General features: G+C 37.9%; 1 protein-coding gene across 1 annotated transcript; it reads left to right on the plus strand.

The window, feature by feature from the left end:
• The first annotated feature begins 657 nt into the window (after positions 1 to 657).
• On the plus strand, positions 658 to 88,715 carry ODAD2 (outer dynein arm docking complex subunit 2). Its single transcript, XM_075022453.1, has 19 exons — positions 658 to 896; positions 2,068 to 2,225; positions 3,578 to 3,773; positions 4,337 to 4,443; positions 4,861 to 4,997; positions 6,027 to 6,143; positions 8,990 to 9,210; positions 10,912 to 11,037; positions 11,246 to 11,390; positions 32,522 to 32,668; positions 32,957 to 33,166; positions 33,325 to 33,561; positions 34,971 to 35,081; positions 35,605 to 35,759; positions 39,209 to 39,451; positions 47,610 to 47,724; positions 60,990 to 61,178; positions 61,716 to 61,937; positions 88,523 to 88,715. The coding sequence occupies exons 1-19, from the start codon at positions 673 to 675 to the stop codon at positions 88,634 to 88,636; spliced, it is 3,174 nt and encodes a 1,057-aa protein (XP_074878554.1). The 5' UTR covers positions 658 to 672; the 3' UTR covers positions 88,637 to 88,715.
• The last annotated feature ends 18,711 nt before the right edge of the window (positions 88,716 to 107,426 follow it).

The raw sequence follows: 107,426 nt of genomic DNA on the forward strand, positions 1-107,426 counted from the left end.
GGGCTCCAGGATCCCTCCCGCCTCCTACAGCAGCCCTGACCCCAGCCTCTGCCCCAGGCCCGCCGCGGAGCGCGGGCGGGACGGCGCCGTGCCGGGCGCGCCGCGTTCTCCTCAGGGACGAGGCCTCCCCTCAGGGACGAGGCCTCCCCGTGCTCGTCTCACTGCGGTGGCCCTCGGCCTCCCTAGGCTTGACGGGCGGGTCCGACACTCGCCTTTTTCGTCCGTTTAAAGAAGGGGTCGGGGGGGGGGGGGGGATCGTTGCTGGGGGTTGTATGTGTGTGTCTGCCTGTCTGCCTGCCTGCCTGCACATAGGGTTTTTAAGAGTGGGGTTAACTTCACAAGGAGAACCCGAGAGCCTTTTGTGGCAGCCACGACAGAGGCCTTCTGCGGTCAGTTCCTTGAGTTTCTAATAGCGCCAGGAATTAATTAAGATGACAAAAAACCTTTGTTTTCACCTGATTTCCCTATTTCCTTAAAACTTGCGAGTTGTCTTCTTCAATTCCCCCTTCCCCACTTCAGGGATTTAAATGAGTTAAAAGAATCTAATCATTCCTAGATAAGTTTATTTCAAATTATAGCAGCCACAGCATATTGCATTTATCATTTGAGAGCTCAGTTTGGTGATTCTGTGTTTCTTTGCTAAGGTGTACCCCTTTGATACTAGTTGAGACCATGGGAGCGGCGTTGGCAAGAGCAGCTCAGTGGACTGCTGCTGGTTCTGGAACCGACACACTTGAAATCACCCCTTTGAACGAATCTCTTTTAAATCAAATTATTAAGTTTGTGGAGGACTTCAGCACTAGGCATCCTCAGGAAGCAGCGTTTGTCTTCAGAGAGCCCCTTGAGTGGAAAACGCAATTGGGCTGTTCAGTATTTGAAGAGGGTTATGAGATCGAGTAAGTCTGAATTAGTCTGGTTTGAAATACTGAAGGTGAACTACGAAGCAAAACTGTGCTCATTTAGCATAAAGAAAGCCTTAGTGTATTTGGGAGGCTGAAATGGGTGGGGTTTTTACTGATATAGATTGAAAATTTTCATTTAAAATTTGTAGGGGTTTTTGAGAGTTTGAGACTATTCTGTATCTTGGTTGTGATACAGACCTGTTTAGTTAGTGATTTATACAATTTGCACTGTCTGTTCCTAAGACTTTTTACAACATGTGTCTAACAGTGATTAACCCTGTGATTTCCGTTAGTGTTAGGAGTGGCTCCTGTGTGGTGGGTTCACCTTGGCTGGCCGCCAGGTGCCCACCAAAGCCACTCTATCACTCCCCCTCCTCAGCTGGACAGGAGAGAAAAATACAATGACAAGCTCATGAGTCGAGATAAGAACAGGGAGATCACTCACCTATTACTGTCATGGGCAAAGCAGACTCAACTCACAGAAATTAATTTATTGCCAACCAAAAGTCAGAGTAGGATAATAAGAAATAAAAACAAATCTTAAAACACCTTCCCCTCACCCCTCCCTTCTTCCTGAGCTCAACTTCACACCTGATTTTCCTTACCTCTTCACCCCCAAGCAGCACAGGGGAACGGAGCGTGAGAGTTGCGGTCAGTTTATTTCACTGTTGTCTCTGATTCTCCTTCCTCCTCACAGTCATCCCCTGCTCCATGGTGGGGTTCCACCCACAGGAGACAGTCCTCCGTGACCTTCTCCAATGTGAGTCCTTTCCACAGGCTGCAGTTCTTCATGAACTGCTCTAGCATCGGTCCTTTCCATGGGGTGCAGTCCTTCAGGAACAGACTGCTGCAGCATGGGTCCCCCATGGGGTCACAAGTCCTGCCAGAAAACCTGCTCCAGTGTGGGCTCTTCTCCACGGGTTACACATCCTGCCAGGAGCCTGCTCCAGTGCAGGCTTCCCAGGGGTTCTCAGCCTTCTTTGGGCACATCCACCTGCTGATTTTCAGTGAATAAATGGGTTTACCTTGGAAGTTTTCTGAAATACAGTTTAAATAAATTGTATATGCTTTATCATGTGAAGCTTGAATAACATTCAAGATTCTTCTCTAAAATTACTCTTTATTAAAGTTCTTATTTTAAAAAGATATAATTTAATTTTTCTAGTGGAGCAACTGTTCAATCTGAAGCCAAAGGTAAAGATGGCCAGCCATTGCTTCTCCTCATGGCATCAACTCTCAGAGTTCGCAGTTTTGACCAGCTGTCCCGTTTGCTACAAATTGCTATGGAAAAAAAGCTAAAGGAAGCACAGGCATGCCTTGAAGGTTTCATTTCCTCTTTTTTTTTTCATCTTTCCTCTCTCTTAAAAAGTATGTCTTCTTCAATTCATGTTTATGAAATGTGAAGAAAGGCATGCCTTCATTTTAAGTATATAAGAAGATGTTGATTCATGAAAGTGGCTAGAGGTGCCGATCCAGAACTTAACAAAGTTTCTATTTCTTCTTTTATTTTCAGAGAAATCAGTAACAGACAAATCTGGAATAAAGTTAAAATAAAACTGTTGAATCCCATATACAAATTCATGTATACTGAGCTATCGCAACAGACAGTAGGTTTAAATTTCTGAAAAAGAATGTCTTATTGGAGGCTAATAGCAGTTTTTCTTATGTTTGTAGTTTAATCCTCCTTTAAAATGTTAAATCCTCAGAAAATAGCCAAAGAAAAACTTACATGCTTAAGACATTCTTAGCTGCACAAGGTTCAGAGTGAGCACTTCCAGGTCCTTCTCACAATGGCTTTTTAGAATACAGGTACAAGTACTTCTACTGTGTCATATTCAAGTCCTAGATTTTCAAACTGACAAGAAGACCCTTAATATGCTAAACTGGATATCCTCCTCTCATTGGAGGTAGAAGAGTTCACTAATATTCTTTGATAATATTAGTAGAAATTGCATCTGCAATACTAAAATATAAATGCTTATACTGGATCAAACTTCAGATCCGTGTAATCCAGGGTCCTGTCACTGACAGTGATCAACCATGAATAATAGGGAATAATAATATGGACAGGATATCATGCAGAGGCGTTCACAGATGCATGGGACTTCATTTGCAGGAGCAGAGCAAAATGTTTTTGTAAAACCCATTGACATCCAGTTATGTCATTGTTTACCAAAAAGAACAGCTGGCATAGCTGAAGAAGTAATGGAGCCATTGGGAATGCTGCTAGAAAATGTGAAAGATATTTTTTGACAGTAAATCATACTTCCAAAATGATCAATTTTCAGTGTGTTAAACCCATTGATTTTCTGTTTTGGTGATCAGCCAAGCATATTTTCTGGAAAGGGGTCTGTTGATAAAGGGAGGTATTTAATATTCACCTCTTGGTTGAATGAATCTTAATCTTTGTTGTGAAAAGCAATTTTGTTTGCTATGAAAAATTTCTTTTTATTCTTAATGTTTTCGTTATTTTTTAAAATGCATTTCAAATTACAAGAGGTATATGAAAGAATACAACGTAAAGTAATATTTGATGAATAACTATGCACATTATTAAATTCTTATTGTAAATTAATAGCATCAGAATTATTCAGCAATTGAGATAAAAAGTGTTTGTCTTGCCTAATCATTTTTAACATAGTATCACATTATATGATTCTGTTTCATGTTTACAGCTAACAGAGATCCTATAATGAAAATTCTTGGCCCTGAATGTGGGACCGTTGAAGGAGAAGATATGTCCATGTTGCATTTACTTGAAAAAGTGAAAAAAGATGATGACCCTGAAACAGAGATGAAAATGAAAATCTGTCTTCTTCTTCATCAGCTGGATTTGCAACTGCTTAGTAGTTCTTTGAAACACATTTCACAGTGAGTGCATTTCAAGTGGAAGCTAAGCATGTCAGCCAGTGGTTGTTTTTTTTTTTATTGTTAAATCAGATTGGTTTCAACCCACAACATGTGCTTTTGGTGTGACATGAAGAAATTTATTAAAATAACTTTCACTGTTCACTAAAAAAAACATTTTTTTTTTCTAAAGATTTTGTTGTAGGTGTGGGTATGCAAGTGTGTGCCTGCGAGTGTGGGTTTTTTTATTGCATATGTTTTGCATTTTGGTAGCAAATTGAAGTCATTTGTACAAACAACAAAGTTGCAGTTAAATATTTTCAAAGAAATGTTTGTTTCTTCATGAAAGCATATTAAGTATTACATTGAGTCTGTTTCGTAGTTGTAACTAAGCATAACTTCATATTAGCTATAGAGCTAAAATTTCACTAAACTACAATGACAATGGAAGATGACCCATTTCCAGATTTTTGTTGCTACTATTAAGACTCAATGTAGAAGAAAAAAATTATGTAATATTCTCCTTTCATTTCTCTGAGTACATCCTTTTGATGAATACATTTTAGAACATTTTCTGTTAATTGCAGAGACGTAAGACTTAATCCAGCTGCTATAAATAACGAAGTGAATCTTCTCAAGAATTTCTCTGGGAAAGGAGAAGATACAGTACTGGAATCATTGGAATATACATCAGGTCCACATCTGATCATATCTCATGTTTATATATACCCTTATCAATTAATTAATTAATTATCTTTATTAATTAATTTTCATAATAAACTTAAAGTGTTTATTTGTACTTTAAATTTAATGCTGTTCTTCAGCCTTTACTTACAGTAATAATCTCCAATTATATGAATATCTTCAGGGGAAGTAGAGGAAGTGAACTGAGTCCCTGATCCTGAAAAGTGCTAAGCACAGTTGCAGTTCTTGGTTGGATTGGGCCACAGGTCACAGAGCTTTGAATGATTAATTCCTAATAGTATGAATTCGTAAGAGTAAGATATTGTTTTGGGAATTTGATTTGTATACATGTTATATTAATCATCAAGCATAACTATTAAAAAATACTTTTAAACTGGATAAAAACACTAATGCTAATTCATTACAGATTACATGTTCTGTAATGGATGCCGAGCTCCTCCCTGGAGACAAGTGCATGGAGAAATTTGTTATTTAGTCATCAAACCACATGACACTGATCCTTTGTATATCACTTGCAGCACAGCAGGAGTGTTTTTAAATGGAGTAAGTAATAATAAAGGATATCATGGAGTAATGAATGTTTTTATGTGCTAAAATAAAAAATCAATGAGGTTTAGGGTAGTGGTATTGAGGCTGTAAGACCTGCAGAGCTAGTTTATTGGTACAGAAGGAGAAGACACAGTAATAAATGTGTGCTATTTTTCCTATATGTTTTGAGTGCTTTTTCTATAAGTTTTATACTAGGAGTGTGTTCTGCACTCTTTGCTAGCAGTGTTTGTTTAAACATGCCCTAACAGTCCTTCCCACTATTCCTATTCCAGGGTACTGTGGGACTAGATGCCTTTCCAGTGCCTCATTGCTCTTGATCTGAGGTGTAATATTGTATGTGGCTAATATAGCTTGCTTTTGTCTTTTTATCAATGATAAGGAGTTCTTTCTTTTTTCAGTGGAAGCTTCTTGGAAATTATGTATCTCTCTTCTTCTACTTTTCATTTTGGTTACCTCTTTCCCTACAGATAGGTTTTATTTAGGCATAATAGTCCTTATGTGTGTTGAGCAGTGACCAGAGCTCTTACATTCATTTTGAAGAGACACTGATGTTCATCAGGCGTAACTCCACAAATTGATTTCCTGAGAGTTAAAAAATCCAGGGAAATTTTGACTTAGCATGTTTTCAATGGATGAAGCTCATAAAGCTTAGGCTAGTCAGGTCGTATTATTTTCTGATCCTTTTAGACATCTGCCATACTGCACTGGAAGCTCATATTTACTTGGTTGTTTGCCATAAGTCATAAATTCTTTTCAGTAGAACTATACACAGTACAATTAACTGGTAGTAAGTACTTGCAGAATTCTGTGTAAGATCTTGATTATCTGTTGGGATCCATGGAGGTGATCCATGCATCTTTACAAAGCATTATTGAAGTTTGGTGGACTCTGCTGAGCATGAGACTTCTGTACCTAATTCATTACAGTATGACCTCTGTGCTCTTTAGCACTCTTTTATAATGCAGATTAAAATACCTGTGTAAGGCAATACTATTATAATTTTAAATTTATTCTTTTTTTAAGGGTCAGCAAAAGGGTAAAGATGACATTGACTATGAAAGAAAAAGTGATGTATATAAAGATATTGTCACATTTTTAAGCGAGAGATCACCTAGATTTGTAGAAAATATGGCTAAACAGGTATGTATTTACTGATTCTGGGTGTATATTCTACTTTGTACAAACATACATCGTATATTGGTAAGAATTACATTATAAATGTGGCTGAACATTTATGTTCTTCATCAAAGATAAATCTGTGATTAAAAGAAGAATTTTAAAGACTCTGAAATGCATTTATTATTTTTCTTTGGGTTTGTTTCAGTTTCTACTAAATATGTTCCTTTTGTAAATACCAAATAATACACTATTTCACGTATTGTTCTGTCATACCTTATGAGGTTTGATCCAACATGTGAGGTCAGTTTCTAATTTTGCATAAAAAGTTTTGCTCATCTTCGGGTGTTTGCTCCATCTTCTTTATGGAGCACTGGAAATACTAAAGCAGGAAAATATGATCTCCTTACGGAAAAGGTCAAGTTTTTATGACTATTTTTCTGTGATCAAAACCACTTACATTTTAATCTTCATTCTTTGTAACCCAAATATAAATAATAGCCCAACATTTTTACAAGAACTACCTGATCTAAGTATCAGAGCTGAGTTTAGCATCCAGCTTACACACTATGTGTTGCTTCAGCCACTGTAACATGCAAGTGTTTTGGATTTTATTTAGAACTCTATATTAGCTAGAATCACACAGTGCCACTACAATTTTAGTTGTTTCATCATTCCTGATAAAAACTTTTTTTCAAATTTCTGATGTGGTTATAACAGATTAATAACTTGGTGGTAAAAATCATTACAGGCTAAAACCTGTTGAAAGTTTTATTGTGGTTATTTATATGCAATTTTAATTATTGCAAGAAGGAAGTAATTAACAGGGAAATTTTCTTATTCTTTAGTTTTGATTTTCTAGGATGTAGGGCTGATATTTATTTTTCTTGAGATACAGATATTTGACAGTTCTGAAAGAACAGAGCATTTCAAGTTGTACACATAAATACAGTAGCTTATATTAACAGTAATGGAATTAAATTTGTAAGTTGTTCTGTTTGAAAGTGCAATAAGTTCCAAAATGTGTTTTATTTATCCCATAGGCAAGTATTTTTTTAATGTTATATCTACATATTGGTATTGGTTTATATTTCATAAATGTGACAATATATGAATGTTTTCAGACATAATTGCTGGTTTAATGTATTTTCAAAGTGATTTGGCTTCATTTGATGGTCATGAAAGGTAAAATATGGTAATATTGTAATAATTTTTTACAGTTCTAATCCTAAATGTTAATACAGATGAATGTTAATATCGATAATAGAGATAATATACCTTTACTGGTTTTCTGTTCTTATAGATACTGTAGCTATTCAAGAAATGTGTACACTTACTAAATAAGAGTAAATAAATAGAATTCATCCTGTTTTCCTTCAATTGTCATATAAATCACTTAGTATTCCCTGACTGTGTAAATAAGTTTATGCTGAAGAGTATAAATTATACCTTTTTAATGGTTTAGGAATATCATATCATATTGCCTTGCTGAAGAGCTGGTTTAGTACATTCTGCATTCTAAAACTAGAATTTAAACAAGTTTAATACTGTAGAGCTGCAGAGCATTTGTTTTTGAGGGAAAATCTCTACTTTAAAACTCTGAAAAGCAGAGAAAATCTGTATTTCCAAGGTTGCCTATATGAAATAAATTATGACTGGAAATAGTTTTGATTTTGTTTTCTGAGGAGAGGAGAGCTTCAAAAAGCTCATTACGTAGACATATATTGCAAAACCAATTAACTTTTAGAATATCTTCTTGGCCTTGTTTAAGCTAACATTTAGAATTGCTGTGTTGGCATATAGTGCTGTAGGAAACATAATTTTTAACACGTGCTTAGCTGGTCAAGCTACAGCATCAATTCCCCTGTGATTTGTCTAGTTTATTGTTAAAGTGTCTTGTCTAGAGTGCATTTTCAGAATGAGAGAATTAGCATGAGTTAGTTTATGATTAGACAGTTGAGTCAGCAAGCCTGGAACAGCCGATTCACATCAGGGACTAGTCAAAAACAGACCATACTGTGACAGTCTCCTTAAAACTGCCTTGAATCAGATACATAAAGGAATGTCTTCACCTATCTGGTAGTGACAGCTGCAATAATAACAATAATAATAAGTAATGATTGTATGCTGTCTTTCCTGTAAAAATTGAATATGTTCCAATAGAGAATAAGAGTTGACAAGAGTCTCTTCTGTTCTGGGTATTTTTGATCAGCCATGGTACTAGACACAGACAGCTGAAGGATTGGTAGGTGCCACTCAGCTCCATTCTTGTATGTGACTTGTTCAACAATGTTTTGTCCTGAGAGACAGAAGATGAAAAAAATGAAATGGAATGTGTTTATATTAATTCTAAACTATATCAAATTAAATTACTTGGAACTGAAGTCTAGCAGTTTATCATAGCCTATTTTCAGTTTTATGTTCATTATTTTTTTGTGGGAATTTTTTGTAAATCCTTTATGCAGGGAAATAGTTTTTACATAAATGATCCATTGAAAGCAGAATGACTGACTTTGCAATTCTAGATCTTAAAACTCATTTGGAATTAGGTTCTATAAAAGTGCTTGTGTCACAAATTATTTAACATATTAGAAATTGAACAACACCCAATTTTCAACTATGTTCAAGAAGTTCCAAGTTTAGCTAGTTCATTTATTTCAAAAACTTTAATTTGCACACAGTAACAGCTACTTTCCAGATTAACGTTTCATTCTTTTAAAGGCAATCTGATTTTATGCTTATAATCTAATTCTACCTTTAATACATACTTTTTAAGCACAGCATCCTGGAATTGTGCTTATAACTTATTGTTTTAATATGCATTATTCATATACCAATATGACTGACAAACTGTCTCCTTCTTTTATTAGGAATATAATTTTTTTAAAGAACCAACATATGAGAAGAATTATCAGCGTATGGAAGTAGTTGATGCTAAGGTCTCTGGCCAATCCCAGAACCTTTATGATCTTACCGAAAAGAATGTATGTGAGAAAGTGAAAAGTTCTGCAGCAAGAAGGAGATCCATTGACAAGAAAAAATTAGAACCATCTATGAAGTGGAAGAATACTGGGCTTTCTGCTTCCCACAGATAAGTAGTTATCTTTATAACTGATTTTTCTTGTAGATCTCTCTAAACTGTGCTAATGATTGGACTGCATGTTATAGGTTTGCATTATTATCTTAGGTTAGGAGCAATAAAACAAAATTTACTACATGTTAATTTCTAAGAGAGTACAGACTACCAAAGAGTTTTCTTCTGTCATGCAACAACTTTGATGATGGTATGTCATTTCCACAGCAAGGCAGGGAAATATCTTGCAACCATCTGCAGTACTGGTCCTCCAGGACTGTGATATTATCATATTTTTGGTGTAAAATGCCCTTTAAAGCAAGACAGAGTAGACAATCTAATCTAAAATACACTTTCTGAGGGAGGCAAAAGAGATCCAGGATGGAAAATTAAGATGACTCTTACTTATACTATCAATTTTTAATGATTTCATATTATATGAGCCACTTTTCTAGCTCTGCTTAGCAACAGTCTTCGCTAATGAGATTATCTCAAAGTTTGGACATCCAAAATTAGAGTATACATGTATTGGATATTGTTGGTTTTGTCTTTTGAAATCAGAACTCCATTCTAATTTCATGTTTCCTGATTTTGTGTAAGTGGAGGAAGAATAATATCTGAAGGAAAGGCTTTGATTACCACCCTACAAAAAAAGGCATTATCTTCTCAAGTCTGCCAGTTTGACATCTTGCAAGAAACTTTTTAAGAGATTTTGGATGTGACCTACAGTCATCAGTTAAAAAAATGTGGTTTTCCAGGGACAAGATCTTACCTTTTTCCACATAGAGTCTAGATGTAGTAAAATTGGCTGTAATCATGAGTAGTATTCTCTTTTATTGTTGTGACTGTGATAGTATGACCAGCCCAGGCTCGACATTTTGTTTTCACAACTTTGTAAATTAGGGACAAAAAAGCACCAGAGATTATGCCCAGCTAGGCCTTGGAGTCTTCTTCGGAATATGAGGAAAGCAAAGTGTATTATATTCAGCATGATCAAATCTCTGGAACAGCTCAAGTGTGTGTAAGAACTAGGTAGACTAGAACTCTTCTGCCTGGAAAAAAGTTGACTGGGGGACAATAAGACAGATAACAAAAAATCATTAATGGAGATGGTAAATAGGGAACAGATAGTTACTGTCTGTTCTAATACAAGAATAAAGGGCGTCAAATGAAAATGAGGCAGTGAGACCAGTTCAGAACAAAGGGAGAGTTTTCTTCATACAACACATGGCTAAGCTCTCAAATTCTATGCCACAGCATGGGAGAGGCCATTTGTTTTTGTGAGTTCACATTCACAGAAGAAAAATTAGTCCAAAACTATTAATGCAAGGACAATCAAGAGTTCCCTGAATCACAATTTGCTGAAGAATATTCTGGAAAAAATAATTTTCATGTTCTTCCATTATTCTTCTACTGTTACCTAGATAGCTGCTATTGGTCATGATTGGAAATGGTATCCTAGGATAAATGGACCTGTGGTCTGTCTGCATATACTCATTCTTTGTTCTTGTATCACATACAGGTCAGCATAATATAATTTTTCTAATATTTCACTATTTTATTAAAGCAAAATTAGTCAGTTAAGACAGAGCATACTTTCTTTTTAATGATGTTTATTGTGTAGGATCATAAGCTCATATGTACTGACATATGTGTCCAACCATAGCTTTTTGCTTCTATGTATATATATACATAATAATTTTTTTTCAATAAAAACAAATATTTTAGTGACAAGGCTGCAAAAAAAGATACTGAAGAAGGGAGAAGTAGTACTGTGTCTCTGAAAATCAAAAAGAAAGCCAGTGGCATTTCTTCTGAATCTGTTAAAATACGAGCTTCGAAATGGTATGGGTTACTTATTTTTCTTCCTTCAATTTTTTTTATTTTCATTTTCTGTATCTACAGTAACTATCACCATACTTAGTATTTGGTATCATCAATTATATTTTTCTAATTCTGTTATCAGGCAGTGTTGTCATACCTGTTTAAAATGTGCTTGTTCATACTAGATTATAACTGTTTAAAATGGGTGATGCTGTTTATTTGTTTTTAGTAAAACATCAGGCAGGTTTGAAGACATTAGTGAAAGTTCGTCAGAGACTGAGGAAGATGAAGAACAGCCTGTACGTCATCAGGAAGGAAACACCGATTTGCCATCAGAATACTGGGGAATTCAGAAACTTGCAAAATATTTAAAGGTAAATAAGAAGTGTTGATAAATTTTATTAAAAAAAAAAACAAACTACTCTTTACCTTCTACATCTGAGGACACCAGACCAGCTCCTCATCCTTTCCACCTTCCATATATTTTAGAATAGCCCTGCTATGTAGTATGTTCAAATCCTGGAACTGTGGACTTTCCTATCACACACCCGTTTCTCCTGCATTTTTTTTATCTGCTATTTTTGGCTTACATAGACCCTTAGATTAAACCATCTGTTCAGTGTTATTTAAAACTTAAGATGGTATAATTTCTTTATTAATTATTGGGTTTCTGGTTTGCTTTTTGGGTGAAACTTTCCAAGATATTTCTTTATGTGGATAATAACTTTCAAGAGTTTTTATTAAAACTGAATACTTGCCTAAAGTCTTTCATCAACTATGATTAATGCATGACTGAAGTAATTCTAACGTGGTCTTGTGTCTGGATAGATGCTGTTAGTGGACAAGAAAATGTATGATAAACAGGCATCCTCTAAAACGAAAAAAGGTTTTTTTACACAGACTTGTTGAAAATCTTTTGGAACCTATAAATATAGATGTTTAGAATTCTGTGTATGTCTGAAACACGTAAAAAAACCAACAACCCTGTACTATTCTGGAAAATTCTAAAACTAATTATGTTTTTCCCTCAGGAGAAATTCCTTTACAAGTTTGTACTGGAATTTATGTACTGTAAGTTACTAATAAAAGCGCTGGTTTATTTGGTTTTTTGAGTACAGCTACAGAGTATACACATCCGACTGATAAAATGATGGTGCTGGCGTTTGGTACAGCAGAAATATTTGTGAGGAATAAGAAAAGCTTTGGCTCCTTCCAGTCCTTTAACCATTGTAGAAGAGTAACTCGGTCTTTTAAACAGTGTTCAGTGCACTCCTACTGCTTGTTCTCAGTTCACGTAACATTCAGCATGTAACTTGCTCAGGCTATCCACTAATGCTGAACACGCAATATATACTTTTTGCATTGATACAGTTGTTTCTATTTGCATGTAATTACATTCAAGGTGGTGTTTTCAAATCTTTCAGTCTACTAATAGCTTCCTTCTGTCTGTCTTACGGACCATCTCTTTGTACTTTTCTGAGAGCTCAGAGAAATAAACATGCTATTAGTAAAGACCCAAGGTCCTCCTGGAGAGGATACTTGAAATTCATTACTGGTGATGAACTCCCAGAAGTCTTTTCATTGGCCCATGGACCACCCTCTTTACTGACAAGGCTCTTCTCTCCTGGTTACATAATTCTGAAACTCCCTTTCCTCTCTAGATCCTTCATATAATCATGTTTAGATTTTAGTATTGGACTTGATTCAATACTGAAACGTATCTACACTTGCATGAAAACATTCTGAATGAAAAGTGAGAATGGCAAATAGGAAAATATATTTTTCATGCTCCTCTTTTAGAAATGAGTCTATTTTGTTCCAGTTGTCAACAAGCAAAATTACTTCATGGCTTAGAACTAGAAAAAGAAAGGGGAGCATTTTTGATCAAATTGTGAGTACCTGTTAAGAAGTGTTTATAATACAAAATTCCATAATATGAAAAAGGTTTGTTATGAAAATTCAAATGTATACTTGTTTATGTATTCATGAACACCCAAGTCTTCCAATAGTTCTTTAAATATTAAAAGAGTACTTTAAGATGTACTTAAAATAGTTCTTTGTTGATTCTTAGCTACGTAAAGCAAGAAATCCCTAGTGTCAGATAAAGCTGAAAAGAGATGCCTCAGTGGCATTTCAACCACAGACAGTGGTTGAAATGTTTTATTGATGGAGTGCTACTTTAGCTTGCACATGGAATTCATTTTAATTCAAGTATAAATACTGCACTTCTGGCCAGACTTAGGAGATTTTTTGGCATTCTTGTTGTTCATGTAGGCAAGTGTTCATGACACATGCAACAGAAGAGAAAATAAATTTATGACTACGATATTTAAGTATCTACAAGCATATTTATATAGAAGCACAAATTTCAGAGAGCTTGTGTGTCTTCAAAGGTACTATACATGGTTTGCACGTCTTAAAAATATAATAAAATGCCTTAAGTAATAGATGTTTGAGATACCAAGTTAGAAAATACAATAATTTGTAGATGCAACCATGTTTTTTACGTCTGCTAAAGTAAATGTGAATCATAATTCAGCAAGACTCTGTAAAAGATCAATTTGCAAACACAAAACTTCCATAAAACCTAAAAGATACCTAGGTTTTATACTAATGTTACATTACCATTAAAACTTAAAAAGGCGGTTGCTTCCTATATAAAGCAAACTTGCTAGATCCTGTGAATTTTGCCTGTAGGCTATGTAATTTTATACCTCTTCATGGAAAGAAAATTCCAGTGCAGGGGAAATGCCCCTCTGACTTTTTGCCCTTCTCCATTCCCTGTCCTTTCTGGGAAAGAGCAGCCATGTTGGAATTGCTCCACTGGGAAGCAGCTGCTTCTGTGGTCTGGCTCCTTGTCCTACCTTCAAGCTTCCCAGGGCTGTGAAGCAGAAGATTGAACATGTGTGCTCTTGCCATGTCTCCCCATTGACTTAAGAATGGGCAGCGAAGATAGATCAGTGAGCTTGGTGATGGTGTTGTCTTAGGCTTTGGGGCTAGAGTAGATAACATTGGAATGAAGTGTTCTGTTGATGTTTGTAACGGTGAGATTCACTCAGGAGAGCCTGCTTCAGATTTCACACTATTTATTAAAGTAGTGCTTCTAAAGTATTGGATTTCTAGAGGAAGGACTACATTTTACATGTGAAAAAAATTAGGAATTGGGTGAAGGGGTCACATTTTACAATGATCTTTTTACTAGAAATGGGGAATATCAGGTAGAAGTGCAGAGCTGTGGCAGAGCTTTGGCTGTTCACTGAAAAAAGAAAGGAGAAAAAAAAAGGTGAGAGCTGGGCACAATGCTTTGTGCTGCCTGCTGTTGAGCACTGATTATTGCCAGTTTTAAGATAAAATTGAGATGTTGAGAGGTGAATTGGGGCTGGTGACTGTGCCAGGAATAACTCCAATCTCCAGAATAAGTCTTTAATCCCTTAAGCCCTTGTGCTGCTTGGTTTTGGTTCCCTGTAAGGGTGTGATTTATATGTACACCTATGCCAGGGTGAGTTTTGGATAGAGTTCTGCAGGACCATGTCAGTTACAGAATTCTTCCTTCAGCTTCTTATCTGGAAAGTCATTCTAATTTTGGCTATATTTCAGGGATACACTAGTGAAACCAGTCAAATCTCACACTTCATGTGAAATATCCACTAATTTCATATCTGTTTTGAATTACTCCAATTCAAACGACTTCATTCTCAGAACAGCATTGTGTTTCTTTTCTACTTTGGAATCATAGGTGGATAAACCTGCTGTATCTCCCCAGGTGTTTGCATCTTGTGTCCCGTCCAGGAGCTGGGGAAAGGCTGTGGCACTGCACAGGAGCTAGGGAGGATGTGCCCTGATTATGGCCTTGAACACCAGCTCCCAGGTGTCCATGTGCCCTGGTGCTGCATAGCAGTTGATGGCTGGGAAGGGAGGACGTCTGTCCTATGACTCAGTGAAATCTCATTTACTGGACAAGGAAAAGGTTGAAAGAACTGTAGGATACACTGGGTATTGAGGTCTGCTCCACAGCTGCATTTTGGCAGGAACTTTGGAAGACTGCTACATTTAAGCAACATTCCTGTAGCTGGCAGGAGGCCTCTCTGTATTGGGCTTATATTAGAAAAAGATGGCAAACAGACCAGGGAGGCAGGAATGTACAGGAATATTCCTTCTGGTCTTTGCCTCCTTCTTTTCTTTCTCTCCAACCCCTCTAAAAGTCCTCACTTATTTCTAGGCAATTGGGTCAAGGAAATGAAACTCTGAAGAGACCAAAGCTATGGGTCTAGTTCTTACAGTGCACGTATTGCAGTGAGTATTGGCTGGGCAAGACCTACTGCCCATCACTGCTGCTTCCCCTTTGCAGTGTGAGCAGAGCTGAGCCAGGAGGATGTAGTGTGATTGCTGCACCGCAGACAGTTTACTTCCTCTTCTCAGGAAGCTCAAATTTGTCAGTTAGGGAAATACAACTATGTATTGGCTTGCAGGAAGGAATAGTGGATCCCCAGCTAAGCTCTTTGTACATGGAAGGCACTAGCATTCTTGGGGAAGAAAGGTACAGGTTAGAAGTGCAGAAAGTCAGACAGTGAAATGATGCAGGGAGGCTCTGCCAGGAGCTAAGATGCAGGATCTGAAATGAGAGGTTCATGTAAATATTGTTGATAAACAGTATGGGATAGTTTTATTACCCGGAAAGAGACAGGAAGATGTCTGGAGGTTGGAATTTAGGGGCTTGGGGCAAGCCAGGGTGCAGGAAATCCATGTATGCATGAAGGGTAGGAATGTGGCCAAGGAAGATTCAACCTATTACAGAAACAGGGAGCCTATTTCAGAACATTTGAGGACTAAATCTTAAATGGCAGTTGCATGTGTGGGGGGAGTTCTTTTGTACTCTGTGTGCAAGGTTTACAATGTGACATTTCTCTACTTGGAGGGGAAGAAGGAGACAGTCAACAACTGCTTGCACACTTCCCTGCTATGCATTAATGTAAAGTCAGTCACAGTTCATCTCTAAGGTGAGACTTGTCATATCTGAGGTCTAAGGTTTTAGATATCTGAAAAATAGATGTCTTCCTCTTAAAGAGGAAGGTGGAAAACATCCAGCCTTTCAAAATAAATTATTACTTTCTTGTGCAAATGAAAATTGTGTAGCAGTCTCAGCCCTCCTGTGGTTTAACAGGTGGTGTATACAGCAACTCTTTTATATGAACCAATTATAAATTTATGGCACTTGCAAAGATATTGATGTGGCTTGTAGATTTTTCTCAAAATTTGTATGAAATAGAGGATAGACGCAGTATTTTTTAACTGCATAATGGAAAAGTATAGCTTTCTTAAGTTATAATGGTATTGGAAATGTTCCAAATTATTAAAATGACACTAGTACTCACTATAAAATTTAAATCGGCTTCATAAACTATGCATGGATTAAGAAATTGATTGTATTTTGGGACTAGCAGAAAAGTAATTGTTTTATTCTAAAATGCAGAACCTCAAAAGAGACATGAACATATTAGCCTAAGGAATAAAATGGGTCTTCAAAGACTAATTCATTAAAAGTGAAACTACACAAAAAGTAATTTTAAATTTTGTAAGACATGAAAAAATAGTATTAGTATTACAGTGTACCCCCTAAAGTACAAATTGTTTATTTACTTATTTTACACATTGTAATACTGCTCAAAAGATTAGTGGTAGTCATAGAAAAAGTCTAAAATCTCTGGTATGTACAGATATTCCTGACCAACAAACTGCACAGAGAACTGCAAATACAAATTATGAGGAACTAACTCTCTACTTCTTGAGTCTGCTTCCATTTTTCCAGGAAGAGTTACCAGTGGATAGAACTTTACAAATATGATTGGATACTTAGATGATTAACATAGAAGTTATGAATTTGGTCAGATACATAACGAAGTTAGAAATCATTTTTTGTGCAAAATTATCAAAGAAATTTTATCTGTAATCTTGAAATCTGGCCCTAGTTGTGGAATAGATGCAGATATTAGAATCTAATAGGAGTAAAAGTATCTTATCTGTTTAGGAAATATATTGCACATTATATTATTTTTTCCACAATTTGTGGATAAGAGTTAACTGGTTTTTCTTTAAAATATCACATTAGCAAGACTTGCATGAGATTATATTTTGGCTATTAAATACAAAATAAGCATAGATATGTGCATATAAAATATTTTTGTATATAAAATAATTTTGCCATGGTGTAATGCATCTTTTCAGGACTGATCAACTTTGCAGATAATTTACCTGACCTTATTAGCAGAATGTCTAACAATAAATCTTTTATCTTCCCTTATGAAAGTATATGGTGGAATAATATGAAGGTAGTTATTCAACTGAACTGAAAGACCAAGATGAAAAATAAATTTTGCTGTAGCTTGACTAAGTGGTAGACTGTTATTTTTCAGAAAATACCAAATGTATGAGACATAATCATGTGCCACCTGCTAGTGTTTCTAGGCACATGTTTGGCTAACCTGTCAGCCTTGGCAAACCTGTCAGCCTTCATATCACTCTCTTCTCCACTGTTCACGAATATCTTTTGTTCCTATCTTCCAGTATTAGCCAAGATTTTTTTTTAAATTTCAGTAAAGAATGTGATTACTGAAAAAAAATGGAATAAAAATATGGTAAAACTGCATTTTATAGTTAAGATATGTATTTTTTAACAACCTAGCCGGTGCTGATCATGAAAAAGAAATCTTTTTATGATAAATTTACTGGGTAGGAAATATTGGCAAATGGTGAACTCTCAAATTATTATTATAATTGGCAACTCTGAAGCACTTGCATAGCTCTCTCCTCAAAATACAGTACAAACAATCATTCCTCATCACAAGAGACATATAAAATTCATAACAGCCAGTTGATTTTTGACCATTAACACCAACTCTGATGAATTTCTGGGTAGTGGAAGTTTAATTAACGTTCTGAGGGTCACCTGTTTCTAAGAGTTTCATACCTGATGATAAAAGACAAGATAGAACTAAAGAAAATAAAAGCAAAAAAAGTAGAATTCAACAAAAAATGAGAAAGAAGAGATGGTATGTCAAAAATTAAGGGCTGAGGAAAAGAATGTAATATAACTGAAGTTTGATTCTCCTCTTTCTGCAGGATTTTATTCTATTGAAAAGCAGGTAATTAAACTAATGAGCTACTGTTTTGACACCTTAACTACTGTACCTCTAAAATAATTATAAATTGCCACAGCTGTCTCAGTCTGACTTAAGCCTTTATAATCATGAAATAGATAATAAAATTGTTGGCTTTCCTAAAGGATTAGAACATGATTGTGTCTGAAAGCTACCAAGAGTTTTAAGAAGTGAGAACAGTGTTCTTCATCGGTTTTAAGTGTTCCACATTGGATCTAGGCTCAATTTAATCACAGCTTACTATACACAGTTATTTCAGAAGCATGCCTGTGCTTCAGCCATGTCTTAATCTATAATTGTTTTTCCTATGATCTCACTAAGTTCAGTTTTTAAGTTTGCTTATTTCTCCAGAGAACGTTTGTCCTTAGTTTTTCATAAACTACTGGTATCATTTTATTTTTCTTGCAAAATCTTATTTGGCTGGTTTCAAATGGCACTGTCTTTTCTGTCTGCTCAGTGCTTATGAAGCTTCAACAGTGTGTCAACTCTCCAGTAGCCTGTTACAGGCACAGGTCCTTCCTAGTTCAACCTCATTAAATTTTCTCCACAGATTCACTTCCACTGGTTTCCCAAAGGAGTTGGATCCATAAAAATAAAATAGCTGTAATAACATTAAGGCTTTTATTCTCTTTGTGAGCCAAGTGCTAGGAAAATCAAAATTAGGCAGGTCTGACACTGTCACACAAGGTCAGTAGTACGTCTGTATTATGGGCAGCCTATGTCACATCTCCAAGTCTGTAGTCAGGATTTACAAATATCAGTGTTAAATTAAAAAACAGTAGTGCTGTTTGTTTAGTTGGGTTTTTTTTATTTAATCCTAGACCCTCTTATCTTTCTCATTCAATCCTTATTTCCTGCTGATTTCGGCATGTTCTTTTTAAGAATGTAAATGCTTTATTTTCTGCAGATGAAGTGGCCAAAGAGTGGCCAAAGGCAGGGAGGGGGCTGCATCCTTGTTCTAGCACCAAGACATAAAAGTCAAGACCTAGATTGGGATTCTTCTCACTCAGCTCTAAATGTAAACAGTAGGTGTTTGTAGCTGAGCTGGGCATTCAAGGCTACCTTTATGATCAGTGGAAAAAATATGCACTTTAAGGATATGATTCATCTGATATTTTAAGCATCTAATTCAGAGTGAGATGGATCATGTTTTCAACTTCATTGTTGACTTGCTCTCAATTAACAGCAATGTAGGATGGCTATAGATGACTCGATCTTAATTATCAGTAATGTAGGATGGCTGTAGATGAGTGAATTTAGACAGATGACTCCCATCCCCACAGTCTTGCGCATTTGAAATTGTCAGTGAGTGTAATGTGAAGTAGTCTTTTGAAGGCCTACTCTTAATCTAGATTCTTTATGTATTTGGAAATAGGGGCTTGCATACTTTCTGGCCATTTTTCCTTAGAGTACTTAGTAAGGTTTAGCCTTTTTGGTAACAACCTTAGAAACTAATTGTCAGTCCTCAGTTAATGGGAGAGTTAATTGATGGGCATCTGCTAGATACCTATGCTCTAACTTTGGCCTAGCCAGCTTGGTGACTGTGCTTGAGCTTTGTTTACATAGACAATATGCATGTGATCAGGATCCTATAGATTTATTTTGGCTCTAGTTCTACTGGCTTTGCACAGCTTTTTACTTTCTTATCACCATATGCTGCACTGTCTTTGGAGCTCTTCAGGGAGTGGGCTGCAAAGTATCCTCACATTTTTATGATGGTTCTTCTGACACTGAGTTGGTGAACAAAGAGAGAGGCTGTCTGGATTCTGGAGAAAAGCAGGAGTAAATAAACACCTGGAAGGAATTTGCAAGAATTAGCTGACCAAAAAACCAGCAACATCCGATTTTGTGACATCTGACTGAGATTGATGTTGTCTGAGCAATCAGAAAAGCAAAGGAAAAAAATCCAGTAATTTCTACACAGATGCAAAGGACCTTATCTGCCTTCTGGTCACTAAAACATACATATTTCTTCGAGGAATCATATGAATCTAAGTTACTCACTGTTCTGAGAAACAGCATTTTTGTTGTCTTTAGCCAAGAATCACTTTTAAGTTTATATCTTGGCCTTATGGGTTACTTTGGTCTATATTAGCCCAACTAGCTGTTCTCACCTATCTGTATTGGCACATAATGCATCTGAGAGCTTGTTTGTTTGCTCTTCTTGCAAAACAAATTTAGCCATATGTAGCAGTTTTCCCGAAAGAACATTTTCTGTTCAGTTGGTACCTTTTAGCTAGTTGGTATCTTTTAGGAGGGTATCTTTATGGGATGGGAGGGATTTGGGAGGGAAGCATAGCTCAAGGACACCATGAGCCCTCAATGTTCACTGCTCATGTCAAAGAGACACTTTGAAGGCTGTTGAAGGATGACTGTAGGGTAAGTTTGTCTCAAGAGCTTGTGATTCATGTAGCATCACATATGACTTCAGCCAGAGACTGAAGGCAGAACGGGAGGAAAGAAGGCAGATAAAGGCTGCCATCAGGTAGAAGCCTATATAAAAAAATGTTTGCAGGTATCTGGGCTCAAATATTTAAATTTAAGGAGATAGCCCACTTGCAACATGACAATATAGGACTGCAGCAGTTTTAGGTTGAATAAAGTTAGTCCTGAATGCCAAGGCCTGATTCTGTTAAACTTGATAAAAGCGCTCTTTGCTGGCCTTGCAGAGGTTTTCAAGTCTGCAGCCAGCTTTGTTCAGGACACAGAGTATGCAGATACCTGTATAAAATCAATCATCTCATGATGAAATGTCTGAATATAACTCTCTGGTCAGCCTGCAAGAGCTGAAGGCATTGTATTGTTTGTATAGGCACTATAGTCTCATGAGAGTATAGGGTATTCAGGCTTACCAACAACACAGGTATCCTACCAGCACTGATGTCCTCTCTGCTTGAAGAAGACACAAATGCCAAAGACATGGGTGCGGTGCACACACTTGCTGTATCCTATCTTAGCGTCCATGATGATCCTCCAGGCTCTGAGTTACTACAGAGAGGCTTGTCTTTTTATACACATAGTTACTATCCCTTTAGAGCAGGCAGCAAGATGGAATACAAATATCTTCTTTAACCTCACAATTGAACATGTTTTGTCAAGCTGTGAGTGGTATTGGCCATGTTTCTGATGCTCATCAGGCAGGCTGAGTATATGTATGATGACATTGCACACTGCTATTACAGTTACTGTGGCAATGGAGTTCCCACCCCAGAATGATTCGTTACTTGCTAGTAGACGTTAGCATGACCGTTTCTAGAGGGAGTTGTCTGACCTTTTGGCCACAGATGGAGGCATGCAGAAAGCTTTGCATTTCAATACCAGAAAGCATTGGATGGAACAACTCTCCCATTGTGTGTGACTTACCAAGTGTGTAAGTCTCTGTTTTCCAGAGCAACCTCTTCTGAAAGCAAGGAGAGGGCAGGACAGTGACTGAGATTCAGCATGTCATGATCCAAACAAACGAGTGAGCAATATTCCTTCAGTTAGGGCTGAAGAAATGTGTGGCCTGTCACTTTCAAGAACATGAACCTATCATCAAGGATGCTGAGGTAAATCACCTGTTCAGGGACTCCATCTGTGTTAGTGATAGTGGCAGCTGAAGGCAGTGTACTGCTGAAGAGATAAGAGGGTACCAAGGAGGGTGGCTTCTCTTACAGAGAATGGTGAAAGATCATGGTTTGTGCATTAAGTACAGCAATTTTCATATGCTAAAAGGGCCTGTCATGGTGGGCAGAGGAAGTCTAGGATCGTTGCTGAAGCTGAGTTCATTCATGCTGGAATGTCATTGGGAGACTGTGGTGTGAATTGGAGACAGTCTAAGACTTTGTAAATACAGTTACCTCGAGACACTTTACCAGATGAGCTGAGGTCTGAACTCCGGTACAGCTATCAAAGGTACTACAGGTGGCCTGTGGTAACTAAAACCTAAGCCAGAGCTAAAACTCATTCTTGAATGGTGACATTTTGCAGTAACAGTAGTTTCTGATGGATCAATTAGATTAAATCCCAAATAACGTCTGTTGCAGTGATCTGATCTAGAAATCACGGTGGGATCATGGGTTTGTTGTGCACATTACAATCTTTTTATTTTTCTCTCCAAATTTGTCTAGCGTTGAAAAGTGTGCTCCATTGTCTTTACAAAATTCTTCAGATGCAACTGGGGAACAAATACACTCCTAAACTGAAAATTTCACAAATGAGAGGAAGATAAACTTGCACTGTTAAGATATTATATATTACCTTGGCCAGGTTTTCTGTGTTTTTTGGGTCAGCATTTCACTTCTCTCCAAGTTTGAGGTTTGAGAAGTTACTGGGAAAATCATTCCACTACTCCTAGTCCAATGAAGTAAAAGTTCATGTGTTTGCACATGGACTCCATTGAGTCTTACCTCCTCTACAGTAGAATCCAATTACTATGAATCAGAAAAGGAAAGCTAACAGAATGGATACATGTCTTGGGAGCGTTTTCAAGAGGGAATGAACAGGTGCCTAACAAAACCTTCTGGTTCACTCAGAAAATAATAGACTTACTCTCTTGTTTGGAAACTAATTTCTTTTCAGTTTCATAAAATATGGTGACAATTTAAACTCCCTGTGTCTGGGTCATAACATATATGTCACTTCTGCCACTGTCAAGGGTCAGGGTCAACGTATTAATGTGAACAGTTTGGATTTTGTGATTTTGTGATGCCTGTGATTTTCCACTGACTTTACTTATATTAATCTGTATGGTTTACATACTGCCAGGCTGTAGCCAAAGAATGCCAGAAGATTCAGGAAGTGGGGCAGGGAATTATTCCATAACTCAGTTATACTTGTCCATAACTCATCTCTTAACAAGTTGCAGCTTGTATGTTTTATAAACTAAAATGAAAAATTGGAACTAGTATTTAAACTAAAACAAAACTCAGAGTGTTTAGAGGTTCACTAGCATAGGAAAATTGCCTTGCTGAAGTATATTATACTGCAATACTCAGTCTTTCATTAAGCTTTATCGAATTTTATTTAAATTTTGAAGTATTTTCCAGCAGAAAATTACAAAATGGTCTGTGATTTGAGAGAGTCAAGTTCAACAGAAAATCAAAAATCACAAAGGTATAAATGAAGAATTCTGTTTCATGCTTTACTACTTTTTTGACTTTCTTGTTTTATAAAAATGGCAATATTTTAATAATATTTTTGGCTGGGATTCCACTTAAACAATGTTTTTGTTCTAGGAGTTTTTTCATTCCGTTAATGAATTTTAATTAAATAATTTCTGGTATAACAGTAAAGGTTTCTATAATTTGACCTACTTTCCTTTGGATATCACATAAAGCTATTTGTTCGTTCAGTATTTTCTAAAAATATATTGACTTGGTAGGTTCAGTCTGAATTTCGTCAAGTATATTGTAATTGCCATTCAGATTGTATATACTCATAATCAAAAGTAGGGTATTATTATACATAAGAATGACAAAACCGCCCACAAACAACAATTTTCTTTCCTGTTATTCAGTCACAGGCTTACTATCACAGACATGCACATTAAGGTATCTATGCAGGACTTACTTAATACAGTAAATAAAATGAACTTTTACTATGGCAAAATGAATTTCAGCCATAGGTCTAAACAGGAAAAAAAAAATCCTTGACATTGCCATGGAAGGTAAAACAGTATTTCATTTTCTGGTTGCATTCAGTTATATTCAGTCTAAATCCAAATTGAAATTAAATAAATTAATAAAAACCCCTCCAAATAGGTACCATATTTATAGAGAAGTTTGTGAGCCAAAAGCTGTATAATTTTCATTTTATTTCATCTTGCTTTCTCTCAGGAAACTGAATTGCACTATAAATTGATTGTAATGTTTATATTTTTCCATGCATGTATGTGCATTCTACTACAAATTGGGCAACACATTTGGAATCATCTTCTTTATAGCCTTGTTAGTACTTTTATTACTTGTACTCCAATAATGCCTTTAGGTTTCAGTTGAAAGTGGGGAACAAAGATACTGGAAAAGGCATCTGGCCAGTAGCAGGCAGGAATTTTGTCAAAGGACTCAAAGACCACTGGTATCCTGAGTCCAGGTATGGTGCCTTTCTCATAAAACTGTCCTTTCTCTAGTGTCAGTTGTGACAGTTCTAAACTTTGATACAGGTCTTTGCTGTAGGAAGACCAAAGTGGCATAATAATGCCACATACTATGTCAGAGGGTTCAAGCAAAAGGAATGGGGTAATTCATGCTATAAAGTGGACTGTACCAGGTTAGATACTCCATGGGTCACCTGTACAGCTCCTGCACAATCATCTCAGCTATCTGAAAAGCTAAGGTTTCTGCCTGCTGGCAGATCATCTGCAAAAACTTTAATGGTGTTTACCCTTTCCAGAGATTACTCTAGAGGAAATTTTATATCTTTCTTTCCTAGCCTACTGAACTGAGATCATAGTTTCAAAATTTAAAGCTTTGTATTGACTAGGAAGAGTTTTAATTAGGATGGAACAGGTGATATTGAAATCTTAAGCCTGTATATTTTATTATCTATTGTATGTATCTGTGATCTTATTATCTGTTATGGATCAATCCTCCTTTTTTAGTGAAGAGAAGGGTAATGCATGATAAGGGTAATCTAATAAAAAACATTTAATATTTACAAAATTTCACTAAAAATAAGTAATAGAAAATAGGGCTAGAGCAGAATGCAGGAGGTCATTTACTCCATCTGCTTGTCTCCAAAACAACATCAATTCTTTCTGTGTCTTCTGGACAAATATTTCTGTAACTTTTCTTTCCTGTGGTGGAGATTTCATAACTGCTGTAAGCAACATATTCCAAAATTCAAATATTCTTACCGTTAAATTTTTTCTAATACCTAGCATAAAGCAGCCTTGATGCCATTTAACCCCGTTATTTCTTGTCTTACGAACAATGGACCTGGAGAACCGATGACTGTCTTTGTAGCTGTTCTTCAAACCACTTTCTTATTCTCTTCATCTCTAAACCACTCCAGTTCCTTCTGTTTTTCTGTGTAGATCATACTTTTGAGATATTTTGCTGTCCTCCACTGGTCTTCATCAAGTTGGTCAGGATCTTTTTTGAAGTATGATACCTAGAGTGAATGTAGTAATTAAACTGTGGTTTTATCAGTGCCAGACTGAAGAAGGATGATTTCTTGTATCTCACAGGTTACAATTCTGTTCATAAGTCTCTCTGTAAAGTTTGCTTTTTTGTCTGATGACACTGTGATATTGACAGGTAATATTGACGTTGTTTTCCATTGTTAACACCAGCTTTTTTTCTGCAGTTCTGCAAACTAATCATGGTCTTTGGTATCAGCCAATTCTCTCAGTACCATAGAGTGGATTCCATTAAGATCAGCTAGTATGAAAACATCTAAGTTCTCTAAGTACTTACTGACTAGTTATGTCCTTAGCATAAGCAGAGTGTTTACTGCATCATCATTGGCATTAGTACATATTACTAGAACACAGTAAAGACTAATGCATAAAAAAGACCCATTAATGCTTTTAGCTTTCTTGGTTTAATTTGTTGAAAACTTGCTATCGACTAACAGGTTTTTTTCCTCTTGATTATTACGGAAATATCAAACAAAGTGATGGTTTCAACTTGTGTGTCTCTTGGTAGTTGTATTTTGGTTTGTGGCCTTATATGCTTGTGTTATTCTTTTATTTTCACTCTTAGTTATTTGATCTTGTCCTCACTCTCTATCCTTCCTAAGCTTCAGCCAACTGAAGAGCTCTTGATATTGCCTGATTAATGTCTCTCTACACTTCCCATTCTTCATCCTCAATGAGATTTTTGCTTTTGTACTCATTATGTAATTTTTTTAAAGGCACTAATGACTCTTCTGAGCTTCCTCTTTCCTTCTTTCCCATTACATCATGCCTTCTGGTTTCCTGAATTTACAAAACAACAATGGATTAATTTCTGGCCTCCTATGATCTTTTATTTAATTGCTATTTGATACACTGCCATTTAAAAACATTGTTGTACCTGTGCAATATCCTGGGCAACGAGCCTTTGCACTGCCCTGACTTATGTTGGGAATCGATTTCAGCTGCTTTAGGAGGTAATGGCTGCAAAATAAGCACAAAGCCATCTTTCACAGTTCTTTTCACTGTAAAATTCATTTAACAAACTTACAGAGAAGAAATTGAAATGCTTAAGAATATTATAATATGTCCCTATAGCTAATTTTGATTTTTTCCTCCTACTGGAACTCTCTTGTGGCTTAAGAAGCCCTAGGATGGCCTTAAATACTAATTTTACCAAATACTAGCACCAGTAACTAAGTGGGTAGCTACTTTCTACCACTGCTGTTGTTGAGAAGCCACCATAACCTGAAATTATGGAATCATAAAATGGTTTGGGTTGGAGGGGACCTTTAAAGATCATCTAGTTCAACTGCCCTGTCATGGGCCAGGACATCTTTCACTAGATCTTTGAGCAGTGTGTGTTGGGCATGCTGTATTTGAATGTGTTTCTGCCAGAAGGTGTCAGAAGGTACTTGAATGCTTCAGAAGCAGTATCCAGCATTCCCTGAGATCATAAGGAAGAATTTCTGAAGGCCCAAGGATTTCTAAATGGAGAAAGATAGGATGCTAAGGAAGTCAGTGAAAAGGGGGCCTGGATGCAGCCAAAAGTTTATGCATCTTCCATCTTTCTGTGCATTCAGAATGAACTAACTGATGCATGTAGTCATATTTGGAGAAACATTGCCAAATAAGGATGTTTCTAATATAGTGGTGACTAAACCTGTGAGATTGGACTCACACATGCCAAATTTATATACAATCTTATCGTCATCTAAAACAGCTGCCTTTGTGTACATACCATACATTAAAAGTTTTAACTAGATTAATCTGTTCATTATTGTATTATAAAGGTGGCCTGTTAAACACCTCAAAAATAAAAAACGAAAGAAAGAGAGGCTTTGCTACACATTATAGTTCTGTAATTCTCAGTTGTGAGCTCAGAGTATCATAATAGAGACATTACACATACATTGCACAGAATATGTTTTACTGATAGTGTAGCAGTGATAGTGTTTTATTTTCATTTAATTTGTGGATATATGTGTTATACCACTATATAGGAAGAGAGGCACATATTAAACTAAATCTGTGTTTAATTTCAAGCCTTAAAATTGATTGTTGATCTGCCAGTAGAGTTTATTTTGCATCCAACATATCAGTTGTCAAATGGTATAACAACATGATGCAGATTTTATGTCAACTTAATGAAGAGGTAACTATTTCCATGCATGTTAAAATCTATGCTATAAGTACTGCAAGACTTACTGTAATGATAACTTCAAGAAACAAAAAATAATTGTTGAAACCATGAGTAATATTTCTTATTTTGTAGAACTGATGCTTCAGCACATACGAAAAATATTTTATTGTGGTTTTACTTTAAAAACGCTTAAAGTGGTGCATTTTTGAAACTGAAAAAATAAAATGCATATATATATTTTATATACAGTTCTATTTTGTATTTAATGTAAAAGAATTAAATGTTGTTTATTTTTTAAAAACCTGGTCCATACTAGATGTCACGTGCCAACCATTATACATGTAAGGTAAGTGAATTACGAATGACTATGTTATATATAAATGTAGTTTCACTGTAGGAGAAGCACTCCTCAAAAGAAGTGACATCGCTTGTCAGGTTAGTGATATACTTCTTATATGTAAAATAATAAAAAGAAGTTTTCTCTTTAAACACCTGTTGCAAAATTTTTATAATACAAAGCAAAGTAAATCTCAAAGTCTAAGCTATATGAAAAGACCACAAACTTCATAAAAAGACAGCTGTTAGTCCTTTTGAGCTACAGAATATTCTGTATAGTTTTGTAATCATATCTTTTTTTAAAAAAAAATCATTTAGAGTTTGATATGTGTGGATAAACTGATTTCTCTAGGAAAACATTTGAGAAATTGTTGTAGTATATTATTCCCTAGGACATATTTTCAAAATAGATCAAAACATGTTCTTAAAGCAAGACATGTTTCATTTTCTTCTGAAGTCAAGATGATAACGAAGATTAAAGAAAGATAACATAAAAAAAAAGTAGGAATCTTCCTTTAGGACACTATATGTTACAGATGTTAAAAAATTACCTTTATATTTAAGCAGTTTTCTGTAGGGAAATTCTGTGGATATCTATTGTTACAAGAAATTTAAGTAAAAATTATCTATGAAGTACCATTGACATACATACCTTTTATTGATTAGCAGAAGTCTTTATTGATTAGCTGAAGTCTTTTGTCTGATTTAAGTTAACGATCTGAAACTTTATGAAGTATTTTTCTCACATTCCTTTTGGATGTATTTTCTGACTTGCAGTTCTCTACTACATTTATGGTATCTGTTGAAAAGCATGTTAAATTTAAAGACTTTTTTACTGTATTTGTCTTACTCTTTCTGTTTACATTTAAGAACTATGCTGCAGAAGTTCTGCTTTTTTTAGACCTACTTGTTTCATATTAGCAAACATTACTTAGTTTTTCAATATTCTGTATTTCAGTATGATGTGCACAATTTAGCAAAATATCTTACTCTGGAAAGGGTTGGTTCAAAGTCCTTTACAGTTTCAAAACTGTCAGTTGAAAGAGATGGGCTTGGGCGGCACAGTTCAGATCTGGATGGGAGCCAAAGCTTCCCTGGAATTGAGGCATGTGGGAGGTGGATACTGTGGTTTGATTTACTAGGTGCTCCAAGTTGTAACTTCCATGTTAGCACCAGTTGGTACTGCTCATGCACTCCAGCTTCTGTTGCAGCTACATGGTAGCTCAACCCTTCTAATTTCTGTGCAGCTGGGTTCATCCCTGATTTGATTAATAGTAAATCTATATTCACTGGTTCAAAAGAATCCATTGTTATCATATGATTTAAATTCCTGCATACCATAGGGTGTATTCTTTGATCTTTTTCTTGCTTTTAGTCTAGCAGCTGTGACTGAAATAGAGCTTATCTTTTAGAAAAACATCCAGTCTTGACTGAAAAATTTCCACTGCTGGAAAACTTATCATCACTCTAAGTAATTTCTTCCAAAGGATAATTAACCACACAATGGCAAACTTGCACTTTACTCCTCATCTAAATTTTAGTACATTAACTTCAAATCATTAAATCTCTGTGCTAGACTGTAGAGTTCTCTGTGATCACGTTCCTATTCCTCACAGATTTATTTATTCAGTATGAATAAATCATACCTTAATTTACTTCTTAATAAACTAAATAGTGCTTCTCATGTCTGTCTTAATGCAACCACTTTCCAGTCTTACAATCATTTTTATTTCTCTTCTCTGAATCATCTCCATATTTTCACTTTCCTTCTAGAACTGTAAAAAAGGAAATTAGACACAGAATTTCGGTAGTAGTTGCATGCGTGCCTAAAAAGAGATAATACCTATGTTCCTATCCAGTACTTTTAATTATACATCCCCAAATTCATTCTTTTAATCAAATGTTACAGTGTAATCTCAAATTCATATTCAACATCTCAAGTCTTTTTATATGCTCTGGTTTCCAGGATAGAACTCCTATATTGAGCTATGTCCTATTTTCATTATTTGTAAGTGTATGACCTTAAATTTAGACATAAAAGAAACTGTATTGGGTAGATCAAAAGACAATGTATCCCAATTATCTGACTGCAACAGGACTGGAGACATGATTGGGATGGAAGTTTCCTGTGGTTGAAGTTCATCTTTTGCACTCCAGATGCCCTGACCTCTGATTTCCACAAATGTGGGAAACCTGACTACATAACTTATAGTAGTGTGAAACTCTCTTCCTGTTCTACCAAGCAGAAGAAACCTGGGACCACAAGTGAATGCCAGGACTAAGTAAGAACAGGGCAAACACACAGCTTTCTAATACTCTCCAAGCCGCCACTTGTTTTTAGCTCAGGGAGTTGAAAAGTGAATGAGATATATATGGTTTTACTGACCTTCAATGAAAACTTCTAACTTTCACAGAATCCTTTCACAGCTAGTTCCACTAGTCTGTTACCTTATTTGAAGAATCAACTCCCTTTATTTATTTTTAACGTGAATCCTATTATATCTCATTACTAAAAGATATTATATCTGTATTAAAAGAGACATTGGACAGTCAATCCCTATCTATTGTGCTCAGTGCCATCCCTAACATTGTAGATGTTTACCATATCCCTTCAGGCATCCCTCTTCTAGACTGAAAAAACCTTGAATTATCTTTGCTCCTCTTTTCTGAAAGCTTTCTAGTGCTATAGGAACCTTCCTGAAGAAGAGGCTGCAGATCTGCATGAAGTTTTTAAGGTGTATGTGAATCATGGATTTATACTGCGGTATAGTGACATTCTCTGTTCACTATTTTTTCCAAATAAGTCCTAATATTCCATTTGTTTTTTGATTGCCATCTACCCTAACCTCAAGATATAATTCCTGATTTTTAATGGTCAGCTGAAAAACCATAATTTCATCTATGGAGTTAGGATTGTTTTCTCTGATGTGCATCACTTCTCATTTTCTCATTTGCTGTTTTATTGCCCTCTTAGTCTTAGTAAGTTCTTAGCAGTTTGTCACAACTGGCCCTCAATCATAATATCATCAACAAACTTTGTCACATAACTAGTCCTTCCATATTTCAGGGTGTTTATGAGTATGTTGAATTGCATCATTTCAACACAGATCCGTGGAACTCCACTAAATCACATCCCTTTATTGAACTATTTGCTCCTATCCTCAGTTTCCTATCCTTTAGTCATTCTTTTCAATCCATGCAATGACCTTTCCTCTCATAATATAGTGGCTTAGTTTCTTTAAAAGCAATCAGGGAGGGACTTTGTCAAAATCCGTATGGAGTACAGTTAGACATATCAACTAGATCACCATTGCTGCAAGCTTGGTAAGTGTTGTAAGGTAGGACTTCTCTTAACAGATCCATGGTGACTCTAAGCATATGATATTGGTGCAAGAATATCATATTTAGACAGATGCCTGCTAATTCTGTTCCTTATTGTGAAATATGTTCATCTGATTCGTGTCAATATAAACAATGCTAGGGCCGCATAATAAAATGTGACCCTCACTGCCTATGTAATCTTTAACCATTTTGTCGATCCTTGTATAACCGCAGGCTGGGAGGAGACAGATGATATGTATAGTTCGTTCTTTTTTTGCCATCCCAAAACCGGTTTTGTTGTTAACTATCCTGGAGGAGAACTGAGGCATTTGGATGTGTGTTTGGCCTCAGGGATTGCAGTGCTTGGGATCTTGATGGGCCATTTGTTGTATGTATTTGTTGAGGGGGAGGTGTCTGTTGTGTACTTGTTCGGGTTCTGGTGATCACAGCTGGTGCTGTGCAAGGTGTCGGCTGTTACACAGGATGTCTGCTGTCTGGCGCGTACAGTGGGGAGCCTGGTCAGAGATAAGTTTCTAAGCACCCACACAACCAGGAGATGGAGAAGAACATGCCTAGTATGAATATGTAACGAACGTTAAACTATAAAAGAAGCTGTCTTGTTTTTCACGGCGCGCGTTGTGGTAGAGCAGAAGCTCCCCACGTGCCCAGCGCTGTTTGCTTGCCTTTATTCATTTAATAAATTGTTAACTTTGTTTGGAATCCTGTTTGAGACTAAATTCATTTATAACATTATTACAGTCTACCAATTTGTCCAGCACAGATATTTGGCTAAAAGGCCTTGGATAACCCTTGAACTCTTCTCAAGTTGATGTCACATTTGTTGTTTCCCAGGACATTGGTAACAGGGCAGTTTAAAGCAAGAGGATACATGCCACTTCTCCTGAATCAACTATTTTACCCTGTTTCCTTTATAACTCAGTTGAATACTATCTAATAATGGCAAATTGTTATTGTTCACCATGTGAGGGGTCTTTTTATAAAAACTTTCTACAGTGGCTTCAGTTTCAGGAAAATCCTCTGAAATGTCCACAATGGAAGATTCCCATTGGAATCTCATCAGTTTGTTCCAGAGTGAATACCAATGGAAGGAATGCAGATAGCTTTTCTGAAATGTCTGTATCTTAACTGTATGTTCTTTTGCTATCTGCAAACACTCATACAAAACTCACAATACTTGACTGCCTAATTTACTAGTCCATTCACATCAAGCCATACTAGTCATTTGTCACCTGTGCTGTTCACTCTCACTTCAATCTTTATGCCATTTGCAGACTATCAATAATTCAATTTCTTACTATGTCTGTTATTTAACACCATAACATCAAAATAATCTAACATGTTTTTTCTTTAGTAGTAGTTTTACTAGTACTAGTAGAAGAGATTTTATATATTAAATGCACTTTACACATTTGTTAATTATTTGCTTTATTTTAGGGAGGTAATCCAACAGCTACTGTAATTGCATTGTGTTCAATGAGAGATTTCAATCTGGCTCAAGAAACTTGTCAGCTGGCCATCAGAGACATTGGATGTCTTGAAGTGTTAATTAATTTACTTGATACAGAAGAAATTAAATGTCAGGTAAGTAGCTTTGTTGAATAGAGCAATGAATACACCTTTTCTATTAGACTTATTTTTTCAATTTGCAAAGTTATATAGTATAAAGAAAATTTGATTTCTTTCTCATTTCTGTATTTTCTCAATTTCAAGGGTTTTTTAGAAAATCAATTTATTTGACTTTCAGTTTCCTTCTTTTCTTCTGATTCAATATAAAAGATAAAATGCATTAGGTAACCCAGCATTTTAAATAATTTGTCTGTTTATGTATACTTAAATAATGTTTCACTTATGTTATCTTCTATTATTTAGATTGGTTCATTAAAAATCTTGAAGGAAATTAGTCAAAATACACTGATCAGACATGCAATTGCAGATCTTGGGGGCTTACAGATCATGGTGAAAATACTGGACTCTCCAGATAAAGATCTAAAATGTTTGGCAGCTGAAACAATTGCTAATGTTGCTAAATTTAAACAAGCACGAAGGACAGTAAGGCAGCATGGAGGTATCAAGAGATTGGTAAGCAGACATTAAAACTTGTACCCTTGTTATATGCATATTTTTGTACAAAAAATACATTATGTGTTTTATACATGATTCTTGTAGAGATTACCATCATTAAAAAGCAGTATAATATCAAACTTCCCTATAGATAATTGAAAAAATTGGTCTTTTAGGTGGGGCTCTTGGAATGTATTTCAGTGGAACCAACCAGTCTAACACCATACCAATCAAAAGATACTGAAATAGCACGCTGTGGGGCTTTGGCACTCTGGAGCTGCAGCAAAAGCACCAAAAATAAAGCAGCAATCCGTAAAGCTGGTGGCATTCCATTATTAGCTAGATGGCTCAATTCTTCACATGCAAACATCTTAACCCCAGTAGTGGGGACACTACAAGAATGTGCCTCAGAGGTAAGTAAACACATACAGCTAAGTTATTTCTAATCATTAAAACAGTTTGCTACTAAAAGGAAGCATTATGTTTGACTGTCACTTCAACCAATACAGTTACCCCATCAGGAAGTAGATGCTTTCTGTGGTCAAAGTGTTTTTGAGAAAGTCACAGCTTGTAATGAAGTAAAGACCATATATTTTTTATTTAAAATGCTGGGAGTAGTCTTTGAAAGAAGATATATAGAAATGAAATCCTTAACCAGTTTCAAATTTTTCTAATTTTTTTCATCCTGCTTGACAAATTTGGCAACTTAAGATGCTATATTCTGGTTAATCAGGACATTTAAATTCTACAAAGCTAACCTGCAGGTGTGGCCAAGAAGATCCAATGCAGTGCCGGGCAGTGTGGTTTACAATGTTCTTGTGAATTGGGTAAGACAGTGTCTGATTGATTGCAAACAGAAGAAAGGAATATATGTGATTTTTCTACAGAGTTCCTTGGCAGGTTTCACAATTTTGAGTGTATTTACTCAATTGTGAGTATATTTACTTTTTTACAGTTTTTAAATTTGAATACAAGTATTTTTTACCATTGCCATATGAGTGGTTATTTCTCCATTTGTGGAATCATATTTGAAATTAAGGTGCATTACACTTAAGGTCAAAAATATACATAAGTTCTCTTGCTTGGTGAATTTGAGACATGGAAGACATGATTTTTCAAAAGATTTTACATTATAAGACACTTTGTATTTTCAAACTTAGCTTCTTGAACTACACAAGTTTATGCATGCTCTACGAGACAGTAACCCAGCAGATTTTAGCTTCAGTAAGTCTATATTGAGAAGGTGAAGTTTTTGAGGGTTTTTTATCTGGCCAAATTTGGAAATAACGCTAAATGCATCTCTTACACAGATGTTTCCCCTCTCTCAAATAATGGTCCCCTGTTACAATGCCTGTGGGTTAAAATTTGGAAGAAAAACTCACTAAAAAATTTTAATTCTAAGAACATTTTTCTAACCTTGTTCTAGGAATAGATCTGTTGTTTTGGCTGCTGGCTCTCGATGAAGTAAATGGGTACTTCTTGATCCCATTCTGAAGCATCTTTTTTTTCCTTGGCTCTGAGCAGGGAGTCTGGACACCTTTCAGAATATTCTGAATTCTGTTTAAGCCAGGTGGCTACAAAAAAGGCATTGCAGCACCTGGTTTTACAGGTGATTTCAAGAGCACTGCAGAGAATTTATGTGTTTGATTAACTTTGAGAACATCAATAGTATTTTCAAGGCAATGCAGATGACTTGTGCTTAAAATAAAGTACAAGGCTTCTCAATATCAAAGCCTAGAATTGTAGCACTGTATTATTATTGTGACTAGTGTTATTAACTGTTAATATACAGGATTTAAAAGGTACAGTTTATCTTTTTTAGCCAAGTTACAGACTTGCAATAAGGACAGAAGGAATGATTGAGAACCTTGTGAAAAATCTGAGTAGTGAGCATGAGGAGCTTCAGATGCATTGTGCAAGTGCCATATTTAAGGTAATTGTATTATTATGATCAGTAGAACGGAGCCAGGATTAGCCCTTTGTTTTCACGTGGTTGTCAGTTTTAATATTTCTTAGTTTTACTATTTCTCTAATGTGTAAGAAATTACTTTATAAAAATGGTCTTTGGATGGTCTTTGGATAATTCTTAGGAGAATATTTTGGCTGCATATTTAATATTGTAATTAAGTTCCTACTTGCTCTTCTTGTGTGCAAGCCCTAAATAGCACAGGCAACCAATGGAGAGAGGCAGGACATACCGTGCAAAGAGCTGCTCTTGGTTTTTATGTTTGTTTCCCACAAGGTCGACAATGTGACAGTATAAGCACTGCTGCATACACAGTAACAGTTTACTGTCAAACTATCTTGGTGAGTTGATAGCATATTCAGATACTTTAATAAAATATTTATGTTTTCTTCTGTATTAGCTTTTACTAGTTACAAAATAATACACCTGGCTTTTGAAAACATCATTTTACATATTTAACATAATACATATATTTAATTTTTTTGTATAGTGTGCGGAAGATAAAGAAACACGTGACCTGGTTAGACAGCATGGAGGTCTACAACCACTGTCTGTTCTGCTTGGTAACTCTGAAAACAAACAACTTCTAGCAGCTGTGACAGGAGCAATCTGGAAATGTGCAATCAGTGGAGAAAATGTGTCAAAGTAACAATTTAATTTTGCAAACATTTATTACATTATCATGTTTTGATTTTATGGGCCTCTATTGTTTTCAAAATTGTTATGTCATGATTCTTCAAAACCACACTTTATAATCAGTTGGGCTTTCAACTTAAGTTTTATAGTACTTAAAAAATTGCCACCTGACCTTATCAGGGTACAGTGGAGACAGTGTTAAGTTCCTAGAATCTTAAGAGTCAATGGGGACAATTGGTGCCTCTAAAGAATAGTTAAGATATAGGACACTGAGTCAGGAGGTGTACTAGCACATACTAAACGTTTGACACGTGGGTGTATCTGATGTCCCCGCTCCTCTCTGTAGCTTACAAATCGGAATCACTGCTGCGTGGCAGAGAGAGTAGTTAGCACACTTAGCTTTAACATTTTATGTCAGGAGAAGCAGAGAGCAAATTATCTCATTCTAGGGTAAATATCCAATACATGTTAGGTCACCTACTTTGGAAGTATACTGGAATCTAGGATACTTAGCCTAGATGCTTCTCTCCTTGACTACAGAAGGGTCTCAGAAAAGTAGCTTAGTCTGGACACCCAGCTTCTATATGAGTGGAATTAACTGATGAGAGTCCTACCATAGGTACCTATAACCTCTCAGTATCAGGGCCCTGAGTGATTATCTGAGAATGTGACAACAGGAGTTATCACCCTCCAACTTTCATGGAACAGCTTAATGATTGAGAATACTCGATTACCTCATCTAAAATTAATTTATCAGATTGATGCACCTTACCTCAAAAAAAAGCCTGCTCCACTGGAGTATCTGCTAGGTTTCCTGCTGAAGTTGTGCTGCTCTGTACAGAGGAATGTAAGATTCATAGGCTCGAAAGAGTATCAGTAAGAGCTAACCTCTTCTTGCAGTCCTAATTTTAGTGTACCTTGCTGGACAAGCAGATGCAATAGATAACTGCTGGATAAAAATCAGAAAGAATTCCAGTAATAAGGGTTTGCAGTCTGGCTTTTTACTGTCCTAAATGAGTTCCCAAACTGTTAGTATACAGAGCCATGGTCTTTACGTACTCTACTGCTGCCCTACTGCTTTTTGCATTCTTGATTGCACAGTAAACTGGCTTTTCAGAAGGGTATGTCCTTCTTTTCTGTGGGCTTTGGGTATCTGCACAGAGGCATCCTGGTTCTGGATCAATCAGTGATGAGATGGACTGAATGGCTCTCTCTATACTAGTAAAATAAACAGGGCCAAACCTTTCAGAGTTCAGGCACTATGTTATGATTAGCCATACTGTTTAACTGCTAGCACAGTCCCTTACACAGTTTGGCCTGTGCCAGCAAGCACTCTCCCAGACAATGCCCAGACACTCCTTGGGAACAGCACAGGCAACAGATTGTTTCCATTAGGCAGAATGGGTGAGGCCACCCTGAATTGTGAGGATAAGAGATTTTAGGCCATATGGATGCTATGTTGTGCTTCTTGTCCTTAGGGCTAGAGAATGAGCCCTCGCCTGTTTTATTTATTAGTATAGCTGTAGCCAATAATTCTGTCCAAATGCAAACAGATTTTTGCTGGGCTACTCACGTATCTTTGGCAAGTGCTTGATGCTCCACGAAGGTTACTAGCCAGGCACAGCTCCAGGCTTGAGCTGAATTAATGTATTATGTAGTGCTGAGTCTGAAGCAGTAAGCCCTATCCAAACTCAAGATGGGGGGGCACTACAGAGCAGGGAGGGAGGATAATATGAAAACACATAAGTAGATCTGGAGGGATGAGCTTAAGTCTGGCATGAAGCTAGAACTAACAAACCCTGCTGGTTCCTGCAGGGCCACTTAATTATCTTTGAACTACTCCACAGTATTTCCTATACCTGAAGTACATTGCTGAGATGTTGTGCTGACTCAGCAATGAGCTGATACAGGTGCCTGGGCCTGACTAGCTCAGATTCCAGTTTGCGTGCAAGCAGCTGTACTGCTTCTAGACACAAGATGGCCCGAGCCAACAGCTCTGTCAGAGTGTAGCCTGCCCATTGCAGAGCCAGCTCGTATTGTTCCATGTGTGAAGCAGTTGATATGCAACACAGATAAAGTAGCCAGAGAAAATCAGGGTTGTTTTTTAAATTGTTTGCTTACTTTATAGCTCATTTTTCATGCTGTTGATGTTTTCTCTTGAAAAGAAATTATAGGGATACTTCCAAATTACAGTGAACAAAGAGAGGAAGATGCCTCTTTAAGCAAAGGCTTGAATGATGAAATAGGAGAGTTTCTCATTTCTCAGTCACTTTAATTGTTATACTGATAAACCAGATTGGAAAGATTAACTTTTACTGAAACAGTTCTAGTTCTGTCATCGAAATCTCAAAAAGTCTTATTCCTTCGTATGAAAGGAAAGCCACGTGTACAACTGATTCCTGGAAAATACAGAGTATTTGTAACTCAAGTAGACATTTCCAGAAGCTAGGGGCCTTGGGGGAAGCACAAATGAGAACTCTACCCTCAGAGAAATTCTCTCTTTAGGGGAGGAACTATGTGTAATTACACAAAGGTATAAATCATTCGATAATATACAGGTTAGATCTAGCTTGATATACCATGTGGAATTGTCAAGGTGTATTATTGAAAATGTATGAAAGGAAGATACAGTATTTGTTAAGTGTTAAGACTCCTCTTAAGTTCTGAACAAAACAAACTTAGAAGATGACCGCAGTACTGAGGAATAAAGTCCTATTCTGAAAGATGAACTTCAGAGGTTTAGCATGCATCTGTTTGTAGGATAGGACCTCCAGGATTTTTAAAAACATATTTTTGATTTTCAGTACCAGAAGTGCTATGAAGAATGAGGGAAGTATTAATATGGCAGTCAACTCAAATTTCTGTCAACTTACTTCTTAATTTCAAAATGGAATCTAACATAGTACAATAGAAGTATACTAGAACTATAGGTGTGACCTTAGGAAAATGCACGTATTAGGCCTGAACTAAGTATAGAAGTAATCAGGGCAAACTCTCTAAAGGCTAAGATTTAGTGAAAAGTAAGGGTGATCCTTTGGTCCAGAGAGTTGGAGGAGAGCCTGATACACTACTACTTTAGCTATTGTTAACATGGCAGGAAAAAGTACTGGAAGTTAGGATGCCACAGTACTTGCCAGTCTTCCAGTATGTTTTCAGCTATTTATATATGTTGCATCCACATGTCAAGTTTTAAAAAACCCTCAAACTACCCTGGAGATTCTTAGATAGCTAAATTAGAGAAATGTATTTAAAAAGGTAGAATAAGAAATTATGCTGTATGTCACACTTTCAAGAACTGATCAGAATGGTTTACCTATATTGTGATTTCTTCAACAAGGTAATTTACACACAGAAATTAAACATTGTAATTCAATTAGAATGATACTTTAATTATAAACTTAAACTTATAACAGTAACATACTAAAAATAACAACTTTGGTTTTATTGCTGTCTTTCAGATTTCGGGAATATAAAACCATAGAAGCTTTGGTAGGACTGCTTAGTGATCAGCCTGAAGAAGTCCTTGTAAATATTGTCGGAGCACTGGGAGAATGTTGCCAAGAGCAAATAAATCGAACTATTATCCGTAAATGTGGTGGCATTCCACCTCTGGTGAAGTTACTTACTGGCACTGATCAGGCACTGCTTGTGAATGTCACCAAAGCAGTGGGAGCTTGTGCAACAGAACCTGAAAATATGACGTAAGCTTTTCATATTCATAGTATTTTAAATATTGAAAAAAAATGTTTAGTAATTCTGGCACAAATATAGCCAATTCTAATCTGACTTAAAATGATATTTTACTTTTTGTTTTCCACAGGGCTGTGTGGGTTAGTTACATCCAACTGTAAAATGTACTATATATATATATAAAAAAAAAATCATTAAGGAAATATATAGAATGTAAAGCCTTTGCATTTTGGGGAAAATCAGATAAACTGTTAGAAAATAGATTTTTATTAAAATTCAAAGTTACAGAGCACCATTTTTAAGTGCTGTATGCTAGGTACCTGTTTTGCCTTCTCCTTTTACATCTGTTCTCAGATCCTAAATAATAGCCTGAATTAGAGAAAGTAATTCTAAAAGTAAATGTGCACATTTACAGTCATGAAAAATAATTTGAAAATTTTTAAAGTAGGGTATTATTTGTATTTTATCTGTTTTGTCCCTCTCCATCATTCATTTTATTAACTCAGCTTTTTTGGGACCCTTTTCTCCCTTTTTACTCCTTTGCAAAACCAAAGGAGACAACTGTCTTTTTACTGAGAGATTTGCTGCTCTCTTTGGTTTTGTGATGTAGATTTGTACGGCTTACAAAGATCCTTGAGTTTTATGATTAAGTGTTCCAGTTAAATGTTGAGGTCGGCATTTACTGTGCTTACTGTTCTCTTACAGGGATATTTACCTCAACATTCTCAGCATATTTCCCTCCTTATGTATAAGGAAGGTCAGAAAGAGAGTTTTATTAAGCTCCTCCTGTTCTGATTTGCATAATTCACTTGATATTCATATAGCAGTGCAGGGAATTATTTTCCTGAATAGGGCTTTTGTTTTCATGCTTTGGCTGTCACCCAGTGGCAAAAGGCTAGATGGTACACAACTGTAAACATGGGTTGTATGAACAGTTAGCCATGTAGCATAAAAGTATAAATAAATGAAATCGCTTTCATGACATATCACACTAAAAATCAGCCTTTAGAGTAATGTATTAACCTAACAGAATTAACACTGTAAATCAACTGAGAAATTTAAATGCCAACAAATATAAATTGATATTTATAAAACCTCAGACATACTCCAGTACTCAGGACTGTCACTTGTAGTATCCAGTATGGATAGCTTCATACTGGAACGTGGTCAGTACAAGCATGAAAAATAACACAAGTTGCTGCTAAAATTGTGATAGAACAAAGTCCATCTTTTTTTTAAGGAGGAGAGAGTACAGGTTGTTTGGGACAAAATGCGAAGAGTGGACAAAGGAATCAAATGTCAAATTTGGTTCATATGAAAATATTCTCTCTTGAAGGTTCTCAACTTTTAAAATATTTTCAAAAATATTTTAAAACATTAACAAGTAAGCAAGATCTTAGATCAAGAGTAGAATATACTTTTTACTACTACTACAAAAAAAGTTACACAGAAATGATTATTATTATTATCATCATCATCATCAAGACTGTGACGTGTACCTGATGTACTATGCTAGTTAGTGTCGTGGTTTAACCCCAGCCAGCAACTAAGCACCACGCAGCTGCTCACTCGCTCCCCCACCCCGCCCAGTGGGATGGGGGAGAAACTCAGGAAAAGAAATAAAACCTGTGGGTTGAGATAAGAACAGTTTAATAGAACAGAAAAGAAGAAACTAATAACGATAACACTAATCAAATGACAACATCAATAATGAAAGGATTGGAATGTACAAATGATGCGCAGTGCAATTGCTCACCACCCGCCGACCAACACCCAGCCAGTCCCCGTGTGGCGCTCCCCCCCACCCCCACTCCCCCCAGTTTATACACTAGATGTGATGTCCCATGGTATGGAATACCCCGTTAGCCAGTTTGGGTCAGGTGCCCTGGCCGTGTCCTGTGCCAACTTCTTGTGCCCCTCCAGCTTTCTCGCTGGCTGGGCATGAGAAGCTGAAAAATCCTTGACTTTAGACTAAACACTACTTAGCCACAACTGAAAACATCAGTGTTATCAACATTCTTCACATACTGAACTCAAAACATAGCACCTACCAGCTACTAGGAAGACAATTAACTCTATCCCAGCTGAAACCAGGACAGTTAGACTTGTAGTACTAGAAGAGATAATGCTGCTGTCTTTTCCCAAGGCATGATTCATCCTGGTGTGGATAAGTTTGATACCAATCCAGCAAAATATTTAAAAACGATGCTTAGTTGAAACATTGACACCAATGCAACTATTCACATGTTTAAGTGATTTGCTTGGTTGAGCGCCCAGGCTCTCACAGTGTTAAGAGCACTTAAGAGCACCCTCCCCACCCCAAAAAAGGGACATCCATTCCTCTCCCTTTTCCTCCTCTCAGACCAGTACAGCAAGAATTGAAATTGTAGCTCCTCATCCAAACTGCTGCCCTTCTTTTGGGGAAGATTAAGTCACCAAAGACATGAAGGATACATTGTCTGTAGTATCACTTTGTTCCATTTAAAGAATTTGGGACCAGAACAAAAAGTAGCCTTTTAGAAACTACTGTGGAGTTCATTCTCTTTCTGTATCTTAACAAGGATGTGGAGATATGCTAAGGTTGTCTTGTAGAAAGAAGCAAAGCAAAGCCACTTGTAGCCTTTGAGTATATATAGGTGATGAGAACTTCCTATTGCAGGTTGATACTTAGCTGGTTTTGGTCTTCCTGGTTCATCTGGCTGGATCCCTATTACATGCCCTATTTCATAATCACTTATTCCTTAGAATGGCTTCACAGGTTCTAGGAGATCAGTTGTTCTCTACCATTAGCTTTTCTCCTGACAAATTTGGCTGGCAGGCAAATTTGAGTCTTGTTTTCTTTGTCATCTGGTAAGAGTTACGTTTAAAGAGTTACAGTTTTTAGTTTGGCACTATAGAAACTCTGAAAACTATGATGATTTTTCTGGATTCTGCTATCATTGACTTTCATATGTACTAGAAACGCAGAACAAAGCAGGAAAATTTAAAGGGAGTATCAAGCCCTCATAAAGATTGAGAATTTTCAGATATATTCTTACATTTCATTAGCTGCATGTGTGTTTAACAAAGGGTGGCTTAGAGACTAAATATTCAGTTGAGCAGTCTTCTATTTTGAACGTGGTTGTACTTGCAGCAGTATGTATGTGGAAACCATACAGACCAAAAGAGGAGCTCATGTAGTTTCTGTGAATGATTCAAAGGTATGTAGTGATGAGGATGCTCATATAAGGAATAAAATATTATTATGGATTATAAAAAACTGTTCTATGAAGCAGTGCAGTTAACTTCTGAGGGAAATATTGTACATTTATCGCATGTTCCATGGAGGAAGCCTGCACTGACAAAGAGAGACTAGTAGATCGGCATAGGTAAATCTACAGCTTCTATATGTCTTTTATATATTTTATCTCCACCATGTTTCTTAGTTGACACTTTAACTTCTACAACTACTGAGTGGAAGATACAATAGTGTTACTTTTCTGCACCAAGCCTTTACTTTAAGGCAACTTCAAGCAATCAAGTGATTCTTATTGACTCTGTTGAGCTATGTAAAATAAAGAACAGCAGCCAGCTTCTCTCACAGCAAAAAATAAGTCGGCTTATCTTAAAAAAAAGCATAACTATTTGACTGAACTTCCTTACTATTATGTGGACAGCATGAAGTTGTTCTCCATACTCAGTCTGCTGCACAGCCAGTGACAGAGATGCTGCTGTACATCTTTTATGTATATTTGTGTTTCTGAGGAACTTTTTACAAGTTATTCTTTTTTCTCTTATTAAAAACAGAGGACTAGTGCTTATTCTTTAACTGCCACTAGATTTTCATTTGCCCTTTTCATTTGAAAACCCATAGACTTCATCTCTAGCATTCAAAACCGAGGGTTTAGAATCTTATAAACTAAAATGTACAATTATTTTAGCCAAACAGATGCAGTTTGAGTCATTGGTATATAATACTATTTATCAAAGCAGTCCACAGCAACTAGTGAAAGTTTTAAGAAACATGCTACATTGTGGTTTCAAGAAAGACGAGATTACATTCTGCCAGAATTAAACCCTGTAATCTTACCAGTGAGCACAATACAGAGTCAGTATAACTTTGTTTATTTACATTTGTATTTGTGGTCTAAATTGGCAGGCAATTAAACTAGAGTCCTCAAAAGTTCTGGCAAATAACACTGTAACAGAGAAAGATGATAGATATAACAAACAGATGTCTAGGCTATGTGTGTATGTGTGTTTAAGCAATTCATGTTGAAGTTTCTACTGGAAACGTTCAATATTAAGTTTGAATTTGAATTTGAAAAAGAAGTACTATTTCAGATTAACAGCTTTGCTAGTTTCAGATATGTATTAAAAAAAGCAAAGTAAATGTCTAGAATTGTGACCCACACCTTGCACAGACATATCATGATATTCAGTGATGTCCTGATATCAAGGTTCTTAAATGAAATAATGTGAAAGGTCTTTATTAAACAACTGTTGGCTTTACACAGACAACAGAAGTCATTAAAAAAAATTATCTTGTTAAATTATCTGCACTGGTCAAATAGCAAATAACAATTCACTGTAACCTAGACATTCCAGCAATCTCTGGGTGGGTTTAACTGCATTAAAATTATTTGCCCATAAGACATATTCTATATACACCATACATCAGCTGTTACGAGTGGAAACCAGGAAGATGATTTGCTCATACACCTTGCAGTTGTCTTTTTCTAGGAGTGATGTCAGCTGCATACCCCTTCACCTCTGCTTTAATCATATCTGGCCAGCACAGGAGTGCGTGATAGGAGTGCCTCTTCACTCCAGCTATTTCTAACTGCCAATACAACTACTCCTGGTTATTTTGAGGAGCAGAATAATCTACACCTTGTTCTAAATTGTATCAGTGATCAAATAAGAACAGTCTACAACAAGGCACAGAGCTTTGAATCAGAAGAGGTGGCCACTGGCCATGTTGGTACAGGTCTATTGTGAGATGCCTCTGCTGTGTTAAGGTATAGAGCCACAATAGTTGAGAATCTGGGATCTTGCTTCTGAACTCTGCATATATATATATATTGTTATGTACTTATAGAGAAGCAGCAGACAGCAATTACCTATAATAAAGTTTAGATTTCTACTTTGGGTGACTTTCATGCCTGTTAAGATTTTGACTGTTAATAGTGTTCTGTACATTAGATACATTACATACATGCAGATCAGCTATTCTATAAAGCAGTTAAATATTAGAACTTCAAAATAGTAAATATTAAGATTTTTTATATCAACTAAGTATCATATTATTTCAGCTTTTATGAGATTCCTTTCAGCTTTCAAAGAAAATGTTCTTAGTAAAAGACCTGTCCTTTAACAGTCCTGTGAATTGTTGCTTAATTCAGATTTAACTGTAGTTTAATTTTATCATCATAATGTCAACAAATTATTATAAAATATATCATTTAAGTGACCGTAACCACAGAGTGACTAATGTACTAGCTATGGATGAATACAGAATTGAATGCCAACCAAAGTAAATTTTAAGGTATGTTTGCTTGTATTTATTGTGGTAAGTAGCTTTATTACAGCATCCTGCTAATAATGTTATAATAAATTTGGGGAAGAAAATTAGATACAAAAGCAAATCAGAATATTGTTTAGCATTAAGCCATCAGAGCTGAAATTTTCAAGATTACAGGTTATTTTCTCATCTCTCTCTGTTTATTTGTAAAGAAACCTAAATGTGTATTTTTGTTGACTTTAAAAAAGAATTTTCACACAGAAAGGAAACTAATGTCTAAGCACTTTTATAGAGGAAACATTTTTCAGGGCCATTTATTTTAGTGTTCCCTTTGCTTTTATAGCAGATATGCTCGTTTAACACCCAGTTTCTTCATCTGCTACTTTGTGCAGAGAAACCATAGAAAGATAAAAAAATTGAACTATTTAGCAATGCTTTCTTAATTGGCAAATATATGTTCTCAGCAAGATGAAAATAAAAGGACTTGTGCTTGTATGGTGATTACACAACAATAATTCTTCCAGTATGAGAATTTAAGAGCATCGCTCTTGTATGTAGAGTTCTTTTCATTTGAGTTAATCTAGTGTAACTGAGAGAAAGCAGTAATCAGTGACGAACAATGTCATTTTGAGATTTGTTTGTTTAGTCCATACTGGGTTTTAGTTCGATTTTATAGATGTTGAATGGATGGAGGACTACGCTTTCAGATATTCTGAGCTGTTCTGTTGGTCTTTCTGGTCTTCAAGCAAAAGGCAAAACTCTTCTTTAGCAAATGAACCATAGAGTAAGGCTAGTTTACCTTGAAAAGCTGAAGAGAAGACAAGAAAACTGAAAAGAAAATGAAAGTAAACTTTAAATTGAAAAGGAAGCTTTCAAAAAAATAGAAAGGAAAGATAAATCAGCCTAGAGATTGTTTTTTTTAAGTGTGGTGGAAAAAATCTGAGCTCAATGTTTGGCTTCTATCTCTCGATTTTTATATACTGGTTGGAGCTGGGTCATTTATATTTAGCCCCTCTTGGGAGGAAGTACCTCATGTTGGTAAATGGTCAGTACTCTGCTTGACTAGAAGAAAGATTCATGGGTTCTTTTTTAATTAATTCCAATATAGGAAAAAATTCCTTGTGCTTTCTGAAGTGACAGGAAAGTAATATTAAAATTGCTTAAAAGTGTTTGGGCTTTGGAGGGATTTAAAAGCTTGTTTTGAAGCTTTTACTTAAGTCATTCTTACTATATGAACATATATATGTAATTGTGTAGTCCATGATAATGCTGTTTTATTTTGTTGTGTTAAGACTTTTGAATTTGTCCTTTGAATAGTGATTTTCTTGCAGTTGATTTGGAGCTGAGTATGTAAAACAAGCTGTATTAAAATTAGCAGAACATAAAAAACTTATAGTGTCTCAGCTTAACCATAGCTTTGTGCAAAAACTATTATTTTGAAAAACATAGTTGTTTAACCAGTTTGCATAAAAGCATTATGAATAAAATCCTTGGTTATTTTATACAGAGTTCCTGTCCTTAATTTTTTTTCTGCTTGAAATGATGATAGGATTACATACAAAGCTGATTTTATAATTAGTTGAAAAATTTCCTGTCAAACCTGTATATAGTGAACACAAATGAGATGTTTTATCTGATGTTTTTAAGCACAATCTGTATTTAAATTTCTCTCGTATTTACAATTAAGGATATAGACTGATTTATACAATTGAATTACTTTTGAGGTTAGATAATGAAGGTGTACTTGCTTTTCTTTATCTTCAGCTCATCTGCTTTGGGTTTAACATATCTTTTTGAAAAAAGGCATATTTGTAAAGGCTATTAAGTTTTGTTTGACCTTCCTTTCCGTTTAAGGTATTCACTGGGCCCTAATTTGAAATTATGATCCCCAAGCCTGATTGATATGTAAACATAACACAGATGGTGTCGAGATGATTCTGATGATAATTCATTTTTCAGCTAGTCATGAAGATACTTTGATTACAGTGTGTTTAAGTAATTATAGCATAGTGTTCAGTGTTAGTCTTGTCAGTAAGGAACACATGGGAAACAAGTTACACGTTATTCGTACCCAACAAAGGATGCTCTGTGGTGTGACCATTTTAATTTCTAATGCTAGATTAGAAACATAGTATTTTAAAATATGTCACAGAGTAAGGTAAATACATTAAGCATAGACTGAATAAAAAGTTAAGTACATAGTTTGGGGCATAAATATTTGTTTTGGAAAGTATTTGTTGCTATATGAAAGAAGCCACTATGCTTGAATTCAGATTTCACTTTGCATGCAGATCGTTAAAAAGTCACATGCTTGTTTTCACGTTTATATGAGTTCTGGTTATAGTGTAGTTTACTTTATCTTCTATAAGCATTTTGAATGACAGTGCTGAGAAAAAAATAAACAATATTAATGAGATTTAGTTAGAAAACATATTCTGTCTTTACATGATTTGTTCATACCCATCTGCTATAGTAAGCAATGTTTACTGAATATGTTGATGGCAATTAGCTGACAATAAAACACAAGCAGTTACATAAAGCAAAACAGTATGTTAAAGAAAATTATACCAATATTTCTTAAAGCAGTGTTCCAAAAAACCTGATAAAATTTAACATTGCCTAATCCATAATTAATTATCTCTTTTTTTGGTCTGTTTCTGCAATAGGATAATTGACCGTCTAGATGGAGTTCGTTTGTTATGGTCATTGTTGAAAAATCCTAATCCAGATGTTCAAGCAAGTGCAGCTTGGGCTATTTGTCCTTGCATTGAAAATGCTAAGGTAAGAGAGGATTTAAAGTAATAGTTTTGTTATATGTATACTCACATATAATTTTTATATTTGGATGATTTCCAGCAATACTATGCTGTTTGCTACTTACACTCTCTATATTTCACTCTGTTAACTGCTTAAAAAAATTGATGTATTCACTTTTCAAAAGTGAATAGTCCTCCATCTAGCACTCATTATAGCATTCTGTTTTGCCTTTACAGTGCTTACTCTATTTGGAAAATAGATTTTAATAACTTATCAGGACCTAAACTTACTGTTCCGAAATAAAGCATGCTGAAAATCTGACAATGCTGAAAACAGAAAGCTTCTACTCACAAGCTATGAATAGCACAGGTAGTTGTAGTTGTTCTCCACTATGAGGTACTTCAGCCATGTTCTCAAGAGACCATCATTTGGTTTCAGAGCATATTTCAGACTCAGTGCCAAGGTAATCCTTAGATTTTCTGCTCAGACTGCCAACAAAAAGTGCCAGTTGTGAATAGCGGTTGTTGTGCAGGTCAGTTGTGCACAGAAGACCGAGCTATTCATTTGTTTCATATAAGTTTCCAAATAGAGATAAAATGGTGAGTATAAGCTGTAAGTCATCTTCAGTGAATTTTTACCACTGACCTGTGGTAAAATAAATGGGGAAGGTTTTGTTTCCCATTAGAAGTTTCCTAGAATACTAAGTAGACTTTTCTCCTTAATCCTTGTAATCTTGTACAGCAATATCTTGCATTTCTACTACCTCCATATGTAATGCAGCTTTTGCATCTTCTCTCTACTATACCACGAAAATATATCCTTCTACATATCATTTGAGATCCTGACTATGTAAAGAATGGAAATTCCTTCAAAGTGCTAGATATCTTGAGCAGGCAGTGTTTCCTATTTGAGATTGAGCACTGTATGTTTGCTATTAATTTATATAGATGGATGAATGTAGATACAGATACATGGATGAAAGTGTTGTGAGAACATTTGTTCTTGATTTTTATAACTTAAGCATTTTCTATTTCTTCACAATGATTTCTACAATCGCAGCTTGCTTGCTGTTTTTCAGACATGCTGGTTATTCTGAATTGTCTGTCTTTTTTTTTTTAATCTATACTCTAGTATAATGAAATTTTTTGTTACCTAATGGTGGGGTATATACATGTCTCCTCTGTCAAGATATGACTATACCTGTGTCTCTCTTGAACAATATTGCTATAACTGAAAGTTAAAATATTACTTTATCTCAGTACTGAGGTAGTACTTATTATGTGTAAGACTCTGCGACCTGTAGTGCCAGAGCAGAACTGTACATTGCTAGACCTTCCACTAAAAGCACTTTTTCAGAAACTAAGGGGATAGAGGACAGCTACTGAAATTACAGACTACATGGATTTTTTTCTTGTTTTTTTCCCCAGGATATTTGATGAGTGTAAGCTATGTACATCCTTAGTGTAGCTATCCTCCTTTCATCTCTCTTGGCTGCCTGCCCAAATGCTAATCTGTGACCCCACAAAGAGTTCTTTGTGTGAGACTGAGGCAGAGCGGCACACTGAAACAAACCTACCAATAATACCCTTTCCTCTGACACTGAATGGAAAGAAATATGTATAAAGCAGCAATTATAGCCACGCTGTGGAAGTGCAGTAACTATTTCTACCTAAACAAAATACTGATTATTTTATTCAAAGTTAATAATATTCAACAATTTACATGATCTTCCAAGAAGCACAGTTTCGTTTATGCATGCTTGATTCAAAAGCAGTAGTAAGTATATAACTTTAAAAGGATTATGTGCATTCAGGCTTTTCCAAAGCTGTGCTTGGGACTGCAAACCATGTTTCAAATAGCTGTGATCTTAGAATCTGGATTTGTTTTCTTTTTGTGTTCTTTTGTGGAAGCTGTAGTGGTTCTCTTTCATAGTGTGGAGGTTCATAGATGAAATAGAACTTGTTAATAGTATCAGAAACAGATCTTTATAACAATGTAGCGCAGCATCCATTTTTTCTGCACAGACATTTTGTGTGCATCCAACTTAAAGGCTATTTTCTATGATATGTATAAAATCTTAGAAGCTAATCTATCATACTGATAGGGCTGTTATTATCATAGTATGTGAGTACATGATTATCTCTCATGCACTTACTCTCACCATAATCTGTTTAAGATTCAAAAGTCTACCATTCCTGTTTTACCATTAGGGGAATAAGAGTCACAAAAGGCCAAGCCTTGTTTTCTTGAGATGTTTAGGTGCTACCCAGTTTTGAGCTTTTGGGTCTAACTAGTTTGCCTGCTATTAGATGGGAAGTTAATTGCAAAGGGAGCAGAATCCAAGTTCTTGTAACCCTAGATGATATATCTTGACAGTTGCATTATGGTACCTGGTTCAGAGTACTTCCCATAGAATCGAATTGTATCAGTATGATATAGCGAAGTGATATTGTCTGTTACAGCAATATGATATAGGTCGGTGATACTTGATCCAGGACAGATCTAAGGCTTTTAAAATAGAGGATATAAATTGTACACTGTAGTACATAAACTATTACAGCTCTGACAGATGTAATACTGGTTTGGTATCAGTCATCACTTTGGTATTCTGGCATTAGTTCTAAATATTTTTAGCCTTAAGAATTTCTTGTAGAGTGAAGATCTTACAGGTAGGCTGGCAGTGATATGATTTGGGTGGTAGAACTCTCCTGAGAAAATTTGCACAGAAGCTGTGAGTGCTACTTGTGAGTCTTAGACAAATATCTCATGATTTTGCATAAATTAGTTCATACATTTCTTTAAAATACAAGACTTAGAGACAAGAATGTCATTTATTCAAAGGAATTATCTTAATAGAAGCAGATTCTTATTAGTTAGTTCCTTACTTCCAGAAGGAAAGTTACTACTGCAGTCACATTGGTAATGGCAAAGTGTAATTTCACTGTCCAAGAAACACAAATGATTATGAAAAATGGCTAAGAAAAGTCTACTCAACTCTGTTGATGTTGGAACAGCAATATTTGGTTATGATGCTTCTTTGAAAAATGGTATTTATAATGTTCTCCCAACATACATTGGCCCAAACAGAAAAATTTAGAGAAACTCTACAAAGATGTTATTTGGGCTATTATAAAATTCATCCAAAGGCCTTGTGCCATAAGAGGAACACTGCCAGCTTGAGTTTGTATGAAAATACCTATTTCGTCACAGAGTAACCTTTAAACAGAATGTCTTGAAATAAATAAAAAGAAGAAAAGAAAAGAAAAAGTTGTAGAGGTTATTTTTCATCCTCATATTTAGTAGAGTTTTAGGTGCAAACAAGAGAAGGAATGGTAATGTCAGTCATCATCTTTTGCTCTGTCCTTTGTCTGTGCTTGCGTATCAGCTTTCAACTTTCAAAGTTTCAGTTTTAGCCTTTACAACTGTAAAGGCTTTCTTAAAGAACTTCAGGAAGCCAGCTACATATAAAGTCTGTCAAAGTAATTTAAGTAGACAGTCTGAGACTGTGGGGTTGAGACAAGAGAGGGAGAAAGTTATTCTGTTTTCTTATAATGTACTTGTAAAATGACATCTCACACTTTGATAAAGCATGATTTCCACCCCCACCAAGTTATTGCCTCCCTTTCAGCTCTGCAGTGGAATTTCATGGGTGTGATGAAGGATGATCAGCCATCTAAAGTTGTCTGTGTATTTCCTACATACAGGAAAAGAGAATCTCCATGCTGACACAAAAAAACCCAAATCAAAACTAAACCAGGTTTAAGAGGGAAGGGAAGGGTCATGAGATCAGTATGTGTGAAGGTCAAGTAGCCTTCACTCTTGCAAAAGTATTATATACTGAGGAAGTGACTTCTACTGGAGCCAGCAGTCTGGAGTTAACCTGTGGGTGGAAAATATGCTGCTGATGACCCATGCTGTTTAGGATTCTTACATAGATTTTGCTTGTTATGGAAATTTTAATGTAACCATATGTATAAAACCACAGAGAACATTTCTTTACTAAAAGTAACAAAGAAATGTAGTTGAACTTGGAAATTCTTCTGATATTTAACAAATAGTAAAATTATTTGCTGTTTTAAATGAATTAAGATGGTTTGTTTACCTGTTTTCCTAATTTTAAGCTGTAGTGTGTAAAGATCAGTCATGCCCCATAATGCACACTGTTGTTCATTTGTTTTATATTTTAAAATTTTACTTAAGTAGTACCAATACATTTTTGTTTATGTACCATTCTTTTGTTAAGCCTATAATGTCAAAATTCCCTACTTGAGTATGTACAGCATTTTCCAGTTTCTTTGTTTTCCTTGCTATGCTTCTTGCAATTCTATACAGAAACCTTGGCAGTTCAGACTTAGTGCTTTTACTGCTCTCTTTCCATTTTCCTATTTGTTTTCTCTAGACACTATCATTTTTAACATCAGTCAGTCATATCTACTTCTCTAGATTTCATCTCATTTTTATGCAGCTTTTAATCCCTGATATCTGGATGTAGACTTTCCAAATTTTTAAGAGTTTGTTACGAAGTAAACTTCAAAAGAATACTAAAAGAGAGACAAAAAGGAATTTTTGGCTTGCCCCTCAGGCCTTCCAGAACAGCAGGGTCCTTGGAGATTTAGGAAGCCCAGGAAGCCAGAACTGACTTGGTGAATCCATAGCTGGCTGCCATGCTTGACAGGGTATATGCAGCACTAGCCTGTCCAATGATTTTGACACAGGTTGCCTAGAAGTTTAGTGAACCTACTATCAGGAGTTGTTTGGGCCTCCTCTAGACATGTTACACTACCCTCCAGATCCTGAATGAACTGACATAATTTGCCCTGAGGTCCTTAACGTCTGCAAATATAGGAGACCAGTTCCTGTAATAGACGTAACCTGAAAGCTGGGAAGCAAAGGGAAACTAAGAGCCTAACGCATATCTCCCTCTTTGGGGAGCCTCAGGTCCTAAGTTCCATGCAAAACAGCTGCCTGAGAGCTTGGAGACCATAAGAAGCCAAAAAGCTTAGGAGCTCCTGGAGACCTGGCTTTCCAGCTGTTTGGCAGTCCATCAGGCAAGAAGTCAGGGATTCTGTGAAAACCAGAAGCCAAGCAGCCTGGCAGGCTACTCACCAGCCATCTGGCTGACAAGAGAAAAGATGAAGAGGCACGTTGGTAATTTAGCCTGCCTTTCTGCCTGGTTTCTGTCAAAACTTTTCAAGAAGTCATTGTATTCTTATGGAAGGTTTTGGTTCCATTCCATTAGCATTTTCTGATGGAATACTGTTCCACTGGAAAATATTTGACCAGGTTTCCTTGTAACTTGGTTTATAATAGCTACACATGCTAGTCAACAGCTTGTCATGTAGCTTCTGTACTTTTAAATTAGACTTGCTAATTGGATTTTAAAAATCTATGAGGAGTTTAAACACCTCAAGTTTTTTCTTCTTCATCTCTTAGTTTTTCCTTCTTGTCCATCTCACTTTTTTCCTGTCTTTACCCTCTCACTTGCCCTGTGGGACTTCCATAGATTTTAAGGCAAGAAAAGGGCATGGAGATCATTGTGTCTCATTTACTGCATAATATGAACCAGAAAATTTCAAGCAATCATTTTATCTAGTGCAGAAGCTTTTGATTGAACTATAACATATTTTATACTTCATGCCTGTTGTTCTGATTCTCAGTGGTCTGTAATGGTAAGTGGTACAATATGATATGATTGCCTTCTCATATACCACTCTAATTTATGGAACTATGCCAGAGCTGCACAGACAAACAATAATTGTTATAACAGTTTATTAGTTTGTGTTGTCACTGCATTGGTTGTTTACCTAGACTGTCCTCAGAACATTCCAATATTGCTGTCTTGCATCTCTACAATATTAAACTACATATTAGTGATGACTATCTCATAAACATATTAATAATTATAAGAAGTTTGCTTAGGCACTTATTTGGATTCAATTCAATCCAAACCCAATGGAAACAATGTTTAGTTTTTCCAGTTATTCAATGTTATCTTTTTTTCATACTTCCATTATTAAAATGCTTTTCAAAATAATCTAAAGCAAATCATGACATTTTCTCTATTGTGGCCTCAAAGGACTTTGATATTAGTAGTTTCACTGCTTCTGTGAAAAAAAATTAGGATTTTGGCATTTACCCAGGACTGAACTTCAGTGATAGTTGTGAGGAGGAAGAGGAAGAGTACGTGTAGTCTGCCAGACTGAAAAGTAAGGAAAACAATATACAAAAGGACTACTAGAAGTTGCATGAGTGACTGTAGACTTTTTTTTTCCCCCACCATCTTTTAGAGAACATGCATGGCATGCTTTCTTGGGCTGTACGCTTAGCTAATGGACTTTGCTTTTGTTTCTTGAAACTATCAACAGCAATATACTTGCCAAGTCTTTAACTGTGCGATGATCAAATCCCTGAAGAGCCAGGAGTAAGGAATTCTGCTCTTCCAGGATCCATATTAAAGCTACTCTGCTTTGCTGCTCTGGCTTTAGCTGCTTCGGTGAGGTGAAGAGGACAGGAGAATCCACATTGATTGTCTGCTGTTGTTTTCCCAACACATTGCATTTTCCCAACACAGAAGAAAAGTTGTGAGATGTACTGAAGTAGTCTCATCTTACAAGATGTTTCTTCATCTGTTCTGCTACAGTGGAAGCCTCCACAGCTGTACAGACAGGAATAAAATTAGCCTTTAAATATAAATTGATTAATGTTACCATTGAACTGTTTAATAAGAAAAATTAATAGAAACTTCATTACATAAATTGTGTCTCCCTTTTTCACTGAATAGCTATAATACAGAAATTTATCTGTTCCATTTCTTTATTTAGAATTTTAAATTGGGTTGTGCATTAGGATGATAAGTTATTCAGTTGGCAATAGGGGATGGAAATGGACAGCTTCCTTCATTAAAGAAAAGGTAGTTTAAAGATGACTCTTGATAACTAAGGTTTATTTGCACAGCTATACCATCACTTTTTTGGAGCAAAAGCAATTCAATTTGACAAATTAGCTTTGACACCTTAAGCTTTTAAGATGTTCTAAGAGTGAAATACTACTTGTTTTTAGTGGAGAAACTTTTATCTTTCAAGTGGAGTATTTTTAAAGATAAACACAATGTGTTTTTGTAATACGGTGTTTAGCTTTAAATCTTTCAAATAAAGAAACCAGTATTCATTTTGGAAGAAATAAGAAAGGAATTCAGTTACAAAAGAATTCAGTAGTTCTTTTACAAGAACTGTATGTCTCAACTTAAGGCTGATGAACTTTACTTATTGACAATAACCACAAAAACCCATATAATAGAATGACAAGAGAACTCAAAAATCCCAAATGTTCTCCTTGTATAAATACTGCAGAGATCAAGTGATTTTTCCAAATCTGTCTTTCTGCAAATATCGTAATGCTTTCTGCTCCTAATTAAAAAAAATGTGTAAAGCTGGTCTATCTCTCAGTATTTCTGCTCTTGGCAGAAGCCAATGTAGAAATAAGTGAAGAGGGAAAGTTAACTGAATTTTGTTAAAAAAGTCATGCAGTTCAACAAGATGAAAACATATGATTAAAGAGTAGCAGGATGAGGCTTTTATTAGCACAGCAGGTAACTTTGCTGGCCTCAGCATCTGTGCCAGGTGGGCTTATTTTACTACTTGAGATTGCAAACTCCTCCCTTTGAATCCAATTTTTAAATAGTATTTATCATACTTTCTGAGGCCAAAAACTTTGCTGCCAGCTAGTTAGAAGATGTGGTCATGTGAAGTCATGAGAAATCCTCTTATCTCTTCCCATCTTGTTCAGCCACTTAAAACGTAGTTTAACAATCCATATTTTTTCATATCTGTCACCTCAGGTTAAATATTACCATAAAAGTTATAATAATGATGAAGATTTAAAATGAAGATATTTCCTGTTAATACAGTGAAACATTCTTGCTCCCCTCCCCCCCAGTTTTTTTTAACATTTTTATTGCTTCTTTAAATGTCTTTGTTCAGCTCAGGAAATATTATTGGTAAAACAAAAGCATTCAACCTATCATTAACACATATGCTCAGATGTATACAATAAAATTATCTTTTTTGTTGCTTATCAGTATTTTTATCTATAAAGACTGTTTCTTAGGCTTTATTCTTACCATACCCTTTTTTTTTCCTGCCTAACTTGAACTGAGTAGCCTTGTTAGGACAACTAAGAAGTAAGGTTTTGTCACAATTGATAAGGGGGGAAGTAAATTACCTAAATTCTCTTAATGCATTTTTCTTTTCTTTCAAGTTGTTTTTTGTATAGCTGTAGCCTAAGATGTTCTCTAAGCTTTTCAAAATACTTGAAGTTTGTTGAATAACCTCATATGTAACATTAAAGAAAGTAAATGTAGTTTAATGGCTCTATTAATAGATTAGAGTTTTCTAAAGTATAAATGTAGTCTTGGGCTGGAAAAGGAACACTCTCCATTTCAAGTTCAATATCAAAATCATGTTATTACCCAATAGTAAACTACCCAGACTATGAAACAATGCCATTTATATATCTGCAGTGAGGTTTAAGGACTACAGGTATATACAAAAGCTTAACACACACTAATAGCTGGAAATGACAAACCCTTTGGGTTAAGTCACACAAAAAAAGTTGTGTGTTGATTAATTTAGAAGGTAGAATTTAAAGATTGTATTTTTTTCAATGTGAAGAAAGACTTCTAACAACATGTTATATATGATTTTTCTTCTCTTATGTTACAAAAATAAGTGTAGATGAGAATGCCTGAGAGTATTTGGAAACTAAAATCACAGAAATTACTTTAGACTTTATAGTACGAACAGCTATCTCATCATTAATACAAGTATACTCAAAGAACATAGATTCAAAAGAATTAAATCCAGACTTCCACAATCACAGGCACAACTTCATACAATTTCTTCTTTAAATATCTTTAAAGTAGGGCAATTCTATATAATAAATACACATCTTTCAGAAAAAAAAAAAAAGAGTAGAAATTTACTGTACAAAGCAAGTATGTGGTTTTGCTAAATGATACCAAAACGATTGCATTTATTGTTTAAATTTCTTCGGGGAAAAAAAAAAGATCTTTTACGTAACATAATGGATTTTAAAGCTCTCATTTCAGTCCTTTCTGCTCATTGTTCTTCAAATTTCTTGCTGCTTTGCTTTTCTCTTTGTCTTGCACAGACCACCAGACTACACCCACAATCACATTTGGGAAACTTTCCTGACATGTGGTTTCTGCAGTTTCCCTCTGCTTTTCATCACTGGTAGAAGGTTCTGTCCTTGTGTTTAGCTGGTTTCACAGACGATTATTGAAACTCTTTTCTTTTACTTACTGCTGGATTGTTTATATATTATTCCATCAGTTTAATTGGACCGTATTCCTTTACAAAATGTGGAAAGTATAAGCTTGTCAGAAGAGAAATTTAACAAGTAGGGTTGTAATCACCTGGAAAGAAAAAATTTACAGGTAGGAAAATATAAGATGTATGAGTGGTTCATTAGGATGGGATACAGATTATGTTATTTCTTCATGAAACATCTTTCAAGAACATGAATAATAATACACAGATATCTGAATCATGCAGAAAAGCAGAATCATTTTCCTGTATAGCAGGGCCCCTTTCAAATCTTAGACACTTTACTGTAGAGTTTACCTGTTGAACAGAAGCCTTTCTCACTTGTGAGCTGATATTTAGACACAAGGTAATGCACACTTCTGTAGTAACTTTAAAGGAATTGAAGTAAATGTAAAATATATCATTTTCTTTCCTTCTTCTGTGTCTGGTCACTTAGCTTTCTAGCCCTCTAATACGTATAGATAAGAAATTTCTGTGTAGAAATCTTTCTCTGTAACCCATTATCTACCACCTTTGGTCAAATTTTAAGATTTCAAGACAGACATGAAAACTGATACTGAGAAATATTGTTTTTATCCATGTGATTGTCTGTAGATACATTTACAGTGTGGTATGCATACACTAACAATGACAGAGAAATGTTTATGCTAGCAAGTCCATGGGAAACGCGCTGTAAGCCCACCTCCCTTTACATGCAGCTCACATGGTAATAGAAGTGGCAGACCACTGCCCACCCTTCTCTGTTTCTCTCAGCTGCTTTTCTGAGTCACAAACCTGTCTTGTCCTTCTGCATAAACATTTAGATCCTCTTTTAATTTCTGTAAAGACCTCTGTTATTTCTTCATTCTGGGTTTTTTAGGACTTCAGCACGAAGTTTGCTCTTGGATACTACCCTTTTTCCACATGTTGTGGCTTCTGGTTTTGACCCTCACACTATATAGCTTTAACCTCTCCTTTCCAGTCTCAAGAATTGCACTGCCTGTTCTGGACAATGTTTTGTTCCTGATGGGCCTACCCGCTGCTTTTGCTTTCTGTGAGAGGGAAACATCAGTTAAGAGTTCTGTTTGGCATTTAGACCCAGAACTAAAAAGGATGAACTGCACAGCATTTTCTGGAATTTTTTATTTACCAAGTCCATGAGCAATTTGGTGGATTTTTTTCAGCAAAGCTAACACAATACAATTGGACCCTACTTTGTTCATAAATCAGCCCCCCAAAAGAAATAAATATAATCAAAACCATTCTTGGTCTCAGGGTCACTCCCTAGCCCCAGGAAAGTTCATACTATCCATGTTTGCACTTTCATGAAGTTGTAAGACCTTTCAGCCCAAAAGGGTTTCAGGAGAGTGTCTCGTTATTTTTATTCAAAATTCTCACCTGTTGAAGGAAGCAAGTGAAAGTAATTCCACCTGCCGACCTTTCTTTCCATCTCTGCACATTTACTATCACTGAGGTGCACAAGCTAAAATTTCTTGTGCAAAGTTACTGCTAACCATTTGCCCAGTCGCTTTTACTCTCAAGTGTAATAACAGTTTGACACCAGGCCATCCAATGCCACCTGCAGATGTGCCACCATGATGTCACCAAGAATCTCCTCTGACCTATTTTCAATTCCTATTTTCAGTACCTTTTGTGAAGTGTACGATTTGGGCACTAATGGCATACTTTTAGTAAATAGTTCTGTAAAAATAAGATGACCATCAAAAAATACCTGAAGTTCTTGCCCACAGTGGTTTCTGATCTATATCTATTTCATAGTCAATAGTCATGTGCTTTTCTTAAGTCTTATGTTTCTACAGAAATCCTTAAGTTAGCCATAATTAAGTCATTCATTAGTTTCTGTATTCGTTGGACAAAGAATTTTAAGAGAACCAGTCATCTTTCCAGATCCACATCTGAAAGGTTGAAAATCTAACAGAAAATGTTGGACTGGATTATAGATTGCATAAAGAAGTCCTGATAAAACACAAATATCTATGCTTAGTATAGAGGTCTACTCAACTGAAGTAACTGACGGGCCCATTAAAGTAGAAAAGGTGATTTCTTCAGATTACATTGCAACACGTGATATCCTCAGGTCAGGCACTTGGAGTTCCATCCTCCCCTTTGTTAATTATTATGTTTACAGTGAAGTTCCTGAAAATGCTGTTGCATTTTGCAGTGTTGTCTTTCAGGCTCTGAATAACTAGGCATCCATTCAAAGAAGTAGACATGTTTCTATTCTGGCATTATTTCTGTCCACGAGGAAACTGAAAAGAGATTGTCTAAAATAATGTAATCTTACATGGTGGAACATCTTACCAAAGAAAGAGATACGTTTATTTTCAAGCATCTCAGTTTAACTGAGTGCAATGAATCTTGGTGTACAGCATTGGTCGGTGACTATGTAACTTAAACAGTTAAGAATTTGTGCTTAAACAAAACTTAGATTTATACCCTGTGTGCTTTTTAGGGTACATGAAGTACTGTATGCTGCATGTCACTTTATCAGATACTGTCAGTTCCTCTTTGCTTGAGGCAACCAAATGAATTCCATACCCAGTAGTTCAGTCTCACCGTGCCAAAACTGCTGGTTTCCTCTGTTTTACACATTGACATGTAAACATGTCTTTGATAATTTGAGTTGACTGATAAACACAAGAGTGTGAGAACAGGCAATGCTGTGTCAGACCAAAGGTTCACTGACACTATTCTGTTTCTTATACTAGCCCACAAGGGATGCCTAAGGACAGGTAGAACAGGGCAAATTTGTAGCTGTGGTTCCCCTCCCCAGAATGCTCTCCCACCTTCAAGAAATCTGTGGCTCAGGGACTTTCTCAATCAGAAGGAATACTTTTGTATTGAATAACCCTTAATGTTTTTTGTTGTGTTTTTTTTTTCTTCTGTGAATTTGTCTAGTTAATTTCTAACATGTAAACTTCTAACAGCCACTGCAATCCTGCTCCAAGGGCTTCAACATCTTAACTATGCTTTGTTTGAAAATAACCTTGCTTTATTCTGAACATGCTACCTGCTAATTTCATCTGATGCTCCCAGGTTTTCTCCTAGAAGAGAGATCCCTGTGTGCCCTTTCCTTTCTACTCAAGATTCTATACACCTCTACCATACCGCTTCTCATTTTTCTCTTTTATAGCCTTAAGTGTCCTAGTTGGTTAGTCATTCCTTCTACAGAGCAGTTCCCTACCTTTGATTATTGTTGTCATCTTTCTCTAAACCTTTCCTAATTTTACTATAACTTTTTCAAGATGGAAAAGATGGACCAGATCTGCTTACTGTATTCAAGATCAAGGCACACTGTTTAGTTTTCTACTTCTTTTCTAAGAGCATATTTAATTTTTCCAGAATTGTGTTTGAGTCCTTTAGTCACATTTTGCATTGATTGTTCATACTCTGAGGTGCATCATGGTTCTCCCACAGTTGCTGTCATGACTTGTATAACCTCCTCTCTCAAGTATTCCTGAATACTCATTTGCATTGGTACAAGAAAATAGTATTACCACTCCTTTGTCTTAGCTGTCAGACTTAATGTAGGAAATAGAAGATGCTATGAGAGCCTAACCAGGGGTGTCTTCTGTTGGTTTAGATGCCCTAAGGTATGTGAGGCACCCACTTGGCAAATATGATACAGCACATAAGGAGGACTTACACCCTTCTGGAGTGACAGCTTGAGGACATAAAGAATACTCTGTGGTATCTAAAGTGACACTAGGTACCTTTATTTAGGCATTGAATTTATGCCTAGGTGGTGATGTGTAAAACAGTCTAACTCTTATATGTCAATCAAGAGAGCTCTGAGTTCCAAATTAGCCATATTTCTTGGTGAAGGCAACACAGCAATAGCTGCAGTTTTGAAGAATTATGTCATGGCAATCTTTTTTTTTTAACATTTGCATATAAATACTGATTGAATATTTTAAAATAATATTTCTTTTGATTCTCATTTAGGATGCTGGGGAAATGGTTCGATCCTTTGTTGGTGGCTTGGAACTGATAGTCAATTTGCTGAAATCAAAGAATAAAGAAGTTTTAGCAAGTGTATGTGCAGCAATTACAAATATAGCTAAAGATGAAGAAAATTTAGCTGTTATAACAGATCATGGAGTCGTCCCTCTGTTGTCCAAACTAGCAAACACAGTAAGTGACTTCTAAACATACTATACTAAGTATCCGAGTTTCTTATGTCAGACTGCATTATACCCAACGTAGAATCCTTCCTCTATGAGATATATGTTGGACATGAAAACACTCTGTGCCTGGTACTAAAATTGCTTTGGAAGATGAGCTTCATTTTGATAGTCACTGTTGCTGAATATGGCTTTTGAGAGATGCAGCTGCTGTATGAAAAAAGCACAAAGGATTGAGAGAGCAATAAATCTGAACCATGCAGAGAATCTCAATGATGGGGCTATATGTTACATTTTAATGCTAATTTTATCTAATTTCTGGCCAGTCTAAAATCACCTTTGAAATAATACAAAAATTCACAGCACTTTGTACAAAGAGAATAATAAAGGACTACTAGCTCCATGCCTTACAGCTCTCTCCAGTTTTTAATTGTACTGCAGTTAAATTGGGATGCCTTAAAGATGTTTGAGAATACAATTCTGCTTTCCTATGAAATTTTTATTGTATTATGTTGTCTTTAATTTATTATGTTTTTACCTTCTTCAGAACAATGACAAATTAAGACGTCACTTAGCAGAAGCCGTTTCCAACTGTTGCATGTGGGGGAGCAATAGAGTTACCTTTGGAGAGACCAAGGCTGTAGCTCCTTTAGTACGTTACTTGAAGTCAAATGATCCATCAGTTCATAGAGCTACAGCTCAGGCTTTATATCAGCTTTCAGAGGATCCCAACAACTGTATCACCATGCATGAAAATGGAGTGGTGAAGGTGAGGTGGAAGGTTTTTCTTATCTGGAGTTCAAATTATTGAAGGGGTTTGGCATGGTCGAAAGAAGAGATGTTTCATTTGAAATAGTTCTTGAATACTGCTGTGGACCTCAAATTTTCTGAATTTTATCCTAAAAATGTTTGCTTAAGTAGTGCATTAGGAACAGTATTTCAGTACTAGAGATATTACAGCTAGGTGGTTGTTAGGAATGGAAATATAATGTGGACATTCACCACTCGACTACTTGACTTGACTCTCACCTAGGCTGGTAGTGATGTCACATCAGCATTTTGTCATTTTCAAGTGACTTTTGCGAAAGAAGTTGGGTTATCTTAATGGATAGTTGCCTAGTATAGCAGAAAGTCACCTAGGAACTGCATGGAACTGGATTTGGGGACATATTAAGATAGAATAATACAAACACTTAGTTTACCTGGAGCTGTTTCAGTGAATTCTGCATTTACTTATAAAAATTCTTATTTTAGGAGTTAAGTATGAGCACATTCTGAAAAGACCTTACTCTAGAAAGAATTTTTCTCTCAAAAAGATTTTTTTAGCAAAGTTTTATCTCACTAGTTGAAGCCAGTATAGTTATTCCTTTGGCACAGGAGAGATAAGGCTTATGGTGTTAGAGATGGAGATTGGAGGAGCTCTCAATTTTCATAAATTTCCTGAAAGATTCACTGTTTGCAGACTTTTCATTTTACTTCATGTTCAGGTAAATGTATTGAAAGTAAGAGTTGGCTTATGATGTAATGTTACTGTTAATATTGAATTTATGCCTGCACTAATGTTTGTGCACTTTATTGTAAGCAGTTTCAATTCTGGCACAGTCTAATGGTCCTGCATTATCATACATATATCTGTAGTTGGCTATATCTGTAGTTGGGTTAAAAAGATCCATTGGTCAAAAATGTTTGACGACTCAGTTTAAATACCAGTACTTGAACTGACTGAGATCTAAGCTGCCCTTTCAGTGCTGGAAAATAATGTTTTCCCATCACAGTTGCATTATACTGGCTGCCCAGCACAGGCGAATATATACTGTACTACAGCTCAATTTGAAACTAGTGTCTGATGACTTTCTAATGTTGCTTATCTTTCCATTCAACTGACACAACCCATTTTCTGCCCTCCTGTTATCTGTTGTTTTCATTCATTTTATTATGCAGGTTTTAGGTTTTATAAGTTGTAGCACACTGATCGTACTGTATAAAGCCGATTCTGATGATATACTTTTGTAATAATTCCATCTCAGTCTAGGTTAATCTTCATTTTTCAGTCCCAGTTAAAATATTTAGACTAATTAAAAACATTTATTTGCACTTGCAGATAGATAGGAATGTACAGGTGCTAATTTTTTTTATTATTCACATTATTCTGGAATGACTATAATATGTTAAGGGAGAGAAAAGACAACTGATAAAAGGAAGAGCGAAACTACAGAATAAATCAACTTGTGTTATGTTTGTTGCATCTAAACTTTTTTCGAGGGTGCACTTCTTTTCTTGTGTACAAGAAACTTGTATTTTTGTAATGCAATGGACAAGTGTTTGAAAGTGGGTTTGTATGTGGGTCCATCACGTATGAGAGGATATGTGACCAATTCTCATTGCGTGTGCCAGCACACACATGTATTTGTATCATATAAGCAGATATGCATTAGTAATATGACAGGAAGCAGCTGCATTTGGTCTGTGTTGAGACTAACAGCCAGGGTAGCAGTTCTGCTGAAAAGGACCTGGAGAGTAGGTTCAGCAAGCTGAACATGAGGCAATAGGGTGCCCTGGGAGTGATGAAGGCTAACAGGATCCTGGGCTGTGTTAGCGGGAGCACAGCCAGTAGGTCGGGGGGACGACTTAGCACTTACTAAATCACATCAGGAGTACTATGTTCAGTTTGGGCTCCAAGTCCAGTGGATGGCCACAAAGCTGGTTGGGGACTGAAGCCCATGACTTGTGAGGGAACTGAGCTTGTCTAGCTTTGAGAAAGAAGGCCTTTGGGCAGCGGTGTCTAATAGCAGCCTGCCAGTGTCTAAGAGAAATTTATCAAGGCGACAAAGGCAGGCTCTTTACTGCAGCACATGGTAGGAGGACAAGAGACAACGGTCATAAATTGAATCTGATGTGTTCCATCTAGACATAAGGAAAAAAATTCTACTGTGAGGGTAATGAAATCTGGGGAACAGTTCCCCAGAGAGGCTGTGGAATCTCCATCGAAAGGAATTTAGACCTGACTTGATAAAGCCTTGACAAAGCCATCAGCAACTGGTCTGAATTCCATGTTGACCCTGCTTTGACTAGGAGGTTGGACTAGATGACCTCCTGAGATACCTTCCAACCAAAATGATTCTGTGATTCGGATCATCTGATTTATGTCAGATGGAAAATAATGAAAATAATAGAAAATATGGAAAATAATAATTGATCTTTGCAAACCACTTTTGCACTATCTTTTGATAATTAAGCAGTATTCTCCAGCTTCTCAATGGACTTTATTGAGCCATACTCATGGCATATTCAATTAGGGAAAACAGCCATAGATGTGATAATCAGCTTTCCCTTTCAGTATCCAGAAACAGTCACCCTGTCTAATGTGGCAGAAACCTTCTTCACTATACTTAGTCAGATGGGTATCTCAAAAGAAATACTGTCAGAGGAACAGATTTAGTCACTCTGTTGTTTAGATACTTAGGGAGATGTGTAAGATAAAGTGTCTGAATTACACTCTGTATCATTCAGAAATGAAATATTCATTCCATGAACAGAAATTTCACTTGAATTTTAGGTCAGGGCTACAAATGTATGGGACTGAGAGATGCAGTGGTATCCCACATATCTTGAAGTATTTCAAAATTCCATGAGGTTTGACTAATCCTCCTCTGTAGTTCACAAGATCTCAGTTTTTTGGGGGAAAGCAGTCTGACTGCAAACTAAACTTGTTCTGTAATGAATCTTTAAAATGCAGTCAAACGTGATCAAGAATTAAGACATTAAAGAGCATTAAGATAAAAACATCTGTAACTGCACATTGCCATGAAGGACCTGGAATAATTCTTCATACCTGCTAAGTATCACAATATGCAAAAGTCTTGGGAAGGATTTTGGAAGTGGTGCAGAATATTGGTGATATCACCTCTAATCTTAAAAGGCTGCACTGTTGATTCATGCCATAAGCTGTTCAGTTTGGTAGACTGGAATCTCTTCATAGCCAGGAGGTGACTGTGAACCAGATACATAGCCAGGAAAAAAAACCATTATGATTCCTTACTGCTTATTTTTCTTACTGGCAGTAAAAAATGAAACATCCTTGGAAGACAGTAATTTACCTGAAGGAGTAGTTCTTGCTAGTCCCCCCAAAAGCAAATATAATGGAAGTTTGGCACAGTGTGTTTTCGGATAAACTAAATCAAACTAGTCAAATGGTTGATATCATCCATACCAAAGACTATCAGCCAATGCACAGTCAAATGTACTGAACAAGTGTAAATCTTTAAGAAGACATCTGTCTAGCTCTTCAAGTAAGCTGTCTTCTGTTCAGTGTCCTACTGAAGTCAGTGTATATAGTGTAGAATCTGAAGTCCTAGAGTCACCCAGCAAATGTGTAACAATGAGGTGTAACAATTTACAATTGTAAATTGAGCCTTGAAAACAAGTTTGATACTTCTATAAGATATTAATTATTTTAAGAAATCAATCCAGCTGAAGAAATTCTTTAAACACATCCTGTAATTAGTGCTAAGAGCTACAAATAGGTAGGTAAACATGGAATTATCTTATTCAACACCTGCAAATATTTCATTTTTCTGTGTGCTTGTTTTCAATTTCATTCAAGTAAACATTCATGGAAGTGCTTAATTACAAATGCTGCAAACATTTAATCTGGAGAATATGAAAGTAATTCTATCTGAACAAATAAAAACATTCTTCACAAATAATATTTCTGTATTTTTAATTATCCAGATATTTTAAAATAGCATTTTTTCTAACATAGTAAGTATAAATGGAGCTGTTATTAAAGCTTCATTCCTTTAAGTCTTTAAGAAATCCTTAACACAAGGCAAACTGATAAAATGGGTAAGTCTAAAAAGTAGGACCCTGGAGCAGTTCCCAGCTCTTATGGCCAAGTGCATAGCCTGGCCACATACTGATTGCACATTAGGACTAAACCTGGATGCATACATTCTGGTCTGTGTCAAAAAAAAAAATGCAGATGTAGAACTCTAACCACAATATGTATGAACAATTGGGCATCAGGACTGCAGGGCATATTGCAAAATGCATTTGCCTTTCAACTAGGATATAGCCAGGGAGAATGCAATACTAGTGTATGTGTTGAAGTTAACATGGCTCAGAGATCCATGTTAATAAACCATGAAAAACTTGTTCTCCCTAGGCCATAAAGTGACAAAACTGCCGTGAGAGGTCATGAGAGCTAGCTCGCTCGAGCTACCTTGAGCCTTCTTAACTGTCTAGCTTTGGTAGCATGGAGCTCAGTGTCAGATGATTTGCCTTATTCTAGTACTATGACTGCAGTATAGGCGTACCCATTTTTTAAAAAGTGTGTAGTTTGTTTTTCCCCCTACTTTTCAGGGAATGGAATTCTCCCACCCACAAGGACGATACGTATGGTCATCTAGAGTTTCTAACCCTAAATAAAGCCTGGTTTAATTAGCAATTATCCTGCTGTGATGTTTCCAACCACTTTCTAATGCTAATATATTGTGTTATACCTAGAATGGCAAAGCAGCAAAGCAAAGTAAAGCAACAGATAGGCCTTTTTGGAGGATATATCAGACCAGTGAGACATAGTGCTTCCTATCCAGTGAGGATGCCCATATAATAAGTGAAGCATGGTGGACAGTCTGAGAAAATATGTTCTGTTGGACCTATGACAGTTTCTCCAGATGTGCTAGTCCAAGTGCTTTTGTTCTATATTGCCAGAGCTGAGCAGATCATGAAGCAAATCAACATGCACACCATGACAGCTCAGGGCACAGCTGGCCAATCCACCAACACTTATGAGCTTGACTTCTATGCTGGCACTGTTGGAATTACCATCAAGAATCAATTACTGGAGTTTCAGAAAGTCTAGAGAGGCATTCCCAGGCGGCAAGGAGAGTGGGTGGAGGAGATTTAGTTGCTCAAATGCAAGAGTCAGTAGAGTGCTGAATCTTGCCTGGTCTATTCAGTAGGTCTGCCCAGCACAGGTGAGACAGAAGTTGCAGCACTGTGTCTATGCTATTGGGTATCTTTGCACCGTACTTCCCAGTGATGACAGAATGTCCTGGTGTTTTCATTCTTCTAGCCTCTCCAGTGAATAGCTGACTGAAAGCATACTTTGTATTTATGTAGAGGTCGTTATGTACAGATTTTTCCAGGACCAATCATATTTTTGCTTCTGGAAAATTTGTCTGGGTTCCTTTGATGTGTTTTCATCCTTTTACCAGATATCTGGTGTTTCAGTAATCATGCCGAGTTGGATTAATGTCACAGCTGCTGTAGTTCTGACTAGGTTGCGATACATGCATAATCCCAGGTGTTCTTCAGCACATGTTCATGTGCTGTATTCACATGCACAGAAAGTCTGATGCTTCAGGGAAACATTTGCTCTGCGTGAATGACACAGTTGCTGAGTGCTTGAACAGTTGGTCAGAGACTCTCTCAAAGCATCAGACTTTCTGACCATTCACTATGCAATGTGTATATACACGTTTCTGCCCAGGAAACCAGGAATAAAAATATATAGGGAAAGTAATTTCAGCCAGATTCTCATATTTCACATTTTGCAACTGCTGCAAACAGTATTTGCTAATCACAAAACAACAGGTATATGCACACAGTTGTGAGAGAAAACCAGTGTTCCAAGTTTTCACCTATTTGTTACTGCACTGAAAAAGTGTTCAGTTTTCTCAAGCAAGGCTATGTGACAAAAAGGTTGGGAAATACTGGTGTATGTCAGCTGCCATGTGAAATTCTGAGTAAACCAACAGGGTGATTTTGGAGGAAGTTTAGAAAGGCAGTTTATGAAGTTTTTCTTTTATATTCAGTTCCACACTCAATATTCTTGTGACTGGGAATGGAACAATGGTTATGACCTGTGACAGATGAATCAATGCTTTCTTTCTACCAAACACCAGAAAATATTTCCTCTTTCTGAAGTAAAAATTCATGGCTGGGCTGGAAAAGAGATTTGTATTTTCAAAGACCCAGTAATGACATGTGGGACACTAGAAAGCAGGAGAAATTTTTAGATGTCAGAATAAGGAACAGGCATCAACCTGAATTCAGGATTGGAGATAGCTGTCCACAAACCAAGGGAGAAGAGAAATCCAGTGGGGGATTGGCAGTTTATAGCCAAGATAAGCAGGAGTACCAGGCAACGTTCTTCACACTTGGAGTCTGTCACAATTAGAGGGAAGAGAAATAGGAAAAGTCACAGACAACTGGAAGTGTCCAGCCATTACCACATTCTTCATGGAAACAGCAGAAAATCTCCCTTAAGATATAGCTGTTGCAAAGGAACAAAGATGTCTATATACTTGACTGCTGCTAAAACCTTAGAACAGTCAAGCTTGTTCATGAAAAGATCTCCAACTGTCTACTAAAGAGTACACGTTTTTTAATAGGGATGCTCTTTTAAGATGGATTGTGGAAAGACTGTTCTACAAGGCACAGGCAGATGAGGAAAGTGCAACTACTTTAGTAGTAAAAAGATGAGTCTAAACATGTTTTAAAGGAAGAATTCAAGTCATCTGAAGATCCTGAAAGAACATTTATATCATTGTCCTAGAGACCATGTCACCATGTCAAATTAATACAATGCTTCTCTGTGTTACAGTCACACTTATTCTTGGTTATGTTGGCAAGCTGTAGATTGGGATATGCTTCTGAAGTGAGTGAGTGAGGATGGTGGTGTGTATAGGCACTTATGAAACTGTTCATAATATACCTTCTAAAAGACTTCAGATATTTGGAAAGATTCAAAGTATATACAAGTGAAAAACATGTAACTGATTATTCCTGGTCATTCTCACTTTGCAAATGAAGAAAGATAAAAAGTAATCTATTGTGAAAGTTAACTTCTGCTATTGTGGAATTTCTGAGATTGTAAGTGATGTAAAGGATTTGGTTTTGTGGAATATCATTGTTATTTCTGTGTAAGGAAGGCCTAGGAATTTTAAATGGCCTCATCACCTGCAGGGCTGAGGCCAGTCTTTTAGGCTAATGAGACCTCTGAGGAGATTATTAAAGTAATGAAAAAAAAATAAGAACAAGGGAAAATAAGCACCCAAAATAGGCTGTGGAAGAACAAAATTCATCAAAGTCATAATTCACTTTAACTTTAAATGTTTACATTGTGGATGTGCCCATCTGAAATAGTCACCCAAATTCTTATGATAGTCAAGGAAGAAGAATAGATTCTTTACTGCATTTCATCTCTCCTCATTTTGACATGTATGCAAAGATAAGGCACCTCAGTCTCTACTGGCAGTATTTTCTGGTCTCCTTTGGCTATAATGGCAGTGCAGGTTTAAAGTTCAGATCTGCACATCTACACAGTAGGTATCTGTGTTTAATGGGTTGAATCCCATCCCAAGGCAGTGGAGAGCTTGTTTAAATGAATATGCAGTCCAGTTCATTATTAGACAGGAATGACAGAATTCTGAACAATAATACAATAAGAAAGAGCTATTAAAAACAATTAATTTATTCTTTTCCTAGAAAAATACAGATGAGATGCATTTATATGCTATGATGGTGATGAAACACTATCTGCTCAGCAGTAACTGAAGCACACTTTCAACATGATCTAATAAAGCCAGATGTTTTAAATTAGTGGATCTAACTAACTTGAATCCAGGGATTTTGAAAGATCTTTGGAGTATTAAGGATGGATTCCTTTCATCTAACTTTGACCACTTTTAGGTATGAAGTTTAAAGTAGTCTAAACTAAGACACTTTCTGTAGTCAATGGAAAGAAAGAGAGGCACCTGCAGAGTTGTCCTAGCTGAAGACAGATGCCCAAGATATCTGGAAGGAATAGACTCATGAAAGTGCCTAGTTTTTGACATGGAGTATGGAAAGGACCTAGGTGACTAGCTCAGACTAAACAGCTAGCTTTCAGACAGCTGAATTTAAATTAATATCCTCCTGAATGTTGATTTTCAACAAGCTTGTGGTACAGGGGAAGTTGCAGGACTGGAAGAAAGGTAATGTGCCAATATTTAAAAAGCCTAAATAAGATTATAGTCCAGTAACCTGGACACTATTCTCATTTTAAATAATCATAGGTACATACATTATAGTACTAGAAGGAATCGTTTTAACGATCTAGTCTGACTAGCCTCACTCATAGAAACCAGAGATATTGCTTCAATTTATTTCTGTTTGAAATAAAGTATATCTTTTAGAAAAACACTGACTCTTTACTTAAAAAATTCCAGCAATGGAAAATCCACTAGAGCCATCATAACTTGTTCCAGTAGTTAAATACCTTCCCCATAAAAACATTTGCACCTTATTTGTAGCTTAAGGTTTGTCTAGCTTTATCTTATGCTACGTTTCTTATGCTTTATCTTATTACATGTATGATACTGTTGCTTGGTAAACTGAAAAGCTTTACATAACTTCTCACATACAGTCTTATTGAGTAAGATCAAATTATCTGTCACACTGTTATCTTTTTAATTAGCTAAGCAAGTGTAATCTCTGATGGAATTTCTATCTTCTTAATTCTTTCATTATATTTGTGTGGCAGTTCTGAATTTTTTATTTTTGAACTTCCTTTTTGGACTGAATTTCAACATAATTCAGAACAGAATTCAGTATTTCAGTAATATCTTATGAATACTTAAAACAGGTAAAATAACTTCCCTGTTTCTATGTAAGCTCTGTTTGAACATCAGAGATTTTCATTACTCTGTTTGGCCACAGTATTGCCCTCAAAGTTCATATTTGGCCAATTGTCTACTTTGATTTCCATGTCTTTTGGAAACTGTTCCCCAGGTTAGGCCTTTGCATGCTGTAATGTTGGCCTTCATGCATAGGAGTAAAAATTAGGTAATATTGTTAATGTAGATCACCAGTGAATTTAGACCTTATGATATAAGTTGATTTGTTTTTTTCAGGAGATTAAATCAGATTTTAGTTGTCAGTACACTTTATAAATGTCAGATGAGTTAGCTCTCATTTTTGTAAGAATAATTCACAATTTAAAAGCAGCCACAGAATGTATTCAAGCATTTTATTGTTTTAGAGAGGAAAATTTTAAGAGACCAACACACTGACTCTTCTTGTAATGCCTTTAAAACAAAATATTGCCTTTCCACAATGGAAGACTCCAGGTTTGGCAAAGATAAGACTCATTAGAAAACTGAAGGAGTTCACTGGCTGAGAAAGTGGTAAATACTTTTGAATTATGTAGACACAAATGGATTAAGGCCTGTGAAAAGAATACCAGTGGCTTTGATTGTGAAGTATGAAGCTAAAAAACGCCTGTTCTGCTTGCCAATGAGATTCAACATTTGCAAGTACCTAATCAGATAGTACATAAATATTCTAAAACATTTAGGGAAATCTTCCCCGTGAGGTAATTTCCAGTATGTCATATGAGGATCTCTTGATGTTTTGACTTAAAGTTTGTGCTTGAATTCTGAACTAATTAAATAATAAATGGTAAATATTCATTTTTCTATTTATTAATTTATTTCTGTGTACTGTGATGATGCTTAAAGCCATTGATCACACATAAGTAGTTCACTTTGCTAGGGAGTGATGTATACCTACATAAGAAAAAGATGACCCCAGAAAACTTTCAAATTTAAATGTAGCACGAAACAAGGTGGAGGTGAACAAACAGATAGGAATGGAGTGGTAGAAAAAATGTATAAAAATATTTGTATTGGTCATATGTGATAGTTCAAGCAAACCAAGATACAATTACTGCTAATTCATAGCTGCAACTCAATTATCATAAGTAAAACAAAAATACCAAACACTGACTGTTAAGCTTTTTGTGAAAACCGAGGACCACTGGGTAGTAGCCAGTCACCCAGACTTTAAGGCACTTATACTGTCTGGGAACTGTAACTGGTGCTGTTGGCAGTTTTTGCATGTGTGTGTCTGTGCTGAAGGCTACACGAAGTCAGAGTAAATTAGCCTCTGTTGAGCTCTACATTATTCTGAGCTACTTTTATTATCCAAACAAGTTTATTTAAAGATACTGTGACTGTGCTGCACTATGAACAAGTCCATTTTCTCCTCTTATTCCATTGTACATACAGAATAATTATTTTGGGGCTAGACAAACCATTAACTTAATGATTACAGTACCTGTCTGAAATGCAGAAGATCAGACTTTCCATTCATGCTCTGACATTTTTTAATATTGAAAGTGTTTGTCTAACCTACAAGTGCAGAGAACTGATCTTTAGCCTTACTCTGTGGTCTGTTTTATTGAATTATTTGCACAACATGGAAGTGCTCTGTTTACTTACTATTACAAAATATTAATAGATGCCTTCTAGAATATCAGTTGTTGTAGCTTATAGGAACTTCATCAGGGATGCTGAAAACCCAATTTCAAGTGCTTGGAACAATAAGGCAGGCAAAGCAGAGACTCGTGCTCCTAAGAATGGGACTTGATTTGTATGTTCATACATCTGTATTTATTTAATTAATCCATCAGATTTGTTCCTGTCTTCTCATCAGACTATAACCTCAAGAGATGCATGAGGTTTTTTTCAGTTTGGGTTTTTTGGGTTGGGTTTGGGGTTTTTTTGGCAAAGAAGGTGTAACAGCTATAATGTATTTTCTGAATTCTGTGATGAATTAATAAGAGGTATTTGTGCTTTTTAAGTTCTGTTCTTAGTAGTAGAAAGGTTAATCACATGTAGGCTCTTCCATTCCCTTGTAATAATCTACGATATAAAAACAGTTGGTTTAACCATGATTTATGGAAGTTATTGTGAAATGTAGATTTAATATTTGGAGAATTCTTTTTTACTTTGTTATAATGACTGTATTAAAAAATACATTTTGTGTATTTTATTGTGCAGAGTTTCCAGAATATTGGTCGTTGTTTGCTAAAGTCATAAATCTATACAAGAAGTTTTGGCTAACCATTTTATGTGAAAAGACTTCCATAAGACCATCTTTGTGAAATAAACAGATATGAATTACAAAATATGGAAGGCAATTACTAGTAATTTCTACCGAAAACATTCTAAAAACAACTTTTTGCCACAAACCATATATATAAAGTTTAGAAAGTAAAACACAAAAGCCCTGGCACCTACTTCTTTAGGACTACTTGGATATGGGGTTGATTGGTTTTTGTGGGGGGCCTTTGGTGAGAACATTGAATACAGAATATAGAGTTTTATGCTATGAAGCAAGGTTTAAGATCTTTATAAATCAATCTAAAATATTTGATATAATGTCTACACAATAATATTATTGGGGTAGAAGAGTATGTATTTGCATATTTACATATTTGTATTTTTATTTTAAGTTTAGAAGAACCCGCTTTCTAACTGTCATGGTTGGCTCTATTCAGGCTCCAAAGTTCAGGCTGGAGATACAACGTGTTTGGCACATACTCCAAGCTGATGCCTGTTGCTTCTTATAAATCAGTTGTTACAGTTCTTGGATGTCAAGAAAGAGGGCACTAGATGGCAAAATTTCTGCATGTCTGTTGTCTACAGAAAGTATGCGCAATCGCTTCACCCACAAATCTATTGATCACATCACACTTTAAAATTTCGGATATAAGAGGTTCCATAAACTAAGTCCAATACTGCCATATTTTGTTTCATTTCAGAAGGATTAATGAAATTTTTCAAAGTTGCACCACTGCAATTTCTACTGTGTTAGCAACTGCCAGGTGTGAACATTTTCCTTACAGTTTCAGCTCCAGGAAACAGAAACCAGTAAGCCTTTACCTTCCTAAGCAAAATTTCACCATTCATAAAGTAGGGGTGCTTTCATGAAAAACATTTTGCTTTTGCACCATTGCCAAAGGTAGTGAAGTTTGTCTTCGGTGTAGATTAAGCCTCAGACTTTAGATTATTTCTCAAAATTTCATGTTACTAAAGTTTATGATATGTAGCAAGTGTTCTGTTAAAATCTGGCTGATGCCGGATGGGAAAAAACAGCAGCCTAAGGGAGATCAGCTTATCTTTGCCCAAACTCTGTGCTTCAGGAGACCTCTAATTTAGTAAACGTTTGGATAACAAACCTAGAGGCTGGCATAAAGCTCCTCTTGGCACATTTTAAGCATCTTTTAGTCTTATAAAAAGAAGCTTGTCCCACTAAGCTGTAGGTTTGTTAGAGCTGTTTAACAGTAGCTGTGCCCTGCAGCTCTTTTAGTGATAAATGAGCCGCTTCAAATAAGTGCAACTGCAGCCAACTGTGCAGAAGGAATCATTAAAAAAAAAAATTAAATAGACATTTTTGAAGCTTAAAAATGCACAAACAAAGTATGTTAAACCAAAATATATGCTGCTCCTTTTAATGGAAAAGATTGCTACTGGCTCAGTCTGCCAGCTTCAGTAGGTGTGCCAAAAAGCCAAGGAATCTGGCAGAGGCCATAGATAGCAGTTCCATCTTTCATCTATATTTCTTTTCTGTATTTATCTTGCTTTAGAAAATGCAGAGAATGTCTTTTCCTTCCGACTTGGCACTATTTCCAAACCACAGAAATACACAGAGCAGCTTCTTGCAATTGTTTAGCTCACTGCACCAGTCTTATCCTTGTGACTATGGAAATGTTTCTTTCTAATTTGGCAACAGTAAGAAAGAATAATATTAAAATATTTTTATGTTTATGGAATAATATTTTAGCTAAATTGTCAGATATTAAAATTAGTTTTCTTAATTGAGAGATACTGGGCTTAATGCACGAGGGCAGAATGCCAGGTAATTATTTTTGGCATTCAGGTGATCAAAAATAGTTTCCTTGTATGTAAGGAGCTATTCAAAGGAGCTTAACATAAGAAATAACAAGAACAATATACATATATATACACATATATGCATACATGTACATATATATACGTATGTGTAAATAGAGGCTGAATTGTCACTCAGGAGTCCTTAGTGTACTGAATTATGCATTCATTGTTGTAATCTATGAAAACTTTTTCTCTTCTTCCTTCTTCTTCAATCACTTGGTTCAAATTGGCTTCAAGCCCTAGTCATTGTAATCTCTTTCATGTCGCCATTTCAAAGAGCACTCTGCGATATCTTTAAAGTAATATGGCACATCTTATTGCTGTCACTTTCAAGGCAAAGATGCTAAGGAGGGGTCCATTTGCAATGGGTAGATTATGGGATGGGCTTTAGTGTTAATGTTCCTGGTCAGTGTTCTGTACTTTGGCATAAAGTCTAAAGTCCTGACAAGGCTGCCAGGCAGCGTGAGGCTGATGAGAATTCTGGCCTGACTTGAGTGAGAGCAGGGTCAGGTGATGAATCGCTGATGCAGTTATGATTATATAACAATCAGTTGTATGTAAAAGCTAAAATGTATCTTCTCCTAGACTATGAGTGAAAGTCCATACAATTTCATTTTATCGGAAATTTTGTTTTACTTAATTTTGCATTTACCTCCAAGGATGATAATTGGCTGTATTTACCAGCTGCTAATCAGTGCAGGATTTCTTGCCACAGTTTATGATAATTTTTAATCTCTGGAAGTTTTGAAGAAAAAAATTAATGTTAAAATAAGAGAATATTAGCCAATAATGCTATTTAATTACCAAAGGAGTCTGATATGCTGCAAATTATATGTTACCTTTGGATCTGGGGAAACTGGAAAGCTAGATAGAAAGTGACTTTAGGTTGTATCTAGTCTAGTCATTGCATTTGTGTTGAAGATAAAGATAAAAATAAAAAAACTCTCCATGACATAGGATTGAGAAAGCAGGCACTCATAAAGGTGCTTCCATGCTGCCATACAGATATGACAGTTGCAAATACTGGACTCAGACTAAGATACATAATTTAGAGCTCTGTGGCAATATAGAAAGGTTAAAAATCTCTAGAAGGTATTTAGAACACCTAAAATCAGAATTGCCCTCTGGAGGTCTTGTCTTTCACCAGTTCTTGCCTACTGTCTACCTTGGCCACAGATATGTGGGATGAATCCAGATTTATTTGCTCTTTTTAATCTCTGTACATTGCATCTGTGCAATCTGCACAAATCCAACAGTCATTAGACTGGATGAACTTCTTTGCAGAATTCCAAAGAGAGAGAATTGCTGGACTGCAGAGGCATTATAGGCTAATTCAGTGTGTATATATATCTAAAGAAGGTCTGTCATACTTCTGATCTGGACATTCACTGTATAGAGAATATTTTTTTAGTCTTTTGCTTCTCAAAGCATTTTGTCTTCTCATCGGTCGTATAGTCTATTCACGTGCAATAATCCTGTTGCTATTTGGAAGTGTTGAATTGACCATGCTTGGATTTTAAGAGAGCATTCAACAGCACCCTTCACCAAAAACTCTTAAAGAAGTTAAACTGCTATGCGATGAGAAGGCAAAGTCCTAGAAAGGATAAATAATTGGTTAAAAATGAGGAATCAAAGTGTAGGAATTAGGATCAAGTTTTGCAGCCAAGGGATCTTGCCATTCAGTATTTCATAAATGATAGTGAGAAGGGTGGTGAATGGTGGGGTTGCAAACTTTGCTGACAATAAAGTTCTTCATGGCACTTGAGATGAGAGCCAATTGCAAACTGCAATTCACAACGCTGAGCCTTGGAGGCCAAATCTCCTGTGCCAGTACCTCAAAGCTCAGTGCAAAGTTTTTACCTTTCATGAAATCTTTGGATTTACTACACTGGACAGTGTTGCACACTACACGTGCAGCAGATGTAAAGAGACTGCCAGTAACTATCTGTTAGAACTGAAAAGATGTCCATATATTTTGGCAAGGCAATAAAGTCCTCACAAACAATTTGGACAGAAAAATTTTCAGTGTAACATACAGCTTGGGACACCCTGAAGCCCTGACTTTGATCTTGGGCTTGCTTCTGATTGATCAGGCTCTTTCTGTTAATCTTTCTGTTCTTCTTATAATCCAAGAATTCTCATAAAATTTTCAGTTAAATGTAGGAGTTAAATATCTTTAAATGTGTGTTGACTTCCTGGGGAGTGGGGGGAGAAACCGATACTCTGTTTAATTCTTCAGCATCAGAAATGCATACAAGGGAACTGTATTTTGAGAAACCACTCTTTGATAAATGCCAATATTCTGCGTAAAGATGCTCCTGTACAGGAAAGGATATTAAGTTCCTTAATTTTATCAGGATTCAAGCACGTGATGGACTGTTTTCATTAAAAAGTAGCCTCTCTGAGTTGGGAACTGATGAAAAAGAGAGTACATTCCCCATATAGGAGTAGTGCTTTGTCTTACACCAGCTTCCACATATTGTTACAATTAGGTGGCAGTGTGCCCCAAGTATACTCTCCCAAGAATGTCCAATATGCTGTTAATAATGTTCTTGAGCTTGCATTAATGTTGTAAAATAATATTTTGGGCAGCTAGTTAACCAACCTTTCCAACCATTTCATCCTACCTGAGATACAAAGTAACCACCATACCAACTTTAGAGTATTAATCATGATTCTTTTTACCTTTTGCAGTGGTAGCATTCAGCTAGAAGGCCTACATGATTTTTTTCTTTCTATATTAAAGCATAGAGTTGCATGGTTTTAGGAAATTATTTTTCACATCTTCCCCCGCATGCTTTAACCAGCTTTAGCAGAGCTTTTATACATGTGCTACAACCTCCACTTGCCCAAGCACAACTATAACTTTCTTTTTATAAAACTAAAATAGCCCAAGCAAATGAATAAGCCAAAAACATCCCCAAAACTTGAAGCTTGGAATTAAAGTTGAGCAATTTTACTTAGTAAAGAAGTTGAGGAACAGTCTTTTGCTCTAATCAGAGGAAAGTTTTAAATTTAACTTCTATTAGTTAATTTTTCATTCCCTACTTCATAGTTACATCCTTAGAGAGGGAAGGAAGCAGATCAAGGCCTCTAGTATTTCCTGGCTGACATACACAAGTCAGGCAGGCAGGTATTATTGCTTGCTTGCACGCTACACAGTGTCTTTAAAACTCTTTGATCTCACAAAGCTTCCAAAATCCAGCAGCCACTCAAGCAGTTTGTGGCCAGAGTGAGTCCTTGAGCGGTCCTGGGGAGATGTTTTCCTTCTTTTTAAAAAATATCTAACTCCACTCTAGAGAACTGTGTGCAAATCACAAATACTTCAGTTGAACATGACCTGAATGGAATGCTAATTCAAGCCACCCCTTATGTTTTAATCACCAAAAAACCAAAGCACTTATCTGTCACAATAAGCGTGTATGGTAATGTTTTTCCACAACACAGACTTCAGGAAAGCACACAAATTTCCAGCACTAGTAAATATATTTTATGACCACTGTGTCAGACTCTGTTCTTAAAGAAATGCTCAAGTGACTCAGAAATTTGGGTTGATTATAGGAAGTTGACTCCTCAGTATAAAAGAATTTATTCCTTATGTTTTTCTCTAATAACAAAAAAAAAAGCAGTTTGACAATCTGGAAAAGTAACTGCCACTCTGTGTTCATCATTGCTTTCATTTTTTTGTGATATCATACATCTAATTCTCTGATGTCATACATTTAAACCTACAGATATGAATGAATACGTGGACTATACAGACCTTTGCCCATGAACAGCCCCAGCTCATTTCTTGCTTCATCACATTTAGAGTTTCATATTTGTATAAATAAAGCTGAGCTGTGTTCATACTATCTATACATTTTTAATGCTGTGTTCTGATTGAGCATTTTCTAGTTCATTTACTAGTCTAAAAGCAGACTATAAGTTGAACAATACCACTCATCTTCCAGTTTATGTAAATGTATGCAGTGTTGCCACCCACACATCTAAAACCATGAGATTATAGATCAGTCTTCTTGCATGCCACAAAAAAAACAGCTTTAAAATACCCTGGCTCATTATTTGAAATAAATGCTGTTGTGTGGACCTACAGTGAGAACATCCTGCTTTTATCCCCAGACTTTGATATGTAAGGTTTACTAGCAAAAGCACCCCACTGGTTTTGATTATAATGATCATATATAGACAGAGAGACAGACACAGACCATTGGACCTAAAGCTATATTAACTTTGGAGATCAAAATCAGTACTTGGAATTGAATACAGAAGAGAGTTTTAAGTCAGTTCATGCATACCAGTAGACCTAACATACTTTTAAAATACTAGTACAGTCAAATTTTGTACCCTGTTCTCAGGATAAACATTGCAAAATTTGTCACTAGTCTGGAAACTGGTGTCTCTTTGCTGCAGTTCAATGTTGTCTTCAAAGACACACTAGTTATAGTGCATTTCAGGAATATCAGACAAACCAGAGAAAAAAACACGCACCATGTTTTCAGGGTATTGCTGAGAAGTCAGGCTGAACCCTTCAGTATCTGAGGGTTAATGGACAGCTTAAACTTCCTTTTTTTCCTCTGACTTGCTGCTGATAGTTTATTTGCAACTGTGCCTTCTTAACTTTTGTATAATCTTCATGTGACTGCTAGAGATAGACAATATGATAGTATTCATATTGATAGTAATGTTAAATTTGCAAAACTAAAACTGAATTAGCGATTCTTTCTCAATTTTCTATACTACTTCCTCAGTAATATTTGGGAAGGAAAGGCAATGTAAAAGTCATACTCCTGTAAAATGAAAAAGAGAGCAAAGTGTGAAAAAGCAGGTAAGTATGGAAAAGGAGCAGGAAATACAAAGAAGAAAGATTGGTCAGACTGGCAGCAATATGATGGAAGGATTGTCACCAACATGTTACTGAGCCAAACTAAATTATGAAAGGAAAGGAACATCCATGACATAAGTTTACTGTTTTGAATGTCCATTACATGTAGTAAGTAAGCAGGCTCCTGTTTTAATCTTAATAAAATTAATTTCCAGTGAATTGAAAAAAGCTTTTTTAAAATATCGCTCTATTGAGATTACAAAAAAGTTCTTTATTCTCTCTATCCCACCAAAAGCCTTTTATATGTTAATCTTCTTTTGAAAACTACAATGAAATAAAAATAAAATAGAGAAAGTGGTTCAAATAAAAATGTGCTGTAAGACCCTGGGCTTCATCACTTCTGGATTATCAGATCTGCCTATTGCTTTTTGTGGGATGAATTTCATATCCCATAAGACTCTTTGTACATTGGAATGTTCATGATGATTGAATTCTTTCTTAATATTGCACCAAACATCTTACAGCTGAATGTAGATTCCAACTGTCTGCCTTTAAGGACTCCAATTGGTTACATATAATCGTACCTTTTAAACAAAGATTTTTTATCTTTTTTATTACTAGTTTTATTTAGCGACATTACCTTTGCATGGTATGTTTATATTTAGTTAGATTTACATCTGAAATTGTTGGAAATATCCTTCTGAAGTCCTATAAGTAACAACTTGTGATGGGAAGACCTTTAAACTTAGTGTAAAGTGGCCTGCAAGTTTACAGTTTTTAAACTATTTTACATTTCACCATTTAGCATTTTGTTCACTTTCTCCTTATCACTGATATTCAGAGTTCTCTGCCCATTTATTATGTTTTTGCACAGAAGGAGGGCATCCATCTCTAAATAATTATATGATGATAAGAAATAGATAATTAATACAGATGAGATGGAGAGAGAGCTATAGAGTTTATTAATGTTTTGTAGATATATAAAAACTTGCAAGTATGTATGTGTGCTTAAAGTTTGTACCATATTATAATTCCCTTTAGGCATTCAAGTTGTATGTATTTCTCCAAAGTAATGCAATGCAACATTTAACCTTACTGGAGAGTATGAGAACTATATTCTTATTTTGTGTTTTATTAGTGTGTGCTCAAGAGGATTTCTTTTCAAGAGTACTGTACCCATTGTAGTAGGCGCAATTCAGACGTGTTGGAGAAATACGGTCCTTGTCCCAAATACCTTTCACTTTAGTTGTAATACAGGAGGTGGCTAAAACAAATTGACAAAAAGGGACAGATAGCAGGTAGGAAAAAGAAAAAAAATGAAGCTGTATCCAGAAGGATTTTAAACTTCAGATCTATCATGGTGTAAAATCAGTTGAAGTTCACTAAAGCTGTGTATTCTAAAGAAATAGTAAACATCTCATGGTAAGGTACCAGTAATCATACATTCAGAATACTTCACTGAATCTGTCAAGCCCTGCTCTTCTTTCTCCCTTATTTCCCAGCATTTTGTGAGATTCAGCTTACCAACAGCTGTTTTGTCACAGGCAGTCACACAGGAAAAAATTACAACTTGCCAAGGACAAGTCACCTGTCCTAAGTCCTGAGATTAGGTGAGATATTTAATATCTGGAAGTGCACCACAAACTGCAGACAAGTTTGTTCTCATCCTAACATGCGCTGCACCTGTTTGCAGACAGTGCACAGTTTTGCCTGTACTCTTTCACTGGTTTTCTGAGGGAGGAAGGGAAAGATGAGAAAGAAGAGACAGGTCCTGGCCAGCCTGCTGACCACCACCATATTCAGGTATACCTTAGACCAAGCTGCATCCTTTGGACCTCCTCATACCGCCAGCCATGCTTGAGTGATTCCAAAAGGTCGTTATCCTTTTTCCATGGCTGCCAGAATGTACATGTGTTTCATGGGAGAGAGAAGGGGCAAGACAGAAAGAAGAGAGGAAAGGAAAAGAAGCCAGGTGCAATCTTCCTAGGATTTCTCCCACCTGAGCCAGAAAGCTTCAATTCCCACCTCTTTACATTCAAAGTGAGTGAACTAGGCTACACCAGGGATTGCTCTGACTTTAGTCCCAGAGAGGAGACACCTTACACAAGAAGGAATCAACACAGTGGGTGTCCGCCCTGCCCATCTTTTGCCTTTACTGGAATTTCTTCATACTGGGTTTTGTACGTCTGCTAGCTCGGAGTGTTCCCTGATACGTGTGACTTTACATCTGAAATCTATTCTCTTTGTGCCACCTGAGAAAAACACAATTAACAGAAAACACCCCAGAACTTACACGAGCATCTTCTTCTTAGGAAGCTGTGCATCGTACATGTTGTCTTACCCTTTCACTCACCTGAAAGAGGAAATCAGGAAATTGGCCTGAATTTTAGTTTAGAAACAGTGACTTAGCTTAACCTTCATTACGCTTTGATTGTGGAGTATGTTTTATTATTTATAATTTAATTTTATGAGAAGTATTTTCATAGGAATATGTGTAACATAACACTCAAACTAGGTGCTTTAATATTTTCCAGTGCGCAATATGGTGTTGAAAGTTAGAAAATGCTGGCTGGATCTAGACTGATACTTTCTTGGATAAGCTTCTACCATATGCTTTTATTTAAAGTATTTTTTCTTTTAGGTTAGATTTATAAAAAGCATGTGAAAAATGTCTTTTTTGGAAAAGAAGTGTTACGCAATTAGAAAATCACAGTGCTAGAAATTTAGCATCCTTTAGGAAATGTTGCATGTAAAAGAAGTCAGATACTAAATCTAAATTTAAAAAAAAAAATGGCAAGTCCTACCACCAACTGGAAATGCTATGTCAATCTACAAGATGTTGTGTTGAAGTAAATGTCTTTAGTTCCAGGAATTTTAAGCTCTATGTGAACTCTGACTAGCTTCCCAGTGTAGATATGAATCTTGTTGAAGGAGTTTGTCCATATTTCCTTCTCATTAGAAAAAAATCAAATAAAATTTGTTTTACAGGGCAGAAAACCTAAAGAAGCCAGGAAAAAAGGGACATTAAATATTTTTAATAGTTATTCTTTATTCATTACTTGCTTTCATGTTCACAGGACTCCAGAGTATTGAATAGGCTGATCTTTTATCTGTTTTGTTTGAGCAAGGGAACCTCTTTCCAGAAGCATTGTTCTAACCTTTCCACTGTTTTGGAAAACTTGTTGTAGACACATCATGTGACTAACACCTTATTTAGAGACTAATACATGCAAACCTGTATTCTTTCTGAAAACATCACATCCTATGTTCCCTGCTTCCTGCCTCTGAGTCTGCAAGCTGCAATGACTGTGACTAAAGGAAAGTGAGTGCTTACAAAGTATTGTAACCAGTACATGGAGCATCACTACCATCTGAGATTTTGTCAGATTCAGGGTTTGTTGGTACAAAACTTGTCTACCCTTTTTCTGCTTTCAAGTCCCCTTGTGCTACTTCTTTTGTAGAAGTGAAAAATTCTAGAAAGACATCTTCATAGAAAAGAGAATTACTAGCCCATTTTTATTACTGTCTTACTCATCCAGGGATCCATACCCAGTTTGAAATGGCACTTTTACAAGTTCTTATGTTGACGCTTGTGTTATCTTGTTTGAAATAATACATTTTCCATTGGTTATTTTGTGATGGTAAATATACTATGTGGAAGGAAGCTGTGCTTTTCAGGCAGTTGAAGGTGGCATCATTCATGATGCATGACTAGGCAAGCAAATATTATGGCTTACCCCCTTACCTCTTAGTATGACCCTGAGGAGCAAAAGACTTTCTGTTTTTGTTACACCTTTGGTATGCCAGAGAGCGTAAGACCCAACAATAAGAGTTTGCAAAGCGTGTCTTCAGAGCAACTATTCCTCCTCCCAGTCTGAGGCACTACAGACTGGTCAGCCTCACATTGGTCTCTGGGGAAATTACAGAGGGAGTCCTCTTGGAACACATTTCTGGGCACAAGAAGGAGAAGATGATTTGGAACAGTCAACTTAGATTTACCAACGTAAACGTGATTGCCCTCTATGTGCCTACGTTTGTAGGTGAGAGGAGAGCAGTGGATGTCGTGGACCTTGGCTTCAGCAAGGTTTTCAACTCTGTTTCCCACAGCATGCTTCTGTCCAAGTTAACGATGTATTATAGTCTAGATGTGTGAGCAACCAAGCGGATTAAAACTGGTTGGATGATCCAGCTCAGAGGGTAGTAGTTAATGGGTTGTGCTCTACCCGGAGGCCTGTGACAAGGGGAGTGCCAAAGGGCGCTCTCTGTTGGGACCTGTCCCGTTTGATGTGTTTGTCAGTGACCTGGGGAAGGCAATGGACTGCTTACTCATACAGTTTGCAATGACACCAAATCGCCATTTGGGGCAAGGGGGACGGTTCGATACAGTCAGGGGAAGGGCTGCCATTCAGAGATAGCTAGGCAGGCCTGGGCTAGGCCAACAGGAACTTGATGAAATTCAGCAAGGACAAATGCAAAGTCCTGCACCTGAGAAGGACTTGCACTTGCACTTCCCTTGCAGTGATCCAGGCTAGGGATTGACTGGCTGAGGAGCAGTTTTACTGAAAAGAGTATGGAGATTTTGGTAGACAGCAAGCAGAACATTAGCCAGCAACGTGCCCTGACAGCAAAGACGACACAATACTGGGCTGCATGAGCAGGAGCACAGCCAGTAGATTGAGGGAAGTGATTGTTCCCCTTAGTACTCATTAGAACACACCTTGAATACTGCACCCAGCTTTGGCCTCCGGTATGGAAAAGACATGGATAAACCATCATAGGTTCAGCAGAGGACCACCAGGATGGTCAAGAGCTGGAGCACTTGCCCTGTGAGGAGAAACTAAGGAAACTGGGCTTTTTCAGCCTAGAGAAGAGAGAGCTTCAAGCAGGCTCAATAGCAGCCTTCCAGTACCTACAAGGAGGTCAGTCATCAAAGAGATAGAGCTAGGCTTTTCACAGTGATGCATGGCAAAAGGATGAGAGACAACAGGTGTAAACTGAAGCAAGAGTAACTGAATGCAGCGAAAACCTTTTTCACTACGAGGACAGTCAAACACTGCAATAGGTTGCCCAGAGAGGTTGTGCCATCTCCATCCTTGGAGGTTTTCAGGATCAGCCTGGATAAAAACCTGAGCAATCTTGTCTAACCTCGTAGCTGACTCTCCTTCGAGTATGACATTGGACTAGAGACCTCTTGAGATCCCCTCCATTCTGAATTATTCTATGAGTGTGCAATCCTAATATAGTATCACAATTCTGTGCTATTTTAAAGCTGGGATAGTAATAGCAAAATCTTAATTGTTCTGAATATTTAAATGATTTGGCTGTGCAATGCTTTTGCTTTTGGAACCCAGAAATGCTACATATGCTCTGTACGTTCTCCAAACAGCTTGTATTTGTGCTTATTTGCTAGTATGACGTGCTAACTGTGCAAAAAATTTTGGACTCTCGCCTTAGAATATAGATACCTGCCAACAGAAAATGAAGGCTACATAGTGCAGCAAAAGCTTTCTCTATGGAAAGTGCTTCTTATGTGCCAGAAAGAAGCATTTATACCACATGCTTTTTTACTGCTTCTCACATCTGTTAACATTTACATGTGTCAGAAAACAATACCTGAACAGTAAAGGGAAGGGATACATGAAGTTCAAGGGCATTGCATTAAGAAAAAGGACATGTTGTATTGCACTGGTGCATTGGAATAAAAAAAGATTTCTTGAACTTGTTAAATTTATCTAATATGTGGGTATAGTCTGTGTATACTATCTATGAATACATTTCTATACCTGAATTGGATCATCCAAATTGCCAGTAAATTGAACTGAACGCATGAAAGGATCAAGGACTGGCAGTCACGAAGTAAAAGAATGATAACTTTCTTGGTATATACAAAAAGAATAAAATTTTATTTCATTTAAGGCAGGATTTATATCAAAATCTTCAAAGTGAGATTCCTAAACATGGAATTACCTCCTTATATTGAGATATTTTGCATTTTCGATAACCTTCTCTTCAGCTGTCTTTATGTTAGCACAAAAGGAGTAAGTTAACTGATAAATGTTGCTGTATATCCCTAGTCCTCAGAGGCAGCTACTGTATTGGAGGGTGTTTCCAAGAATATTTCTTTGAAATCGTATTGTGAAAATCCTATGTACTACAGTGTAGTACAGGATTTTGTATGACGTGGCAGTCCTTACAGATGTTACCACTGGCAAGTGATTTAGAAGAACAACAAATTAGAGAGCAACTGATCCTTGATCCCCTGAACTCGGAAAAAAAATCAGTATTTGATACCTTTATGAAAATTGCTGTTTGCATTGGTTGCATTAGTACCACTAATTCTTTAGGCATCTATTTGGGTACTTTGAACCAGTGTCGTGTAGTATGCTGTTCTTTGATACCTAACCCTGATTTTCCAAAATGCACCTGCAACAAAGAGCACAGACCCTCCCCTACAGCCATTGTCATTGCTTAATATTGAGCTCTCCATGGAAAGTGGCAGAAAAATACCTATTTTCCTAAGCCTTCTGAGCCTAGGAAGAAGCGGTGGCTAAAAGAAGAAATAAATAGCCTTGAATTGAGTCCTACCTAACATGTAGTCATAATAAAGGCAAAGGTCTATTTTTGCTTTTTGCTATATTTCTACTAGATAATATATCTCCAAAACATTATTTTTGTGATGAACTTCTGCTTTTATGCATTGATAACAAGTCTTATGCTGAAATTATTATGAAAATTTGAGTTCCACGCTCACCACACTGAAAAAGCCTTGCATTAGATCTGTGAAGATGCAGTGGATAATCACATAAGGCATATAGTTTCCTTGCCCCCAAATTTGAAACTTATGGCTTTCCCAAAACCGCCATATGAACGGTATGTGCGTGCATATTTTGGGGTTTGAGTCAGGGATATGAAGGATCCATACCAGTTTTCCTCTGTAAGCTATGCAAGAAAGTTGTGAGGCAACCGAAGAAACACTTTATAGTTTAAGCTGATGAGAAATCAGCTGGTGGAAAATAGCAAGGAAAGATCTTCATCCAGAAATGTTTCCTAAGAAAAAAAAGAAGTAAGCGTCTGATAAGACTTGCATTCTGGCCTTTGTGCTTTGTAGAGCAGCTTTATCATTACACAGAGACGTGCTCCTTGGTCTTGCTTCCAGCTAACTCAGTGGTGAAACTTCCACTGACTTCTCTGGTTGCTGACTCCAGCCCAGCTTTTGCATGCAAATAAAGTATAAGAACATAAAGCTTTCTTATATCGTTTCTTCTCATGTCATTTTAACTCTGGCATATCCTTTCAGGAGAGTTCATACTTTAAGAATTCTTATCTAGCTACTTGTACATAGACATCTGATTACAGTAGTGGAAATCATAGGAAGAAGAATTGCTAGAAAAGTTTACCATTGATGCTTAATTTACATAATACTCTTTCTGACATAATTTAGGTCTATCACAGGCACTCTTGCAAGTTACATGTAGGGGTCAAAGGGTGAAAGGTGACTGGCAAGATGCTTGTTTTGTACATTTGGCTAACACAAATACTTCCTCAAGTATAAAATGCTTTGATCTCTCTAAGCAAATGCCATATGTGTGCAGCTGTGGCCCATGCCTCACGATTGCTGGAAGGTTAGAAAAAGGTAGCATATGAATTTGATGTCTGCATTCAATTTATGCTTTTATATTTAGCAGTTCATAATTTTGTGTAATATTTTAGCTGTATGAAAAATATGCACCGGAGTTGAGTGATAACAGATTTCTCTGTGGTTTGACTCGACATTGTTTGGGTGAACACAGAATCCTAAGTATTGCAGACTGAAAATACAGGTTTTAATTAGAGCTGTCTGAGCTTCAAAATACCTGAACGCACATTAAGCTTGGCAGATTTTCAGAAATCTGAGCATTGCGTGGAGCTGATTTAAGCTAAGCAAGGGTCTTCTGTTTTCCAGCATATATTGCATTTGCAGTTGCATCACTGACTTGCAACACACTGAAGAAGTGAGATCCAAAACCATCATTAATGGTTTTCTGATATGTAAAAATGTTTTTCATCAAGGCCTGTCTTATGTCATACTTGTGTTGAACAGTACCTTACTCCAAGGGAATTTCCACTGAAAAAACTGAATGACTTCCAGAGTAAAGGATCTACTCCACATGACTGAAAAGCTGAATCAGCCCCAAAAGTTTGGTGCCTTTCTTGAGCTTTTGTTTTTTACTTTTACATGCAAATGTTTAAGACTGATATGCCCAGATCTGTATCCCTCAAGCAGTTTAACAGGAGTGGTTTGCTCTGACAATAAAGAAACCTACTGCAGTCAATGGGACACAAGGGTCCATTCACATGGATCCAGTTTCATGATCAAGGCCAAAAAAAAAAAAGCATGGCTTTGTTTATTAAAAATCTTGAGCATGTACAAATATACTAGTATACCTTGGGGGGAACACCATGGTTTCAAATAAAGCATATGCAATTACTACGTACAAGAAAAAAATCCAAGTCACAACCAATAGACAGGCATGTTACAATAAACAGAAAATCAGACATGAAAATACCAGTTCACAGGTACAAATATGATAAAATATAAAGCATTGTGCTCTATGCGTATGTTAATACATGTATGTATACAAAAGTATACATATATACATATACATACATATATAATACAGTATTGTTAATATGATTTTTAGTATTTTATTTATTATGTGTGTGTATAAATTCATGCAATTGTTCTGGATATGATTTGAATATTATTTAAATAATAGCACACTTACTTGTTTTTCTTATGCAGTTTCTCTTTTGTATTTTTGCTAGCTCCTACTGGCTATGGTAGGCTCTACAGATGAAACTCTGCAGGAGGCAGCAGCTGGTTGCATAGCAAACATTCGCAGATTGGCTCTAGCAACAGAAAAAGCAAAGTATGGCTGATGCTTTAGCAGCTTTTACCAACAAACTTGTTCTGCAATACAGCTACATTTAAATACATGATTACTCCTTCTAACATCTGTATTTCACAGCAGAGCTCATTTATATGAGGATAATTCAATAACAAAAATAAATCTGTGGAAAATTATGTTTGTTTTTACTTTATTGGTTTGTCATGCCTAGGTTTTATAAAACACACCTAGTTTTGTGTGTCTTTTAGTATTACATCTTTCAAAAGACTATCAGTTAAGATATGTCAAAGGCATTTTCTACAATTAATATGCTTGCATTTGAAATTCATTGTAGATCTAAATGGTTTTGCTTATCTGTGACATTACAGTAAATTTTCCTTCACTCTGTGTGTGGTTGTACAGTGATTTATGAATGTCTTGAACAATTCCCTTCGTGCTAAACTTGTCCAATCATCTTGTCATTATGTTTTTGCCTGTTTGATCACTTGCAATTCACAGGAGAGGACAAAATGCAGATACATCAATCTCACATCTGGTATTACATAAGGACTGCAAAGAGCTGTAGCAGTAGACATCACTCCAAATTTCCTGTTTCTACCAACATCAAACAAGATAGTGCTTAATTTTATAAGTAGCTGGTGAAATGTGTTTTAATTAACATGTGTTTAACTCAAAATTTACCAGCTGTAAATAAAAAGCAGGGTATCATATTTACGTTTACACATAATCTTATTGTGGGTTTTTTCATTTTTAAACTGAGGACAACATTGTATTGATGCAGTTATTTTTCTGCATAAAATTATGTTCAGAATTAGAGCTGCCTTCAAAAAAGCACGTAAATTATTATTGATATTATAGATTACAGACCCGCTGTATGTCCCATGCTCGACAAATAATACTAAGGCATTTCCTTCAGAGCAGTAATGTCTTAATTACAAGCACAAACTGCTGACAAAACTGAAAAAACCCAAATGTTTAAATAACTTGTGTTTGTCAAGTGCTCACTTCTGAAAGATTTTTTTTACTTCCCGTAATAATTAACAATTTTCTTGTTTTGGAAGCAGTTTGTAATGCTGTAAAATATGCCATTTTACAAAATAATGTAAAATAATTTTGTCATTATTTTTCCTCTAACTAGCATGGCTACACAAGGCAACTAGTTTTACTGCTGACAGAAGCTTCTAAGGAAAACAAAATGCAAATCCAACTTTTTCTTTGTGTTTTCTCTGAAGCAGACATGAAGGCTCATTTAACATTTCATTTTAGAAGACTGATGCAATTCTGAAAAAGGAGGATTGCATTGGGCCCTTAGGGAAGGTGTAGAGAGTATTTTAAAGGAAACCAACTACAGACAGGTGCTGACAGTGTGGAGATGAAAATATTAATCCAAGTAGTATTTTTTGATCAATGCAAACACCAACATAGTCATGGGGTTCTCACAAGTTCCATCAGCAACCAGTGACCAAGCAAATGCTATTTTAGGTATTTTCCAGCTTTGCCCCATAGTATGTTTGCCCTGGTATGTTATTTTGAATAATTTTATCCATGTTATTATACTGATGTCACAGCTGTAGTAGCATCATATGCTTCATCACTGTACCCAAAAATACTTCTAAAATAAATGCTAATTGCCAAATTCATTTGGAAGAGGAAAGGCTTGATTTTATTTTTATCTTTTCTGTGAGAGAAGCTGTAGATGCAAATAGTTTATCACAAATAGTTTGCTTATGAATAATACATAAAATGGTGGCTTATTTTTCTAACTGTTGAGGGCAAAAAAACTCCCTGACAATAACTGTTGTCCTTAACATGACCTCTCAAGGCACTCTTGACCGTTCAGCATGGATTTCAAATGGAATAAGTTCTAAAGTGAACTTAATTTTATGATACAGGTGTCAGGGCAATAAATGTCACGTTCCTGACAATTAAATGGCCTCAGCTTGCTGCTCTCACTCACACTGGTAGCCCTTATGGTTGGAGTAGTTCATCTGAAGTCTTTATTTTAAGACCTCAGACAGTTAATCACAGACTTAAGCTGACTTATTTGTGCTGTTTTCTTTTCCTTTACCATGCCTGCAGTTTTTAAGTTCTGTACAAGGAGAAGAAATGTTGAAATCGATACAGGTCACCACACAGGCAAAGGATCAGTATTAAAAAAAAAACCCACATCTTTTTTGGCCAAAACTGGTGGATTCCATGTAATTAATATAAAGAGATTTAGTTGTTGGAAAATGAATAAATGAATGTGATCCCTGGCCTCTCTGAGTGGTGCAGTACAGCGTGTACATTTGAAAAGCTTCCACTTTCTCCGCAGAGCTGCGTTGAGTTTCACAGCACTGCAGCCCTCTGAAAAGGCATCCTTACAAAGCTGGGTCCCGCTTGCTGCTCACACAGCCCTCCTGGCAGCGCCTGACAGACTATTCAAGCCCTGGCACCAACTCGAGCAGCCGCAGCCCCCCGGGCCCAGCATTCCCACTCCGTATAACCGGGCACCAGCCAGCTCCCGCTCCCCGGCTCCTGTGCCTGGAAGGGAAATGCCTTCACTCCTTGCTCTTTCCACCAGCTGCGACTTGTCCACATAAACCTGTAGCCTCTTAGGAAATATGGTTATACCGTCCCGGGAGCTCAATATTATACTCGGCGCAGAGCGATTTGATGTACAAATTCAATATAGAGTCTTGTTTTAGTTGCAAAAATGAAGTGACTTAAAAAGGGGGGGTTGGCCTCTCCTGTTCATTTGCTGTCGTCTGCTCCCTCCTTGTTTTCTCTATGCAATTCCTGTATTTTCACAGTCTTGTAATATGGGGCGGGGGTGGGGGCAGTTTATTTACATTGATGTTACCGTCAGCAGGGAGTATCCATCACTTTTCACGGTTTCGGGAGCCAGCTCCCGGCTCTGCACAGAGCACTGTGCTCCAACTGGCAGCCATCAAGCCAGGCCTGCTCTTCACCGGCTGCTCATTTTCAGCTTCGTTCCTCATTTTCATTAAAATGTCAGAAAATGTAGAGGCCAAGTAAGAGGAGTTGTCACGAGAAAGTGTTGGTTTGAGTATGGAAATACTATAGTTGATGAGAAAAAAAGCAAGAGAAGAAATCTTTCACCTTTATGCAATTATTTCTGGAACATTAAAGGCCCACCACATCTTTCAGTCTACGCATCTGTCAGCAGCAAGATAGCTTTTCTTCTGCCACTCCATGACTTTATGATTTATTGCTTGGTGACAGATAACAATTATCAATAATTTAATTGTCCCAGGATGTTCAAACTACACATTTGAATCTGGGATTTATGTTCATTTCCTCTAATGAATGCTAATGACAAGTACATGTGCTCTGACACATGATATTGTCTCCAAGTTGTTAGGGAAATATAAACTTCACGGCCTGGGTGCAATGAATCTGCAATATATTAGGGGCTTTGTTATTCTGCTCCATCACCGAAACTTTCTTTTGGCAAGTAAATGAGCTTGAGATTCACAAGGCTGTCTTGAGATTTGACTCACTAATTTGCTTTAGGCTAACTGACCGCTCTATGTGAAAGCACGGTACCTCTTTTATTCCACATCTTCTAAAATGAATCGAATGAGCTGTTGACGCCAGGGGTCAGATGTGAATCATCCCAGGAGGCTGAACTAGATAATATGTTAGTTTAAGAATTTCATCTCATAATAAATTAAATGGTTGTTCCTTGCACATTTCCACCAAAATAATCTTTGTTTTACACATAACAGCAGGATGACTGCAATGGAAACATGTAATGTGTTTCTTCAGCAGTAGTATTCAAGTTTCCCTGAAGGCTGCTTGCAGAGCTTATTTCCAGAGTCAGAAGCTGACTGCCCCTCAACTGTAAATTGTGGTTTGTCTCTTCTTTAGCCACTTAAACTTTGCCACACACTGCTCAGGATCCATAACAACATAAGGAAGCAATGCTGCATCTTGGCCACTTCTCAACTGAGACAACCTAATCTTCTGCTGTTCAGTGACCTGGCATGGGCCAGGACTAGCATGTCTGCAGCCGTAGCCGTTGCAGCGGGAAGTTGCTTTGCACCGTTTCTGAAGGAATTTATTTTACCAATTATTGTTCCCTCCCCTGCTTAAACAGAGACGTTCCTCAATGCTCAGTATCTTGCTGCTTTGGCTATGGAAGCCAGCCAAAAGTCACCCATTTTCATGAATCTTTTCCTTGAGTGCAATTTTACATTGTAATGTGTGCTTTTCATCCTCTTGCCTAGTTATCAGTTCAGCAATACTCACGACTTGCTGGGAAGGATTTCCATGGACAGCATCACCATGGCTTGTGTTTATCCTCTCAATTTGTTTCTGTGTTATCTGCCAGACACCTTTCAGTTGGCAAGTTCCTCTCTCTTTTTCAGTTGTTGTCATTGGCAAGTTATGTGTTTTATCCTAGTCTACACAGAGCACGGTAGCCTTCAGCTGCTCGAGCTTTCTTTTAGAACAACTGTAATCAATTCTACTTTGAACACAAATGTTTTCTTTCTCAAAGGCTCATAAACCCACATAAGGAAGCTTTGACTTTGGGTAGCATGTAATATGATGTGGCCTAATCCTTCACTTTTGCAGTTCTCCAATGGCATAAAATCATCTTCACTAATTTCATGTGTTTTCTTCCATCATTTGGGAATCCTGATGTGGTGACAAGATAGTAGTTGGCCAGTCAAAACTTTTGCTTGTTGTCACTTTACGTGTGTAGTGGAGAAGGACCAGAAGAATGACATTATACTAATTCTGAACCATGAAACAATAGGTTATAAATCAGCAGTTTGCAGTCAACTCCCCATTGCACCAGGATCCTGTTTGCTTTTAAAGCTTCTGCCTGGAAGCTTTCGGGGGGCAAAATTGTTCATTACAATCTTGGTGGTATGGCTTTGTTCAGTCAGGCTGTGACACATCCCACTTTTCCAAGGGGCTTGGTGAATGCAGGAGAGCAATGCAGAGCACCTGTGGTCTGGTGGGCACGTCTGGCAGCAGAATTTTGCTCCAATGGCTGAGCCTTGAACTGCGCCTTCTAATACCCAGATTAAACAGCTAGGGATTTGTGTACTGCTTCTGAAAAAAAAAAAAGGCTTTAATAAAAATGGTAATTAAAAAGTTACAGATGCTGATAAAATTAAAAACATATGATATGGAATTGAAATGATTTAGTGTTGAAAAATGTTGGTTGATTCAGTAGTAGTTAAATTTCCAAATAACTTGTCTTGAACAAGCAAATAGTTTTAAGTATTTGGCTATGTGTCTTTTTTTAAAAAAAGTGAACACAGATCATGTTGCTGGTTCCCTCTACCACAGATTGGTAAAGGCTGTGCTATAAAATTAGTGCAGTAAACCACTCGTCTTTCCAGTTGCTGCATTCTCTTCTCCAATTGAAAGCCTTTTGGGGCCTCCTTGGCTCTTCAGCGGAAAGCACCAAGTGCAGTTCTGTTGCTCTAATGAAAAAATAACAACAACGTCTGGGAAGCCATAGAATGATGCAATAACCGTGCTGCTCTGCTTCCTTTAATGTGATGAAGCTTGCATATTTGCCTGGCCCCAATGTTTTACTCCTGCCAGTATTGTGCTGTAAAGAGACTTGGCAGAACACGTTCAAAGGCTGTTCGTGGTTTTTCACTCACCATTAAACCTTCCAATGACGGAAGGGTGGGGGAACCCATATTGAGACAAACAGACACTCAAAAAGTAAAAAAAAGAGGAGAAGGAGTCTGGTGGTAGATGGTCAGCAGTTTAGTAAGCCTTGGTTATGGGAGTGGGGTTGATTAGGGCCAAGCTGAGACCCACTGGAGGACAATACCATGTATTAAACCAGTGGGTCTTCTCTGCCCACTTTCCAGGGGGGCAATTAGCCCAAAGGAAAAACGGCTTCCAATGTTCTGAGAGAAGAGAGCAGTGTCGCTTCACTCTGATAACCAAAGTCACACCGTCCTTGATAACTGCGCTCGGTCACAATTGGTGCAGTAGTGCAGAGGCTCTAGGATTGCTACTTTTTGGGCTGTGTTTGTTCTGTATATGGAAAATTTGTGTCCCCGTGGCTGCCAGTCTTGCTCTGCAGACCTTCACTGACTTCACTTATGGCTGACTTTCTTTTGTAATTACACCGTTTGGAAAACAGACTACCTAGACCTTACCTAGTCCTGCGTGAGGTTAGGCAGGAAAATATTTGAAGTGGAGCTGGAGCAACTCTTGGAGACAAATACTGCATGTGCACTTGCAGATGAGGGGCAAAATATGTTCAGAAGCAGAAATTATGGTCAGATTGATGCCTCCTTCCATCCCGTTCCACAACTGTCTGTGGTGGCGTGTCATGTAAAAGGAAAAATATTTGGAAAAGCGGACATCTGTGGGCCAGCCTTGGTATGCTTCCCAGAATGTAATGACTAGGTGAATGTTTTTCAGTGCAGCAACTAAGGAATATAGGTGACTGCCAAGCATCGGGTCTGATGTGGCGTGAAGAGGTACAAAACAAAAAGAGGAGTGATTTCTCTGAAGAAACTGAGGCCTAATTCTTTCCAAACTCAGCATTAAAAAGAAAACCAAACCAAACCAAAACCAAAACAGAATTCTTTTCAGGCCCCCCCCCCCACGTTGCTTTTCAGATTTTTGCCTACCTTTAAGATACTTCCATTGTGCGGACATGTTTGTTTTCACCAGTCTTAGGGCTCTACAAGTACCAGTATAGACTCATTATTGTCGACATTTCTAAATCAACACAGTTACTGAGATCTATGTTATGATTTTAGTTCCACTGGCAATTACTGATATCTAATTACCACTTAATCTGTTCTGAACTTTGTAGGAATGTGTAACAGAAACCACTTTAACTTTTGCTAGAACTGAATTTGAATCATGTGTCTCCTCTCCTACATGACTGCCACATCCACACTCACCATCCCAAGGAACTGAAATATATTTCAGCTTTAAGAGGAAAATACTCAGAACTCTACCATGTACATTCTTGCTCTGGGAGATGGGAAATGCAGGCTCAAGTGCCCCATAGCACCCTCAGGCACTCTGCAAGCCTCAGAGAGTCTCCATCAGAGAAAGCCAATGTGGGAGAGGACACGTGTGGCCTGGGAACAGCTATTCCATATCATGGACAACCATTACAACTACGACAAAATGCAGCTGTGATGCTGGGGCCTCAGCAAGTGCTGGCCCAAAACACTCAACTCCAGAAGCAGCCTTAGGGATGTGAAGCATCTCTTTGCAACCTCAAGTAAGTGTGTATGTCCCTGAGAGGGCTGAGATCAAGCACAGAGCTTCTCCATGGGATTTTCAAGTGCCACCGACCCCACTGGAGATCTGTTAGCATCCTCCAGCAGCAGGCAGGGGCCTGGTAAGCAGCCTGGGCTGAGGGTTTCCACTGTGCATGTGGCGGGGTGTGCACTGGATGCAAAGAGGCATATATTTTCATAGCAAATCTAAGTGGCAATTTAGAAAAGCTGACCTAGCCAAAGAAAACCCTGGAAAACCCTGCAGAATGAAACAATAAAACTGTCTAAGAATTTAATCCAATGAGAAAGTTAGTAATTGTCAGAAGTCTACCAGATTTACATTTCTAAAATGAAACAGGATGACAAAGTAACAAGATTGTGCTTCTATAATCAACTAGTAGCAGTTCTACAAAGTAACAACGCAGAGGGAATTCGGATCCAAAAAGTGGCTGCCACCTTCAGGTACCCATTCAAGGTTTTAGTAAGGTTGGTGGAAAAATAGGTGAAATCTCACTTTGCTCGGGCAGGTAGCATTTTGCATTGGCCAGTAGCAAGTGTGTTGTGGGCAAACATGTCTTTAATAACTGCAAACAAAATGATGGCAAAACAGCCGAGTGAGAGCCAAAGAGGGCTGCAGGCTGCCGCTGGAAAGCTCCCAACGGCTGAGGATGTGCTGCAAATCCAGCCTGCTTTGACCAGGAACAGCAGGGCAGCTCTGGGCGATAAGCAACAGCACGAAAATCCAAACATGGATTGTAGGATATCGCTCCCGCCCAAGGAAAAGTTAAGGGGAGGGATGGGGCAATCACTACCAGTGATTCCCACGTGTGCAGCTGGTGTGCAGGTACCCAATGTGCTCCAGCCCTGGGAGCAGCGGGGCAGCATGGCTGTGCTCAGGCACTCTGTTTCTCACCTTGCTCTTTGCTGTGGGGCCCACGCGAGTGCAGCTGCATCCTCAGCTCGGGGAGAGGTGCTCTCAGTTACATCGCTGTGTGGAAGGAAGTGAGGTGGAAAGAAAGGTTTATTAAGGAAAGACTTGATTAAGAAGCAAAGAAAGGTGATTTACTTTCTTAGCTTGATAAACACGGATTTGGGGGTGCTGCATGGCAGAATGGGAACCCAGGCTGCTGGGATCCAAAGCTAGCCCCTTTTTTGGGGGATCATTTCAGCCAACAAGGGGCATGAAACAGTGCTGCTTCTACTCAGGAAAAGGACATGTGCCCTGTACACCCTATACAACCCTCATGCTGCTCCCCTTTCCATAAAGACTCAAAAGTACATGGCACTCTGCTATGAGAAAGGAGCTTCAAAAAGCCTTACAGAAATTTTCCTTCAGTGGGGATCCCAACACGATCTGTGAGTCAAATGCCCTCCTTGTGTCACGGCATTTGCTGAATTTCAAGGGGATGCATCTCAGGAGGGCATCCCTCTGGCCTGTCCAGACCCCACTACAGCAAGACCTTGAGTTTGCCAGCCCTGACAAGCAGCTGAGCCACGGGGGAAGCAAGAGGACTTGAAGAATGAAAATGTGCATTTAGCTGCACAAGCTGTCTTGCCTCCAGCTCAGACTATTTCCTTCTGTCTCAGTCTGATAACTGTGCAGTCTCCCAAAACCTTCTCAGATGGCTGCTGTCCTGCAGATCCCAACAGAAGCAGGGTGAAAGAAAGCTTACAAAAGGCTTGATATCTCTCTGAGCAGTCTCAGACTCTGGTAGATTAGCAATGCAAACAAACGAAGGCTTCTTGGAACTAGCCAGAGACTTTTGGCAAACCCATGTGTTTGTGACTGCTACCTTCACTGGAGACGATTGACACGACTGTGTCCTTTCCAGGCATTTTGAGCATTTCTGCATTATCAGCCACCTGGTCCAGGGCTGCGGAGTCCATCCAAGTGAGGACTGAGGCATGAGGACTGCTTGAAGCAGCTCCACGGGTAAGAACCTTAAAAAGCTGGATCTTTTGTGTAAGAAATCATATTCCTTGGCCGGTTCATAAATGTTCATTGCAAACTATCTAGTGCTGCTGCCAGACAGAATTACCTTAACTGGGACCTTATGGCTCAATCCATGGAGAGTCTCCCACATAAACACAGGCAGGAATCAACGTGTCTTTTTTTTGGAGAGAGCACTCCAAATGGACCCAGGCACCTCAGTCACAGCCTTTTACAGGACAGCAGCGGTGACAACATTGAAAAAGGTCTCACAGTTGAGTTCTCTGAACAACAGGAGGCCCAGCAGCTATTGAGGGTGTCCTCCTCAAGGGCTTCTTCAGTAAAACCAGCAGTGTGTCACTTATGCACTGCAAAAGGCCGTCTGTTCCTCCCCAGATATCTGCATCCCAACCAATGGAGGCAAGTCTTATAGGCCACTGAAGGAGGATCAACAAATGTTGAGAAGGAGATCGATTTTCAACTCCAATAGTTTGTAGCCAGGTGGTTTTAGCCCTGTTATTGTCTGGAGAAAGGTGAACAGCAAAACCCTCTACTAGGGTTTAGCTGCTCCTGAAGTCCCCTCTTGATTTGAGATCCTTGGCTTCATAATCCCAGGGCTGGATCCACAAACCCTGAACTAGATCCTGTAAATGGCCTGGCAGTTCATGGCTTGCTGGGCACATATTTTCACGCTGATTCACCCATCTGGAATAGGACACTACTACCTCAGCTGTCCTTGGGGAGAGTCTCAGCAAAAAAGTAGAAGTCTCCTCTCTATGTGTAACTGTTGCTTGACTCACTCCACCCAGGACCTGACGGGGTGACAGCTTTCCTAAGAAGACCAAATGTTTGAGCCAACCACCTGGTGATACTTGGTGATTTGAGGTTAGCAGTCAGTGAACAGGTCGGTTGGGGAGGTCTGGGCTTTCACTGCTGCCCTGGGCAGTCCTAAGTCCTGTTCACTTTCCTTCTGGTTGGAGAATCTAGTTTATGGGCAAGGTGCCCGGCTCCTCATCAGGAAAAGCCTGCCAGCGTCAGTGAGGTACCGCTGCAGGTGCTGCGTGGTCAAGCTGCTCACCACGTCCACGCATTTCTTTCCTTACTGAACTGGTGAAGAGGAAACATAGGCAAGCAAGGGATGCCCTGGTTCAGCCTTTTAGAGAAGGTAAAGTCCAATAGGGCTTAGCTGACCTCTGCCGCACCCTGGGAAGCGCCCACTTTCAGACACCTGGAAAGCCTTGCTCTGCAGAGAGGTCCATAACCCTGGCTGATGCCACCATGACTCTGGTGCGGGTGGAGAGCCTTTTTCCAGGAGGGGCCAAGCCACTGTCTGGGCAGAGCACGTGTTTAGACTATTGCTCTGAAAAGAGGCAGGAGCACTTCACGACAGTGCCGTAAGTACCATTACGGGCACTGCCAGGATGGGGCAGGCACGGCAGCAAGATCTGCCCCAGCCCTGCGGGGGCACATCTCACACCAGGGGAGCACAGGGGAGCAGGCTGTGACCCTGCTTTGTGCTTGCGCTTACTCCCAGTATTTACCCTGCCAGCTGAAGCAGGTAACTTTATACTGTTTGGCTACTTTGTGGAAACACTGGGAGGTGACCGGCACCTGAATTTGTTGACAGCTGTGAAGGAAACAATTTAATTATGCAAATCTGAAACTGATTCTGTCCTTACGCCCTGGGGCACGTCCCTGCTGATGGCAGCTGCAGTCCTCCCCTGGGCATCTGAGGGCAGCTTCTGTCCCAATCCAGCAAACACTTATTGGATGCTTAATATTACCCAAATGCAAAGCCAATGGGATAGCCAGCGGGATAGCCAACATTTATGCGTACAATCAAATGTACAATTTGGGTCTGAGCACTTTGTCATATTCTTGGCCTGTGTTTAAAAAGAAAAGAAGATGAAAACCCACAAATCGTATTTAAGCTAGCAGAATGATTTATTAAGAAAAAACACTGACGGATTTTTGAAGTACTGAAAGGATTGAAATAGTCTGAATAGAATAAAAATTGACACAAATTTTTACCACAATGCAAAAGGAACTTGAACTATTCTAATAAGAGTTTGCTTTAATGTCCGTGCATGTCTTCACATCCTGCTTTTGGCAATGGCCAGAAAAGAACTACCGAAATACTGTGAGAAAAGCTGTTCTCATGTTATTTCTGGCCCTGCTGTAATGCATGAAATCAGGACATCTCATGAGAGAGACTGATATTCAAGATTTTCAGTCTATTTTTCAGACAAAAAAGTCTGAATATATATCTAAACTTCTGGGTTTAGTCATGGCTAGATCTCAAAGCAACAAGAAAAGTATCCCTGAGGTCACAAGTCAAATAGTCACAATATGGAAGATAATAGTTATATTCAAATAACTTGGAGAAAAAAAACCTGCAAAGCCAATATTCACTTAACATGCTAAGGTGGATGGCTCCTCATTCTCAAAATAACGCTTAATGCCGTTGGGGGATTTCTGAAGCTTATTCATAGGGTGGATGGGGGTGATGATTAAACCTAAAGAGCTTGAAGACACCAGCAAGTGTCATAGGACTGGTATCGTTTATGTGTGTGGCTCTACTCTGTCTAAAAATCATTTCTGATAAACACCTTCAGGATCCAAAGAAACGAGAGCTCTATGAACTATATGGTTTCTGGTGCCCCTGCCAACTCCGAATAAATACGCTGTGTGTGTAGCCAAGGTCTTGGAGAATTATTTCCTGAAAACTACTTTAGAACCAGAAGGAATTAATGAAGATGTGCCAGCTATTTCCTTTGCTGGCTTGCATGCCTCAGCCTCACCAATAATAAATAGTAACGGTTTGTACATGAGTTATGCTGCTACACCTCATGTTTTGCACCCTGCAGAACCCATTTATTCTGTACACAAGCAGGAAAGGACAGACAGAGTATGAGTTTGTTGCCTCTCCTTGGGTATTGACATTGGAGGCTGGCAATAGATATCAAAGCCAAACTGCATTTTGAGTCTTTGGCTTTAGCCTCTGCTAAAATAGCATTTGTGTATTTTAAAGCTATTTACAGAGGTTTAACTTCAATTCTACTAAAAAGGAGATAATAGAGCTATCAGCACTGGTTAAACAGATTAATATGATTGGCCTGACTTTTTAATCTGCTTGAATAAACATATTTATTATTACTGGAAAACTTTAAGAAAACTTCTAAATCATTAGAGATTTATAAATTATCAATTATGTAAGAGCTAAAGCAACTAGGGAGATGTTTTTATATGACTGCAAGCAATAAGGAAGGAGATTTTCAAACTCAGGCCAAAAACATTAATCGCAAGTCATCTTTAGAAAAATCATTCTGCAACCTTATTTTATGCTCAGATTTTCTCAGGCTTCCTCGGCGGGAAACCAACCCACTACTGCGTGACTCCCGAGCAGAGATGGAGAGAGCGGGATCTTGTGTGTCCTGGAGGGAGCTCTCCCCGGGCAGCTCCGAGTGCCCAACCCCGTACAGTTTTTATAGAAACTGGCATTAACTTTGGGGTTTTCCTTCAAGACACAAAATCCCCTCAATTACATCTGTGTTGCCAAGGCAACACTCTCTGACCCTGCCTGTCCTCTCCAGGACCCGACATCTACCGGAGGAGCTTCTAGACAGAAAATCATCAAAACCCTGACTCAACCGCACAAGGTTTTACTCCGTGCAAGCAGCCAAGAGGCTGAGGATATTTTGGAGTTTTTTTATGCAATAACTGGAGGGCCATCAAACTGAAGCATGTTATGACTACTTCTCCCTGTTTAAAATCCTAAAAGTCAGCCTGAATCTTGTATCCTCTCTGTCTTGTCTCCGGAAAATGCCTCAGATTTGGGGTTGAAAGTGAATACGCTCTGGGCTGACGTGTTGGGAGCTGCTACCCCGCGCAGAGCTTTGTCAGTACAAAGGAAAGAGGAAACGTTTCTGCTGGTATTATTAACATGTCAGTAGCACTGATAGATTCCAACTGAGATCAAGCCCTCTTGTATTAGCCGTGTGCCAAAAGCAGAGTAGGAAGCAGAGAAAGGGGAGGAAGCGTTATTATTCCCATGTTACAGCTGCAGAAGAGAGGCACGGGGATTGTGAAATCCTCGAGGTCACACAAAACCGCGTGCGGCTCAAGTGGGGAATGGAGTCAGCCCCTCGCAGCTGCCCCTTCCATCCCCTCAGCCCATGCGCATCTCCCCACCTTGCCGGGTTGGCTCACATTTTCGGCTATTTGGGGATGCTTCAGAGTTGGGGCTGGTAGAGTAAGTCCCAGGGGACGGGTCCCAGGCAGATGCCACATGAACTGCAGTGTCCCTGCGCATTACTGCACTGCTTTCGCTCACACACACACCCACATCCTCTTCTCTCCCTGCCCAGAAAAGACAGACTTGAGCAAAAATTCCTCATGGTTTGAACCATTCTTCAGATAATTATTTAAAATTAAGGATTCGTCTCTATATCTGTAATACTGAAGAATATTGGTGGTAAAAATACCTGACTTTATGCTTTCCAGTGGAGCTAGATGGGAAAAGAGGAATAAATAGTAGGGAATTCAGTGTGCGGTGTTTATTTTTGCACAGGTGGCTGAAGAAAAATTAGAATTATAATTATTGTTATTAACTGTTCAACATTTATCCTTAACTTTTCAAAGCAGTGATTTCTGCAATGTGACCTGCAACCATTAATGTTAAATCCAAACAAATCCACGTTCATTTTTCAAAAGCAGAGCAGATATCAGCCATCTGAGATACTACATTCGATGGAACTGAATCGTTCCCTGGCTGGTAAAGGCACTGAAGATGTGAATTTCCTCAGAGAATATTAAATACAGAGTTTAAAACTTCATTAAAAGCAACATGGTTATGAAAAGAATAAAATATATATAGCATAGTGAAATTACCAATTTTTATTATATTGATACATTACACACAGAAATTGAGAAAAATTGGCCTCTTTTGGGATGTTTCAACTCCTGTTTGTACAGAAACAAGGGCTCGTGTAAGGCTTGAATCTCTGGCTTTGTATTCCCTGCGGTTAAGAGAAACCGAGCAGCAGAGGAGGGATGGTGCAGACTGGAGCAACCCACACAGCTTGACTTGGCAGAAGGCAGAGAACTGAAGAAACCAGGTGGGCCATAAGAGCCACGAGTGGGGTCTTCTGTGGGGCACACACAGATCCCACCTGGGTCCTATGAGCACAAAATGGAGAACAGCTCACACACTTTAATGAAGCTTGATAACCAAGAGGCCTGATCTTGAGCCACTAACTCTGTCCCAGACCAAACTGCAGAGCTTCTCCTGCTAACCTTGTCTGCCCCCAATTAACAACGTTACACACATTGTCAATCCCAGGAAAAGCATCTGGCCCCTTTCTGGAGCCCTTTTGCCCTTGTGGCTGGTGACAGAGCCCCGACAGAGCTTGAGTTAAGGGGCACTGGGAAAACGCAGCTCCTGTGAACACCATGGCCCTCCTCCTCCTCCTCCCCTTGTCCACTGCATGCAGGAGCTGAAGCGCAGCAGAGGCCCTATGGAAGGTGCTTTGTTTGACGTGGCCCAGGGGATGGAAATCTAAAAAATGCAATAAAAAATGGAGGTGGAACAGAGCAGCGAGAGAAAATAAAGCCCCTGAGCACCAGTCAGGAGCTTGTTTTTCAGACTCTTTGGCAGGGAGGTTCACATGGAAGCAGAAAGAACTAAGATCTAGTCCTTGGTTGGAGATCTTGTTATGGTTTTGTTTATTAATTCTTAGGATAAAACACATCAAAAAGATGCAGAACAGAACTGGGTCCTCCACCCTCCTAGAATAAGCAACAGCTATGGGTTGGTTGGGTTGGGGTTTTTTTTTTGATCTGTGGTTTGTCTGGGGCTTTTGCTGCCACTAACCCCAGTGATTTTTCCAGAGTTTGAGGGTATCACAGGGATGCCACCCCACAGGGCCCCCTGCTTCTTTACAGAAACAGGGGACAGCACTGCCTGTTGCAGCTCTCAGAGACCTCTCCCCCTCCCCATGTTTGCTAGCCCAGCTTCCTGCCTCCAGAGCGGCCTCGGTCCCCCCACGCCTGACCCTGACCACCGTGTGTAAGGCTGGGTTCAAGGCACAGCTTCATGGTTCACCTCTTCCTGCAGCTGAAGGTCCCTGGCCACTTCGCCTTGCCATGCCATAACCCAGGCTCTGGGTTTTATCACTGAGCTGAGCTAGAAGTCAGATGACAAAATATTATGTGTCGTAGAACATGAGTCTGCTCTACAACCCAGCCCGTGCACTCTGTCTACTCTTTTATAAACACAAATAGCATGCAACCCTTCCTGTTTTGTGGAAGACAAGAACTGGACCTTCACACAAGGTTATCTCCCACATTTGTACAGAGTCTGGTGTGGTTCTTGGGTTTGGCTTTCTCATTAGGCTGTCTGGTCCACTCTTCCGCAGCATTCAGTGGCCTGCAGACAGCAGACCAGCTCCCTTAAAGGACACCTTTCCTGGATGTGAAAGGTAAGGTAACAGCTGAGTTACGCTGAGTGCTACACTGGAGCTCAGTCTATAATTTTGTCTCAGTCTAGTCTTGCTGGACCTGGAAGTGAAACTAGGGTTTGATTAATGGTCACATCTGCCAGGCTTCAGGATATCCTCTTGACAACCTCCTCATTTCCCCTTCTTGCTGTTGTTACCCACCTTGCTCCCCACAGTCTTTGGCCCTGCGGTTTGTCAGTGTTACCTGCTGCAGCACCACCAGCACCACCAGCCGCAGCACCACCAGCAAAGCTGCTATAGGGACAGTCACACATGATGTTGGTGGGTTTGCTTCCTGCATACAGGTTTCCATTTCAACACACCGTCCTACCAATTCTTCCAAACCAAATACCCATAAAGAGAAGAAGTAAGCAGGTATTTTATCTTTCAGGTGCTCCTTCACTGCTGCTGAGAAACCTTCCAAAGCTTATTTCTCCACAGCTCTTTGCATGCAAAAAGGCCTGTAATTAGGTGGCAACTTCAGAGCCTATCTTTGCTTTCTAGTAGGCCGGCACAATTATCTCCTCCCTTCGATGTCATATGCTCAGTACAATGACCATGCTGCTCCCAAGGATGGAGCACTGAGCCCCCCTTGCTCTAAGCCAGGGGCTATTCTAGGCATTGGTCCTGCGAAAGGTTCAAAGGGGACAGTTTTTCTTCCTTCCATAGGATTATATTTAACAAAACTCCATGTCACGAGACTTAATTTCACCCCTACTTTATTTCACTCCAGTGCTTTGGGGGCTGCCAGACCGAGCAGGAAGAGCCCCTGCTAACGCTGCAGCTCTGCCAGCTCTGGCTGCCCACGGTAGAAGAGCAAACCCCTTGAGGCACCATTTCAGACAACTTGGTTCAGCAGATTCATCCTTGTCTATGTGTGCCTCGGAGACTTTGCTCGGCGCTGACCCAGCTGCTGCCACGGGTGGCAACAGGTCTCTGCAGCTATTCTCCCTGCGAGTGTGGCTATTTTGCAGTGTAGATAACACCTCATTTTGCAAAATCCTAAACAATTTCTCACCTACCCGACTTCTCAGGCCCTTCGACATACATGGCCATAGTTATTTAGCCACCCAGCATGCCATAGTGCAGAGTGTACCAGGGATGTGAGGAAATTCTTTGAATTTCAAACATATATGTTTACTGTGAAGGAATCCGCAGCTGGAGGGGGGAGCTGTGAGAATGCAACGCCAAGGAAATGTTTGCTGAAAGCATTTAAAAAATAACCAGAGCACGAAGCAAGGGACAAAACCAACATTTTGCTGGGAGTGCAAAGCAGAAACGAGGACTGTACTTAGGAGCGTAGATGGGACTCTACCAAATGGGTTTTGGATTGCCCCCTGCCCCTGGCTGGGGAAGGAGGAGCGGGCAGGGAAGAGCTCCAGCCTGCCCCGGCAGTGCCAGCTGGGCTCTGCGGGGCGGCCGCCCACCGCAGGCAGCCGGGCTGGGGCTGCAGCCTCTCTGCTGGCTGGAGCGGAGCTGACACTGGGGAGCTCCATCGCTTGCAGCCTCAGGAGCAAATTCTCCTCTCAGCCTGACAGCATGGTTGATTTTTTCCTGGCTCCTCCAGTGAGACAGATTAGGCCCCAGAGCACCACTTTCGGGCTCTTTCTGCACGATATCCCTTGGAAAGGTGCCTTGCTGCCACTTTCTGGCATGCCAGCCTGGCCTACCACTGTCTGAGGCTGGGCACGCGGGCACGGATTGGGAGAACGGTGTTTCAAAGACTGGCAAGGAGCTTCTTGCAGCTCCAGCCTTGCAGGTGCCCGAACTCCCCCTGCACCCCGGGCCCCCACCCCGCTGCGGGATGCATGGGAGCTCTGGTGTTCCCATCAGTTGGCGCTGCACCGTCCTCAGGGGAGCCGGCTGCGGACCACGGTATGCGGCCAGCAGCTATTGACTTATTTTTCCGTGCACGGCCGGGTAAGTAACCTTAATTAAAAACATGAAGCCCACAGTTTGTATCACATTCGCAATGTTAAACAAGCTCTGGAAATAGAAACCCTGTTTTCATTTAAGCTTTTCAACTGTGATCTAAGTAATAAAATATGGAGGGGGCGGGCGTGTGTGAGATTTACATGTGATGATTTGGGAGATCTCGCTGGTTTAGAGGCTTGTAAGGCGCCGCGGTGCCAACTGCTCCTGCCGCTGCCTCACCGCGCTTGGCAGCGCCTGCCCCGCACAGACTTTTGGTTTTTTCCAGAGCCGCTTTCCAAATGCTGATTTCTGCCCTCGGCTCTTGTTGCTGTGATTTATTCTGGGTGTGGGTGTGGGATCTGCCAGGCCCTCAGCAACCTGTTGCCCTGGCTGCCCGTGCCCTGCCTGGCTCTGGGCAAGCAGGCAGGCGGGCAATGCACACCCCCACCGCTCCTGGGGACCACGGATGTCCTTGAGGACAGCCACGTCCCCTGCAAGTGCAGACAGTGATCCCCTGAGCCCGTGCCCAAGCAGCACCATCATCAGGAGACATGAGGGAGGATTATCCTTGCCTTCCCGGTTCCTCCTGAGCCACCATGCAGGGAATGAGCATCCATCCCACCATGGTGGGCAGGTAGGAGGGGATGCTCTTCTGTGGGCACCTGCTCTACAGAGCAGGTAGTACCCTGCCAGTGCATGGGCTGACCCTGCAGGCTCCAGAGGCTGCCTCAGGCTGCAGGGCCCACAGAAACCTGCTGTGCCCCATCCGTGCTTCCCCTCCGGAGCTGCGGGCCAGAGCCTGTGCCTGCCCTGCCAGAAGGGTCACCCCTGCTGTGCCAGAGGGGCTGGGAGAGGGGAATGGCAAGACAACAGGGCAAATACTTGTATGAGGCTGCGAACGGTTGAGATCACCTTCCCATTCCTCCGGAGTGAGCAGGAGCCCTCAGGAGCTTGTTTTTGATCAAGCCTGTCACTTTCTCAGTCTGCCTTTGCTATAAGGTAACAACACTTCCCAGGTCATAAACAGTTCAGCTGGGCATGGCAGTGATTGGAGCTGCGTGTTCTGCAGCAAGCCCCGGCTAAGCGTGTTAGCACAGACTAACCGGAGGCACTCGTCCCACTGTGTCCCCGTATGCCCCCCTTGCCCCCCAAGCTCTTTCTGAATGCTCTGGCCAGGGCGTGTGCTGTGGGGGAGCCTCGAACAAGGCTTTGCCCAAAGGCCCGTGGAAGCGTGGGGTGCACGGGCTGCGCAGA

This window comes from Buteo buteo, chromosome 2 (assembly GCF_964188355.1).
Source record: "Buteo buteo chromosome 2, bButBut1.hap1.1, whole genome shotgun sequence".
Lineage (NCBI taxonomy): Eukaryota > Metazoa > Chordata > Aves > Accipitriformes > Accipitridae > Buteo > Buteo buteo.

Coding starts and splice junctions, on each gene's coding strand:
- ODAD2 (XM_075022453.1), top strand. CDS start 673: ATGGGAGCGGCGTTGGCAAGAGCAGCTCAGTGGACTGCTGCTGGTTCT. Junction 897..2,067: donor GAAGAGGGTTATGAGATCGA/GTAAGTCTGAAT, acceptor TAATTTTTCTAG/TGGAGCAACTGTTCAATCTG. Junction 61,179..61,715: donor TGTCCAAACTAGCAAACACA/GTAAGTGACTTC, acceptor TACCTTCTTCAG/AACAATGACAAATTAAGACG.